Source organism: Rhamphochromis sp. 'chilingali' (genome assembly GCF_963969265.1).
Source record: "Rhamphochromis sp. 'chilingali' genome assembly, chromosome: 7".
NCBI classification, from domain to species: domain Eukaryota; kingdom Metazoa; phylum Chordata; class Actinopteri; order Cichliformes; family Cichlidae; genus Rhamphochromis; species Rhamphochromis sp. 'chilingali'.
The window spans coordinates 32,499,733-32,621,628 of record NC_137934.1 but is presented as its reverse complement, the minus strand read 5'-3'; the positions used below and the strand labels follow the sequence as shown (position 1 = coordinate 32,621,628).

At 41.3% G+C, this 121,896-nt stretch overlaps 3 protein-coding genes across 7 annotated transcripts; 2 read left to right on the top strand and 1 right to left on the bottom strand.

The window, feature by feature from the left end:
* Positions 1–812: 812 nt before the first annotated feature.
* Positions 813–4,897, top strand: lamp3 (lysosomal associated membrane protein 3). Its single transcript, XM_080887325.1, has 7 exons — positions 813–934; positions 2,403–2,519; positions 2,944–3,023; positions 3,591–3,716; positions 3,898–3,970; positions 4,076–4,246; positions 4,563–4,897. Exons 1-7 carry the CDS (start codon positions 847–849, stop codon positions 4,700–4,702), a joined length of 795 nt encoding a protein of 264 aa, XP_080743451.1. The 5' UTR covers positions 813–846; the 3' UTR covers positions 4,703–4,897.
* Positions 4,898–5,427: 530 nt separating this feature from the next.
* Positions 5,428–20,850, top strand: mccc1 (methylcrotonyl-CoA carboxylase subunit). Of its 2 annotated transcripts, XM_080888042.1 has the most exons (19): positions 5,430–5,656; positions 6,144–6,187; positions 6,451–6,590; positions 6,692–6,787; positions 6,916–7,037; positions 7,131–7,278; positions 7,478–7,599; positions 9,966–10,077; positions 10,299–10,380; positions 10,497–10,624; positions 10,699–10,882; positions 11,156–11,265; positions 11,462–11,678; positions 11,760–11,846; positions 16,539–16,588; positions 16,781–16,918; positions 17,349–17,456; positions 18,818–18,889; positions 18,978–20,850. In XM_080888042.1, the coding sequence occupies exons 1-19, from the start codon at positions 5,601–5,603 to the stop codon at positions 19,107–19,109; spliced, it is 2,148 nt and encodes a 715-aa protein (XP_080744168.1). In that variant the 5' UTR covers positions 5,430–5,600; the 3' UTR covers positions 19,110–20,850. The 2 variants fall into 2 exon arrangements, with proteins under 2 accessions (XP_080744169.1, XP_080744168.1); XM_080888043.1 differs by lacking the exons at positions 17,349–17,456; positions 18,818–18,889; positions 18,978–20,850 and having other exon boundaries at positions 5,428–5,656; positions 16,741–16,913.
* A 3,313-nt stretch (positions 20,851–24,163) lies between these two features.
* Positions 24,164–76,479, bottom strand: atp11b (ATPase phospholipid transporting 11B). Of its 4 annotated transcripts, none has more exons than XR_013972082.1 (31): positions 76,149–76,479; positions 66,762–66,878; positions 64,875–64,964; positions 63,036–63,116; positions 62,591–62,698; positions 59,713–59,841; positions 57,624–57,727; positions 56,172–56,219; positions 55,910–55,974; positions 55,696–55,777; positions 55,465–55,615; positions 54,256–54,453; positions 53,800–53,958; positions 53,474–53,661; positions 51,901–51,969; positions 51,627–51,700; positions 51,279–51,382; positions 50,262–50,443; positions 47,235–47,438; positions 46,949–47,102; positions 46,691–46,793; positions 46,449–46,594; positions 45,513–45,572; positions 44,877–45,004; positions 43,440–43,578; positions 42,004–42,069; positions 41,223–41,326; positions 38,375–38,540; positions 33,973–34,109; positions 30,981–31,144; positions 24,164–25,732 (listed from the first exon to the last, which is right to left on the bottom strand). XR_013972082.1 is itself a non-coding variant. In XM_080886218.1 (31 exons), the coding sequence occupies exons 1-30, from the start codon at positions 76,173–76,175 to the stop codon at positions 34,022–34,024; spliced, it is 3,420 nt and encodes a 1,139-aa protein (XP_080742344.1). In that variant the 5' UTR covers positions 76,176–76,479; the 3' UTR covers positions 31,010–31,144; positions 33,973–34,021. The 4 variants fall into 4 exon arrangements, 3 of the variants coding, with proteins under 3 accessions (XP_080742342.1, XP_080742343.1, XP_080742344.1); XM_080886218.1 differs by lacking the exon at positions 24,164–25,732 and adding an exon at positions 37,276–37,361 and having other exon boundaries at positions 31,010–31,144; XM_080886216.1 differs by lacking the exon at positions 33,973–34,109 and having other exon boundaries at positions 30,857–31,144.
* Positions 76,480–121,896: the final 45,417 nt, after the last annotated feature.

The window sequence follows — 121,896 nt, the reverse complement described above, 5'->3', positions numbered from 1 at the left end:
TGAAGAAACTTTCTGGATGAGAAGTGAAACATCATCTGACTCCCAGGCTAAACTTCGGAATATTCCACAGGACATTTATTTTTCCTGCTTTACCAGAGACATCAAGATGATTTATTTATTTGATCGACTCCCAACTCTTTAAGAATTTGTCTCGACTTATTGAATTGGCTTGAACTAGGACCCAGTATATCCAGATCCTATTGCATCTTTGTGATGCCATGTACATAGACATGCTGGATAATGCTCCAAGACAAAATATATGCAAAAACCTGGTTACATAACTAATGTCTGATGAATTTTTTTTTTTGTCGTTCTGTGTTCTTGTTTAAATAGTCTTTCAACCCCAATCACCTACAGCTGAATCTGTGGGCATGCTCATGTGTTGCCTGACCCTTTTCCTGTAACTGACACTTTAGTGCCAGCCTGTGCCATGTAAATTAATAGCGGGAAACAGAATGATTATGACATTTAAAAGAGTTTCTGCTCTGCTGGTTCATTTTTTCCCTTTAATATGTGACTGGGAATTGTAATCTTTTTCTTTTTCACTAGACCAGTAATATTTTCCCTAAAAACTAGGAATTCATTGAACAGAACACTTTCATAGAATTTAAAACCTGATTTCTCTGAACACTAAATACAAAGGTACTTGCATTTAACAGCTGGAAGGCTTTAAAACTTGTCTTTTTAAAACAAGTTTCAGATGTGTCAATGCTGAGTGAGGCAGCGGTCTCTGCCCCACCCCCTTTGTCACTTCACTTCCTTTGCACCCTTCATTTAGGTGTTAGGTGTTCAACAGTTTCACAATTAGACATCAAGGCACAGCTGCTGCACTTCTGATCCAGTGGCATGGCTATTCTCTTTTGTCTTCTAACTGCGATGCTAAAAGGCCACCGAGGTGGATGGTATCTTTTCTTCCTGGCTGCTGTCATTCCAGGTAAGTCTAATAGCATTCAAGTGGAGTTCAACCATCCACAGACAGGTGACCTTAAACTCACTTGACAGGATTGTTTTTTATTTACATGTCAAAACCAAAGTTCTTCCATTTTCAATTGTTTTACTCTCACTCTTTTTGATACTACTGTTTCCACTTCTGTTTAAATGGTAATATTTCGTTGCAAGAGTGTAGTGTGGTAAACGTCATATATGAGACTGCGCTGGTTTCCTCTCCCACACAGTGGTCTTTAGCTGTCCCAAAGATGTCGCGCTTGTCACTCTGTGGTTTTAGCAAAAAAGAGTGGTATGACCTGAGCAGAAGTACTTCTCATGCTGCATGCACTATTATCTGAGTCATAAAATTCTGCACCTTCTGAAATGCTGTTTTTGTTGACTCATTTAAAATTACTTGACTTTTAATTTTTTTTACTGTTGACCACACTCATTAAGACAGCCTTTTCCCCCCACTTACCTGCATAACACTTCAGAAATTAATGAAGAGCAAAAATGCTAAATAATAATATTAAGAATGTTTGGGAGCCAAAGCAACTTGGCTGTAAAGTGACAAACCACAGAGCTGCTGAGCGCTAAGGCATGCAGTGTGTAAAAGGCTCTGCTGACTCAAGAATTAGAGCTTCAAACCTCCCCTGGCTGTAACATTAAAAAAACCCATCAGCTGATGGGTTTTTTGTCCATGTAAGACCTACATGGACAGGCTCCTGCATCTGTCACTCCTGCATCTGCCACAGACCTTGTCGGCCTCTCCGATCATTTATTTTAAATACACGGGTGGCCACACTTTTGCAGTTGTAGCTACTAAACTTTGGAACAGCCATTGTCGGCTAGTCAGTTTTAAATGGCAGCTGAAAACTTATTTTTACAAGTTAGCTTTTCCTTATTATGTGTTCACACCTTTCTATAGAAGTATATGTGCACAGTACAAATGAATGGATGACTGTATGTTTGAAAGCATGTTTGTGTGTATAGTGTATGTTGACTTCTTTAATGTAAGTTTTATCCGAACAGTAAAGCACTTTGCAGCTGTGCTTTTAAAATGAGCCATACTGCTCCACTTATTATCATGACTAACAGTATTCCAACTCATCCAACTTGTGCTCCTATACTGGTTCAGACTGTTCCAAATAACTGGAGTGCTCAATCGTTTCTGGTTCTCTGGGTTAATAAAGAAGTAGCTGTGTTGGACTGGAGTTAATGGGTGAAGGGCATTCAAGATAGTGGACCTACTGCACTCCCCCCTTAATGCATTTGACCAGTTTCTTTCTTTCTTTTTCCCTTTTTCAGGTAAATACTTACTGAAAGAGGGTTCTGTGTTGTATTTTGCGAAGACTTCCACTGGTTATTTATTCATTTCTAAATGATATACAACTTTATGCAAGGGATAAGAAAAAAAAAAGAAAGAAACTGGGTATGACCAGACAATGAAAATAACAGGTGTGATCTTCTACCAGGTGTCCACTTTCAGAGCACTAATGGCTCCATCCAGCCTGCTTTGGAGTCTGAGCTTCACTCCAAGGGTCAGATCTACCGGCCGGTCCTGCAGCCATCTGAGGCCACTCCTCAAACGGGTACACCTGTTTTATTCCATGTATATGCATGGTCCAAATCCCCTGTTCATTTACAGCAGACAAAGAGATGCTGGTGTAATGGGACACGAGGTAGAGGGACGTAAGGAAGATAAAATAACCTTTAAACCTGACACAAATGATCGTCTGTCATGCTGATTAATTTCATATTTTGAAGGCTAAGAATTGCAAGCAATATTGATTCATAGTTCACTGTGCATACGTGAAGAATTTGGGGAAACATGAGTGTGCAAAACAGATGGCCTACAGTTCATTTGTTGACTACTATTCAGAGAAGGATGCAGATGTGATGGCTTTAAAGGTGACTAACTGAAATATTTGAAAGTGGCATGCATTATAATTTTGCATGCTTGAGTTCAAAACTATGTTGTTGTTTTTTGTTTTTTTTTTTAATATATGGGTGCAGGAAACTATGTGAAGAAAGATGGAGGGAAACCCTGCATCAGAATTACCATGGGAGCAGAGTTCTTGGTCACTGAAAACAAGGTCAGCGGCTGGTGTGTGTGTGTGTGTGTGTGTGTGTGTGTGTGTGTGTGTGTGGTCAATGGCATGCTGCTTTTTGTGTATTAGTATGAATTTTATTTTGTTGCTTTTCAGCAGTTTTTGCAAAAAGTGTGTGTTTGTATCAGCATGTCTTTGTGAGGTGTCACAAGCTGGTTTCTCACTGCAAAAATTTCCAACTGCCGTCAGCTTATTTATTTTTTTTTCAGTTACAGTTGGATCGTTTCACATGGGAGTCAATCGGTTTGAAAGTCGTTTACACCTGACCTCAGTGTAATCATTTTTTTCTTTCTATGCTATAATAATATAGATTAAAATTGAGACACTGGGCGCGACATTGATTGGGCTCCAATATTTAACAGACATCATCTGATTCTAAGTCATTTGTGAGGCGCTCCTATTTTTCACTGACTGATCCAGATGTGACCCAGCACAGAAGGAAAGATTTGCTTGTCTTTTTCTTCAATGTAACGCAGAAATCAAACAAAGTGAGAGGAGATGGTGACTTGTAATGCTGATCCTGAGCCTTTACTTTTCTCCTTTTGAAATCAGAAAACCTGGTATTTTGACCTGGACCCATCCAGAGTTAGGGTCAGTGGTTACTGTGGCAAAGAAGAGGCTCTTCTCTCTCTCACACTGCCAGACAATGGTGCCAGCCTGCAGTTCAAATTCAAAAAGGTACAACACTCATTCACTGCTGGGTGAACTCTCCGTGTCATCCTCATGCCTGCTGTGGATACCTTTCTTCACATCATAGTCAGTTTTACTCAGTTTAGGTCTGCCTTATCCACGTTCACATCGAGGCTGTAATGTTCTGTTGTTTATGAATCAGCTCAAATGTTTTTGTTTTTGTCCCCAGGAGAAGACTGTTTTCTACGTCATCGAGATGAATGCACATTTGTCTCCCATGCCTGTCTGCAAAGACTGTTCCAGTAAGAGCCAAAGGAAAAGACGCAGCAAACAGCTGGTGTGTGATTCAGATGCCCAGCATAAACTGAAAATTTAACTACTCTTGTGCTTCATCCTCTTCCCAACAGACAAGACTTACAAAGGTGTGTTGGCCCATGAAAAGCTGTTCAAAACTGCTAACGGTCAAAGCTTCATGTGCAAGTCTGAGAATCTGCTTTTGATGTCGTCTGAGCTGAAGATCAAGCTGGTTCCTGTGCAGATGCAGGCCTTCAACCTGTCTCAAGGACAGTATGGAAAAGGTGACTAGCTTTCACAGAAACAAATGAATGGAAACCAAATATCTCCTGCCCAAAGTTAGGTTTTTAGAGTTGAGGCAGAAAAAATGAACAAATTGGACAACATCTTACAACCCTTCAGGTTTACAGCCTTTTTTGTGGTCCCGTGTTTGAGAATGAGAGCTCTGTTATGATCTGACTGTGTGTAAAGACATCCCATTAGATGTTAAAAGTTTAATATTAGACATTAAATTTCTTATTGAAAAGAATTTTTTTTAAAAAAAGGTATTTTACTTAAATCCTACACATAATTGCTGCTCTGTTTCTCTCCATGGTTCAGAGGTGGAGTGCTGGGCTGACTATAACAAGAGAATCATTCCCATCATCATCGGGGCAGCCGTCGTGTGTCTCATTCTTATCAGTTTGATGAGCTTCCTTGTGGTCAGAGATCGCCGCAGAGATGGATACGAACGGATTTGAATGGCGAAGAGTTCACTGTGAAACTGGACTGGGGGTGGTGGTGGGGGGTGCTATTGGCTTGTTCATACACTTGCTCTTTCACTTGTTCTTTTCCTAAACCTTCATTTGGCTTGTCACATTCTTCTGTTAACAGCAAAGACGGTTTGTCTGGTATTTACAATTTGAATAAATAAAACTTTTTTTAAATGTTGTCTTTCTTTTTCTTTTTTCTTTTTTTTTCTTTTTTTGTTGTTGTTGCTTTCATTAATGTCTTGTGTAATTTTAATTGATATTTTTTTTCACTGCATGTTCAATATTCGTTTGAAACAAATATTGTTCATAATTTAAGAGTGGAATATTTTTAATCGCACGAGAAAGCTATAAATAATGCCATTAAAAGCAAATGGGTGCGAGAGTACAGACTAACATCGTTATTAAATAGTCTCTATTCATCATACTTTGTAACCTTAAGAAAGGGGGGCAAACTAATACTCATTGCATTATGTTGTATTTTACTGCACAAAAATTAAAAATAATACTTTAAATAATTTAAGGGATGCATAACAAAAATGCATTCAACGTTCTGAATGCAGTAAAATTTGTACTTCGAGTCCCTGTTAACTTTTAATTCTCAAGCTTTTCGACAGAGAAATGCTGCCATCTGCTGACGACTTTTGATAACTGCAGTTTATTCACCGCCTCCTTATCCTTCCCTTCTAATTGGCTGTCGCCCCTACGAGTCCTTGGAGAGGTCAAAAATAATGATAACGAAATTTACCGGAGAGTCGCTGTGGTTTTGAGATATACAGTTTAGTCGATCACATTTCTCTTGTTGGCTTATCCAGTCCAGCACCGAGACCTTTTTTTTTCAGGTGCTCATTCAGCTAGCTAGCACAGCTAGCCTCAGCAGCTGGTGGCTATGGCTGCAGTTATTTTAAGTTTCCCAACTCTGCAGGGCCTGCGGATATTCACGCAGTGAGTACCTAAGAGCACTGAAGGGCTGTTTTGTCTTATAGAGGGTTCGACAATTAGCGCACTCATTTTTAACGATAGCTTACAGGTGTCAATTTGGGAGGCTATCTAATGTTATTCTCCGAGCTAAGCACACGGCGCTAGCATTAAGCCTGTGGACACGACTTCTGACCTGCAGAAAATGTTATTTGCATTCAACACCGAGACTCTGTCCTGATATATATGAGAATGGACCAAGGTTAAATGGCTAGCAAATTGTCTGCTAGCGTTGCTAATGGTGCTAGCACAACATAGCACAACATATTTGTGGGAGCAACCTCGCATGCTGTCTAACTAGCTCAAATTAGCTTGGAGTTTGTTTCTGACTGCAATGTGTTTCTTGAATGCGTATTGTGATGAACTGCCTGTGCCACTGCTGTGTTGCTCTAGCAGCAGCTCAGCCTATGTAGTATCAAGTGGTGCTGAAGTTGTTATTTCTGTCTCTCCACAGGAAGCTGTCATGGAGCACGAGAGGCGTGAGGCTTGTTTCAGGAGGTGAGGAAGCATAAATATACATGCAAAACTTCCAAATGATTGAGTAACCACTAAGAGTGATGCAAAAAGTCCAAAAATCACATGCACTACACAGAAAAGCAACATGCAGCCATTTCAGGAGCTGATGGTGTTCAGCATGTTTGTTTGATTAATCTCTGAACTGATCTTGTTCCAATTTTACAAATACTGACTTGCACACACTGTACGTCCAAGTCCTTCACCTTGCTGAGGTTGTTTGGAGCAGTGATGTTTGTCTTTTCCAGGGGTGAGAAGGATAGAAAAGGTGCTGATTGCCAATCGAGGAGAGATTGCATGCCGTGTGATGCGTTCAGCCAAGAAGATGGGTGTACGCTCAGTGGCGGTGTACAGTGATGCAGACACACACTCCATGCATGTAGCTATGGTGAGACACTGGATTTATAATTTCCTGAAGCTGCCTTTAATTGATAAAATATGACATTGTTTTTGTTTTTTAAACCTGTATTTGCTTTGTTATTATTCAAGGCAGATGAAGCCTACCATATTGGCCCTGCACCCTCCCAGCAGAGTTACCTCTCTATGGACAAAGTTTTGGAAGTGGCCAAAAAATCTGGATCACACGTAAGGAATTCTTTTCATTATAGTATTTAGCCTTCTTTAATCACTTATGTCTGATTTCTGTGTTGTAACCGTTTTTTGTGTTTCCTTTTTAAATCTACTTATTTGCTGCTGACATTTTGTATCTGCAGGCGGTCCATCCTGGCTATGGTTTTTTGTCAGAAAACACAGAGTTTGCTGAGGCATGTAAACAGGAAGGAATCATCTTTATTGGGCCTCCCTCATCTGCCATCAGAGATATGGGCATTAAAAGGTTTGGTCTCTTTGCTGTAACCCAAATTTATAGGAAAGATAAATAATAACCATGTGTTTCAACTCATGTGTTTTATTTTACTTTGTTTTTCAGCACATCCAAGCATATCATGTCAGCTGCTGGCGTGCCAATTATAGGTGGCTACCATGGAGAGGACCAATCTAATGAGAAGTTGCAGGCAGAGGCTGTCCAGATTGGATACCCTGTGATGATCAAAGCAGTTCGTGGAGGAGGGGGGAAGGTGAGAGGATGCATCAAGTCAAGCTTTTGTCCAATCCTGGCAGATTAGCTGATCTCAGTGCCAGCCTTTATCAGCTGATACACGTCAACACCGTGACAGATTGACATTAAGTTGGGCCCAGAACAGAGTTATGCTTTGAGTTAGTCAGTGGTCTTTAAACTCTTGCCACCCTAACTCATCTGTCTTTAAAATTTTGCAGGGCATGCGTATTGCACGCTCAGACTCTGACTTCTTGGAGCAGTTGGAGTCAGCACGGAGGGAAGCCAGAAAATCCTTCAATGATGATGTCATGCTGATCGAGAAGTTCGTGGAGGACCCCAGGTAACACATTTAACTGTTAACTAGGCAGTTTTCAGCACCACCGTGTGACCAAAATGTTGTCTTGTTTTTGTGATGGAGAGGTAGGGCTGTGACTAAAGATGATTTTGGTAGTCGACTAATTTGCCAGTTCTTCTTCGATTAGTCAACAACAGTTTTAATAACTGTGAACTCCACTTCCTGTGGGCTAACCTCCTGTTCTAGGCTCCGCCTGCTCAAGTCTACCCACCTGTAAATATCACTCTGTTGTCTCGTCCTACCACAGCAAATTAGAATAATGACCCAGGAAACATGAATTTGAAAATAATCAAATGTGTTTTAAAATAACTCAAAAGGACCATCAGAATAAAAATGAAATAAGTGAAAATATTTGGGAATGCAAATTAAATTGCTAGTAGTATTTAACAAATATGCCTTCTGTCCATAAGTTCGAATAAAGCTTCAAATTAAATCACAATAATTTTTTTACTCAGTCTGAAATCAGAAGTTTTCAGAGTTTAGAGATGATTCAGTTTATGAATTTATGATTGCACATGCTCTCATGTTTGATATGTTGTTCCCAGCTGCAGATGATAACCAGGCTGACATGACTGTACATGAACCTCTTCACAGGACAAACTCATCTATGCGCATGTGCTTAATACTAGTAAAACAGAATTAGAAAAGACAGTTACTAATCAAAAATGTGGTTGTATGTCATAGTTTCTTGGTTGATGCACGGTTCAACTGTTTATAGACATAATTAATTGATATTGACCCACAGATTAACTACCTAACGTTAGGTGGAAGAGGGGGAAAAAAAGTAGCAGACAGTGAGTTTCCGACAGATAAGCTATTATAGAATAGAAATATCCTTTTTTGTCCCTCACTGGGGATATTCACGATAACATAAAGGTTACTGGACAATCATTAACATAAACAAGGTATCAACAAGATGCACTAGTGTAACTCCCCAAACTGACCCATTCAGAGTTGACGTCATAGCTCCAGGGTGCCATCGCTTTAAATGCTGGTGCTCTGCAGTAGTGCTGTCGTGCTCAGCTGCGCAGTCTGCATTCAACTTTGTTTTCTGTGAAATGCTTTCACATTCTTTTAAACTGTGAAAGCATTTAAAAAAAAAACGTTTTCTTCCGTCCTCCTGTTTTGTCTTCCTGCTATGTTCTTCTTCATTAGTATCAAGTGCCGTCGGCAGAGGCTATGTACTGTTCTCATAGATTTCTGTAGTGTATTGCATAGGGATGGGTTTTGATAAGATTTTCACGATTCAGATTCCATTTTCGATTCTGTTTAACAATTCGATTCTTTATTGATTCTTTTTAAAAAGGAGAACACTAAGGTCGATCAGCTTAGAACTTTGTTTTATATCTTCTCTTTGAACAAGATAGAAATTTACGAGTAACATGGCCTTACAAACCCAGCAGTGAGATCTTAAGAGATCTACAGCCTACGGCTCTTCAATGGGGTGTCACAGGGTCCCCGGGGAAAAAAATTGTAAATGTAAAATAAATATTCTTCTGTAGCAATAACAAAGTATAACATCAATTATTCTGTAGCAATTACACAAGAATATCCAGTAATGTCTCTGCCTACAATTAAACACATTCACTTACCGTAAATCGGGGGCATCTGCTGTGGCAAATGGGTGCAAGGCTTTTACTACAAACTTAGTCACTGCACGGTGACATTCGTCTATCCTGGCCTGAAAGGATACGCTACCGGTAGACTGCAGCGAGAACTGCCAGCATCTGAGCCAGACTGTCTGTCTCATCATGGTCGCCTAAATGCACAGTAATGGGAGGTTTTGTAATAAGGCAGCTCGCGCTAACATAATATGCACTGTTAGTTGATTATTTACCTGCCGCATTAACGGGAGAGGACGTGCAAACGTTACCGCTGCTGCTGGGTTGAGATTCACAAGTCCGGATCGGAATTAAAAACACGACATTCATTTAAGGTTATCGTGTGTTTTGTGAGCAAATGCTTTTGCATATTCGTAGTGTTTCCTCCCTTAATGAAATATCTACTTTGCAAGTATTGCAAGTTGCCCTGTTGTCATCGGTTCTCGTAAAGTATGACCAAACTTTTGAGCGTTTGAGCCGCCATGTTTCCTGCCAGGTGAATGACGCTCCGCAACGTGGTGACGTGATTCGGGGCGACTGGAATCGATAAGGGAATCGTTTGCAAAAATGGCAAACAATTCCAAGGAATTGAAACAGTGAGAATCGGTTCTCAACAAGAACAGATTTCGATAACCATCCCTAGTATTGCAGTTTTAAAAACAAATTTACGTGGTTATAGAATATGATGTGTCAACAGTAAAATTCCATGTTGACAAGTTTTTATAGTTCTCATATTCCTGTGTCCTGAAGACATGTGGAGGTCCAGGTGTTTGGGGACATGCATGGCAATGCCGTCTATCTGTTTGAGAGGGACTGCAGCGTTCAAAGGAGACATCAGAAGATCATAGAGGAAGCACCAGGGGTAAGTGAGTGATAAAGTTTGAACAAAGTTAAGGAGAAAGAATACATTTGGATCAACACATCTAACTGAAATGATCTTGGCCTGAGGTTAACCTCGTGATAGGTCCATCGGCTATTTCTGGAAAAATAATTCTTCTTGTTTTTCCATTTAGTGAAGTAAATAATAGCTTGTTTCCCACTTAAATGAACATGTTTCTGTGTTTTGTGGCATTTTTTTTTCAGCCTGGTATAAGCCCTGAAGTGAGGAGAAAACTCGGAGAAGCAGCGGTTAGAGCAGCCAAGGCTGTCAACTATGTTGGAGCAGGTAAAACACTCCCTCTCCTGCATTCATCGCACCAGAGTGATCCAGACTCACAGTAAAACAGCTTTTGCACAAGCAGGGAGAAAAAGGGCCATCATTCTGTTTGTCTCTCTGTGCAGGTACGGTGGAGTTCATTATGGATGCCCAGCACAACTTTTATTTCATGGAGATGAACACCAGGTTGCAGGTGGAGCATCCTGTCTCTGAGATGATCACTGGAACTGACCTGGTGGAGTGGCAGCTCAGGGTGAGGAAGGAGGGAGGAAGGGGAGAGCAGAATGTTTTTGAGGTGACAAAATGATTTGTGAAATTCTTTTCCAGGTGGCAGCAGGGGAGCGCTTGCCTCTCCTTCAGGAAGACATAATGCTAAGGGGACACTCATTTGAGGCTCGTATCTATGCTGAAGACCCAAATAATGACTTCCTTCCTGGGGCGGGGCCTCTGCTGCATCTCTCCACTCCCCCACCAGACCAACATACACGTATAGAGACTGGCGTCAGAGAAGGTAGGAGTCAACTATATATACAAATAGGGTAAAGAATAAATTTATTTTTCTTTTTTAGGGTATTAGTTTCTATGCTAAGGGTAGATGTTGTCCTAACGATGGTGGATTGCTCAGTTCTCTCAAGTGTGGTGCCAAAGCTTTAGCTCTGTCCTGGAGCTCCTCACTGCTGAGCCCCACATATTACTGGCCCACAGCATCAGAAATGGGAATCTGTTGCAGTAAGGCACTAATAAAGTTAAATGGTGGGAGCTTTTTATCTGTGTTTGGTTTCAGGGGACGAGGTCTCGGCACATTATGACCCAATGATTGCCAAGTTGGTGGTGTGGGGAGAGGACCGATCTGCTGCCTTAAAAAAGCTGCGGTATTGTTTACGACAGTACAATGTAAGATACAAATGCACACTCTTAAATGATGCTTTGCATGTCGTGCTGCTGATTTTTTTTATTTTTTTTTTATTTTTAATGAGCACAGGATTTAAATTTTTTTTCATATAGCCACTGTATGTGCGAGCTTCAAAAATTGGTGCCGAACACTTGAAAATGATGTTTTTGCGTCCTGTCTGTTCTTCTGTGCCCTCAGATAGTAGGACTAAACACCAACATAGATTTCCTGCTGAATCTTTCGGGCCACCCAGAGTTCGAGGCTGGAAATGTGAGCACCAGCTTCATCCCCCAGCACTACGCTGAGCTCTTCCCCACTCCGAAAGCACCTTCTGGGGCAACAATCTGTCAGGCAGCCCTCGGCCTGATACTACAGGAGAGGAACCACACACTGGGATTCACCCAGAGCTCCACTGGTGAGGAGACAGAGATGATATTGTTTGGATCAGGACAAATTACAGCTGAAAATCTAAGTCCTGTGCATCTGTGTTTTCCAGATCCTTTCTCCCCATTTGGCTCTAGCTGTGGTTGGAGAAACAACATCCTGTTTAACAGAAATGTGACACTACAGGTGGGAGATAAAAGTAAGTGACAGCCATACTGTGACTCTGTTGCCAGATATTAAATCGCAATGACTGGCAGGTTAATACAAATGTCTGATAGGGTCAGATCATGAATTTCTGAGATTTTATAAGGAAAAGGTCAACCTTACCGTGTGTGTCGGTTCTGCAGAAATTCTTTTCTAAACATTATTTAACATCGTAAGTCAGGAGAAGGTTGTGATTTTACTTTTTATTCAGTGTGAAACTAGTGACAGTAATCTGTGATAGCCCACCTAATGGATTCCTTCAAAGGTCTCACTACATTTATTATGAGTCTAGACTGATAGCTAGCCCCCAGCAGTCTGAGCCTGTAGCAGCATAACTAAGGCAAGCCTTCAGGGTCACCTGATCTAGCCCTAACTGTGCGCTTTATTAAAAAAACGAATGGATTGAGTCTAATTTTAAAAATAAAGGGTGTCTTCCACAGACTGGGTCCACAGGACAGGTGCCTGCTTCCCTTTGTACTTTTAGAAACTCTAGGAACCGCAAGTAAGCTTGCAGTCTGAGAGCAAAGTGCTCTGTTTGGACACTATGGTACTTGGACTTAGGCTGTTAAGATATGGTGGGGCCTGATTATTGACATGATTTTAAATGTAATTGTGGATTTTTCTTGGAGCCAATGAAGAAAAGGTAATATGGGGGAAACCCGATCTCTTTCTAATCCCCGTTTGTACTCTTACCTGTTATGTTCTTTTAGAAGAAGCCATCCAGAGTAAAATTCTGGTTGGATATCATGTTTTTAAAATATTTGGGGCCAAATACAGTATCCTCAATTTTATCTGAATTTAGAAGAAAATACAGGTGAGCCAGGGTTTTATGTCTTTAACATACGCTTGTAATTTAATTATTCTTTTAATAAGGTTTCACAGATAAAGCTGGGTATCATCTGTGTAGCAATGCAAATGTGTGCAGTGTTTTCTCACTGACTTCTGTGTGTCAGGAGGAGTCCTTGTGTACATGACGTGAAGCACACTTAGGTCCATATACTCACTGACAAGTTTAGGGTTTTTTTTTTTCCCCCCCCTTTTACTGAAACATATTCTAATTATAGTTATACAGTAGACATGGACATAATATGTAGACTCTCCGTTTTCATTTGGGGGTATCCACATTCAAACTGGATGAAGTGTTTAGGAGTTTCAGCTCCTTAATATGTGCAAGCCTCTTTTTAAAGTAATTGAACAGTGGGGTCACAAGGCTATTTCATGGGCAGGTGTGGGCAATTCCTTCCTTATGTCAACATCAATTAAGCTGCAATGAAAGCTGCTGCAGTAAAGACTTGACAGAGTATTAAAAAGGAGGAAACCAAGCATCTGGTGAAGTCCATGAGTTCAGGACTTATTTTCAGTTATTTAATTTGTTCAGTTACTTTTGAGCCCCTTAAAAGAAAGAAATTATGTTTAAAAATTGCTTTAGTTCCTCAGATTTTTTTTATGCAATCTTTTTGTTTAACCCATTGAATTATTGGTAATTAGTTGCGATGTACAGAACCAAAATTAGTAAACGTTATCTCTGTCCAAATATTTATGAACCTAACTGTAGTTACTGTAGATGCAATTCAAAGCAGTGCAGCATGTTTCCTTTAACACTAACAGCATAGTCTAGACTAGTCTAGTAAAATGTTGTCATCAGAGGTGTCAAGTGCTGCACTGAGGTGTTTCTGCTGTCAGAGGCCACAGGAAGAAGCTGCTTCTGTGCTGTGATGAGCTCTGAAACCTGACTGAAACTCGCGCCTCTGCAGATGGTCTGTTAGCTGCTTGACAACTACTCTTTCAAGGATTTTTGAGATAAAGGGAAGGTTGGACATTGGCCTGTAATTAGCTAACACAGCTGGATCACGTGATGACTTTTTAAGTAATGGTTTAACTACTACCAGCCTAAAGGCCTGTGGTACATAAAAGGTGAATGTAAATTAGTCACATTTAATTAATGGTGAAATTTCTTTGAGTCTTGTAGGAGTGGGGTCTGAAAGTCAAGGAGTAGTTATTAAAAGTCAACTCGGAAAGATCGACAACAGTTATTAATTAGTTCTTGGCTCAACAGAGATCTGGATTTTATATTTGCAGAAATGCATATATGTGCTCCACATGTGGGCATGGATACACACTGGTTCAGACTGGGGGCATGTAAGCATGAACATCTTTGTCCGGTTTCCCTTATTTAACAGAACTTTTAAGCTTTTCAATTATTTATGATCATTAGATTAAACAAAGATCTGTGTTTAAATGTGTGTGCAAGTAAATGGAAATCTAATCAACAAAACTGATATAAAAAGAGTGATTTTTATTAGTGATGCTAGTGGCTTTCTTTTTGCTTCTGATTCGTCTTTATGCAGTTGATACAGATACACGTGTATAAGCATGTGCGTGTGGTGACTTCAGGCTATGGGTTTTAGTCACTGGACTGTTTTTGGAGGTTTTAAATCTAAAGAACGACAGGAATGAATGAAATTGTAGAAATGTGTTAATTTGTAGTCGAGGACAGTTGGGACTGACTCATAATCCGATTTAATGATTGTGTAAAAAAATTAAATTAAAGCCTGTCTGGTCTGTGACACATTACTAAGGAACTTGTATTCATTATTCAGTGTTTCTATTAAAAAGTGTCACCGAAAAGCTAAAAATAAAGCAGACAGCAGCAGCTGAGGGACGTACAGTGGGGCAAAAAAGTATTTAGTCAGCCACCGATTGTGCAAGTTCCCCCACTTAAAATGATGACAGAGGTCAGTAATTTGCACCAGAGGTACACTTCAACTGTGAGAGACAGAATGTGAAAAAAAAATCCATGAATCCACATGGTAGGATTTGTAAAGAATTTATTCGTAAATCAGGGTGGAAAATAAGTATTTGGTCAATAACAAAAATACAACTCAATACTTTGTAACATAACCTTTGTTGGCAATAACAGAGGTCAAACGTTTACTATAGGTCTTTACCAGGTTTGCACACACAGTAGCTGGTATTTTGGCCCATTCCTCCATGCAGATCTTCTCGAGAGCAGTGATGTTTTGGGGCTGTCGCCGAGCAACACGGACTTTCAACTCCCGCCACAGATTTTCTATGGGGTTGAGGTCTGGAGACTGGCTAGGCCACTCCAGGACTTTCAAATGCTTCTTACGGAGCCACTCCTTTGTTGCCCGGGCGGTGTGTTTTGGATCATTGTCATGTTGGAAGACCCAGCCTCGTTTCATCTTCAAAGTTCTCACTGATGGAAGGAGGTTTTGGCTCAAAATCTCACGATACATGGCCCCATTCATTCTGTCCTTAACACGGATCAGTCGTCCTGTCCCCTTGGCAGAAAAACAGCCCCATAGCATGATGTTTCCACCCCCATGCTTCACAGTAGGTATGGTGTTCTTGGGATGCAACTCAGTATTCGTCTTCCTCCAAACACGACGAGTTGAGTTTATACCAAAAAGTTCTACTTTGGTTTCATCTGACCACATGACATTCTCCCAATCCTCTGCTGTATCATCCATGTGCTCTCTGGCAAACTTCAGACGGGCCTGGACATGCACTGGCTTCAGCAGCGGAACACGTCTGGCACTGCGGGATTTGATTCCCTGCCGTTGTAGTGTGTTACTGATGGTGACCTTTGTTACTTTGGTCCCAGCTCTCTGCAGGTCATTCACCAGGTCCCCCCGTGTGGTTCTGGGATCTTTGCTCACCGTTCTCATGATCATTTTGACCCCACGGGATGAGATCTTGCGTGGAGCCCCAGATCGAGGGAGATTATCAGTGGTCTTGTATGTCTTCCATTTTCTGATGATTGCTCCCACAGTTGATTTTTTCACACCAAGCTGCTTGCCTATTGTAGATTCACTCTTCCCAGTCTGGTGCAGGTCTACAATACTTTTCCTGGTGTCCTTCGAAAGCTCTTTGGTCTTGGCCATGGCGGAGTTTGGAGTCTGACTGTTTGAGGCTGTGGACAGGTGTCTTTTATACAGATGATGAGTTCAAACAGGTGCCATTCATACAGGTAACGAGTGGGGGACAGAAAAGCTTCTTACAGAAGACGTTACAGGTCTGTGAGAGCCAGAGATTTTCCTTGTTTGAGGTGACCAAATACTTATGGGCGATCGTGGCTCAAGAGTTGGGAGTTCGCCTTGTAATCGGAAGGTTGCCGGTTCGAGCCCTGGCTTGGACAGTCTCGGTCGTTGTGTCCTTGGGCAAGACACTTCACCCGTTGCCTACTGGTGGTGGTCAGAGGGCCTGGTGGCACCAGTGTCCGGCAGCCTCGCCTCTGTCAGTGCGCCCCAGGGTGGCTGTGGCTACAATGTAGCTTACCATCACCAGTGTGTGAATGTGTGCGTGAATGGGTGGATGACTGGATATGTAAAGCGCTTTGGGGTCTCTAGGGACTAGAAAAGCGCTATATAAATACAGGCCATTTACCATTTATTTTCCACCCTAATTTACGAATAAATTCTTTACAAATCCTACCATGTGAATTCATGGATTTTTTTTTTTCACATTCTGTCTCTCACAGTTGAAGTGTACCTCTGGTGCAAATTACTGACCTCTGTCATCATTTTAGGTGGGGGAACTTGCACAATCAGTGGCTGACTAAATACTTTTTTGCCCCACTGTATTTAACTAAAGACTTTGTGTCAGTCTCTCCCGCCTCTATCTCAAGACTGTTTTTAACACTTTTGTTTTGTTTTTTTCCATCTAGAAGTTGATGTGGTCATCATGTACAACCAGGATGGGAGCTACAGTATGCAGGTGAGCTGAGAAAGTTAACTTTTTTTTTTGCTACAAATACTTAATTCTGTTTTATAATCTGTATATTTTGGGTATTTATTAAAAGTTTTCTTTTTCCAAATTTGTAAATAACAATAGTACAATGTGGGATGTCGGTGCTTAAACAAACCCAGGTTACTTCCCACAAATGCATCACTTCTGCTTTCTTTTTAGATTGGTGACGAGGTGAATCACGTCACAGGGGAGGTGGAGATGGAAGGCGGGGCATCGTTCCTGCACTGTACTGTCAATGGCGTCGAGTCCCGCCCTAAACTTGTGATCCTGGACAACACGGTGCACCTGTTCTCCACTGTATGTATCTGACATGCACAGTATACAGATTTCTATTTTGCATATTCCTCAAAACCACTGAAATCCAAGTTATCATCTATCATGTTGCTTGCAGTGTCTTCTATGCAAAACTCTTTGATGTTTGGTGACTGATGGCCCAAACAAGGCTTAAATGTTTCCCAAACATAGAAAAGTGACTTAAACAGAAGTGGAGGAAAAAGTGGCCTTTTTAACCTTTTTTTTTTTTTTTTTTGCCTATGCACAAGCTCCTTCTGGAGGTTCAAAGATGTTTTCGTCTCACCTTTCGCCGCGCAAACTGTCTCTGTTTCCACTCTGACATCACTCTGACAGTCTGACATCAGGGGGAATTAAAAACCTGTTTCGGTCCTCTCACCTCAGCTGTCAGCGAGCTGTCACTGCACTTTCTGACGTCTTTACCTCTGCGCTGCAGGAGGGAAGCTCTCAGGTGTCTGTTCCCGTGCCAAAGTATCGGGCTGGTGTTGGCGGTTCAGGAGCTCAGGGTGGAGCCGTGGCCCCCATGACTGGAACTATAGAGAAGGTGACTTTTTCTTTTGCGTAAAGGATATTCGTGTTTTTCTAAAGTTTACTTTTAAAGTTCAATTTGAAGTTTTAATAGTTTTTTGTGAGGGTAAAAAGCTGTCCCGTAAAGTTTCTTTACCAGTTAAAATGCAGTCTTAGTCAATTTCAAGCTGAAGAGCTTATGTATATAATTTTAGACGTTACAGTCAGACAATCCACTCTGAATGTGTCAGTGCTGAACCAGTATGACACGAGATGTCCTAATATGTGGAAATGACACACACAGTGCGGATGAAAAATTCCATACAACTCTTATTTTGTTCTTCAGCTTTATTTTGTATCTGGACACATAAAAATACATAAATCCAGTCAGGGTACAAAAGTTTGGCATTTTAGGAAATATGCTGACCCTTTTCTGTTCTTTTTGCTGATTATTAGCTAAAAGATCGATGCCACTGTCATGGCTGTGAGGATAAATGTTGAGCCAGTAAGTGGTTTAGACCTTAGTACTTTCTGGTATTTAAAAAACAGACCCACATCTACTGTACGGGTGCCTTTTAGGCTTATTACTATAATTAGACAGCTGTAAGACATAAAGGTTCAGTCTGTTTATTATTAGCTTTACATGCTTCAGAGGGTGAATATTTCCTAGTCCTGATGGTAAGTGATCCCACCTCTAACCTTTGTTATACAAAGGTTAGAATAGTATCAGTCTGTTTAGCTTAATTTTGATAGGAAAATAATCACATTTCTATTTTGGTATGTTTTTATCTGGGACTCTGCTAGAATATCTTTGCATGATCCATAGTTTGGAGCTCTTATACATCTTTCTGGGCCTTGGTATATCTCTTTAGTTCATCCACTGTTTGAAAAAGTAGCTTTAGCTTCTTTTGATTGGCTGCTGCTTGAACAGCATCAGCATGTAATCATGTACAGCAGAAAATAAGGACAATCATAGTTTGTGCCCCAGTTTTTCTTCAACTCGTAACAAGGTAACAAATAAACTTTGCTTAATGTTGTCAGCTTCTTTTAACACCTGCTGTAAATCAGCAGACAACAAAATGTCTCTGCTTCATGCCTCCAGTTAACTCGCTGCTCAGACAGATGCAAATGCTGCTTAACAACAAGTTAAGCAACTGGTGATGACTGGAGAGTGATAGTAAATCCCTCTGCCTTGTTTATTACATTTATGGGGACATGTCTGGGTGTATCACTGCTTCCCTCAAATCCACTAGCAGCCGGAGGAATGAGACTGTGGAGGAGGCATGAAGGAAGAAGTCATAATACTGTGTGTGTTACTTCTTTTTTATTTCTGAGTGACATTATTGGTTTGGTTTTATTGTATTGAACGAGTGAACGAGTCTCTTTTCCTGTGTCCAGGTGCTGGTGAAGGCCGGAGATAAGGTGACTGTGGGAGACCCACTGATGGTCATGATAGCCATGAAGATGGAGGTGAGGCACTGATGATTCTTGCCTTTTAGCCGGTGTACACACACTGCTGAGTTTCTAATGATGTCACCTCTTGTATTTGCCTCTGCAGCATACGATCCGGGCGCCAAAGTCAGGTGTGATCAAGAAGGTTCTCTTCAGCGAGGGCTCTCAGGCCAACCGCCACGCTCCTCTGGTTGAGCTGGTGGAGGAGGAAGAGCAGGCGGAGGGAGGCAGCCAGTAAATGCATCAAAGCCACAGTTACACTATAAGGTAGAAGAGGGCTAGCACGTGTAAGAGCTGGAGGGAAAGCTACTCAGTGTGAGCCAGTTTTGGCCTCCCGCAGGATTTAAATCATCTGTTCGACAAAGAGTTTGGGTCAGTCTGAGACAGATGTGGCAGCCGCGTGTTTGCTGGATGTCTTCCTGCTAGAACTTCTATCATGTACAGCGGCTCTTTTTACTCAGCAATTCTTGCCTACATGTCAGCATTTCTCAAAGTTTCGGGGGGCATGAAACCACCGCAGTGGGGGTGTGGATGACCATCGGGGAAATACACAGTCTGCAGTGCAGCAAGTGTGATTTACGCAGAGAGAACAAACAAGTGTTTTATTCCACTAGAAGCTGATCTGGATTCGTCTTCATCGGCAGATCCATATTCTCTTTCTGCTGTCAGTGAATAATCTCTCCTTTCAGTTTTGGTCGGCATCAGGCTTGTCGGAGGTGCAGTGATGGTTAAACCTGGTGAAATCCTGTCTTTGTGTTAGACTGAGTCCTGCCTTTAGTTTCTTTACTGTTTGTGTATTTAAACAATTTCTAGATGAGAAATGAAACTTTTTTTCTATCAAGTCTGTCTGAAGGATTCTTGAAGAAAGTAGGGTTACAACAGAATAATCATCAGTAATTCTAAAAAATGTTGATTTTCAAAATGTATCTGATTATTTACCACAAAAATATCTTTGCTGGGGATTTCTATTGATCTTTAATTGTAATTAAGATGAAAACTAATGAATGAGCAAGGAAAAAAGGCAGTTTGAACATTAGACACAGGCTAGGGGGTTGATTGCAACGCCACAGAGACCCGTCTATGTCTACAGCTCTCAGTGGCATTTTGGTCACGTTTAGGAAAGAAACGCCTTACTGTAGCAACAAGAGAGTGGGGAGCTTTTCTCTTGAATTTCTGCTCTCGCATTCTCGCCATCGCAGCAGATTAAACCCTCCTAACTTTGACAAGCTCATGTCAGGGCACATTAACAGCTTTCTCATTAATGGCTTAAACTCCTCTGAGGAGGCTTGTTACAAGCGCCGACTTATACAGTTGCTGCTGAGTCATCAAACACGTGTCGGTTCCCTGAATTGGCACCAAAAGCTACCACTCCTCGAGCCAGATTACTCTTTGATCAGAGGCTCTTTGCTTCAGTCTGGGCTTTTCAGGGAGGGGTGAAAGAGCATCGCTGTACAGGAAAGGTTGCGTCAAGTTGACAACGTGAGCACAAGTTGTTTTTATTAATTAAAATCTGGCCACTCTGTGCTTCCAGACTGACTCCAAACTCTCCATTATTCACACTCACAATACCTCTCTGTCACAGTTAAAACAAAAAACCACAGGTCTCCTTTAACCCTCCACTCTGCTGCTGCAAGCACTCCAGAGTGCATTCTGTGACGAGTCAGTCTCATGTGCAGCATTTCTGCACGCACTTGTCTCTCGGTTCAGAGTAGCTCCTGAAGGATGAAATGTCAGTCACGGAGAGATTTTGGCGGACAGATGGTTTGCATCCGCGTAAATCCAGTGAGGGAGTGATCTGCCACAGACACGGCGGTGAAGTGGATCGCTCTCTTCTCACCAACCGGTGTGCTTTGAGATCTTGTAGACTAAAACTGTCAGTATGAACACATTTCCTGGATTGTTTGTAGGTGTAAAATAATAAACTAGTCAAATTCTGTAATAAATTTTTTTTAAAGTGTAAACTGTCCCGTGTCGTCACTGATGCGCCTGTGTTTTGAGTGTTTGTGGCTGTCGTGTCCTGGCGTCGCCTCCCTCAGAGCTCAGTGTTCCGCGCAGGCTCAGTGTTCCGCGCAGCTGTTCCCATTAGGGGAACAGCTGCGCGCCTGTGCCGAGCCCTAAATGCTGTGTGACGGGATGTGAAAATGCCTGCTTCACCGAGGATCTTAACTTCATCCACGCGACTGTGACTCGGGCTTCACGCTCCGTGAGCATCGCTGCCTCACGCTGGAAACAGCTGAGACTGTCCACGTGCACCTGCTTTTACAGGTGCAGCCACTGCAGCACTTCTCACTCGCTGAAACTGTTTGTTCAACACACTCCGTTAAGCTTGTTAAGCCTGTTAAACACAGAACAGCCGGAAACTTAAAGGCGTGTGTTTGTGCTCACAATAAAGGAAATGGGTTGGTGACTACCTCGTGCCAGTTCCTGTTCATACATTGTTTAAATCATGGTGATCTCACTCAGTGTGGGCCCCTGCATTTTGAAGCTTCAGTGCTGGTGCTTGTTTTTGATGCTAGGATGGTTTGCTACATTCTCAGCTAACCTACTTAGCTTGGTTAGAAGACTGGTATTTATAAACTAAGAACCAATTGGTGTTAAGCAATGAACCAGAGCACTTCTGAAATGATCTGTACTACTAATACACTCCAACAGCATGGATGCACACATATAAGAGGTCCAGTGTGGTGATTCATAGCAGACCAGGTCTAGCAGGCATTATTTGGGACAAACTGTCAGTCAGTAGGACCACACCCCTGTCAGTAAGGGTTAGGGTTGTAGATACCACAGTACGGCTTCAAGGGTCTAGTGGAGTCCATGCCTTAAAGGGTTGGGGATGTTTTGAGAACAAAAGGGGCGTAGAGTGTAGCTTACTAGGATGTGACATGAGGACATGAACACTAACTGAAAGGTTGCACTAAACTCTGGTTTTCTGCCTAAAAATTCTCACACTGAGGGAATTTCTTTTTACGACTGCAGCACTTCACATTATTGATGAAAGCAATAAAAATGGACAGTATCCCAGCATGTTCATGGATCTTCATGTAGGTGGAGTCTGTGTTCATTCCTCTCAGCTATGTGCTGCACTTCTTGTGCCGCCTCTCCCTCATTAACTCCATGGAGCGTTATCAGTGGTAAGCTGCTCCACTTGCCTTTGGTGAGGGTCCAACTTCCCACGACTGTTTTTAAATGAGTGGAGGCCACAGACCAGTTTCTTTAAAAATGTTTTTATTTCGTAAATAGAACAGCATCTTCAGCTATAAGACAGGTTTACAGACAGTAGAGGACAGACAAACAGCATCAGATAACAGAAGAAATTATGTAGTAATGCTCAGGTGCAGCACGACTTACTGATGAGGAGGGAACAAACATGAAGTCAAACTGAGCGCTGACATGCATCCCCGCATCTTTCTGATGGGCTCCGAGTGACAGGCTGCACGACACTGGCAGCTGACATTTCAATCTGAACTCCCTCTATTTACGATCAGGGGTTTTGTAACTTCATGCAAGTCTGCAAACTTTTATTTTGAAAGAGCACCTTGGCACTGAAGTCATCAGCCTCCAGCTCTGATCTTACTTTTCAACTTAAACAAGTGGTTTGATCTTTAGTACCAATTTCCACTCATGCCTCAGTGGATGGACATGACCAGTATTCCTGACGGCATTTGTTCTCATTTGGACGTGAAGATCACGGGGGCTTGAGGCGCGATGAAATATTAAGTCACCACTCTGAGTTATGTGACTGAGTAATCATCTGCTTCTACAAAGCAGATACAAGGCCTCCAGATGACGTCAGTGCTGCAGCGCTTTATAGGATCTGGTCCGTGTTTTCACACAAGCTCTTTTCACGGCTGTTTGGAACCCCGGGCACAAAACAGCCGTGAAAAGATCACTTTGGTGCCACTTAGTAGTGGATTACATTAATTAAAAACATTTCCAGCCGTCACAGCTGTGGTGGAGTGTGGAGAATAAATTTCGAGCTGTTATTACTTTTGTTTCAGTCTAACAGAGACTGTTATGTAATCAACTCTGCTACTTTGAAAAGGGAGGCTGTTTTGGAGCCACGTAACCACCACCTCCAACATGTGACACCATTATTTTGGACACTACTGATGTCCACATTGAGCACAAGGGGGCATCAGAACCGCACTGACACTGCAGGTGTTTTGGGCTTTGTGTGACTTGCCTTTGGTCAGGAAGGACTCGCGTTTCCTCCTCCTGTCATCTGCTCAAAAATATCATGCAGAGACTCTGCAGTGTGCAGTGCCGATGCCCCCAAACACCGAGCTCAGTGGTCGCTCTGTTATCTGGGTTGATGTGGTGTCGGGAGGTGGGGTCAGTGATGACATCACCCGACCTTTTAGCAGACTCATATCGTGACAATGATGATTATTGCTTCACACGAGTGTACGGGTTCAACCTGAACAAAAACGAATGTCGTAACATCACCCACGCGGCTACCTCAGCTCGCTGTGATGTGGGCTGTTTCCCCAGCATTAGAGGACTTTATTACGTCTATTTTAAAACATCAGTCATGTGCTAGTGTGTGTAGCAAACAATGTTTCAAGTTGTGATGTGCACTGGCTCTTACAAGATCTCACACAGAGGGAATGTTTTGACATGAGATCAACTGAATGCGTGTTACAGGAGGAGGGTCGTGGAGCTGGAAAGAGGTGGAGGGTCAGGGAAAAGATGCCGCTGTGCGAGGCGCCAAGTGTTTTTAAAGCCATCTTCTAGTTTAAAAAAAGGAAACTAAAAGAAATCAGCGTATTTTAGTCCCTTTTTTAAAAAGGTATTAAAGGGATGATGGTGAATCAAACATCCACATTGAGTTCAAAAAGCAGCCAGACAAGGAGTCCCAGTAAAACACTGCAGAGGCATGGATATCCAGGCTTAAAGTGGTTCCTACAGCTCCCATAATGCAACTTGCTCTGCTGGTTACATCCTGGTCTTTCCAGCTCCACGCTCAGAAATCATGACTAAGACTTTCTGTTAAATCAAGATCAAGTTTAACACAACACGCACACATGGTGGAATAACACAACTGTGTTCACAGAAACTTTGTAATCTATTGAATACTTCTATAAAACTGCATTAAGTTATAGTTTCCTTTATCCACTGTGAGCCCAGCGGTGCATCAAGGTAGATATTTTATTAGCTGATATGAGGTCAACTCGTCAACTGTGTAAAATGTGGAGCAACAGTGTGGTAGTGATCTTAGTGAAACATCCTTTTTGGCCCTGTTAAGTATTTAATATCACACCAACATCCCGCTTGCACATACGCTGATATGAGTAAAAGTGGTAGCGCCGGGTGGTCGCTGAGATCATTCAAATACATACAAACAGCTATGATGGACCGTACCTCCTTCAACCAACAGAGAAAAAACAACACACACACACACACACACACACACACACACACACACACACACACACACACACACACCCCTCCAACAGCAGGTGGAGACAAACACACATTGGGGGGGGGGTAATAAAATAACAATGTAACAGCAAAAAATGTGATTCAAATGGTTTCAGATGTGAACGGTGACAATGACTTTTCCCAATGAAAAAAAAAAGAAAGAAAGAAAGAAACCCAACAAAATAATTTTGATATGTGATTTGTGCAAATGCTCTGCTTTTCCTTTCCCCTCTGAACTTTAACACATTCTGCTGTCTTGGGTCGACGTGCATCAGCCACGGTTTGGAAAAGCATCTCACCGTTAAAGCCTCACCAGAAAAAGCATAAATAAAATAATGGTGTCAAATCGGACGTATTTTTAGGCAGCTGACATGGATGACTCTCCCAGACCTCGTGGGCTTTAATGCTGAGATGCTTCTGGTCGCCGGGCTGGGTGACAAAAGGCATTCGAGGAGAACAAATTTAACAACAAGCCCCCACAAGCGTCCATCTGCAGTACCTCCAATAATCTGACCTCTTCAAAAACGTATGGCTTTTTAAAACATTGGGCCTCTTTCACAGTGGTGCACTGGGAGGGGTGGGGGGGACAAAGAGGCCAGAACAGACGACAAAAGCAGCATGAACAACAACAAGTCTCCTTTAACAATATAAGCTTCTGTACAATCAGGCACAAAAAAATAAACACTTTTCCTTTTAAACTCCAGTCGGAATCCTTTTTGGTCTTTGGTACCGCGGTAGAGATGAGGCTTCATGTTCTGGATGCTGCAGGGCTGTGGTGGGAGGTCTGAATGAAGAGTTTTTGTAGCAGTTTATGGAAGCAACAGGATGTTTTGCTACGTATATGATCCTGGCTTGCTGTCGACTTGACAAATCCTCTGGATGCTCACTTTGACACTCGCAGCAAAAAGTGTACTCAGTCAGAAATCGCTGTTTTGACAATGAAAGGGCTCCAGAGGAGTTCACGTGACTAAAAACTGATTTTATGGAGGGTGTTTTCCAGTTTGATGGACTTGCAGATCCGCTGCTAGCAGTAGCAGCAGGAATCCAGGCATTTTACAGCTCAGACACAGACCGGATCTTCAAGCGTACACGTAGCAGCACAAATAGCTCGCACCACATGTTCCATTTCCTTCAGAGTTTTCGCTCCCATCTGACGTTCCTCTCAGCATAGACTCAAACGAGTTCTTTGGATCCTTATCCCATTTGTAGCAGTGCTGCATCCTGCTGGGAATTAACAGAGTTTAAAATGAAATTGTTTCGAAAATGGTGGCTGAGGTTGCGGGGGGTGTGATTATGACTCATAATGGAGCGGTGGCTCTCCCCCCGACCCCCTGTGCTACAGTCAGCGGCCCCGGGAGTCAGCAGTGGGTGGCCTCGATGGGCGACAGCGTCAGGATGCTGCGATCGTTGGAGTACAAGTTCTCCGTGTCGCTCCAAGACCTGAAAACAGGCAGCAGGGTGAGTGACGGTTAGGAGGCTGGCCTAAGTGGGTTTCTGTGTGTGGGTGTAAGAGTGGGGCTGAGCTATCACTAGCTTACACTGCTGTCCACAGGTTGGTGATTACAATCTACACAACCAGGCTGGAAGAAGCAGAGAAGAGTGAGTGATGAGTGAGGTTAGTAATGGTGTGATGGTGTTAGTGAGTATCACAAGTCTCTCCTCAGTAACTCGCACTAATCTTTATCAGCAACGGCCCACAATTTAGAAGTCCTGCACTCAGTGACTGAACCAAAGAAGGCACAACTGTTTACCAAAGCTGTACGGTGGCCCCGAGAGGTCAAACACATTGCAAGAAAACAAACCCCACACACCCTAACAAAGCAAACAGAAGTGTTGTTGGGAGACAAACATGCATCTACAGCATCTATTTTGTCCCTCACAGGAATCCTCTGCTTCTTTTAAGCGTGTCTCGGTGCGTCGCATGTTTTGGTTTCTGTCACTTCCACAGCTGTTCCCCAAAACACTTCTGTGTTTTTTGAGATTTTCTTTCCTACTTCCATTGTATTTTTTCCCACTTCGTTTGCATTTTGTGTGCTTTGCAGTGTTTTTCTAGTTGCTGGTGTTTCTGACCTGTTGGGGTCCCTAATAATGGGATGTTTTCATTAATCTTTTTGTGGCTGTAGCTCTTTACACTATGAAGAGGCGGGGCTCATGAAAAACAAGGTGATGTCACCCATTACTTGTGCCATTTAGAGCGATATTTACTTTAGGATGTTTGTGGTGGGAGCAAACAGCCAATCAAGTACACGTCAGTGTTTGCACCCTTATTGGAGTATTTGCCAATCATCATATCGTGGCTCTCCCATCGAGATTCCAGTGCTGGGAATTGGGGTGATCACTCACAAAGAATAACACCCATGTGGATACGCACCATCAGTCAGTTTTAAAGATGGCACGATCCTGGCTGGAACTGAATTAGATACCAGAATAAAATGCCAAGCCTGACACTCAACATTACAACTAGGGTTCTTCATACAGGTTCATACAGTAGATGTGCTTCTTCTAACAATTGCCTCCAGAAATGTGTTTAAGACAGGTTTAGCTGTTTTCTCCACCTGTGTTTTCCCTTTGAGGAGCTGGGGAGAGACTTGAGCTACTCAACTCATGAGTAGAATCATAAAGAGAAATAAAATTATGAACAAGCATCAGAAACATTCTTTCATTATTTATCAGCTTCAAAATAATCATCAGCATCTGATATCCTGCCTATTAAATATACAACAGCAGGGTGGATTTGCTAGTCTTTAGTACTGAACACAAACACATACAGTGCATAACGTTATATGACATGACTGAGATACAGCCAATTCCCTATTATTAGCTTGGTGAGCTGAGACTCCTTTGGAAATATCTAACAAACAAATCTTCCATACAGTCTCATCCATTTGGTTTATGTGGGACCAGAAAAACATGAACACAGCAAACACTGTTTGAAACGCCTTTAAGTCACAACACACCAACCTCCAATGTGCTGACTCACATCAAAGCTGAACCAGAGTTCACGATCAGAGCTTCCGCCTCAAAGCTCGAGCGAGTAACAGAGAGACCACAGCTCAGCATCCACTGACGTCAAACAGCACCTCCAAGCCTGGCTACCACATCTGAACCTCACATGACGGAACGAGTGACGTCTGAAACGTGTGGACAGCTTTTACAAAAATCAACTGTTTTATGTTGTCCAACTTCAGAGTTGCTGCATCTCTCACCTAACACCCCCCCCAAAAGATGTCAGTAGGTCTACTACTCAAAGTATATCTCTCAACCTTTAGTCTAACACCAACATGAAGACAACTGTTTTTATACCTGCTAAACAGAAGAAAAGAAACTACAGGGGCACCCAGGGACTTTAAATAGACTCATGACTCAAATGGTTTGACTGGGGGCGCTCTCACATGCTGTCACATGCTCAGCTGTCTACTCACAGGCGGGGGGGGGGTTATAGTGAAGCATCTCAGTACTAAAAACCATCGTTGCTCCCTGGGTTACGATGAACTATGTTAACACCTAAAACTGTTTTTTGGGGGGGTTATAAGACGGTGGCAGCGTGAACCCAAGAAGAGGAAAAGAACAAGCAGATTTCTGACAAGACGGCTCACAGGGGACGGTAACAGTACATGAATAATTAATCTGGAAGGTCCAACAACATTATGCAGATTTCAGACACGGAAGGACAAAGACGCACACAGTGAGGACAGAAAAACTGTGTGTGTGTGTGTGTGTGTGTGTGTGTGTGTGTGTGTGTGTGTGTGTGTGTGTGTGTGTAGGCACAGATAGATACATACATGATTATATTGTTTACAAAATACCAAAGGCAACAGCAGCCCCCATGCAACAAGATACACTGGGCATTCATGTTTTTGTTCCTGTAGGGACGATAACTCCACCCAACTGGAACACCATGGGATTTAAAACGAGCACGCCTTCAATCATGGCCTCTTCTCAGAAGCATAATAAGGCTTCAGGATCCGATAGAAAAAGATTGGAGGACGTAGCAGGGAAAAGAGAAAAAAACCCCACCTCAAAACTGAGACTGAGACTACACATCCCAGCAGCCCCTCTGGTGTCCTAAGCAGTCTTTTTCTGTTTAGGAAGTCTTTTTTGTTATAAAACCTGCATTTTTCCCCTAAAACTTCCAGAAAAAAATCCAAATCCACAAATCCAAAAACAAAAAATTTCTGCTTTGTCACTAAAATATTTAACCTTGGCCAGCAACAGGCCAAGTACAGCAGCCAACTGTAACTGGGCTTCCAATAAATATGAGATAAATGCGTCATGTATTATATAAGTACTACATATGCTTGCTATATGTCCCTTCCAGTCATTAAGTATAGAATATAGGAATGGGTGGATATATTCCATTTCCTCTATGGCAGTATCCTAGCATTAAGGCCAAATATTAGCTGGCTCTCACTACCTGTTTAGGCGTTCTTTGCAGTTTCCTGCTTTTTGCCATCACACCCAAAAGGTGAAGAAGAGCGAGAAGAGGAACGTCTAGGTTAGGGAGGAAAATAAACTTGCAGAATCACCTACGAGTTTGTTACTCCACTTTGTTTTTTTGTATTTATAGTATGAAGCACAGCTAGGCAAAGCATTTTCTAGATGTTCATTATTTATTCTTTGGCGAGAACAAACTGGCAGCCATGTCCTTACTTGGAAGAATACGACTGATTGGTTTGTGCCAAGGTCAGAAAACAAAAATCAATCATTCCCACAGGAAGAAATTCATCTAAATTGAATCATGCATTTAGTGGCAGTTTCTCCCTGAAGCAAAGGGGCTTCAGCAAAATGACCCTGACATCAGATCTGCTAAAACATTTCATGGTAGAAACCCCCCCCACGGCTGAGGGAATAATGAAGGGTATAAATATTAAAGCATGGGACCCAATTTATCATCTCACCAGCTGAAGCAAAGTCTAACGTGATCATCTGATGCCAAACCAGAGGTTATTGATTGAAAGATGTAACTGCAGCCAGGAACAATGTCTCTACTAGAGGGCCCGGTGGCGCCAGTGTCCGGCAGCCTCGCCTCTGTCAGTGCGCCCCAGGGTGGCTGTGGCTACAATGTAGCTTGCCATCACCAGTGTGTGAATGTGTGTGTGAATGGGTGGATGACTGGATATGTAAAGCGCTTTGGGGTCCTTAGGGACTAGTAAAGCGCTATACAAATACAGGCCATTTACTATGAGAATGTTCAAAGAGATTAAAAACAACTTCTTCACATAAGACGTTGTCATTTATTAGTCCCCATGCGGGCTACGGGGAGACCCCTGAATCCCTTATTTGCCCTGCATGCTGTCGTGACCTTTACACACACACACACACACACACACACACACACACACACACACACACACACACACACACACACACACACGCTCACACCTTTTAACTCAGTGCGATCAATACTGAGGGTCCCAAGCTGTTTAAACAAATAATGACCGCTCAGCAGAGAGGGCTGATCAGTCGATAAATCGATGACCCCACAGAGTCGCCAGGGTTCGGGTGAAAAGACACAACAGAAGTGAAACTGCAGATTGGGCAGTCCGATAAACTGAAGTTGTTAAAGCTGAAACCCCCCAAAAAACAAACAAACAAAGAGATAATCAAACTGTTTCCGTTTCATCATCCTTTTGTCACAAAGTGGACTTGCAGCTTTGAAGAAATCTGCATAATCAAATGCTCATTTTCTGCTGTAAACTGGAATATTTCATTTTCTCTCTGCAGCAAAGACCTCGCATTGCAGTTACTGTTCAATCTCATTGCTTCGGCTTCCCACTTAAATGTTTTTGACAGCTTATCAGTCCCAGAAATATCTAAATCCACATTATTATTTGGACAAGTTAACCATTGTCTGTGGAGTAGCTTTCCAATGAAAAATAGGGCCTGTTAGTGAATACAAGGCTAACAAACAGACTTTAATACAGTGCTCGGGTTATCTGTTAAAGCGCATTGCAAAATTCCTTGAAACCTTAGTTATTCCTTGGTTATTAATCAGACTCACTGCCAGGTGATTTTTGGAGAATATTTTGGAAAGGGTGACAGACAAGACAAACAGATCATAGCATGTTGTTAGGACACAGACACATGGGTTAACATACAGACAGACAAACCCTTAAGTGTGGGTTACACAAGACAGACCCGCTGGACACCGGTATATCGTGTATTAATAAATAATACTGTAACCCAGATTCTCCCTGTTAGTCTGCCAAACATTCACACCTGCATGCTTTGTAAGACAGCACAGCCATCAGAATCACCCTGTGGTTTTGGTTCTATGGAGTACTGATGCATTTCTGTGGATATGACATTAAGCACACCCTTCTGTCTGGTTAATCAGAATGTTCAGACTCCAGACTCCCAACACAGACTTTGATGGAAATGAGAAACTCATAGTAGTGCAGTCCATGATGGCTTGATCCACATATGTTCAGCCTCTAACTCCTTCTTTTGGCTGCTGTCCCAAAGTCCTGCAAAGATTCAGCCTAAAACCAGCCTCTAGGAACACCTGGAGCCCAGCTTCCCCACCACGAAGTTCAAATTACTATAAATCTGAACAAGACTTACAGTTGACCTGCAGTCACATTATGGGCTACAACGGTCGGGACTGAAGCCCAGATTTCTGACACCAAGAGGTGCCGAGGGTTCGTCATTCAAAATCACGTTTTCTCGATGTCGTAGTCTTCCCCACCTGTTGTTGCGGCTGGATGTGTGGCAATTGTTGGTGCTGGCCTTGCAGCGTCCAGTCATTTGCTCCAGGAGGCGGGCCAGGCGGGTACAGCCGCTCTGCCCCTGTTGGTAGCAGCACAGGGATTCCATGCAGCTGAGGTTCTGCACCTGGGAGGCTGGTAGAGACTGGAGGGAAGGCAAAAAGTGGAAGAAGCGCAGAAACAGAGGGAGAGAAAGTGAATAAAACAAAAATGAAAAGGTGGCACAGAATGAAATCACAGAAAATTAAGGAGAGAAAAAACAACAAAAAAAAACAAGATTTGAGTGGAGAAAGAGAAGAAAACAAAGAAAGATCAAAACCAAAACAATTCAGGGTGACTGGTATGAAAAGAGTGACTGGAGGATGATGTTTTGCATGCTGTCACAGCAACAGTGATGTACAAGGGAAAACATTCAAAACATGCTACATCAGGGATTGAAATGTGGTAAATAAATACTTAAAAACAAAACAAAATCCTATGAGAAAAAACATATGTTTGTAGTTAAACTTAAGAATGATCTGCTGTATAATTTTTGGGCAACGTTAAACCAGATCAAGTGTCTTCGGCCTTGTGCCAAAACCAAATATCAAATGCTAAATACATAAAGTTCCTGCAGTGGTTCTATTCTAGGTTCCTGATAGTAGCTGGGCATTACACAAGATAGGCTGTGTAGCATCTGCAGCAAATGAAGACCACCCAAAGCTATTCTTTTCCTCCTTGTGCACCTCAGCAGAGGATTTTTGTTCACAGAGCAGAAGCTGTGGCATTAGACTACGACTACAAAACAAACCTTCAAGGAAAGATGACTTTTTGTTCCAGAGCCTCGAAAACTCAACGCAGGTCTTTCTGCTAGGCTGTCGCATCTGTGATGGATCACTTAGCATCAACATAAACATTTAACATAAACTAACCATAAGCCCATTTTCTCTACTTCCTTATGCTCAGGCTGGCTCTCTATTAAGTGGACTTTTTTTGCAAGACTACATGTTTTGGGATTATTTAAAAAACAAACAAACAAAACTTTTTTAAAACTAGATTGCTCAGTGAGCCAGTGGTGCACTCGTAGATAAAGCTAAATTAAATGAGAAACCTGTCTGCTGACCTAAGGAAGCACCTGGCAGTAGGTGATGCAGTAGAGACAACGAGGAAAAAGTGACAGTGGTGTAGAGTTGCACTTATTCAGCTGGCATTGTGTTCCCTACTACTACCTCTCAAGTGTAGGTCCCATTTATTACTGTGTATTACATGAACATAATTCATAAATCTACTATGCTAATAGTATTGAGGAAAAAAGGTTTTGATTGTTTTGAAGGTCCAGTAACACACAGGTACCGTTTGATACTGTGTCATAGTACAGAATCAGAAAGTTGAGATATCGCCAAAGTTGGCTTTTGTACAAAACGGTTTCTAAACGCGGTCATTTCACAATGTCCCCTCTAATGTGGTAATGCTGACAGTCATTTGTGTCTGGGTAAGTGACCCGTGGATTCCAGTGTGCTTTCACTTATGGATGTTGTGCTTTTCTGCAGCTGAAACTGGAGACATGCTAGGCATGAATCCAAACTTCTGCTTCCTCGCTGGAGACAGCAAAACAAAGACAGGTCACGGTGAATATGAATTACTCTGACACTGTCAGGTGCTCCAAGGTTATACTATAAATGTCTGGTTTTTAGACTCAGGTTCTATTGTACAGCGTTTTGTCTATTGAAAAAAAGAAAAGAAAAGCTGGGGCTGTTGAAAACAGGAAAAGAAGCACAACCACAGCTGTAGCTATGAACATTACACACCTTATTCTACTGATTATCTGTTGGAGAAATATCCTTTCTAAGTAGACAGCACCATATGAGTCTGTCTTTAGATTAACTAACAATAATGATTTTGCTTACTCAAACAAATGAACCCCTGCATCAACCTGTGGAGAACCAATGAGTCATCACAGAGCCTGTAAATACAAAGAGCCAAATTCAGCACTGCAGTGTTTTCAACCAACTCTTGGGTTTTATTATTTATTTTTTAACCTCTAAAGAAAGAGGCAGTCACATAATTCAGAGATCAAAAGAAGACCAGACTGTAAGATTAATAATTCTCATGTAAACCTTTTGAAAAATGAATGCTAGAGCTGAAGGCTTTGCCATTAAAATAGCCAAGGCCTCAGTGACAGCTGTATGGTTGACGTCATCCTCTGGCTGACTTACCACAATATTAATTACAGCTTTCAACTACGTTCTTGCTTTCTGTCCTGTTACTGAGCACAGCATTTTGCTGCTTTAAAGAGAAACAAGAAAGTGCACGTCAATCTGCGTGATAGAATAATCTTGTTTTCTAGCACTCACAAAAATAACTCACAGAAACAAAAACTATTAAATTATGGAACTAATGGGGGAAAAAGATATTTAAAGTCATAATTGAAAAGGAAGTAAAGGTGATGTAAAACCCTTACAAGCAAGCAAAGATATATCACTGTGTATGAGATGAAAACATGGCAAAGACAAAGTCAGCATGCCAACAGCATTCTCTCTGCGTCTAAACTCTGAACCCATACCTGATCAGAAACCAGTGAGGGGTGAATTGAGACCGGGTTGGGAAAAGGATGAGTAAAAAAAAATCATGGTTGGGTAAGGGGAGGACAGGGTCAGTCGCATCTGGCCAGGGAAGGACTGTGTTATTCACTGACAGGTAAGGGAAGGATGAAGTTAATTGTGACTGGCTGGGAAAGCATGGGGTCACTCGTATACAACGTGGGACAGACACAAAGACAAACAGGAATCTTATTTGAGTAACGAGTTAAAAGGCTGTGTGGGAGCAGCTGTGACAAACAGTTATGGGTTAATGATCAAGGGCTGCAGGTTGTGCAACTGAGTGCAGCTATGAAAGGGTGCACAGGGTTGGTTGGTCTTCAGGTGAAGACGATGCCCAGGCAGTGATTGTACAAGGAGGGGGGCAGATGGAAGTGAAGTACATGTACGGTACTACCTAAGGGAGCATGAGTCTGGGCCGGGGGCAGCAGGGGGAGGATAAGCAGCTAGCAGGTGCCAATTGTCCTCCCCTGGGCTCCGCTGGGCTTTAACAGGGTCATATTCTGGGCCGACTGAACCCTCACCCTCTTCCATCTGAAGGACACAAGATGCTTACAGTGAGCCCCACTAGCTAGTCATACAGTCAACCTTGCGGACGGTTGGCTGAACACTAAAAAAGCAAACCAGGTGCACTGCAAAACACATCCTTCTTAGCAGTTTCATCTCATGTTCAATCTTTAGGTGTTTATTGAAACAAAACGATTTGGATGATTGGATCAAATAATTGCTACCTTTTATTAATTGTGCAATTTTTCTAAATGTATCAAATATTTGTTCTTATTTTGATTTACATGCAGATCAGCTTTTGTCTCGTACAGCTGGAAAACAATTTGAGGTACAGTGGATATGTTTTCCAGTGCTGCTTATTTACTAACTGGAGGATTCATTAGTCAGCAAGCAAGCGATCATTTGGTCAAGAGCCAGTCCAGGCTGCACTATAGGGGGCCAGTTAATTGGGGGAATTTCTGACCTTCACTCTACAGTGTACTCGAATACATTTCTTCATACCGAGAGGCCAAATCAACGCCGCTCCTTCTTAAAGCCCTTCACAAGTGACCTTCTCGACAAAGCAGAAGAGCTGACAAGCCCAGCTGCTTCCTGCTTTTTGCTCAAAGTCCCCTGCTGCACATTTAAATCACAATTTAATTAGGACTGCGAGATAATCAGAAATCACTAGTTGAGAATAAGTGAAATAAGTCTTTTAGAAAATGTAAAGGGCTTTGATGAGGGCACTAGTGGAGGGCTTCATTTCCTACAAAAGTTAAAGACAACTAAGCACAGTGGCTAGACGGCCAGTGCGCTCAAAAACGGCCGTGAAACTAGGCAACAAATGAGCAGAAAGAAGCTTCATTCATATGACAAGCATCTTGAGGGAAACAGAGATAGAAGCACATCTATTAGAATCCAAAGCAATTAACCTGCTGCTGAATCTATCAGAGCTGCAGAGTAGGCAAACAACAGTAAACCCTAGAGAGCCCTCTGGGTTCTTTTACGATTACCTCTATCTAATCTAATTAAGAAAAAAAAAGGAAACTGAATAGTTCCAGAATTATCTCAGCAGAGCTGAACATACTGCATTATGCAGCACATTAACATGAATATACCATTAAGATTTTGAACGCAGAAAATCAACAAATCGCTCAGACTGAGTGAATCTGTTTTGCATAATGTGCTCTGTACCCTCACCTGTGCTCTCCAAATCAATAGCTGGTTTCTGCTCATTTAGTTTCTGAGATGAGACCAGCTTTATCTACATACAAGCAGCCCGAAACACATTCAGACGGTAGTTTATTAGGTACGCCTAGCTAAAACTTGTAACGAGAGAGGCAATAAACCCTACTGTCATAGAGGGCACATTTAGTTGCTGTTACAACAGTTTCAGATAACTGATTCAACTTTACTGTAACTTACAGGCTTTTTGTCAGTGAGGACAAAAAGCAACTTGCAACCCAATCTATCTGCCCCACTAACTACATCCTGCAGATTCAGTTTACTTTGATAGTGTATAAACCAGCGACTAAGTGTGCTATAAACTAGCATGAACAGTAAATCCAGCCCACTGTTTTTATAAGTGACATTTCCTCCCACCCACCTTGGAACCATACAAATTAGCAAGCTATAAAAACATGCAGAAGCAAAACAAATTCATGATCCTTGCTCATAACAAAAGTAATAATAGCAAAACTAAATATGACCTCTGTATCAACCAAAGATTTGCTCACCTTGGACAGTTAAAAAGAATAAAAAACTCCCCATTTGCTCATGTTCACTCATTAAGAGAGAACCACCCTAAATTTGGCTCTTTGGCCTTTGTGTTATCAAAGAGAGCTTATGCTATTGTTAGCATTTTCCTTACAGGTTTTTATCGTGACATCAACTACGAAAGAGCAAGATCTTCAATTCAATCAATGAAAAATACGTGAGACAACACAGGGTTTCATTCATAGCAACATGCTGCTGTACAAAACAGTCCAAACCAGTTCAAGAGTCTGTCATGCAGCTGTGGGAGTGGCAGTCTTGCCCTGAGGATCTGCCTAAAACCATGCAGGTGGATAACGCTGAGCTAAGGAGGGCGTTTCCGTGTCCTAGATTGAGTTGTTTTAGTTGAGCATACATCAAGATAGGTGACCATGCCATATAGATAAAAGTAGTGGATTGATGGGCTGCACCATGCATCTGATTCATGTGTCACTTTAACATGTGAGGGGCATTCCAGATTGTGCTCATGTGACAAGACCACTTGCTGATGGTCAAGAGGTAGGTTTGACCAGCTGCAGCGATAAAGAATGACGATCAGAGCCGCCTCCCCAACACATTTCCCCTTACGTTATGAGCGCTGAGGGAAAGAGTCAAGAGTCTACGAGCCCTCACAGGTGATTCGGCATTCATTCATTCTCTCCCCCATTCATTTATCCATTTGTACATGCAGCGGGTGGTGGGGTAATGACAGCGGCATGCTGTGACAGGCAGGAGTGGAAAGTGGTCTCAGAACACATTCTCTACATCCGTCTCTCACTGAAAATGCAACACATGCAGCGGCTGAAGTGCTTGAACCCGATTCTTCGACATGATCTCCAACCACACATTTATATCTTCTCTACATCCCAGTCACAGAGAATGCTGATTGGCTTGTGCAGGGCATGCAGTTACAGGCATGAAACAAAGGCTCCTACTCTAAAACTGACGGTACACAACGCTGTAGTTGTGGTACTGCCAGTGTTAGAAAAATGACCAAATAAAGTTGAGACCTGGGAAAAAGAACATTTGAGTTTTGTATGAATGATCTTACACAGGAGTGCTTATTCCATAAAGCAATACTTCTACTTTCTACGGACTTTTTGCAGTGTGCTGTGTACAGGATTTTAACTACTACGCTGTGTATTTTTGGCCAAACAGAATTAATGTGAAGAGAGGTGCACAGCATGCTTTGATTTCACTGTCAGGCCACGCCACATTATCAAAGAACAGCTCCCTAAAAAGGGTAAGAATTGATACGTTTTCAATTACAAAAGCAGGGCAGCAACTCGGTGTTAATAGCTGACAAATCATAGAAATATAGATTTATAAGTACAGATGGATCACAATACAAGTACACACACAGTACAAGAATATTGCATTTGAATAAGGCACTCCTTATAATATTCTGAATTTTGTTTTGGGTGTATTTTAAGTCCACGGCTGAGTCACTCAATTCCTCTACCTAATTTTGCCCAGCTGGCTCTTGGCTCTGGACAAAGGCTGCAGAGCGATGAAGTCATCACCTATCGCCACACGGTTGGAATACATCTACACCAGGAGAGTGCACACAGAGGATAGGATGAAGACACACAGAAAGGTTAAAAATCAAAGTCTCTCTCTCTCTCACAGACACACACACACTACCACAAACCCACTCGCAGAATCGCACACACAGACAAAACAGGACAAAGGTTAGAGCAGAAAATACTAACTCCATGTAGGACTGGACAAATTTCAAAGGAGAAGGGTCTAAACTAAAACATAAACAATCTCCAGCTGGACAAATCAATACAGCAACAGTGTGGGTCCTCTGAAAGGTGACCATGCACAGTGTGGAGCTGGTCTGCGTGTCTGTGATCAAAGGCGACTCATGCAATGTGTGTATAAACACCAAGTCCTTCTTGTGCTGCCAAGTTGATTACTTGTGACCACATAGGCTCATTTAAACAACACGATGGGCAGAACCTTTTCTCCTCCCTGCCTCTGTCACATTTTAACTTTGAGTGGCATTTTAGTTTATTTCTTCCCTCCAGGCTCTTTTCAAATAGCGGGAAATATAATTTCCCTTTGTGTGAAACAAGTAGGAATATGTATTAAATCTAACGCTTGACACACAAGTTTAACTACTGGAAAGCATTCGGCCCTTTTGCCAATTTTTTCATTCTGAGCCTGCAGGAAACCCCAAACCCACAGAAACTATTTTTAGACTTGTTTACATAGATCTGGTAATAAACTAACAATATCTGACTTATTCTCAAAGTCTGTTAACTACTTAAGAATACTGTCATCTCTCATTGGCTTTCACCCTTTTTAAAACGATTTCAATGTAAGTGAAAACAGAGAAGTGGGTGAAGTATTCTCAGTAACTACAGTAGAGTCCAAACAGCAAGTAGAACAAAAGAGCACTTAGGCAGCTGCTGTGAACCAGAGAAAGTACAGAGTTAGGCCAGCACTGGCTCACAGGCAACAACCTATAAATGTCTTACCATCTCACATTCATACTTTCCACTTTTTTTTTTTCTTTTTTATAATACTGCTCCTGCACCTCCTCCCCTCATTACCTGACTCTTCTGAGTGCTGGTGGGCTGCAGGTGTCTGTACAAGACCTTCTTCAACACATCAGGAAAGAGGCAAGTTATGACGATGATGATAATGGCGAACCAGGCTGAACCGCTGGACAGCAGCTGCACAAAGACGAAGTACATGTCCTGGGTGTGCAGGAATGGCCTGAGGGGGCAAGGGGAGAGGAAACAATGTCTATTTTATGCTTAGAAAACATCTACAAGCCAGTTTGTCCAAAAGCAACAGTAACATTTGGTTAGCCTTACAAAAAAAGAAAAAGAAAAAAAAGAATCATACAAAACAAAACAGCAACAGAGATGGGCAGCCAGCCTCAACTCTGCCCTGTTCACCATAAATTCAGGTTTTACTGGCAGTTGGAAGTCATGCTCTTAGAGTAATTTCATTATTTCCTGACACCAGAGTTTAATGACTGGTGCAGATGTCAGACTACAAATATCCATTATGGTCCAATATTATCAGCATGGCTCCTGCAAGTCTGTGAGTTCACTGGCCTGTGTAACGTGGTCGAGACTGATCTGTTCAACTCAGCAGACTACCAGAAAAAACAAAAACAAAGCAGTCGTGTGAGGTAGGGCTGGGCCATATCATTCCGTTCACGGTAATACCAGTATAATGTTGGGCTACGACAAGAAAATTAAATATCGCGATAGAATATGGGTAAAACACGCATGCGCAGTGCCTTTGTTTTCATACGCACATGGTGAAAAAGGCACGGCGGCGACGGAGTATGACATGGGTGAAAGCGGATCGTTGAATGAAACTGATGAACCAGAACTGGTTTGTAAAAATGCTGCAACTTCAGTGGTGTGGAACTGGTTTAGCTTTCGTCCGTCAGATACACAACAAAGCACTATTTTTGGTAGAGCGTGCTAGCGGGCCGTCGTTATTACCATGTTGTTTGGAAAGTACAGCACACTTAAAATCAATCCTTTGATTTTTCTGAAAATCGACAGTGCCCCTTATAATCCCGCGGGCCTTATGTTTGAATTCTGGTTGTGTTTACCGACCTTGAAATGATTTTATGTCGTACACGGCGCTCGAAAATCTGTCAAATGTTTTAGTACGATTTTGCTAAGCTACGAACCCGCACCGCTTGATGGATTGTCTGAGCATTACGGCTATCATAGGCAGGAGCCTCGCGGAGTGATACGTACAGTGCTTCGACATAATATTACCGTGTTGTGTGTGTATAACCTCTTTTTAAGTTTTGTGGATATTATACATGGTTATGCTGAGGATATGTCGGCCAGTTTCCACTGGAAATGCCTTTTGGTTCAACTGTCAGCAAGGAATTTGCATTTGCACTGTAAAATTTTTATATAACTTTAATGCACATAAAAAACAGCTGCTTGTTTAAGTGAAAATACATTGATTTTTTTTTTTGCACTAATAAAATTGTGGAGTTGTAAAGTATTTTGTCTAGTGTCAATTATATCGTTATCGCAAATTTTCAAATCTATATCGTGATAAATACTTTTGGTCATATCGCCCTGCTCTAGTGTGAGGTATAGTTTGACATCAGGGCTGGGCAATAAAACACTAAAATAGTCATTATGAAGTAATTTTTCCCTCAATAGAAATATGAGACAATGCTCAATATAAAGCCGATAGAACTCACTACATCCATGTTTTCACAGACAATACGAGAGGCCAGTGAGAATAGTACCCTGTCAAACCAATCATGGGGACGGACATGGTTGGAACACTGACATCAGTGTAGGAGGAGCCGCTGGCAGCAGCACATGTGCTAATGTTTGTGCTACTGCAGCGTTAGTGAACATGACAGCCATAAAAGGACAAGCTTATTATTCAAAAGAAGAATCTGAGGACTTTGCTAAAGCCTGATAAAGAAGCAGAGCAACATACATTGCAAAATGAGTTGAAAGCACGTTTCCACATAAATGCCACATAAGCACCTGAAGCAAGGACATGCTTACACCATGCACAGCTAACTGTTTACCTGCACAATGCAATATCTTATTGTAATCTGTATGATGCAAGTAAGCACAGTTGAAAATGTTGATTGAAGCTGCTGGTTCAACTAGCTGTAAACATTTCTCTCAGACAGCACTGTCCCAGCTACACAGGAGTGTAGAGAGATCTGCAAAGCTATCATACTTCACCACCTGATCGGATTTGTGGTCAAAAACAATGCATTTCAATCCTGTGCTTCTTGTGCTTTCTCAAACCATTTCTATTTATATATTTTAGAAAAACTTGACAGTTAGGCCTGCGACAGACTGACGACCTACACGTGGTGAACCCCATCTCTCGCACTACGGGAGCTAGAATAGCTCCCAGTCCCGCCCCCGCAACCCTGAATTGGATAAGTGAAAGGATGGACGGATGGATGGATTGTTGTCTTGAAGCATTAGCACACCACAATTGTGTGAATATATCACTTTAGTTTATGTTCTCTTTTTTATATTTGAAAGATTCCTGAATTTTTACTGATGATATATACAGAAAGCTTTGTTTATTTTTGGTGTTGTTCCCCCCAAAAACTGTTTGAATCTATATAAATCATCTTATTGGTCAGAATTAATATTTTAGATGACTGTAGACACACAGAATTACAGATCTGTATATTGTTCTATTTTTCTGTGTATTGTACATTTGTCATGCTCAGCTTCTAACAGAAAATAATATTTAAATGTTTAATATATATGAGAAAAAAAAACCTGAAAAAAAAAGTGGTAAGAGCTTTTTTTTTTGTTCCTGTTGCCCAGACCTATTTGAGATAAACATACAGCACACAGGAAGTAACTGAGTTTAAAAGCATCACTTTCCAGAAGCAAAAAGAACTTGCCAAGAAGGTGTTCTTACCAGATGATGCCTCCATAGAAGAGAGAGAAGATGAAATAGAAGGCAATTGAGCCCCATGTCACAAAATGGTTCATCCACGTCCAAAAATGAGTCTCTAATGCAAGCTGACGTTACACACATACAGGAGGGGGAGGAAAAGAAAAATGGGTGTAAAACATGGATCCAGGGACAGGCAGCGCATCAATAAACTACAGCAATCTTCCTCCGTGCTATAAAGAGAGACCTTGAGGTGACACTGATAAATTATCTTCTCGAATTAATGGCCACTGACATCATCCTCATCACAACATCTTTCAACATATTTCATTAATGAGACTTTGACAATACAAACGTCTCCTTTTGAAACTGCATGTGTTTCTCAGCTTTCTGCTATGCAAACATCAGCCATCATCCTTAGAGGGCATTACATGAGAAAAGACTCAAACACTCAAAAATAAATTGCTGATGTACTTCAGTGTCAGCTTGTCAACTTATTATAAATTCCTACATGTAAGCAAAACTCCAGCTAAGCTGAAGATGTGTCACTGGATACTTCTTTCCCAGCCCTTGTTTACACTCACTGAATAACTTGGCTTCCTGCTGCTTTGTTCTCAGCAGGTAGCATACATACAAATCTGACTGGGAGAGTGCCTGCTATTATATGAACCCACCACTCATTACTCTGAAAGCTTCAAATGTAACCATGAGTGTCGTAAACATTACAAAACGTTCCAAACACAACTGCTTCTTCAGAAAGAGTACAGTGGTTTGTTGATAGGGTATAATATTTGATATCATTTACCTTTAACGTGACAGTGATGACCATGACAGTAAAGACCAGTGTTCCAAATGTCCAGTTCCCAAACATCTACAGAAACAGACATACAAGTACTTCAGTTAATAATAATAAACAGCATTACAATGTAGTTTGGCACTTCCTGAAAATGATTTCATGAGGAGGGGAAAACAGAAGCTTTGCATAAATGTACAGACTGTGTGTTCGCATCTGTATAAGGGACGTCGTTACCCTACTGCTCTTGTTCCCTTGGATCACTGACAAGCTTTAGTCTACACATGTGGTGCAAAGAGAGACAAGTTCACTATGACTGTAGCCTTGGTTAACAAGTTGTTTTGGCATCACGGTGCCCAAAATAAGACCTCGGCCTCCAACTGTGTGAGTACCATCAGTAGCTCCACTGTTCTACTTATAGGTTGAGAGCTGTGGGAGACATTGTTTTGTTGCCAGCCAGTTCAGGACCCTGCTGGTGTCCGAACATTGAGGGCTAATAGTGACACACAGGGGAGTAAACACCATTTCTGGACCTGTGATAGGAATACAGTTCAAGTTTGTGCTCGCTACTTTCAGAATTATGATTTAAACTAAAATCTTTTACAAACTCGGTCCCCTAACTGATATCTACCTACTTATAGAAAAATCTGACTAGATGTTAGTGAAGATGGTTTCTGCCTATGCAGCTACGCTTTGAAAAAGGCAGAAATTCTATTCTATTCTAATGGTCATCAAACTCAAAATATAATATATTGTAAAATACTGTATATACTCAAAAATCGCCATTAAGGGTACAGGAGAGGTAGGAAATGATTAAACCAAGCCATGTAACTCTACTATGAGTTGATTCAGCATATTTCAAGACACCACTAATGTAAATGCTATAGACTAGCCACTTAAATTCATGCTCTTGAATAGCATCATTACTAATAATTTAATATTTCACTTAAAAGAAAATCTTTCTGGGAGTTCTCTCATTAGCTCCCTAAGAAGACATGCATTCATCTGTAGAGCAGACTCTTACCAGCTGCCTGTTAGCTCGCAAGATCTGAAGACATGCACAGCATGAAGGCAAAAGGGAAAAGGCGTAATCAACAAAGGACAGAAGAAAAAGACAACCAAGAGAGTGCAGTAAAAGTGAGTGCTTTCGGAAATACCAAACTTCAGAAAGAAAGAAAGATGATGAGATATGCAGCAGGACAGAAAAGGGAAGATTTGTTATGCTCTTAAACAAAAAGAACGACAAAGAGACAGATAAGAAAAGTGCAAGATGAAGGGAAGACGTGAGTGCAAAAATACCAGCGGGTAAACAGTCCCGTTAATGTCCGCAACACAACAAGATGCAATCACGAATGGTTACTCTATAGTATCAGTTTGCTACTTTTCCCTTTTTTGCTCTGAACTAACATTTGACTGATATCAGCATCATAGAGCATGAAAACACATACCTGTCCATTGCCCATAAGTGTGGTGTCCTCTCCCATTAGTATGTAGGATCCAAAGAAGAAGACAAAGGCGTGACAGAAACCCAACACAGTCCAGTACAAGAAGGTCCGGAAAGAGAGCAGAGAGTTCTTGCTAATATCCCTGCAGAAAATAAATAAATAAAAGGTTTTTTTTAATCATAATCCTTAAGAGCATTCATAGGATCCAAGCAAAGTTGCATGTTTCACTGTGATGAATAAATAAATACATTGCAATTTAGCAGTTCTGAAAAATAAAATGATTTACCGTAATTGTCGGGCTATAAGCCGCTACTTTTTGCACAAGCTTTGAACCCTGCGGCTTTTAGTCAGGTGCGGCTTTTCTATAGATTGTCCATGATTTTTGTGATATCGTAAGACGATTTGTTTTGTTTGTTCCGCTGTTGTACGGCACTGCGTTGCCTGGCGGAAGGATCGGGGTTCAAGAGTGGTATGTTGGTCACATGTCCATCCGCCAGGCAACATAGTGCCGTACAAGTAGCGCGAAAAACAAACTTCAAAGTAGCGCTACGCGTTCAGCGGGAGTCGTGGATGATGAGCGGCGATAAACTTGCGAAAAGCCAGTTGTGCTCAACTCCACCGGTGGAATCTGACAGCGTGGAAAAGTGTGAAAACATCCACGATCACCAACGGATTTCGAAAGGGCTGCACTGCTGCATGATGGAGAGGAGGACACCGCCACAGCCCTTCAGAGGGTGTTCGACTCTGACACTGACAACGAGGATTTCTTTGGTTTTGAAAGTGACAACGAAGGAAAGAAGCTGAGAGTGGATGACGAAGCCATCCTGAGCCTGTTCGTTTCCGACACTGGAGAAGAGGACTTTGGTGGTTTTAGTGTGCAGGAAGATGGTGGTGAATGACTGACTTTTCTTCTTGTTAAAGCCGTATCACTGCACCTGAGCCTAAAAGGTAGTCTGAATCTATTTTTCTGGTGTGCTGTAGGTTACTGTTATGTACTACATTTGTTACTCATTTATGAAGCACAGCACATGTGCAAATATGTACCCATAACTTGTTTTTTAAAATATTAATAAAAGGGGTGTGTCTCCAAACAGCCATCTCTTTCCTGACAATTCCCTTTGTGCATATTCTCTTACATATGATAAGTCAACATTGAAACACCTGCGGCTTTTGGTCAGGTGCGGCTAATGTATGTACAAAACAGGATTTTCCCCTGATTTTAGCTTGTGCGGCTAATATTCAGGTGCGCTTTGTAGTCCGGGAAATACGGTATGTAACAAGCAGCATCTAGATGCTAACAGCCAATTTAAAAACATTACATAAAATTCCAATTAACACACAAAAAAAAAGAAACAGTGGGCCAACTGTCTATATAGATGATGACATAACAGAAAACAATATACAAAGTAGTGTTCACCTAGAGATGACATATAAGCTCACCTGTACAGGCCAGGTTTGTTCTGCAATACATGCGGATGGACCAGCTGTTCAAACAGACTGTACACAAGGATTGGCAGCGAGGTGAAGCAGATGTTGTACAGTGTCAGATAAACACTGTCGTACAGAGTCTAGGTTGGACAGAGACAGCATTTCACTCATCAATGACCCATTAACAAGAACTGATATCCACAACTTGTTCAACAGACCTTAAAGATATCAGGGAGCGAGGCGGAGCAGAGTTGGAGCAAAGCGGAAAAACAAATGAGTAGGAACACACACACTGTACTAGAAGATGAGGCAAGAGGATTATAATATGGCCTCCCAGTAAAAACTATAGTGTTACATGGTTAATAATATTTTGGGACTGGCTTCCAAAACCATGCTACATAAATAATTGAAAAGACAGAAATTCAATAGACTTCTGATTCTTAATTTTAAAGCCTATAAATAATAAGATCCATTTTCGTTTTTATTTAACACAGATTCACTACAAGAGACATCGAAAAAGAAAAAAAATCTATAAAAATGCACTCAATCTGATACCTAATAAGATACGCTGGTAAAGCGGAGCACAAAATTAGGACCAAAACACCACTGACATTAAAAAGACAAAGATACAGAGAGTGTGAGACTTACTTGTTGTGAAAACAAACAGAAGAACTGGTATAAAAACTGCGGCGTGATAAAACACACATTCTAGAAAAGACAGAGTGAAGGAAAGAAACATTAAAAATATTGCAGTGACAGGAGACACAACTGAACACACTCTTAGTTATGCTACGGTCACACTAGGGGAAACAGTGGTTGGAGGCCATGGCACAAGCTAAATTATTGTGACTGTGTGCAGTGAACCTGTAGTCCCGTTGCCTTTGAGATGGTGTCTTTGAAGATGGGAACCAAGTCAGTGAGTAATTGTATCACGACAATGATAAAATGACAATAAAAGAGTCAGTCTGTTATCTGAATGGGGTTAAGTTGGCAATTACGTGCAATTACACAGCAAATAACTGGGATAAATCAGCAAAAATTGCAAATCTGTTGCCATCTATAGACACAGAATTCACATTTAGAGAACAACCAAATCTCCTGAACAGAAATGTAGAAGTTCTCCACAGATAAGTGATTTGTTATTTGAAAATGTAAAAACAGGCCCTGTGCAAACTTGTTTCAGATAGGAAAATAACCAGAATACACCCATTTGGCAACCAATTAGGCAGAGTCTTCTTTTGCAAAGAGATGCATCACAGACCAGCTGCACTCAGACAGACTGAATTTGTGAGCATTTATAAATTACACAGCAATATTTTGCAAACCTTCACCAATCTGAAAATGATTGCAGAGCACCACTGTTTGGAGCTGGGTTGACTCCCACCAGGCAACCTGTGCAATTCCTTTTTGACTTAAAGGAGTTACTGCAAATACATGCAATTTTTTGCTAAATTAAAAAAAACAAAAACAAAACAAATAAAAACACACCGATTTCTCTTAGTCACAGGGAATGTGTCTTGTATTTTCATTCTAGTGGGACTGAACAATTACAGCGGAAGTAGAAAGTCTCTTTCTAGATCTTACCTTGTAGAAAAAGTACTGTACAAGAGTAGCTATTCGAATGTAGTAGAAGTGCCCGTGGACCAGCAGGAGTTTGGCCAGGAACTTGAACCTGGCAATTGCATAGTCGCTGTTTCTCACAGCCTGACGACCCTCCTTCCCCATGATACCTGGAGACACAGACATACTGGAGATCACACTGCAGAACACTAATACCATGTCATGTGAGACAATACAGTCTGTATCTACGTGAGCTAAGTGTTTACCTATGCCCACATGGGCTTCCTGTATCATACTGACATCATTGGCTCCATCCCCAATAGCTAAGGTGATGGGTTTTTCTGGAGATGTCTTTAAAAGACGCACAACCTAGACATAACAAAGTAACAATGGCATCACAGGTGAGCTTCAGAAAATTTGCAGAGACAAAAAACAAACAAACATAAAAAACCCCCCAAAAAAACAACAACAAAGGAACCCCATCCACCCACAAACAATTAAAAATGCTTACAAGACAACAATACCTTAGCTTTCTGCAGTGGGGCCATGCGGCAGCACAGCACAGCTGAACAGTTTTTACACACTTCCATAAAGAGCTTCTCGTGTTCCCTCAATGCTAAAGACAGACTAGCTCCATCTACAACCAATCCATGCTGTATGACATGGTCCTCCCTTAACCTGCGAACAGACAGAGAAAAAGTTAAAAAAAAAAGAACACAATATGAGGTCAGGGGGATATATATACACACAAAATTAAACAACATGTATGCTGTCAGATAACATCATTACTTTCAGCAGAATCACACCTACCTCCTGGACAGTATGCGGAGCTGCTCAGCACACTCGTTATCAGAGTGCTGCTGCAGGAGCTCCAGGATGTTCATGGTTCTGTGGAAGTGGCCACAGGACAGGCTTACACTGACTGCCGTCTCATGTTTGTCCCCTGTCAGCACCCATACTTTGATTCCTGCGAGTCGCAAAGCCTCAATGGTCTCCTGGACCTTGTCCTGAAGTCTAGGGATACAAGAAAGAGAGAAAATAAACACTTTGGTCTCCAAGGTAACGCAGACAAAGTGTGGGTAACTTGATGGAACTGATCAAACTAAGCTTCATAATTTAACACATCTACTGAAGGGTTAGCAAGAACTGGTGAGCAGAGGGTGACTGACTACTTTGTGTTTTTCGCTGCAGTTATTTTTCAAAAGATTCAAAGACAGTTGATCTGATCTAATATTTTTATGCCAATCGGCATTACATTTTTCATGTTACACAGATGTTGGAGGGAACCCTTCATCTCATCTTCCATACCAGAGGAGATTCTTTGACCGTGAACATCCGTGCCCCGGGAGGATCTCATTTCAGATACAGAAGCAGAGCAGTGGGAAAAAGGGAGAGCGAGCAAAAAGATAAACAAAGTGGGAGACGCAAGAGGCTTATGTGAGGAGCAGATGGCGAGCGGCTGCAAACACACATCAACATTCATTTCCAGAGAGGCTCGGTGAGGTGACGTCTTCTTCTCCCTGCTGACTATTTATTGTCTGTTAAAAATCTTCCCACTGTGTTTATCTGTCTGTTTTGCCTGTGTGTTTCTTCAGTTTTGAATTTTTTTCTCTTTTTTGGGGGGGGGGGGGTGGAAGCCCATGACAAAAAAAGCCTAAGACAGCAACAACAAAACACAAGCAGATTTGATCCACTGTGGATGATGTCCATTTCTCAAAACTTACTTCTTTTTTTTTGGGAATGTGTGAATTACAGAAATAAGATTCCGAGTTTTGTTGTCAGCAGTTGGGCGTACAGTGGTCCCTCGCTATAATGCGGTTCACCTTTCGTGGCCTCGGAGTTTCGCAGATTTTTTTTGTGTGCAATTTTCCATGTTTTTTTTTTTTTTTTTTTAAACAGCGCATTGTGTTCTGCGTCCTGATTGGCTGTACACCATTGTCGATCAATCTCGTGCCGTGTCTCTGTACAGTACAGAATGCGTTCAGCTTGTCAAATTTACATAAATCTTTGATCGCTAGCAGTGTGACTCTGAAGCGCTGTACTGTATGTTTGTAAGCTTTCTCCCCAACCAACACAACAATGTCGACGAAAAGCTTTGCACCGTCAAAGGCAACTGCGGGTGCCTTTGGTTTCATTCTATAATACTGGTCATTTTCTTTTACAAAGGTTTGAGCTTTAAGAGTGTTTAAACAAGAGAGAAAAGTGTGAAAACGTCCATGCCAGTCTTTGAAAAGTGTATAAAGTGTGTAGTGAGGGGTTTTACAGCCTTAAAACATCTAAAATAATTGTAAAAAATAAAGTTGGCTACTTCGCAGATTTTACGTATCGCGTGTTATTTTTGGAATGTAACTCCTGAGATAAACGAGGGACCACTGTACTGCACAAACTGTTGACATTTCAAATCCATTGAGAACTCAAGAAGGCTCACAAATAGTGATAAACATGACAAATGAATCTCTGACCAAGTGATTCTAGTGATTCTTGCAAAAATGTCTAAAGTGCCGGTAAAGCTACCAATAGGACTTAACCATTACACCTTGAGACCAAATTAGGTGAATACCTGTCTGTGTAAGGTCTCATCCTAGTCATGGTAGTCTTAAGAGCTTGAATAAAAGATTTTTTAAAAAGAAGGCAAGTGTACTTCTTTCAATTTGAGAAGACACTTCATCTCTCAAAGGAGCTTCAGTTCTAAAACCAAAAGGTGGTGTGTGCAATGTATTTAATCCCCGGAGGGGGTTGTCCCATTTTGAGGTTGCGAGTTATCACATGAGCCAAGGTGTGAAAAAAATGGCATGGGTCAACTCACACCTCAGCTCATTACGGGGCAAGGTCTCACAGTTTTTATGCTCACCGCGTTGCTTGTTGTGTGGGAGATGGTTTTCACAACTTCGCCTCCTTATTAGAGCGCATGACGCGATATTGTCTGAGTGGTGAAACCTGACGTTTATGAGAATACTGCAGCGGCTTCCTGCCACGACGGAGGGTATATTGGCACCTTTAGAGTGGTTTCACCCTTAACGTAACCCAACTACACTTTAAATAACCAGGACCCCTGGATGAGAGGTGAAACATCTTCACAAACTTAAGTGTCTTCAACCACGATAAATTACAGATGGATGGGTGACAGATGTTTTGCCATGGCATAAGCCTACTGGTCCTTCAAGTTCTTGATTTTATCTAATAGCTGCTCAGGTATCCAGATCTCGATCACCAAAGTGGATGGACAAATTGTCAACTGAAATTGGCCAGCATAAAGAAAAAAAATCCAGAAGCCTGTGTGGCACATAAATCATCTACTCCTGTACAATGGCATCCTGTTTTTAAAGTTGACCATCTTCAAATAGTACAGTGGTCAGTTGTTTAAATTGATCTAATTTGATGCCCATAATCATGTAGCATTGAGCAACACTTACAATTAACATTATCTTAACCCCACATTCCTAAAAATTGACTCAGATTACACACAAGTGTTTGGAAAAGCAAACCACAGTACTTCAGTGTACTGATTGTACTGACCAAATTAAACAATTTCTTCTTGATTTAAAAGAATTGATGCTTTAATTTATAGCAAACATTGTATTAAAAAAAAAAAAAAGACCTGAGTCTACCTAGTTCACTTGACTCTACTTAAGCCTAGATTGTAGATTATTACTTTGTGTTCAATGCACACATCAAAAGCCTGCTTTGTGTATTATTAGTTTAGCGAGACTGTGTTTGTCCTTAATACTGTTTTAGGTGTGGATACTCAATGCAAAATCCTTTCTGTATTGATTAGCACGGGTTATGAATGTGATGAGAATGTCAAGATATTTTATTTTATGTTTTGAGTCTCCATACTTGTCCTCCACTCCTGTTGCTCCCAGGAGCTGCAAGTCTTTTTCAATGTAGCTGAAGGCTTCCTGCAGTCTCTCCTCCCTCTGCTGCAGCGCGGTGCGGGCACTGTTTAGTTTCTTGTCCACATCGATGTACTCCTCCGGACTGAAGTGGCGGCATGCTACAACCAGGGTTCGCAAACCTTTCTATAATTAAATTAGGAGAATGGAGTTTAGAAAAATGATTCAAAACAGGGAAGAAAAAGAAGAAATATCAAAAGAAAGGTTGATAAAATGATGAAGGATAAAATGAGACACCACGTTTGGGTAGATGGTAAGGTCAAATGTCGGCAAGGTTGGGAAAAAAATCATAAGAGAATGATGGGAAGAAATGAATCCAGGAAACAAAGAAGCAAAGAGAAAGAAAGACGAGAAAAACAAATTATTAAAGCTTGACTCTAAATCACAGAGCGAGCCTAAGGGGTAGATGACCACAAATCAACCCACCGACTCCTGGGTACTGACGTATGATGGCATGATGTGAGGGCAGTGCGTGTGTGTGTGTGTGTGTGTGTGTGTGTGTGTCTGTTGTGGCGAGGAATTTACAATGTAATGGGAACAGAGAGCCAAAAGTAATCACTGTAACACTGAAAAATGTCAGGCCTACACATACAGACACAAATCTGAGGACATAAATCAAAATATATATATTTAAAGGTTTCTTTTGAAGACAGATGTATCAACTTCATCCAATTTGTCTCAGACATCTGACCACAGGGATATCGGGAAGTTTCATATTGATAATCATATTACCTCTAGACAGGTAAGTCATTTGTATCCTATTAAATAATACATGTGCAGCTGATGTGTGTGACTTCAATGGTTAAAAAAAAAAATGTGTTTCTGCAACAGATGAAAAATCCCCAAAAATATTGGGCTTAAGGGGTGATGAATCTGTATCATGATTGTGAAAATATAAGCATCTGGTTAATATTTAGAGAGGAAAACAAACAAACAAATAAATAAATAACAAAAATCTTACCATGGCAAACTCATCAACGTGCAGCCTTGTCTTTTCGATCTCACCACTAGTCGCGAAAGGCAAAATGGCAGACTCCGCCCCCTTGGTGAACAGCACTTTGCCTCCTTGAAAAGCAACACAGCAAGAACATATACGCTAAATATGCATTAAAATGTCAATTTTCAATAAAAATATAAAATAAAATACAAAAAAACTTACTATATTATACTTGTAAACATAAGTGTTCCATTTTTCGCTTATTTTAGAATATTATCAACTCCTCAATGTTTCTGTTTTTATTGTTAATGGTTAATTTCATTTTTTTCACTTGCAACAAACGTACAGCTCAGCTGAAGAACGTGGTATTACCTGAGGGAGTTTGCAGTATGACACTCATCCTCCTGCGGTTAGGATCAAACTCGAGTACATGGAGCAGTTTATACCTGAGTGTCCAAACAAAGACCCGTCAGACATTGATTAGTTACTCGTTTTGAACAGGGGCGATTTATTTTTTGGCTGCAGGTTTTTTATTATTTTACTTTAAAAACTATGAGAGCATGGAATATCTCCTGAGTGAGATTAAGAAAAACAACAATCCACTGTAATCTTATTTGTGATTTTAAAAATGCACAAGGTGACATACTTTTCTAACTTGCCAAAAGTTTTGATTTCCATGGTATCTCCGTTGCTGCAAGAGAAGGCCACTCCAATCCTGAGAGAGAAAAAATATAAAATAAAACAAACCCCAGCACTTATATTAACATCTTACAACAACTACCTATAACTGCAAGCTGTAGCATTTTTCTCAGGACACCGAATCAATACATAATTCATTCAGTTATCCATCCATTCTCTCTGTACTTTGAATAAATGGAATTTAAGTCTAAATGACTGCTTTCTGTCTTTATTTGAAATTTACACAGCATTAGAAACTTTTTAAAAGCTGTTTTGCAGCAGAAAAAACAAAACACTCTAAGCACTGAACTCTACTGTCTGGACTTCCAGTTTCATAGGGTGATCCTGCAAAACAGGATCCTGAATCAATGGGTGGATTTACTTTAAGGTACAAATTATAATTTACAATGGATGACGACACAGACAGCACAGACAGGCAGTCATTCCGGTTATGCTTCCTTTAAGCCCACTTGGAAGTCTGCCAGACTTTGCAATTGGATCAAATTGATGCACTGCAGTTCTCTTTGGACGAACTCACATAGCTCTCATAAAAATGGGCAGAAACACACACATCCAAACAGAGCCTTATGCTAAACGTCCAACGATGAACTTAACGTCAGTCTGACCCAAGTAGACCTTAAAACACTCGTGGACAAGCAAACCATAGCTTGGTCCTAAACAGCTACATGCAGAAATGATCAATTTATCAAGGTTTTCTTGTAGATCTAGAGGTGGTGTTTTGATTCCAGTTTCTTTAGCTGCCTAATGTTTAAGCAGCAAAGCAGAATGTGCTCACAATACTGCGTTTGCCCTTTCAGGACATATTCCCACAGTGGTCAGCTTGGGTTTTTGAATCGCTTCCTGGATATTGAATTGCTGCCCATATAGTATTATTGCAACACTGAAAGGAACAAGTGGTCAGCAGCCCAACCTCAGTGTCCCCCCCCCACCAAATTTCCCTTTGCAGCTAACACAATCAGTACAGTATGAATCATGTCAAAGCAAGGATTCTTATACACTTTCATTTATATAGCATATTTCCAGTTCTCAGCACTTTAGACTGCACCTATTCTACATCACATCCACAGCAAATTTAGGATATCACCAATTAACCTAACATGCATGTCACTGGTATCTGGAGGAAAGTGACACTGCCACAGGGAAAACGTGTTTACTCCACACGAAAGGACCCCAGCTGGGGTTTGAACAAACCTTGCTGTGAGTTGCCAGTGCCAATCACTGACCCATCTAGAAAGGCACAGACAAAACCAAACTCATCTTTAAAGTTTAAAGAAGACTAAGATTTGAGGAATCCTTAAATTAATAAAGACCTTTAAGACGTTTTGTTGTGGCATTACTGGGATGCAGACTACAATTTACACATTTCCTGTGTCGCAACCTCTGCAGTCCGGTGCAACCACCAGCTCTTAATGTCTAACATCACAACGCACAGCAACAACTTCGTCAGTCTGTTTTTTGTGCATAAATTTTAACCTGTGAACCTAAAACTTGCAGAAGAGGAAGCTCAAGTGTCACCTTACCTTTTTGTTGCCTCTACTAAAGCTTTCTCATCCGGTGAAGAGGCGTAGTACTCCATGGGACTGGAAGAGACCCCGTTGGCATGGGAGAATGGGTCTCCTCCCACAGCCAGGCAGTCTGACTGGTCGTAGCTGATCTGAACTGTGTGACAAAGTGACACTGCCTTGAGAAATAACAATTCGTCACCCATCTGGAAGGAAAGATGAGACATAAATTTTTATTTTCTCTCTCTCTCTTTTCTTGATGGATACAAACACAGCATGTTATTTAAAAAAAAAAAAAAACAGAAAAAGAAAAGAACCAAGCCTGCAATATATATATGCAATACCAGGGGAGGCATAGAACCATCTGGCGAGTCGTCTGTCATTCCCTCTGGTAAAAGTTTGCCATTAACTTCCCGGTACTTGGTTCCATTAATCGAACACTCGCGGAACTGCATTTCATTTTCTGTTAGTGTGCCCGTCTTATCAGTAAACACATATTCCACCTGAAAAACAGAAACACACAGATGCTCACAGAAGTACACTAACCATTAAAGTCGGCATAGTTGTATGCTGTATACTGAATATGTACATAAACGTAATTCACCGATTCAAACCGGTTCATATTTCTAAATTACTAAAAATTCATGATATTTCATATAAATGTAAAATATTTTACAGTATATGCTATTTTTATATACAACACTAAAACTCCGATGATACAGCAGGACATCCATGCATATCCATGTTCAGGGTGTGCTTTGTAATATGCATACATAGGCATCTTCATTCCTCTTTCATACCTGTCCCAACTCTTCATTGAGGTCAGAGGTATTGACTTGAGCTTTCTGGTCACTTTCCTCATGGTAAAGGTCCAAATCCCAGCCAATGAAAAAAGAGCCAAGGAACTTTTGCATCTCCACAGTAACATAGAGCGAGATAGGGATGATGAAGTTATAGAGCACCAGAAAAGCCAAAAAGTCTGAGATGAACTTTAAGATCTGAAAGAACATGACAGATTCTTTTTTATTTAAAGAGAGGACAAGAGAGCAGTACAATGAAAAGTATAAAGTAAATTTATATACATGCAAGTCGTTTGCACTGCTGCAAGAAAGAGAAATTATATAAACTGTATGAGAGAAGCATTACAAAAAAATGCAGGAGAATATTAAGACTGTCTTTCAATAAATTCGCTTACATATATCTCAGCCATATACAGAATAATGAAACCAAAGTAGGCGAGGTAATTCACTGACATTAAGGGACTGATTATTTAACTGACAGGAAAGGATAAGGAGCACAGACTGAACATATGAGCAGCTATTAAAAGCCATGTTTGCACTGTATAAGCCTTTATGTGAGCCTGACTAACATGCTAATTAAAATAAAGAAATTATAATTAATGACTTAGATATACGTTTGTCTGCATTATAGACACAAGAAGGACTCTCAGAAATGTGTGATTTAATATTACAAATATAAGTTTAGCTATCCTTGGACCGGGATATTAGAAAGAGTTCAGACTTTACAAGAGCTTTATTATTTCCTAGGTTTTTTTCCTGGGTGTCCAGGAAGCAGGACGGCTTGTGCACAACTATGATTTTTTTTTTTTTTTTTTAATCTCTTGCTGTCTCAATACATAAGGGCTATTGTTCCCCGTGACTGATTACTGCTGGCAGGTTGGCTGATAGGCTGGCAGGCTGGCCCAGTGACAGGCATTTCCTTTCTAGTGTCTTGTCACAAAATCTAGAAACACTAACACAAGTAGTTTTGTAGACGTACTGTGCATGTCAATTCAAAGAATCTTTACCATTAATTAACTTACATCTACATTACATTATAGGATCAGAAAGTGAAGGACAGCGCAGGGTGCAAATGTAAACAGAGAGAAGAAGTGGAATGTCAACTAAAATCTCAACTCATCTAATCTCTGGAGCCGATAGCCTGCAGTCTTCACAAAAACAGATCAATAAGAATGCATTCCTCTGGTCGTGAAAACAAAGCAGACTAACCGGACTGCTGTTTCTCTCCGCTTCTGTCTTTTGGTTGTAGAAAGGTTCGTCCCATTTGATCTCAGCCTGCCAGGCGTACTTTAGGATGGTGCTGAGAATGGCCTCGGACAGCAAGATGATCAGGTAGATGATGAGGAAGGTATTCATGGACCTGACATCATGAACATTGGGAAATATTAAGTTGGAGACTTCATTAAGCACATCTTAAAAAGCAATAATAAAATAGCTTACTTCTCTACGGCAGAGCGTTTCTGGGACTTGCATTTATAGTTGAGTGCCATCTTGGACTCCATGCCTGTATAAACAGCCACTCCTGCAACAGCACAAAAAGGTAAATCATACTTCCAAATGTAGCGAAAAATGTGAATTCTTAATCGGCCTCATTCTTACGTGAAGTTTGTGCTTTGCTGAACCATTTATTTTTGTTCCTTTTATTTTGACTCACCAAAGATTTCTTTAGTATTTTTCAACCTGGCCCCTCGCAGCAGCAAATTCTCTGGACCCAGCGGTCTGACAAATACAAACAAGAGAAAAATACATCTGTATCTGTATCCAATGACATTATGCATCTTACAATGAATGCACAGTCTCCATATTTAAGTAACAATTTTCATTTATTTTTTTATGTTCACTCTCTTTTAATGGTGCTGTATCCTTAGCTCTTGTGCTTATAGCTGGTACTATAATAGACAGAAAACTCATCTCACCTAACTATCTCCTCCCCATGCTGAGTCACCGTCATACGACCAACAAATCTGGGAAAAAGAAGAAAGAAAGAAAAAACAGAGTTAAGTGGATTGATAAACCAAACAGGATACTCTGTTCGCATGCACAAAGTAAAAGGAAAAATTCAGGAAAGGACAGAAAACCTGAGACTTACATGCACTGTGATGACCAAATTACTTTAAAGCCTATGTTTATATTTTTATTCATCCACCATTCTCTGACATATTTAAGTAATTGGATTAATGCCTCTGCAGCTTAAGGAAGCTTTGTGACTCATAGAGCACTTAGAAGAAATGACAAATAGAAATGCCAGAGAAAGCTGACATTCAGAGATTAAATTTTGGTCAGACTATATCGACCCAATGTGTGACAGATGCAATTTTAATAATATATAATAACAATAAAAATAATAAAGAAACAAATGCATTTTCCCAAAAAGACAACAAAAAAGCTCTCTTTTTTATTGTTATGCATTTTGTGATAATGAGCAGCAAATGTAATGGACCTCTAATACTGCATCTATATATTCTACATTCAAGATGGCACAAAAAAAAAGACAAGTTACAATAAAGATCTAAAAAACACCCTAATGGACAGTCAACATAAATCAGTGCTTTGTGAATATAAATTAGGCCTATGGAGAGTTACATAATGAAGCCATTTGTCCAAGCATGACAAAACATTTTACATCTTATGACTGATAAATACTGATTAGTCTGAATGTCTATTGTAATCTTCATCCTACATTTAAAGTTCAGCTGTGGTCTTGTGACAATAATTTCCTGGCTAGATTTTGTTTTTGGTTTTTTTTCATCCACCAACCTCAAGTTGAACATTAACTCGCAGGCAATTCTTGAGCTACTTTATCAAATAGGATCCCACATTGAAAAGGTATTCAGACACAATGTGCATTCCTCTCTAATAGTAAAAAAAAAAAAAAAAAAAAAAAAAAAAAAAAAATGGTAACAGTTCAGATTTTAGTTTCTCAAACAGACAGGAAAGGTTGCTATCATAGTGGAATTTTTAAGACTGTATACTCAATCAGGTTTCTCCACCCAAACACAACCCAAGCTGGTGCATCTGCCCTCATACCTCTGGATTTTTGCCAATTCTTCCTCAGATTTAAGTATCCACCTGCACTTGCAACCATTTATATTTTTTACTTTTGCACCTGCACATATGGAGAGATGCCTTGTTCATGTATTACGAGATTTTCTTCAGACGTTTGGTAAACATGTTTTTTTCTGAGCAGCTTTTTCAAATTGTTACATAACCCTCTGACTGCTTTAGTTACCCAGAAAAAGTTGCTGTTGCTTTTTTTTCTTATGTGGTTTAATGGGACTAAGTACCTTTTTTAAACATCTGTTGTCTGAATCCACACAATATACCCTTAGATTTATCTTGAAGGATCTGTACACTTAATTGACGATTACCTGTATAGGTCAGGTTCTGGTTGCTGACACTCCACCACAGCCTGCAATGCCTCCAGCTGGGAGACTGACTGGCAGACTGATGTCTCCGCCACTGAGTAATGGGTCTAGAAAAAACACACACACACACACACACACACACACACACACAACAGGTTAATTAGTGATGGCTGGGAAGCATTGCTTCAAGTGGGACAAATGTGGTTTTCTGAATGAGCAATGGGAAAATTATAACAGAAAAAACAGTGAAAACTCACGGATAAAATGAGAGGAAAAGCAAAAAAAAAAAAAAAAAAAAAAAAAAAATTACTCACTGCAGTGACTCAGATCACAGACGATTTATAAAATTGGTTTCACATTTTCCTGACTAGGTTATTAGCCATGCATTCATGTCAGCACGTTTGCAACAACTGAAATTCAATATTGTTTTTTATGTAAATAATACTTTAAATGACCCAAACAGAAATATACAGTGAAATATATAAGTGTCACTTCAACAAAGCAAAAATCTAGTATTTGCTTGAGCTGCGATAAAGAAAAGAAGGTGAAAATAGCTTCTGAAAACTCACAGTGACAAAGCTAAAGAGATTTAAACACCTCCAAGTAGGGCTGGGCCATATTATACCGTTCACGGTAATACCGGTATAATGTTAGGCAACGATAGGAAAATGAAATATCGCGATAGAATGGGAGTAAAACGCGCATGCGCAGTGCCTTTGTTTTCATACGCACATGGCCGATTGTTGAGTGAAACAAATGAACCAGAATTGGTTTGTAAAAATGGTGCAACTTCAGTGATGTGGAACTGGTTTGGCGTTTGTCCGTCAGATACACGACAAAGCACATTTTTTTGCAGAACATGCAAGCGGCCGTCGTTATTGTCGGACTAAGATGCTCTTAAATCTGGGAGTAATCTGGGTCCTAAACTCCGTACCTTCAGGTCAAACGAACACTGCAGCATCACTGAGAGTTTAAAAACTGTCTAAATTCTTTCATCTTTAATAAAACGATCAGCATTGCTGCTTTACCAGGTGTAACTATGAAGTTTAACTTCCAGGCATCCATGAAAACAAAATTTATTACATTTAACGGAGTTAGAAGTTAGCAGGAAGCTAGCGGAAGTTAGCTCGCTAGTTTCGCTAGTTACCCAAGCATGATATAGCATGTTCTGACTGAGAGATTTCTGAATAAATTCAAACGTACAGCTCTGCTATCACTTCCAACATAAATGAAGACGGGAAACTAAACAGCAGTGACGTTTGTAGGGTTACTGAAGTTGGGCTAGCTGCTATATAATGATGTGCTACGTGATCGCTAGCGACACAGCTATGTTAGCATGACATAAACAGTGAAGCTGGAGGACGAACACTAACACTTTTCCACTTATAAAAGTTAACGTGCCTGATAGTTAGAGACAAATGCAATCGCATGGCAGGATGCTGTAAACGGACCAAACTTCAGTCAGGAGAACAACTGAGATAATCCATAACAACTGAGATAATCCATCCACAATACGAGGTTAGTCATTAATATACTGCAACATGGGAATAGAGCAGCTGCCAGAGAATTCAACATTAATGAATCAATGGTACAGAAGTGGAGGAAGCAAGAAGAATGAGTTTAATAAAGTTTGATTTATCTGACTGCCTTGTTTCGCTTAATGTGCCTTATAATCCCGTGCACCTTATGGTCCGAAAAATACGTACTGCACACTGCAGTTTAATGTTGCAAAGCACCTCTTTTTAACTTCAGTGGATATTATACATGGTTATGCTCAGGATATGTCAGCCCATTTCTACTGGAAATGCCTTTTGGTTAAACTTTCAGCAAGGAATTTGTATTCGCACTGTTAAATTTTTATAAAGCTTTAATGTACATAAAAACCAGCTTCTTGTTTAAGTGAAAATAAAAGGAAGGTTGTCTTTTTGCACTAGTAATGTTGTGGAGTTGTATTTTGTCTTGCATCAATTATATCGTCAGTTATATCGTTATCGCAAATTTTCAAATATATATCGTGATAAATATTTTTGGCCATATCGCCCTGCTCTACCTCCAAGTATGTTTAACAGCACCACTCATATTATTGTCAGACCTTGAGATTGGTCTCTCCGTCAAGACTGGCTGTGGTGATGTGACAGGTGCCATCTGGACGATCTGATGACAGTAACACCAGGTCTGCTGGGAACGTTTCATCTTTAGCCACACGGACGATGTCTCCCACCTAGATGGATAGACAGAAGCAGGCACAGGGTAAAGTCTGTTCAGTTTTTCACTATATTTCAGTTGGATTGTCAAATAATTGTATTCACACATTTACGGTGATGTTTAATTGAGTTAAAATACGTTTAGCATCACTTAGGCAATATTATCACACGTTTTCAGACAGATAGTTTTTCTCCTAAGTACACACACACACAAAGAAATATTTTAGAAATCTAAAAATGTTTAAAACTAAATAGCTAAATGACTTTGTTAAGAAATATATATTGTAGGCAAGTTAAAAATGATTGGGGTGCAACTATTATCAAAATCTGTGCTCTTTAGCGTACATGAAAACACCCACAGTTGGACCCTTTGGAGGACGTTGGCTCACTCTGCTTCTAAACAAGCTCCAGAGCCGTTTTTGTATTGTGACAATGTGTTCTGATGTCAATGTGACCCAGGTACTAGGCGCACGCTGCAAGATCTACACGCCGTCCTGTAGTCAGGTGTGCTTTGAGGATGTGGTAGAGTACCACATAAAGACGTAAAGAATACAGTTTTGCCTGAACATTTGCCTAGGTAAATGGAAATGTTAGAGGTACATTCTCCACGTTATTTACTACTCCAGAGCCTGGCCAAGAAGTGTACTGAGCGTTCTCACTGGTTAGTGAAGTGTTGTGAAGCATTTTAGTTCGCTGGGAGTGTTTCAAATGTTTTGTGTGGGAACAGAAATCAAACAAAAACTCTGTATTGTTCACACTCTAGACAATATGTTTAATTGTTATATTACAGTTTGTATGTCTGTGAAGGTTCTCAGTCATCCAGGTCATCGTTGTCAAAGGAGCTTGCAAAGAAAAGCGTCTGGACTTCTTTAAGTTGCTTGAAGATGTTTCACCTCTCATCCGAGAAGCTTCTTCAGTTCTAAGGTCAAATGGTGGAGAGTCCCAGATATAAACCTAGTGGGAGTGACCCCCCACAGAGGGACAAAAGGACCTCTGAAACTGGGCGTGGGTCCCAATCACCCACGCCCAGTTTCACACCTTGGCTCAGGCGAGTAGAGGATCATCAGGGGGTCCTTTTGTCCCTCTGTAGGGGGTCACTCCCACTAGGTTTATATCTGGGACTCTCCACCATTTGACCTTAGAACTGAAGAAGCTTCTCGGATGAGAGGTGAAACGTCTTCAAGCAACTTAAAGAAGTCCAGACACTTTTCTTTGCAAGCTCCTTTGATTACAGTTTGTAATTTTTAGCTTTTTGTCTTTTCAGAGTAATACAACACTACATATGTTACTTATTTAATAGAAGCTATGCAGTTAGATGTTGTTTGTGAGTAGCAGGTTAGAAGTAGATGTAGTTCCATCAGGAATTCTGTCGAAATTATATGATGGCCTACAAAATTCGAATAGGAATGAAACATTATATATTAAACAAAAGTGGGAATCGGAACTACAAATTGAGTTGTCAGAGGATGATTGGCGATCCTTATGTCTCACACAGCATAACTCCACTAGCTCTAGACGATGGAGAGAATATGGCTGGAAAAATGTGATTAGGTTTTTTATTACTCCGTATATCAAAAGCAAGCAGTTGAAAACACCCCAACAATGCTGGAGATTATGTGGAGACTGGAACGCCAATCACTCACATGTGTTTTGGAAGTGTAAATATATTAAATCATATTGGGAAAGAATCGCGGCAACAATGACGAAGGTGCTGGGGTATGAAGTACTGTGTGAGGCACGAGTAATGTATTTTGGAATATGGGAAAATGTAAAAAAGGAGGACTGGTATTTGTTTAAGATTATGTTGTTGTCAAGCAAAAAGGTGATAACAAAAAATTGGCTGAAAAGCGATCCTTTAAAACTGGAAGACTGGATGGACGTAATCGAGGACATATATACAATGGAAAAAATGACTTACACTCTGAGACTGAAATCTGACAAACACCGAAAACAGTGGACAAAATGGATAATTTATAAGTCCCAGTCAGCCTTATAGGGCGGGACCTCTCGTGGTTTTTTTTTTTTTTTTTTTGTGTATTTGTTGTTGTGTTATTATTATTATTGTCTTGTCCGTATGTAATACAAAGGAAAAAGTACAAAATAAAGAGTTAAAAAAAAAAAAAAAAAAGAAGTAGATGTAGTTCGCCATAGACTGAGGACAATTAACTCTGAAAGGTCACCAAACACAAAGCAACTAGTCATCCTTTGTATTAGATTAAACAATTTCACTCCTGTTGGCACTTAGTTTCCTGTGAGGAAAAAACCCCTCAAGTGATTCATTTATTCTTTTACTAAAGTACACATTTAGTGATGTCTTTAGTGATGACCCCAGACATGCAACCCACAGTGTTTCCATAGTGTCAGATAAGATCAGGAAAAACCTATAATCATCACACAACCACCATTACCAGACAAGCCGAGGTATAAAATGACACAGTGTTTGAAGGGCAAATGCTGCAGCTAGTTATACAAATACAATTATACATAGAACAGAATCATATCACCGTTTCAGGGTTTATTTGAACAGGTCTCTGAGTGTTTGCATACTGTACCATGGGAAATTAGGTGTTAGAGTGAATTTATAAGCTTTAGATGGGAACAAATTTAAAGAAATGACACTTTAACATCCAAGCTAAAGTTAGTTACGAGTCGTTAGGAGTTGCAAAAAGCTTTTTTTGATACCATAATTTTCTTGGACCAAAGAAATTCTTTCTAAACTGGAATAACTGGCGTGATTAAGGTCCTTTACAACTTTGATGATCTTACCCTGATATTCTTGGATCTCGTCTGCACCAGACTTCCACTGCGAACCACAAACACTGGAGCCCCATTCACCTCATTGTCAGCCTTGTGTCTCAGCCAATCCTCATAGCCCTGTGAAACACAACCAGTTACAAACTGCAGATGGCAGGTGGTTAAAATAATCTTATTTACCCACTATGGTTGTGTGTGTGGCATGTGTGGCACTACTAGAAACTGATCAACAGAAGTGGCCAAATTTAGCAAGTTATTCTAAACAAACGTGTTTAATGTCAGAAACAGGAATGCTTCAAATGTTCTCAATCAATACTTTATAATTTCAAATGTGCTCTGTACAACAACAAAAGCTTTGAGCTTTGCCTACAAATAGACAATAATCATTGATGACGCATGCATGTTTGTTCCACATTTTCATGAGGAAGAGGAAGCCGCTATGTGGTTATGTTCTCACCTGTTTTATGGCAGTTACTGTGATCACAAAGAACAGAGGCAGGCCGCTGGTTACTGGGGAAGTTGGCGTATCTATCATTAACTTCAAAGAAAAATACAAAACAGAGTTTAGAGATGATGCCAAACTAAAAAAGGGACTGTAAAAGTGGTAGTGGTTTTTGCAACAACGAGCAACTTGAAAAATACGACAGAAGTAGTGGCCAATGTGCATAAACAGGAAACCCGTATAACTTCCCTTAAAGGTCAACGATCAGATAAGAACAAGTCTCACATACACTTTTGAATTACTGTCTTTGTAAGCAGGGTCACTGGGATATTATATTTCCTCACCCCATATCCTGGTCTTAATAATCACAACGAAATGCTGAGCAAAGTGTGTGAAACTGAAGACCAAGCTAAAATGATTTAGTGCCATTGAGCAGTGCTTTTATTAGTGGATATTAGTTTTGGATTGGGGGGTGTTTCATAAGCAGGTTTCTGGCAACTCTTTCACACTGTTGCACTAGGGCTGCTCGATTATGGCAAAAATGATAATCACGATTATTTTCACTGAAATTGAGATCTCAATTATTTGATGATATTTATTTAACAATAACAATGTATTGAATAATGGCTTTAAAGATTGTCAAAAAATAATATAAAATAGTGTGCAAATACTGATAACAGTGCAAATGTTTGCAATATAAGAAATAAATGAAAAATGTAAACATCTATGTTTAGTGAACTTTGCAGTGTTGCTCTGTGGTGCAGCTACGACACTGTAGCAAAGTTTACACACTATGTCTACTTGATCCACGTCTGACTCTGCGAGCCCATAATGTTTCCAACCACTGAAGTTTTTTTTACCTCTCTTTTCAACCAACGGCAGTCACTCTCCTCTCCAAATAACTTCTGCTTAGCTTTCCGAGCTTCCCTCGGGTCCTCTTAATTGTTGTAACAAGTGTTCGACATGCAGAGAGGTACGCTCGATTTGCCACACGGAGCAGCGCGAGAGTAAAGCACGAGGGAGGTGCTAATAATCGGCTCAGTCATTTTTAATGATCGTTGAAAGCCCAGATCGTAATTTAGATTAAAATTCGATTAATTGAGCAGCCCTATGTTGCACTAATCTACAGGTGGAAGTAGTCATCCAATAAATAAATAAAAAAGTAAATAATTACTCATGAATGCATGTTCATAAAAAACAACTGCACTGCAAACTTTTCATGTGAGGAAAATGTGCAACATTTGTTAGGCTTCAAGCGTAACCACAAAGGCTTTAGGCAAGCAACACTGAATGTAAAGTGAAACTTTGCTTAAAAGGAAGACGCCTCAAGGAAAAGATCAAAGATATCTTAACACTTTAACAAACACTTTCTGTAAATGGCTACACTAACAGAAGAATTCACCAGTCATCTAGAAACCCATCTAAAGCAATCTTTAAATGGTCAAATTGGCCATCTTAGATGAAAAGAGGCCCCTCTCTCAGTGATTTGAGGCTAAGGTGACTTCAGCCTCACTGACATGTTGAGTGGGTGAAATAGAGTCAAGGCGATTGCTTTGGCTTCACTACACAGTGCAGAATAAATCAGAAGGCTAAAAATTTGAAAGCCAAATCCTACTTCAGCATAAAATGACTGATGCACAGTGAAGGCCTAATGCTTAGGGCTGGCTGCAAAGACACACATATTACTAAGTGAGTAAGTGTGTCGCTTTCATACAGAGGCAGACCAGTCTCTGCTCTGGTACCTAGAAGTCGATGAGTCACTCAATGCTCGGAAGCACAAGAACGAGCACAGGCATTTGTATTAAGAGGAGGAAATACGTCAAGGAGTGTTCACATGCATTTGTGTATCGTTACCTGTACAAGGAAGATAATGAGGAAGTAGAAGTTTGCTATCCTTCTGAATTGCTCAAACAGATTCTTGGGGACAAAATTCCAAACTGTATACTGAAATAAAAAAAAAAGAAAACATCTTTCAGGGTTTACTGGGACAGAATAATTGCTACTAAAGGTTCTTTTTTACTAAGTAAAACAGAGGAATTGAATTGCAAATACATAGATGGTGTATTGGAGGTATTCAAACTACTGTACTAGCAACTGTTTATTAGAGCAGAAAAAAAAAACACTTTTACTGTGTCGTATTTATACTGGCCATATTTAAGATCTTACATGAATACAATAATATAGTTAAATGATATTCTGATTACCCCTGTAAAATATCTTGTCTATGGCTAGAGTGTTCACTGACATTTCCAAATTGGAGCTTGAGATAAAGGAGTACAGCAGCTGTGCTGAGCTAAAGTGTTCTTCAGATAAACTGATTACTGGTTGCTCATTTGCACATTTATTTACTCAATAAATGTGCTGTTTAAGTCTTTCTCTTACTTTATTAAGATAAAATGCTACAGACAGTTAGGTCCATAAGTTTCTGAAGAATGAAAGTTTTGGTAGCTTTACCTCTGTGCACCACCACAATGGATTTTAAAATCCAACAATCAAGACTTGAATCAAGTCCCAAATTTCCATAGGCTCAGAAGTAAAGAAGCATCATTTTAAATTACAGGAATTTTTAATACTTGAATGAAAATCCTTTGCTGTCAATGACTTCTGGATCCTATGGACATCATCAATGCTGTGTTAAGATACTCTCTGAGCAGAGAGTATAGCCCTGTACACTTCACAATTCATCTTGCTGCTTCTATCAGCAGTCACATCATCAGTAAACACTAGCAGCCCAGTTCCACTATCACCCATACATGCCTGTGCTAGTGCCTGGGTTATTGTACTAGATTGTAGATGTGGCCCCTCCTGAAGTTCTTCTCATCTCCTGAAAGGGCTGGACTGGGACGAGCTGTCACGACGCATTGTTATTATAAATAAAACGTGATCGTGAGCAAAAACGGTGTGTGTTTGTTTGTGTGTGTGTGTGTGTCGCATACCTCACAAGCTCATTTTAGGAGTTCCATTGACAAGCTATATTATACAAGTTGAATATTTGGAGTCAACAGCCAATATAGGTCACCCCCATTTAACATAAAATAATGAAGCCTCGCCTGAAACTGGTTGTCAGTTGCTTGTCCAATAACTTTTGAGCAGCTGAAAATGGGGACCATATATTAAAATGTGATTACTAAGCAGTTAATGCAATGTTTTTGTTAAACCCTTTGAATCAAAGCTCTGCATTTCGAGCTAATCTTAATTGAAAGAAATTCTATTGCTGTGTAAAGAGGAAAAATATAAAACACATATGGACCTAACTGTATGAGTACACACGAATGGCAGAATTTACCTTATCCAAAATCAGTTTCAAATCAATGCCTGACTAAAGCAGGTGCTTTAACCCTCCCGTCAATCATTTAATCTACCAGCTAATCAATGACAGTCATGATTGCTGGAGGCAGGCCCTAGCTCCTTTTCTTTGTTATCCTTTTGTCTTGCCAGTGTTCTAGCTGACCTACCTAGCCTCTCACCAACACACAAGTTTTCTGTCTGTGCTAATCCTGTTATCAACAAATCACACTTTAAGCTTATCTCTCTCCTACCACACCAGAGATACACACTAATGTATTTAGCACTGGTCAACACTGGTGTCCGAAACCAGACTGAGTTTAGAGTTTCTCTGAATGACAATTTTTCTGTAGCCATAGTTGCTGTGACTGCAAAATGTTAGCGTTCATATCAAGAGGGGTTTTTTTTTCCCCTTGCACTTTTGACACAAATTTTAAGATCATAATTGTAACATACCTTGGATGAGATGATTCTGTTGTCGGCAAAGCGTTGTGGTATGTAGTGGCCATTCTGGGGGAAACGGTTAGCTACGTACACTGTCCTGGTATCACTCTGATGAGGGGGGTCAAAGCCCTGAGGGAGAAAAGGGTGAGGCAGAAACACCAGACAAGTGTAAGGAAAGGTTAAAAAAAACAAAAACAAAACTGTATAGCTACCCAGATTTAAAACATCATCACTTCAACACCACACTAACTATAAAATTGCAGTTAATGATGTCATTGCAATATTATGATCTTATTTTAAACCAAGTTATTTAATACTGTTGGTGGTGTGATAAACCACTGCAAGTCTACACCGCACTAAAGTCCACCTGGGGCAACGTTTTGTTCTTCTATTCATTGTGGTTTCAGCTGCTGTATAGTTGGGAGTGTAAAGTGATTTCTCTGTGGGCTGTTATTTTGTTGAGTGCAGCACAGCTTAGTTTGGGGCTTGATAGATTTTACAGTAAGAGACAGAAAGAGAAGCAATACCAGACACGACGCTACTGTTACAGAATGTAAATACACATATCAAGAGTGAGAATATGGCAATGTGGCATTCCTTGTTTTATGATGACTGTATGTTTCCATTTAAAAGCAAATTTCTGAAAAGCCAGCCATATGCAACAAACTTGGTAAAAGTTTTAGTTTTAGTATAGAGTCAAATAGGGCTGTTCGATATAACGATATATATCGGATGACAATATAAAAACGTCCATCGTTTCATTTTACGCTATTGTTTATTTCGTGGTGTCGCAAAATAAACTGTTTACGGCAATATTTTTTCATCGTTCTGATGGTCACTGTAGTGGCTATATTAATTTAAGTTCTCTCTTTCTCTTATATTTAAGATAACCACACTACAGATGGACAAGTGCCTGTTTTTATGCACGACAGTAAAACCATCGCGTGTCCGCTTGTTTTTTTCCACGTAAACCTTTCACAATAAAGCTCAAGATCCTGTTGAGACTTTTCAAAATAAACTGAATCGCGTGAAAGAGTTTGCAGAATGTTTACGGATGAGAAGCAAAAAAGAGCCATCAGGTGCTAAAAATATACCTTAGACTCAAACGTTAGAACAGGCTTTTCCCCGCAGCACGCTGTGTAATAAATACTTCCCAAAAAAAAAAAAAGAAAAAGAAAAAAAAAAAAAAGGCGTCCGTTACAACTTATGTCTAAAAAATGTATCGTTTCATGCATCGGTTAAAACACTCAACTCCACGTTCATGACGCTCAGCTGGAAACACTTCGCGCAAGTCGAGCTGCCCGAGATTCACAGAATTTACAGAAAATGTTACATTCTTGTGATTTATATCGTTATCGGGACATGAGATTTTGGTCATATCGCACAGCCCTAGAGTCAAATCATTTTCACTTTTTCAGACAGTTAGACAACATAACACATTTATGAAAGCAAAACAACTTTACAAGCAATGCCATCAACTTGAATGCAGACAAGCCTTATTGCAAACAATGTGGTAAGGCATGAATAACTAGATCAGAAACAGCTGATGTAAATCCCACTTACCATAAAGATATAGTCATCAGTGAGTGGGGGTTGAGGGACATGGGAAGGGATCTCAAGACTGGATTGTAGGTCACTGACCATTGGTATCGTAAGCCACAAACTCTGTTCAGTGAGTGGCATAGATGGTTTATTTTATTCCTCTTACAAACCATATATCTTCTCGGTTTTTGGACTGATAAGTCTTGAGATCTATTCTCAGGTGCCTTAACCCCCACTCACATCAGGTGACCTCAATAGGTCACATGATAGGGTGGGGCAAGGTGTCACAGTGGTTTGACCCGAAATCATGATGGTAATGGCCGATGCCTTTTTTCACATCTTGGCTTATATGATGACACAACTAATAGTTGGTCAACAACCACTTCCTAAGCGACAACCTCAACTAGAGATAAATACCTTGGACTTAGAAATGAAGAAGCCTCTTAAATATGAGGAAAAACATCTTTTTTTTTTAAAAAAAACAACCTGCTTTTCAAGCTCTTTAGACTTCCATGTTGTTGTTAACTGAGAACTACACAAACACGTTCATATTGTGCACCTCAATTTTTCTGACCTGCTGTATTCTACCATGGCTGCTGCATCTGGGTTGAAGACACGAGGGTATGATCATGTTGGTTTTTACTGCCATAATAATATTTCAGTACAGAAGCTCAGAGATATCTCCCTCAGATATACAGAGGGAGATGTTGCAACAGTTCAAAAAGCTTGAAAGTCTTTGCTTCCACTTTTGACTTCTTGTCTTCCTACATTGGCACTTACGTGGCAGTATTGTATGAGTGGCGACACATATCGTTCAGGTGAGAACGATGAGGTATCGTGCTGTACCTCATCTGCTTCAGGGTTTGCTGTGTTGTGTTCAGGACAGTGCTGTGTTTGGACTCTCGGCTAGTCTGCTCATTGTTTGTGATATAAGTGGAGGATATGATTAGACAGTTTTTGATATATTTCAGACACATTGTTATAATACTGCAACAATTGTGCACCATACATTCATAATTCCCTCTGTTGCATAAACAAACTGCAGGACATCTGCATTTGAGGCCATGTTCTAATTGCAATCTGTCTCCAACATAAATCTGTCCAAAGCTAACTTCCATACTTAAATACTCTGGTTGAACTGTATATAATTACATAACAACCTTTCATGTTTTACTTGCATATTAAAATTTCACATTTAAAGCATTCCATTTCTTTTTAAAGCAGCACTTGTTGTTTAAAGTCACTTGCAAATATTTCATAAACATGCTACTTAAAACGTAGCTCTAACATATTTACATTCAGATTGAGCAATTCAAATCTCCAGCATATTCTGGCAGGTCTTTGATAGTCACTACACCCTCAACATGTAAGAAAAATAACACCAATGACAAACAAGGTGAACTTTTCAACAAGTGACATTTCTAAGATTTTCTGGCGCTGACTGGTCTGACAAACCCCACCCAACTGCTGTACACAGATGACTAAAGGAGGCGTTTCCTATTATTCACAAATGTAAGTGACGCAATATGCACACCCGACCACACAAAAAGGAATGTATCTGGGTTACGTCACTACACTCCCAGAAAGATCAACCTCTTTTCAGGGACACATGTAAACCATTAGCACTTTGTAATGTTCTCAGTCTCTTCATCTTTCTCCCATCTGACCGTCGTGAAAATGAATGCAGCACATGCAGTTCAATGACTGAATAACAGAACACCTGTTAGCCTTTAGCTCATATGACTTTGTCATACAGTAACTCAGCCAATGGGCAATGCAGGTGATGGCATCAAATCAGTTATCCACTTGTGGAAACAATATTTTCAGTATTCTTCATTTATTCTTTTTGTATTATTTGCTCACAGTAGGGCTGGGCGATATGGCCTAAAATCTATATCACGGTATAATTTGAAGCATGTGCGGTAATGATATACTGTATATCGCGATATATTCTTTTCTTCTGTATAACGTATTTTACACACTATAAAGGCACACTTAAAATCCTTTAATTTTTCTCAAAAATCGACAGTGCGCCTTATGTATGAATTCTGGTTGTGCTTATTGACCTCAAAACAGATTTTATGTAGTACACGGCACTCAAAAATGTTTTAGTACGACTTTGATAAGCTATGAAGCCGCACCGCCTGATAGATTGTCGGAGCATTACGGCTACCGTAGTCAGGAGCCTTGTGGAGTAATCTGGGTCCAAAACCTCTGTCTGCTTCAGGTCCCAAAGTCAAACGAACATTGCGGCATCACTGAGAGTTAAAAACTGTCTAAATTCTTTCATCTTTATTAAAATGATCAGAATTGCTGCTTTACCAGGTGTAACAATTAAGTTTAACATTCAGGCATCCATGAAAACAGAATTTATTAAATTCAACGGAGTTAGAAGTTAGCAGGAAGTTAGCTCGCTAGCTTCCACCTAAACATGATATGCCATGTTCTGACTGAGATATCTGAAAAAATTAAAACGTACAGCTCTGCTATCACTTCCAACATAAATGAAGACAGAAAACTAAGCAGTGACGTTTGTAGGGTTACTAAAGATGGACTAGCTGGTATATAATGATGTCCTACGTAATCGCTAGCAAAACAGCTACGTTAGCATAACATTAGCACAGTGAAGCTGAAGGATGAACGCTTTTTTCCACTCGATAAAAATTAACGTGAGGGTTTCTCCTGGTTAGGGACAAATGCAATTGCATAGCAGGATGCTATACACGGACCAAACTTCAGTCAGGAGAACAACTGAGATCCAGCCACAATATGAGGTTAGTCATTGATATACTGCAACAGCACGGGAATAGAGCGGGTGCTAGAGAATTCGGCATTATTGAATCAATGGTACGGAAGTGGAGGAAGCGCAGTTTTTGGCTTTCCTCTTATTCCAAAAGTGCTTAGTCTCTTTGCTATTACTGTCGCCCAGCATAATTTGCAGATGATGTTGTTTGCAGCCGCTGCAATGCTTTCGACCAAAACAGGCGCAGCTTGATGATGACACCATCAACATGCGCTATTGTGGTAGCGTATAGTAAAAATCTCTACCGTTGGCCAAATTTATATTGTTTCTACCGTATACCATTTATACCACCAACCCCTAGCTCACAGCTTTAAAAAAATGGGCAGAGAAAAAAAAGAGGGAAAATTTTCTCTCTCTTTTTCTGCATTTACATTTATAAAATTATATAAACATTGGTCAATTAACCACTGCAGCAACTTTAAGAAACTGTTGTTCAACAGTTATTTGATATACACAGCTCAGTAGGCATTGTTGAAAGTACACGAAGAAGCTGAATTCTGCATTGTAGTAACACCATGACCAATTAGGATTTTGAAGAAGTGGTTGCAGAATTAAGGAAAGGGCACACAGGCACTGAGCCCCAAGATGTTTTACGTGTGTGTGTTTACACATGTAAAACATGTTGGGGCTCAGTAACATAAATATCCTGAGCCCCTGGCATCCTCCGATCACAAGACAGGGAGTGCATTTCCCATTGGCTTAACGAAATCCACAGTAGATTATTTAAGTAGTCTGTAGTTTGAAGGGAAGACACCAACTTGTCTGCAAACACTCATTTACTGACGGCTGAGCAGCAGTTTAAAAAACAAAACAAAGGTCTATTTGACCGGATCATTCATGAATGAATGAATATATATATATATCAGCTAAAAGGTGGATTTGTCTTAGTGAGATATTTGTCCTTTACTTCAAGTTAATGGGCAACTGGAGATAGGAAAGTATGTAGAATTAAGCATTTTGTTTTCTTGTTTGTCCCAGTAGCACTGCATTAATAAATGTCTTGGATTGGAATGAAAAAGTAGACAAATGTTTAATGATTAAATTAAACCAGTAAACCATTAACTTAATGGCTTACTGCACAAGTGTTATTTGTAGTAGTATAAAAATGCAATATGTATATTGCAACTTTTCTAGTCTTATTAGTAATGGCAAGCAACAGCTCACTGTGAATTCTTAACCAGGGATATTTTAATGTTCTCTTTTTAAAGAAAATGAAACTGCAGATGGTGAGGGGCCAAGAAGTAACTTTTGTAAGCCAAAAAATTCCCCACAGGCAGAAAAGCAACAGATGAGTCACTAAAATTAGTCAATCCTTACAGAGAGCTTAAAGCAGTTACAAATTTTAACAGTGCAAACATCATGCTTAACACACCTTTACGCAACTGCTGTGAGCAATCCAGACAACAGTTACTGGAGATTTATTCTGTTCCTATTTGTCACCCAGTTTTTCAGGCAACTGTGGAAATTGCCTGAGCACGACACGGAACTAACATTTAAGTTACCCAATCATTAATATCTTGGTGAACAATAACTACAGTTAAAATGACTGATGGCCAAATACACAAAAACCTGCGTAGCTCTAACAAACATGTTCTCATGTTAAAGAGAACATTGAGAGAAGCACCTCAGTCGATGCTTCTGCAAGTCCAGCATTACGGCTTTAACAGGATCCGTTTTCTCTATAGTTCAGCGTTAAGCTAATGACACTTCAAACAAACTGCACGTAATTGTCGACTTCCCCCATTCAGTTGCAACCTAACAACAGACCGACACCATCTTTTAGCCATCTTGACACATACCAAAGTTAAATAGATACAACTCACCGCCCTACAATTTTAGTCGCGCTGCAGTCTGCAACCACTAGTGTGACTATGGCTATGGAAATATTTTGGATTATTTACCTGATCAACAGTCCAAGGACTAAAAGATATTCTGTATTTTTGTATATGATACAGAAAAAGTTAAAATTTTGACATTTGGCACAAAGCACAAACTTGGCATTTGTGCTTAAAAATGACTAATTTTATGCTAATTCAATTCACAAGGTAGCTGCCAAAGCATTTTGTGGATCCGATGCAGCTCTGCTATATAAGATTACAGATTTCTGCAGTGCAGCAGGAAGTTTATCTAATGAAGGCTCTGCAGACATTTGTTTGGATAGACATAACATGAAGAGGTTGACTTATTTTAAAATAAAATATTCCTAAACAGTTGAACATGGTTTGTTGTTTTGAGGACCAGCGGTAATAAGCCGAACACATAAGGTGAAGTCTAGAGTGAAAAGTGCAGTAATTTATGACATTCTATTTCTATAGCACAAATGTCTGAAAACTGCTTGCCAATCTGAGAGTGGATGGATACAAGTAACAGATGAGTAACAGATACTTTTACTCCTGCTGGGTTTACTCAATTTTTAACACCACTACCAGGTGTACCTCACAATTTTGAGTTAAACACCTTCACGTAACCATATATGCATTAAATATATTTTGAACATTGTATGAAAAATGAACATTATACCACTGAAAATGAAGATAAAAGTAGGCTTATAACTAAAAACTATAAAGCTGAAATCAGCTTGTTTTAATCCATTGACTCTATACCCCCATCAATTTGAAGGCTGACAGGTAATTAGTCCCCACATAAAGCCTACAAGTCCCACAATGCCTTGGGGGAACATCCCTGAATAATGGCAACGCAACACAACCAAGGGGTCATATTACAGATTAAGTGGCACTTAATCAAACGCGATGAGCTACCGGTAAATGGAAATGTTAACAAAAAAGTGAGGTGGTTGTAAAAAGAAAAAAGAAAGAGGGGGGGGGGGGGGGGGGGGGGGGGCAATAAACAGTATGTACTCATGTACAGTGGGTACTAGTTTTAAACATAAGACTGATGACAACAGCAATACAATAAAATAAACTGCATATAAGCTAAACTGATGGACTACATCACCAAATATAAAATATTATAAAAAAAATATTGTTGTACAACCCACAGCAACAGAGTAGTCAGAGCAGGGCTAGAGAGTAAGGAATGATATTTTATCATGGGTGACATAAGGATGTTTTATTGCTGCGTGTCAGTGGATTATTACAAGGGCTGCTGCAGCAATATCCAGGAAAGAGCCTGAATGAGACTCAAAAAAATGTAGGAAACTCCCATTTGCTCAATGGACTACAGATGAGTACTATAGACAGATGTTTTTTTTTTCCTTTTGCTCATTTGCGCTCTTGATAGTTGCTCTATTTTTCATGATTATATCATGATTAACGTGACTTGGTAAAGCAAGGGTAATTCATTAAATACTTTTCTCATAGTGCACTTAAACTATATACAAAACCTCAGGAAGACTTATACCAGTCTTTTTAATATCTGTCAGCAATAACATACACACTTTAAGTCTCCATAAAGACATCTAGAAAACCCAGTTCCCAGGCTTGCAAACTAGTATGTCAAAGACTTTGCTTTTTTGCTACCATTCTTCATAATTTAATTTCTGGTTTGTTTTATAGTGTAACTGAACCAAGACTGACAATGAAAACCTGTCACATCTCTCTCCCCCCCTCTCCCTTTTCATTCCACCAGAAAGAGCTGATAAATAGTATGAGTGAACAAACATCCCCATTCTACCGTCCAGCTGATATTTGGGTCAGACTAATGCCCCTCAACAAACTTTTTCATTAGGCCAGCTGTATAAGGTGCATTTTAATGACACTTTTAATTAAGCAGCCAGGTCAATTAGGCGGGATGGGTCAAATGAGCTGAGCTATCTTAAATTAGGAGGAGGCTATGTACCATTTCTAAATAGACCCCTAACTCTCTGTGGTGCTCTTAATCTCCAAAAGCAAAAAGGATTTTTTTTTTTAAACAGGCAAACTTGAAGCTGAGCATGACTCATAAAATTTAATAAGTGTCACTTTAACGTAACCTTAACTACAGAGAGTGCACAGTGAGCGGGGAGAGGTCAAAAACACCCCCAACACTGATTAAACTCAGTAGACATGGTGACATCAACCGTTTGTGTGTGGCTAATCTCATAATATGCAATCACTCATTCACATGGCTCTTCACCACTGGTCACGCCACTCTCATTTGCCGATCACTGAATGTGCCTCTTATCCCAACTCTGCTTAAACACAGTGAAATAACCACACAGACCTTCATGATTACAGCCACAAGCACCGTGACACTGTAGCTTTCTTCAGCCATAATTCAGAACTCGTTCTTTCTACTGTACCAAAACGGGCCACTATTGTGGTTTAACTGATGCCTTCGCCCGTCAATGCGACCGTCATGTTTGCAGACAAACAACAGGTGATTACAGCAGAAACAGGATGCGGTGTGACGAATCAAATCAGTTCAATTTCAAATAATACATACAGATATAGATCATGTAAGGAAAGCAGGGAACAAAGAAGTGGGCCGAAATAAAGTTAAAATAACACAAGCTAACGTCAATTATTACCCTCGAGTGTTGAGGCTTACGTCTTAACTAGCTCAGTTAAAGATAGTTTATTAGTCCCCTGAACAAAATTTAAATAGAACATTTGAAACTGAGCTCAGTCTAAGCGAAAGTTGTGCGTTAACACTAGATAAAAGCAAGCCAGAGACGCTTTATAACTTTGCCAAGTTTGACGTTGTTAGCCAGCTAGCTAGTGTTAAGGTAGTTAACTCTCAGGTGCATTTAGTAACGGAAATCACCCGACAGTTGTTAAAATGCTATCAAAGTTCGAACCAAACTTATACCTCAAGCTCAAATTTGAACTCAACCAATGTCCCTTGTTGAGGTCTAAACTCTTTATTACTGACAGCTAGCAGATAAGGTAATTGTTAGCTAACGTAACCTACACCTGACTGTCACTAAGGGGAAATGGAATGTTTTGAACACATCAGCAACAGCCAATTGGCTATGTTAGCTTGCTCTCTAAATAAAGTTTATTCTGCTTTCCGCGGGCTAAGCCTTACAATACGTAAGGAGACTGGCTGCTGTGGCGAACTAATAAGAGGAAAGCGGTATGTATGAAGAAGATGGAACGTGCGGTTTCATTTACCAGCTGCTGTCGTATCCACCGAATCATCCTTGCAGAATACGTTCCAAGTAGCCAGCACAGTCGCTAGCCCAGCGCTAGCAACTAGCTACTCCAACAAAACCGTCCCGAAACATAAATATTTCCCCCGAGAGGCAATCCTTCTCGGTGCATTACACGACACATTCACACGGCGCCACTGTGCTATAAGATGCATTCAATCTTTCCCAATCACGGTAATGTCCGACAAAAACAATTTCTGGTTTTAAAAGAAGTGACAGACGGCTGGCCACAGAGTCCCACCGAGCAGCGCTGCTACATCTCTCCTCTGCCACGATCACTTTTCCTCTGCCAGCAGCCTCAGCCTGTGCAGATACAGCTCTGGCTGCTCTCCGGTGGCCTTTGCACGCCCCCTGCCTGTCTGCAATTAAAAATGATAGCTAGATAGACTGACAGATACAGTAGCCGGATAGATATTTTCCATACTGTGCGGGATAGACCTCACTCCACATAGTTCATAGTGTATATAAGAATTTCAGCTGTGCTATTAAAGTGCAGATGTATGGTATAATAGGGATCGTGCAAGGTTCTCCAGGTAGCTTACTAGGCAGCTAGCGAATCTTGTATGAATTGGAGCTGGAAATTGTGTTTAGGTGCATTTGTTTTATTCTAGTGTATCTTAAATATCTTAATAGACTGTTTATTTATCATCTCCTGAAGTAAAACCTAACTACCTATGAGCTGGAAAAACTGGTCGGTTTATCTTTTATCCTTTATCTCTTTCTTCTAAAACTGCCCAACTACCAGTTGTTCCAGATTTTCTCTTGTAAGGCATCTCACATAAAGTGAGGTCATCTTAGTCCATCCATTACTTCCCCTCCCTCCTTGAATACTTGGCTGCATCCCAGTCAGTCGATAATGTATAGAGAGAAAATGATACCTAACGTGGAATGCTTGAGAATTTATGTATCTGTAAGTTTCAGGACTGCACCGTGCTCTTTGTACGTGATCGAAAGCACCAACATGATACTTCTATTGATGAAGAGTGAAGAAGAGCAAATGGCAAGTGATAATGATCCTGTGTAATCAATGTGTTCGAGCAGCTATATTTGGACCAGAACAGCTGCAGCTGCCCAAGCATTTCCTCTCCTCTGTTTCTGGCCTGCTGTCAAAAGGAAAGACGCCCATGTATTTGCATGCTTTTGCATCATCCCCAGTACCTTCACCTTTGCTCCTTAAGTGGCCAGAGTGAGTCTAATGTCTACAGCACACAGTTTATCTGATTTCTGCTGGACTTTTCATGATGGCAGTCTTACAAAAAAACAAAAAACAGACAAACTAAGCCAAAAGCCACCGATATGCATTTACCCGGGATTAAGACTGCTTTAGGTCAGCAGCAGGCGAGAGTGACTGTGTGCGCAACGTCTTGCCTTTAAGGCCTCGTCATCTATCACGTACAGAGTAACCAGTGACACAAGCCCCATTGTGTGCTTTGTGTTTCTGCTCTGCATCCAGTAAAAACAGAAATGTCACTTTTTAAAAGAGCAGATTTACTCTGCAAATCCTGCAGATAATCTGCTATCTGTCTGCATGTGTGTGTGAGACTGAAGCTCAGTGTTTCTGCCCATGTGACTGCAAGGGAAATCTCTGGTTTACATTGGCTTACATAACGCCACTGCAGCAGCAACATCTGGGTGCTCCTACCTGACAGCTGGACTGGAAACAGTATGTCAGTTTTTAATGTGAGAGGCTGCCAGGGCTGTGCATATTTCAGCTGTTGAGATGAAAACATTACATTTCTAAAATGTGTCAGAGAAATTCTTTTTCCAGTTAATCTGTTGTTTGCCGAGGTTGCAAAGCAACTAAAAATAGTGATTCAAGCTCATCCTACACATGAAAGAGAAAAGAACCAATCCTTTATTTTGATTTGAATCATTTACTCTCAGGAAAATGTCTTGTGTAATCTAAGTGTACTTTTTTTACCTTAAGTTTTATGGTCAGCTGCATAGTGATCATAGACATAGAAACTGCCAGTTGAAATGTGTGTGTTGTACCTGAGACATGAGATGACTGGCCAGTGATTCATAATGCCCTCTATGTCTGTCATGGAAATGGATGGCAAGGCACCAGACATTGCTTGGCTGCCTGCCCAGCTTTGTATTGAATTCAACTTATACTGCAATCTCGCTTGCAACACAGTACTGTGGTCTAACAGGTTAATATTACTCACCATACTGCACCGTTCAAGAAACAAGTCAGTTACCTGCATGTGTGCCTCCTCACACACTGTTGGGCCACACATGTTTTACATGTGTCATGTGAGACATGTTCCAACCATGGCTGGGCTACACTGTAGAAAAGATGGCATCTTTATGTCTGCATAACATGTGGCAGTGTTTCTAGACACACATTATTTTAGAGGGGGATCCAGCACCACGTGTTGTGGTGTACGTTTACTCCATTAAAAGGAAATACTGCATGAGTTCTTTGTTAAAAGTAGATATGTGGATACAGGTACGAGGTCTTCATAATCCATTTAAGCAATAAATCAAAAATGGACAAAACTAAACTAAAAAGGCTGTCATGTAAACTGTGCAAGGAAAGAAAGCACGGGTGTTTGACCTCTGGATTTGCCTTACATTTGCGTGAGGCACACCCTGTTTTGTTTCGAAATGACTTGAGGCAATGAGAGCCTGAATTAGTAGGACAACTTAAAAACTTCCTTTCCTTTCCTTTCCTTTCCTTTCCTTGTCAATGTACATTAAACTGAATTAATTCATCAGGCCTGTTTAACCATGCCCTGGATGATCCTCTTGGTAAATACACCAGCGCTAAGTGGCTTTCAATCATTACCACCACGTATCCCCAGCAGTACTAATAGGCTTAGGACAAGAACTCACTATCAGCTCAGACTCTGCTCCCTCCAAGTCCAGCTTACTTGCTCAAGTTTCGGTTACCACTTTATATGTGGGTATATTAGCATTTGTCTTGTTGCGTTAGCATGAATAAATGTCTTACTGTGAGAGAAAAAAAATGAATAATGGACTCAGGGGAGCCTAACATTGGTCGTTATGCCTCTTAGGGAGATAGAAAATGAATGGACTGGCTTTTAAAGTGGATGGCTGAATCAATACCAAATGGCCATTAGTCTTGAAAATATAAATAAATAAAACATTGCTTTCAGAATGAATACTGGCGTGAAAAAAAGGGAAATGGTTTAATTTAGTTTTCTCAATGCTGGACACTGGTCCTCGAGAGAGGCAGCAGTGGGGGAAAAAGTTAGTTGATAGTCACTGGTGGGAGGTTTTTAAATCATCTATCCAAAGGAAAGAGCTGTGGGGGAGATCTAACATGTGGTATAAGTCTCCCTCTTGAGGACAAAAGAAGGTGTTGCAAATATAAAACAGCAGTTCAGTAAACTTTAAAACAGACACTACAGTTGTTCTAAAGTACCAAAGCCATAATCTCATTCTAAGGCCCAAAACCTGAATTTTACTAATTTACTTTTCTAATTTACTGAATCATTCGGCTTTTTGAGAAAAAACTTTAAGCCCATTTACTCACTGGAAGACATCTTTTCCACAGTGACAAACTTTGTGATGCATAAATGAAGCCACAGGAGGTGGAAGTTAAACTGAACTACAGCACGTATATTAAAATAACACACACAGGCATACTGATGTCATTTATATGATATACGGCAGTGTGTGAATGTGTGTGTGACTGGGTGAATGACTGAATGTAGTGTAAAGCGCTTTGGGGTCCTTGGTGTGGTCCTAAGTAATGCGCTATACAAATACAGGCCATTTACCATTTTACGGCACTTCAGAGTGTGCAGCTAGCAAAGGTGTGGTTAAACCAACAATGGTTGCAAACAATGTGAGAGGCCAAGAAGATCCTAAGATCAGGTTCCAGAAGAGTCTTAAAGCTCTTCATTTTTATTATAGAACTTAGTTTACTTATGTACTTATGACTATGTTGGAGATGTGAAACTGCAACTTCTATAAGTAAATACATGATATATATATATATATATATATATATATATATATATATATATATATATATATATATATATACAGTGGGGCAAAAAAGTATTTAGTCAGCCACCGATTGTGCAAGTTCCCCCACTTAAAATGATGACAGAGGTCAGTAATTTGCACCAGAGGTACACTTCAACTGTGAGAGACAGAATGTGAAAAAAAAATCCATGAATTCACATGGTAGGATTTGTAAAGAATTTATTCATAAATTAGGGTGGAAAATAAGTATTTGGTCACCTCAAACAAGGAAAATCTCTGGCTCTCACAGACCTGTAACGTCTTCTGTAAGAAGCTTTTCTGTCCCCCACTCGTTACCTGTATGAATGGCACCTGTTTGAACTCATCATCTGTATAAAAGACACCTGTCCACAGCCTCAAACAGTCAGACTCCAAACTCCGCCATGGCCAAGACCAAAGAGCTTTCGAAGGACACCAGGAAAAGTATTGTAGACCTGCACCAGACTGGGAAGAGTGAATCTACAATAGGCAAGCAGCTTGGTGTGAAAAAATCAACTTTGGGAGCAATCATCAGAAAATGGAAGACATACAAGACCACTGATAATCTCCCTCGATCTGGGGCTCCACGCAAGATCTCATCCCGTGGGGTCAAAATGATCATGAGAACGGTGAGCAAAGATCCCAGAACCACACGGGGGGACCTGGTGAATGACCTGCAGAGAGCTGGGACCAAAGTAACAAAGGTCACCATCAGTAACACACTACAACGGCAGGGAATCAAATCCCGCAGTGCCAGACGTGTTCTGCTGCTGAAGCCAGTGCATGTCCAGGCCCGTCTGAAGTTTGCCAGAGAGCACATGGATGATACAGCAGAGGATTGGGAGAATGTCATGTGGTCAGATGAAACCAAAGTAGAACTTTTTGGTATCAACTCAACTCGTCGTGTTTGGAGGAGGAAGAATACTGAGTTGCATCCCAAGAACACCATACCTACTGTGAAGCATGGGGGTGGAAACATCATGCTATGGGGCTGTTTTTCTGCCAAGGGGACAGGACGACTGATCCGTGTTAAGGACAGAATGAATGGGGCCATGTATCGTGAGATTTTGAGCCAAAACCTCCTTCCATCAGTGAGAACTTTGAAGATGAAACGAGGCTGGGTCTTCCAACATGACAATGATCCAAAACACACCGCCCGGGCAACAAAGGAGTGGCTCCGTAAGAAGCATTTGAAAGTCCTGGAGTGGCCTAGCCAGTCTCCAGACCTCAACCCCATAGAAAATCTGTGGCGGGAGTTGAAAGTCCGTGTTGCTCGGCGACAGCCCCAAAACATCACTGCTCTCGAGAAGATCTGCATGGAGGAATGGGCCAAAATACCAGCTACTGTGTGTGCAAACCTGGTAAAGACCTATAGTAAACGTTTGACCTCTGTTATTGCCAACAAAGGTTATGTTACAAAGTATTGAGTTGTATTTTTGTTATTGACCAAATACTTATTTTCCACCCTGATTTACGAATAAATTCTTTACAAATCCTACCATGTGGATTCATGGATTTTTTTTTCACATTCTGTCTCTCACAGTTGAAGTGTACCTCTGGTGCAAATTACTGACCTCTGTCATCATTTTAGGTGGGGGAACTTGCACAATCGGTGGCTGACTAAATACTTTTTTGCCCCACTGTGTGTGTATGTATGTATATATATATATATATAAAACACCCAGCACGCCCCTGCGGGCGGTTTATCCTTCAAGCTCGGGTCCTCTACCAGAGGCCTGGGAGCTTGAGGGTCCTGCGCAGTATCTTAGCTGTTCCCAGGACTGCGCTCTTCTGGACAGAGATCTCCGATGTTTTTCCCGGGATCTGCTGGAGCCACTCGCCTAGCTTGGGAGTCACCGCACCTAGTGCTCCGATTACCACGGGGACCACCGTTACCTTCACCCTCCACATCCTCTCGAGCTCTTCTCTGAGCCCTTGGTATTTCTCCAGCTTCTCGTGTTCCTTCTTCCTGATATTGCTGTCATTGGGAACCGCTACATCGATCACTACGGCCGTCTTCTTCTGTTTGTCTACCACCACTATGTCCGGTTGGTTAGCCACCACCATTTTGTCCGTCTGTATCTGGAAGCATATATATATATATATATATATATATATATACTACCGACCAATAACCTGCCTCAGTACTACATGGAAGCTCCTGTCAGGCATCATATCGGCTAAGATGAACAGGCACATGGGTCAATACATGAGCGGGACACAGAAAGGAATTGGCAAGAATACCAGAGGCGCAAAACACCAGCTACTGGTAGACAGAACAATCAGCCGAGACTGCAAGACCAGGCTGACCAACCTGTGCACTGCCTGGATTGATTACAAGAAGGCCTATGACTCAATGCCCCACAGCTGCATAGGCTGAAAAGAGAAAGGCTGCAACCACCAAGTACCTGCAGAGGGTCAGGCAAGTCCTGAGGAGTCAGCTGAATGGTAAGAACAAGATCCGGGCCATCAACACGTACGCCCTGCCCGTGATCAGGTACCCTGCTGGGGTAATAGGCTGGCCAAAGGAGGAGATAGAAGCCACTGACATAAAGACAAGAAAGCTCCTTACCATGCATGGAGGGTTTCACCCCAAGTCCAGCACCCTGAGGCTGTACGCTAAGCGGAAGGAAGGGGGCCGGGGACTGGTGAGTGTCAGCACCACAGTCCAGGATGAGACAAGGAACATCCAAGAATACATTGGGAAGATGGCCCCAACTGACCGAGTGCTCAGTGAATACCTCAGGCAGCAGAAACCCAAGAAAGAGGAGGGAGACGAGGAACCATCATGGAAGGACAGGCCCCTGCACGGTATGTACCACCGGCAGATAGAGGAGGTGGCTGATATCCAGAAATCCTACCAGTGGCTGGACAAAGCTGGACTGAAAGACAGCACAGAGGCACTAATCATGGCAGCACAAGAACAAGCTCTGAGCACAAGATCCATAGAGGCTGGGGTCTATCACACCAGGCAAGACCCCAGGTGCAGGCTGTGTAAAGATGCCCCAGAGACAATCCAGCACATAACAGCAGGGTGCAAGATGCTAGCAGGCAAGGCATACATGGAACGCCATAACCAAGTGGCCGGCATAGTGTACAGGAACATCTGTGCCGAGTATAACCTGGAAGTCCCGAGGTCAAAATGGGAGATGCCCCCAAGGGTGGTGGAGAATGACCGAGCTAAGATCCTGTGGGACTTCCAGATACAGACGGACAAAATGGTGGTGGCTAACCAACCGGACATAGTGGTGGTAGACAAACAGAAGAAGACGGCCGTAGTGATCGATGTAGCGGTTCCGAATGACAGCAATATCAGGAAGAAGGAACACGAGAAGCTGGAGAAATACCAAGGGCTCAGAGAAGAGCTCGAGAGGATGTGTGGAGGGTGAAGGTAATGGTGGTCCCCGTGGTAATCGGAGCACTAGGTGCAGTGACTCCCAAGCTAGGCGAGTGGCTCCAGCAGATCCCGGGAATAACATCGGAGATCTCTGTCCAGAAGAGCGCAGTCCTGGGAACAGCTAAGATACTGCGCAGGACCCTCAAGCTCCCAGGCCTCTGGTAGAGGACCCGAGCTTGAAGGATAAACCGCCCGCAGGGGCGTGCTGGGTGTTTTTATATATATATATAAAAAAAAAACAAAACACCCAGCACGCCCTTGCGGGCGGTTTATATATATATATACCTATGTATATATTTATATCTCTCTATATATCTATCTCTCTCTCTATATCTATCCATCTATGGTGGCATGGTTGTTAGCACTGTTGCCTCACAGCAAGATAGTCCTGAGTTCAATTCCGCCAGCAGGGTCTTTCTGTGTGGAGTTGTGCATGTTCTCTCTGTGTTTGTGTGGGTTCTCCCCGGGTACTCTGGCTTCCTCCCACAGTCCAAAGACATGCACTTTGTGGGGATAGGTTAATTGAAAACTCTAAATTGCCCATAGGTCTGAATGCGGGAGTCAATGTGAGTGCGAATGGTTGTCTGTTCCTGTGTGTTAGCCCTGCGACAGACTGGCGATCTGCCCAGGGTGTACCCCGCCTCTCACCCTATGACAGCTGGGATAGGCTCCAGCACCCCCCGCGACCCTGAAAAGGATAAGCGGAAGCGAATGGATGGATGGATGGATATATACATCCATCCCCCTAGGAAAGCTGCGACCACCAATTACCTGCAGAGGGTCTGTATAAAAGGCCCAAAAGTTCATGGAATAGTTTTATTGGTGTTTATAAGTTCATTTAATATTCAGTCTTCTGTCAGCCCACCTTCTAGTGACATCATCCGGTTAGTAAGGTGGGCAGTTTAATGTCGGATGAGCAGTGTTGGTCCGGAGGGGGTGCACTGATTCCTGGGGGATGTTATGTAAGATAAGATAAGAGATAAGATAGAACTTTATTAATCCCTCGGGTGGGTTCCTCTGGGAAATTCGATTTCCAAAAAAGCACAGCACCGACAGAAGTTACAGAGTTACAGAATATTATATATATATACACACACACACACACACACACACACACACACACACACACACATATATATAATACAGAGACAATATAAATAAAATATACGAAGGGGATAAATAGAATAAATAGGAATAAAAAATAAAAATACAAGTGAATTGCACATTTCAAGTATTGAGGTCTATTGCACTGTTGACTATTTACAAAAGTATTGCACAAGGTATTGCACAGTGAGGTGAAGAGGCACTACAGCTTAGTTGTTCCCCCCTCCTTTGTCCTCCTGTTTCCCCTCCCTCTCCCCTCCAGAGAGGAGTTAAACAGTTTGATGGCGTGTGGGACAAAGGAGTTTTTAAGTCTGTTAGTTCTTGTCTTGGGGAGAAGCAACCTGTCACTGAACAGACTCTTCTGGTTGTTAATGGCCGTGTGCAGAGGATGCCTGGCATTGTCCATAATGTCCATCAGTTTCTTTAATGTCCTTTTCTCTGCCACTGTCACCAGAGTGTCCAGCTTCATGCCGACCACAGAGCTAGCCCTCCTGATCAGTTTCTCCAGCCTGTGTGCGTAAATGACAAAAAGCCACATACACACACACACCTATGTACACCCGCTGTGTTTACAGCCCCAGAAATTGAGTGGTGACAATAAAGTGCCTCAAACGGAACCTCAAGCTCCCTTCTTCTTTCATACTCTGGGACAGTTTGGCCTTAAGTGGTGTTCTGGCCGACACACCGGGGTGACCGTAGTGCTCAAAGACTGAATCAGTGCCACAGCCATCTTTGATATCTCCACTACATTTAATTGGTCCTTCAGCTGTATCCAGAGAGAAGGCATGGGGAACAAGCCTATGATCCCTCTACTCCTCTACCCTTCGTGCTCCCCTATACACATCCAAATAAGGAAATAAGTGCAGAGTTAGAGGATATCCATCAGGAGCGCCACCTCATCCAGCAGACCCAGCAACGTATGTCATCAGATCTGGTCGAACTCAAGGCACTGCGAGCAGAAATGAGACAGTTAGTGGAAGCTGTCCAGAGCCTACAGGGCCCATCTTCTCTCCAAACCAGTAAGTTAATGCAGTCACCGCTACCGGGTGATACACCAGAGATTGAGGAGGATGATGACTGGCCTGCCCCACCACCGTGGCCAGATCCAATTGAGGAAACACCACTGCCTAGCAGTGTTGGTCAAGTTACTTGAAAAAAGTAATCAGTAACTAATTACTGATTACTTCCCCAAAAAAGTAATCCCATTACTTTACTGATTACTTATGTTCAAAAGTAATTAATTACGTAGTTACTTAGTTACTTTTAAAAAACACGATTTACAACCTGAATGGGTGATAAAGCGTTAGATCTTTCAGCCCAATTCTACTTTTTCTACATAATCCATCATACAAAATGTAATCAAATGGAAAAGTCCCTTTTTAAAACTTATTTTATTAGTTTTAATCTTTTAACTTTATGCATCAAGCAAAAATTTAATTATATGCATTCTCTGACTGGAAGAATTTTTTTTTGTGTGTTTACACTCACTCTTTCAAATAGATGCAAGTAAAACACAGCAGAAAATAAATAAAGTCAAAGACTAGCGGTCCTTTTGCTCTATTTTCACCTGTAAAGCAGGAGTAGGGTAGGCGGAGGTTTACCCTGGTGCAGGTGTGCTGCAGCGGTCAGTGGAAGAATCCGCGAGTTTCTCTGTGAGTTTCCCATTACGTCGTGGCGCACTCGGTGCTTGCTTGGAAGTTTAGGGGTTTTTTGTCGCTGTAAAAAGAAGTTTTCTTCCCACGCACAACGGACACTAATGTTTTTGTCACTTTTTATGCAATCAAAGGTCATTACTTCCACGCTTTAAACGCTGCACCAGTGGCGGCTGGCCCATAGGGGGCGCTCGGGCTCTGCCCCCCCAAATGTGGAGGAGTAAAAATATATATTTTTAAAAAATTCATCAATGATAGTTTTACTATGTGTGTGCCCATATACAGCCAGGCGTATTTTAACATTTTCACCAGCTGACTCATTAAAGTTCAACCAACAAACGGTGTTTTTCTTCTTCTGGGGCGCTCGTCAAAGCGCCCTTGATATGCAGCGAAATAGCCTATCATTAAATGGTTGCCAGGGGAAAATAATAAATATTTGACCTATCAGCGTCGCTGAATTAAATGGTTTGGGGGCGCTTAAAATTGCGCCCCTGCAGAAAACGCGCGAAGATTTGCTGTTCTAGAATTTTACCTCAGTCAGTAGCCTAAGTGAGCTATAAGGTCAGAGAGAGACGATGGCAGCGGTATTGTTAACGGTTGAGGCACAGCCTCCCCCAAATTCGGTTAGATCGCACATTCACCGAAACTGTAAGTCTTCTTAACATCCTCATCACCACACCAATGACAACATCAGAATCGGAGAGGTGTTTCTCTACTTTAAAGAGGATAAAAACTTTCCTGAGAAACAATATGGCTCAGGATCGGCTCAACGCTCTGGCTATGCTGTCCATAGAGAAAAAACTCACACAAGAACTTCCTGATTTCAACACCAGGGTCATCGAGAAATTTGCCACTCAGAAAGACAGACGAGCAAAGTTCTTGTACAAATAAGAACCCTTAACCATATTTACTCTCTTTCTCCATCCCTCTCTCTTTCTCTCTTTAGCCCACCCCCCCAATCAGTTTACAGTTGTTGTTTTCAATAGTTATTTTTCATTCATTCATTCAAAAAAAAAAATCTGTTCATGTTCATTTTTACAAATCTATACAAATGGCCAGAATATGGTTGTTCATTTTAAATTTAAATTAAAATTGTGTTGTTTGATGTACTCATTAAATGGGTCATTTTAGTCGATATCATAAAAATTGCCCCCCCTGAGATTTTTTTCAGGAGCCGCCACTGCGCTGCACGCTCATACTCTCTCCTGAGGAGGTAACGACAAAGCCACAGGCTGTGAGGCCAGGTTGTGTGGCCAGTAAGAACAAGCCATACTGTCCATTCTGTAACATGGAAGAGCACTACCTCAGTCAGTGCACAATGGTATCCAAGTTGACAAAGTACCAGCTAACAGATTGGATAAAGAGTAACAAGAGGTGCTGGCGCTGCGCACGGTCACACCAGGCGGCCCAGTGCAATCTCAGAAAGACGTGCAGCCTCTGCCAAGGGAAGCACCTGCAGGTACTGCATGATGTCAATGTTAGAACACTTAAAGGGTCACCAACAACAGCGGTGGTGAGCTGTGACTCGAAGGCGGCGACCAACATCCTGTATCTAGACAGACCCACTGAAGGCTGCAGAGTCCTTCTAAAGATCGTCAAAGTCTGCATTCATTATGGCAAGTGAACAATCAGCACTTATGCCGTACTGGATGACGGGTCAGAGAGGACAATGCTTCTGCCAGAGGCTGCCGAGAAGTTAGGCATGCAAGGGATCACAGAGGACGTCCCACTGCGCACGATTAGGCAGGACGTGCAGACTGTCAGAGGTGAGTCAGTGTCGTTCTCTGTTTCCTCTCCCTCAAGGCCGAGGACCAGGTTCAAGATTGCTGGGGCCTTCACTGCTGCACGCATCGGACTTGCAGGCCACACTTATCCTATGGAGCAACTCAGAGAAAGGTATAAACACCTGATTGGCCTTCCGATCCACACCTTGATAAATGTGAAACCTTTGCTACTCATTGGCAGTGATCATCCCCATCTGGTTACCCCCGTTGAACCAGTCAGGCTGGGACCTCCGGGAGGGCCTGCTGCTATTCGTACCAGGCTAGGTTGGGCGCTACAAGGGCCAGCAAGTATAGTTGGCCAGCTTGCCCAACCACAGCAGTGCTTGCTGACAACTGTGGCACCTCAGGTCAGTGAGTTAATGAAACATGTGGAGAAACTATGGCAAGTCAACGTCATTCCATTCCAAAACGAGAAGCTTGTTACTCGTTCAAGGCAAGACCAAGAGGCCATACGCATTCTGGACACCAGAACTGTCCGAATAGAGGTTGAAGGCATACTCCGCTATGCCACCCCACTGCTTCGCCGGGAGGGGATGCCTCTACTGCAGGCTACTAAAGACGCTGTCATGTCAAGTCTACGGGGTGTGGAGAGAAGGCTGGCCAAAGACCCAGAACAAGCTGAAGCCTACAAGGAGGAGATGGAGAAGTTTATCAAGGTTGGCTCCATCATTAAGTGTGGCTCTGGGACACCTGTGACAGAAGGTCAGGAGGCGTGGTACACCCCTCATCACATGGTGAGCCATAATGGCAAGAACCGATTGGTTTTCAACTGCTCATTTCAGTACAGAGGACAGAACTTGAACGACTACCTGCTGCCTGGGCCCACCTTAGGTGCGTCGCTTCTGGGAGTTCTATTACGCTTCCGAGAGCATGCAGTTGCAGTGAGTGGGGACGTTAAAGGCATGTTCCACCAGGTTCGTCTCTTACCAGAAGATCGTGCCCTGCTCAGATTTGTCTGGCGAGACATCGGCGACGAGAGCCCTCCAGCAGTCTACGAGTGGCAGGTGCTCCCGTTTGGAACCACGTGTAGCCCCTGCTGTGCCACATTCGCCCTGCAGCGTCATGTCATGGATATTGCTCAGTAGCTTACCTCCGGACCACTGGCAGAAATGGTGAAGTGCATCTGTCATTCTTGGTGGGACGTTCCAGGGTTGCCCCTAAGCGGTTCCACTCCATGCCCCGATTGGAGCTCTGTGCTGCACTCAGTGGGGCACAGCTCTCACAAGTGCTGGAAAGGGAGCTCACCCTTAGAATCGACCAGACATTCCTGTGGTCTGATTCTACGACAGTGCTGACCTGGCTGAGGTCTGAATCCTGCTGATTTAAGGTCTTCGTTGGCACTTGTGTAGCCGAGATACAAGAGCTGACAGACAGGCACTCCTGGAGATATGTCGACTCTGGAAGGAATCCAGCCGACAATGTGACACGTGGGAAGAAGCTGAAGGAGCTCACGGGTGTTCGCAGAACTTTGGCGCTCTACTGGATTCTGCGAGGGCGTGAAGCTGTCCGGCGCTACCAACACCTCTGTGCTGATTGTCAAAGGTGGAAAGCTAGACCTACAGTGCCAAGGATGGCAGACCTGCCAGCAGCCCGGCTACGTCTATTTGAACCGTCTTTCTACTCTACGGGAATGGACTGCTTCGGGCCGTTTGAGGTCAAGGTTGGTCAGCGTATTAAGAAGAGATGGGGAATCATATTCAAGTGCCTTACCACCAGGGCAGTCCACTTGGATGTTCTTAACACCAATGTTCTTCTGATGGGGTGGCCGGATGGATCGCTACCTCTGATAGTATACCCAGAGAATGAGCTCCTCAGCCGCTGTCGCTGGAAGCACTCCCAGGTTTTGGCTGACCATTTCTGGTCACGTTTCATCCGTTAGTACATTCCCAGTCTGCAGACTCACCAGAAGTGGCAATCGACAGCAGCTGATTTGGCTGAGGACTCTGTGGTGATGATCGCTGATCCACAGCTTCCCAGGGCTCTCTGGCCTGTGGGGAGGGTGATTAAAACTCATCCTAGCCCTGATGGACGCATCAGGTCAGCTGACGTGAAGGTGAAGGAGAGAGTCTACACTCAGCCAGTTGCCAGACTGGTTGTCCTCCCTGCGCTGCCCTCTGGGGAAGATGAGGACAGCTCTGCATCGAACTCACCACAACCCTAGAACTTTGTTGCCTTATTGATGAGCAAATGTCTTACATACATTTGGAGGTGGCTGTATAAAAGGCCCCAAAGTTCATAGAATAGTTTTATTGGTGTTTATAAGTTTATATAAGTTCATTTAATATTCAGTCTTCTGTAAATTTGGGCCAGCCCACCTTCTAGTGACATCATCCGGTTAATAAGGTGGGCAGGTTTATGTTGGATGAGCAGTGTTGGTCCGGAGGGGGTGCACTGATTCCTGGGGGATGTTATGTGTGCGTAAATGACAAAAAGCCGCACACAGGACTGGCTAAAGATACTGAATGGAGCAGTTGTCAGCCACCTCCTGTACATGGATGACATCAAGCTGTATGCCATGAGTGAACGAGACATTGATTCACTGACCCACACCACCAGGATATACAGCAATGACATCAGAATGTCGTTTGGACTGGAGAAATGTAGTCGTATGATAACAAAGAGAGGGAAGGTAGTCAGAAATGAGGGGATCGAACTACCAGAAGGCAACATTACAGACATGGAGGATAGCTACAAGTACCTGGGGATCCCACAGGCAAATGGGAACCACAAAACGGCCTCAAACATTCTGATTGAGACCGGCTCAGATGTGCCTCGTGTTCGTATCATCGACTTTGGACTGAGCTGCTTTGCTAAGAAGCGATCGTTGTACCGCATCTTCCATGGTAACATATTTAGCTCCTGCTCTTCACAGATGTAGCAATTTGTGCTGTTTGTTGTTGTTAATTGTGTCTGTTTATTAGGTACACCTATTCACACCCCCTCCCGAATGTTACGGGCGCAAAAAATACAGGCCTGGACCCACCACGGTGTGGCAAATGGGAGTGGTGCTGTATGAAGTGCTTCATGTGGGGGACTTTAATACCATGACATTCCTCCAAAAGGAACTGGAATTCAACAAGCATCTATCCCCACGTAAAAAACACATCACACTTCAAGATTCACTGATGGCTTGGATCACTGGAACTATCATCTTCATCTTTTTTCTCCTTTCTTTCTTTCCTTCCGCACTGCCGGAACGTCTTGGACACATGTTTAACCAATGTCCCAGAGAAGCACCCAATGCTGGGGGACCTATCATATAAATGTGATACATTACCTAACTTTCTTTTTTTTTGTCTTTTTACATTTTTTTTTAACAGGAAAAGATTGTTTTTTGGTTTTTTTTGGCCTATTCTAAAGTTTGCTATTCTAGAATTCCTGTAACCTCCCCAGCCATCCCAGGAAAGGGGATCTCTCTTTGAATTGGCTTAAATAAATAATAAAATAATAAAAATTAGTAAAAATCAGAACAATTAACTTAAACTTCCATCAAAATAAAACTTGTTTAATTCAACTTTGCTGACAATACTCTTTCATTACCATTTCAAGGATTGGTTTTTACTCATGATGCATTTTGACAAGAAAACTGAAAACTAAATCAGTTTAAAGTATGCACAAAGAAAGTCACACTGTCACTGCTCTGAAGACTTGCACCTGTTGCCCTAACACCTAATGCGTGTCAACAGATTTCCTGGTTCTACCACAGGTTGCAACAGTTTTTCTTTCCCACTGTTGTTGATTGTTTTACTCATAGTGGGCTCTCTGATTGGTGGGATTCATGTATAGTATAGGGTCTCTGCCTTCCAATGTGAAGTGCCTCTAGACAACAGATGTGATTTGTTGCTACAGTTACGGTTGAATTTAATCCTTAATGTCCATTCAGTAGTGGAAATTTTATATTTCTTAATATCCATCTATACTCAATGTGAATTCCATAAATAGAGCTGTTTGACTGATCACCTAATGTGTGACAAAAGAATCCACTGTGATGCTAATGACAGCCTGCGCTCTCTTACCTGTCTGTAAAAGTTGGCCTTGTCTCTCTCACTCGTTTCCCAGTCCAGTGACACCTCTCTCCTCTGTTGCAGAAGTTCCAGCCCGTGCTCTTCTTGTGTTCCGCGTGCTCGACCGTTTCTCTGTCCCCTGGTTTCCCACAGCACCTGTGCTGAGTTTATGTTTATGACCGTGCTCTTGTTTAAGTTGATTCCTCTCATGAATAAATCTTGTAAATACTTCAAGCGATCGAGTCTGCTCTTAGGTCCACCTGCACGCTCATTTCCAGTTTGTGACATGGGCTTTTCTTTCTTTCTTTCTTTCTTTCTTTCTTTCTTTCTTTCTTTCTTTCTTTCTTTCTTTCTTTCTTTCTTTCTTTCTTTCTTTCTTTCTTTCTTTCTTTCTTTCTCTTTCTTTTTCATTCTTTCCTTTGCATTATTGTTAGGTCTTTACCTTTCAATATAAAGTGCCTTGAGGCAACCGTTGTTGTGATTTTGTGATTGACATTGAATTGAATAAGTGCAAGAAGACACAGCTGAGCTCAATCTAAATAATAGAGCACATGAAAATAAAACTAAAGGCAAAGTACAAGAGACAAAAAATTCAAAATAAAAACGGAACTAATTACACACAGAGACAAGAGACTAACACTCACAGGGGAGGTTACAGCTAATTAAAACACAACGATTAAAATATCAAATTCAAAGAATTTTTCCCTTCAACCACAACCGCTCATAACAGATGGCTGCCCCTCTCTGAGCAACATATGTCCTACAATGCAAATATTAAACAAATATGTAGGACTGCTTTCTTCCATTTGGGAAACATCTCTAAAATTAGAAATATCCTGTCTCAGAGTGACGCTGAAAAACTAGTTCATGCATTTATTACTTCCAGGCTGGACTACTGTAATTCATTATTATCAGGACGTCCCAAAAACTCCCTGAAAAGCCTCAGTTAATCCAAAATGCTGCAGCAAGAGTCCTGACAGGGACTAGAAAGAAAGAGCATATTTCTCCTGTTTTGGCTTCCCTTCATTGGCTTCCTGTTAAATTCAGAATTGAATTCAAAATCCTGCTCCTCACATACAAGGTCTTAAATAATCAGGCCCCATCTTATCTTAACGACCTTGTAGTACCATATCACCCTATTAGAGCACTTTACTCTTGCAGTGCAGGCTTACTTGTTGTTCCTAGAGTATTTAAAAGTAGAATGGGAGGGAGAGCCTTCAGTTTTTCCTGCCCACTGTTGCCAAAGTGCTTGATCATAGGGGTCATATGATTGTTGGGTTTTTCTCTGTATGTATTATTGTAGGATCTACTGTACAATATAAAGTGCCTTGAGGCGACTGTTGTTGTGATTTGGCGCTGTATAAATAAAACTGAATTGAATTGTATATAAAGTGCTTTACACACATTTTGACTTTAAACTAGTGTTGTCAAAATTAACACGGTAACACACATTAATCTGGCATCATAATCAATGTGATCAAAATTTTTAATGCAATTAACGCATCTGGAGTGCAGAATGACTCAAAATCCCTGAAATGTTTCTGTCAACATATTTCAGGCAGTTTGTCCAAGTAGTTACTTTCGCACATGGGCAAATGGGGAGTTGATCTGGTAGTGACGGGCAGCTGAACCAATCAACTCAATATGGAAGATGATAAATGCACATTGGCCCCCTCGATGGAAAATTTGAGTATTAAAAAAATAACAACACGGAACAGTCGACCGACATAAAGTATTGTGCAAGAAGGAATTTCCTTTTCACCGAAGCACTTCCAGCTTAAAATATCACATTGATGTGAAGCATACGTTAGTCAGGTATGCTGCTAGGACTTTGGCTAACGCGTCACCCAGCTTGCGACAAACCACTCACGGAGCATTGGGGACTCAGTAAGTCTACCTCGGAAATATTCACTGACACAATGTCAAGTGGATTGCAACAAACTGCAGACCTATTAATATTGTTTAGAACACGCGCTTTACATAGCTTTGGTTCCTCTTTTCAAGGACTTGAAGTGCCCCCCCAAGAGTGACAGAGAGAGGAGATAAGTGTTTACAGAGTTTTTTGTTAACATGAATGTTCAATAAACATGTTAAGTGTGCATATATTTTCCTTTATTTCACGAGTCTTTTTGCTCATGCAAAATGAAATGCGATTAATATAGAACAAAAATGAATGATATTTAATTGTGATTAATCAGAATTAATCCACAGTAACCCTGTGATGAGTCTGATTAAACATTTTAATTGTTTGACAGCACTAATTTATATTATATATTAGTGTTTTTTTTTACCTATTAGTATATAGGTTTGTTTTTTTTTTTAAGTTGGATTTTACAGGAGAAAATCTGTGCAAAAAGATTGAAAACAATTCAAATTCTCTTTGAATTTAAGCATACATCCTTTGTGTTTATCGTGCATTTACTTCATTATATTGCATAAATGTCAGTTACAAGGTTAAATATAAAGTTGAAAAAATGTAATCGTGACCAGGCTATTGATCAGAAAATTGTGAGATTAATTAGTTAATTTTTTTAATCTATTGACAGCACTACTTTAAACGTATTATATTTTTGTATTTGTCAAGTAATAACACACCGCTCAAACAGGTGGTATGAACTAATTTTAAATAGCTGAATAATTTGAAGGATACAGCTTACAGTATTTCAGAATCAGAATCTGAATACTTTATTAATCACTAAGCAAATTATGTGGGTTACAGTTGCTCCAGTACAGTAACAGTGACAGAAACAGACTATAATATTTAAAAACATAGTATGCTACAGATTTATAAAAGAAAAAAGCACTAATATATACAAATCACTCAATAATAAATATCAAGGATTGACAAAGGTGATTATAAATAAATATCAAGAATATTGACAACAACATTACTGGGTAGAAAGGAGTGTGTGCAACAAGGGTGTAACTATTGCAGTGTTTACAGTTTACAAATGATTTTACCACAATTATGTCACAATAAAGAACATAAAGAGTTTAAAAAGTAATAATCGATTTAAAATGACAGTGACGTTTATCATTCTTAACTCTTAACAAGCAAAAATAACGTAATTTACATTGGAAATACAATTAAAACCTGAAATATGCAGTTTCTATTAAGACTGAAAAATTTAAATATAAACAGAGCAAGTATTTAATTCAATTCAATTCAATTCAATTTTATTTATATAGCGCCAAATCACAACATAAGTCGCCTCAAGGCGCTTCATAGATACAGAGAAAAACCCAACAATCATATGACCCCCTATGAGCAAGCACTTTGGCAACAGTGGGAAGGAAAAACTCCCTTTTAACAGGAAGAAACCTCCGGCAGAACCAGGCTCAGGGAGGGGCGGGGCCATCTGCTGCGACCGGTTGGGGTGAGAGAAGGAAGACAGGATAAAAGACATGCTGTGGAAGAGAGACAGAGGTTAATAACAGATATGATTCAATGCAGAGAGGTCTATTAATACATAGTGAGTGAGAAAGGTGACTGGAAAGGAAAAACTCAATGCCCCGGCAGCCTACGTCTATTGCAGCATAACTAAGGGAGGATTCAGGGTCACCTGGTCCAGCCCTAACTATATGCTTTAGCAAAAAGGAAAGTTTTAAGCCTAATCTTAAAAGTAGAGATAGTGTCTGTCTCCCGAATCCAAACTGGAAGCTGGTTCCACAGAAGAGGGGCCTGAAAACTGAAGGCTCTGCCTCCCATTCTACTTTTAAATACTCTAGGAACAACAAGTAGGCCTGCAGAGCAAGAGCGAAGTGCTCTAATAGGGTGATATGGTACTACAAGGTCATTGAGATAAGATGGGGCCTGATTATTTAAGACCTTGTATGTGAGGAGCAGGATTTTGAATTCAATTCTGGATTTCACAGGAAGCCAATGAAGGGAAGCCAAAACAGGAGAAATATGCTCTCTCTTTCTAGTCCCTGTCAGGACTCTTGCTGCAGCATTTTGGATTAGCTGAAGGCTTTTCAGTGAGTTTTTAGGACATCCTGATAATAATGAATTGCAGTAGTCCAGCCTGGAAGTAATAAATGCATGAACTAGTTTTTCAGCGTCACTCTGAGACAGGATATTTCTAATTTTAGAGATGTTGCGCAAATGGAAGAACGCAGTCTTACATATTTGTTTAATATGTGTGTTGAAGGACATGTCCTGGTCAAAAATGACTCCAAGGTTCCTCACAGCGTTACTGGAGGCCAAGGTAATGCCATCCAGAGTAAGAATCTGGTTAGATACCATATTTCTAGGCTTTTCAGGGCCGAGTACAATAACCTCAGTTTTATCTGAATTAAGAAGCAGAAAGTTAGCGGCCATCCAGGTCTTTATGTCTTTAAGACATTCCTGCAGTTTAACTAATTGGTGTGTGTCATCTGGCTTCATGGACAGATAGAGCTGGGTGTCATCTGCATAGCAGTGAAAATGTATGCTATGTCTTCTAATGATACTGCCTAAGGGAAGCATGTATAATGTAAACAGAATTGGTCCTAGCACTGAACCCTGTGGAACTCCATAATTAACCTCAGTGTGTGAAGAGGACTCTCTATTTACATGAACAAACTGGAGTCTATTAGATAGATATGATACAAACCACTGCAGCGCAGTACCTGTAATACCTACAGCATGTTCTAATCGCTCTAATAGGATATTATGGTCGACAGTATCGAATGCTGCACTAAGGTCTAGCAGGACAAGCACAGAGATGAGTCCACTGTCAGAGGCCATAAGAAGATCATTTGTAACCTTCACTAAAGCTGTTTCTGTGCTGTGATGAGCTCTGAAACCTGACTGAAACTCTTCAAATAAACCATTCCTCTGCAGATGATCTGTTAGCTGTTTGACAACTACTCTTTCAAGGATTTTTGATATGAAAGGAAGGTTGGAGATTGGCCTATAATTAGCTAAGACTGCTGGGTCTAGAGATGGCTTTTTGAGTAAAGGTTTAACTACAGCTAGCTTGAAGGCTTGTGGTACATAGCCGATCATTAGAGATAGGTTGATCATATTTAAGATCGAAGAATTAATTAATGGCAGGACTTCTATTTATATATGAATACCTCCCCCATCGTAGTATGGCCGCGGGGAGGTGGGGCTAAGCGCACATAGCAGCAGTATCACACCTACAGATGTTACAGCATCGGCAGTAACATCTGTAGCTTTGAACATGCAACACTTACACCACACTGTAAGGAACAACAGGATAAGTAAAACAACACATTACATTCTTATAGCTCCCGATTGCATGTGTTGGAAAATGATATTATCTAAACTTAACAGGTAGCTAACGAAAGCGTGTGACTCACCGGGATTTTCCAACACAAATAACTCGACAGATGTTATTCCATTTGTGGTCAGAGTTCGGGGCCTAATAAAAGAGTAGCTTATTAGCATTGATATGTAATAAACCATCACAGGCCACAACACCAAGAAAAGCACAGTGGGGGGGACTGTGGAGAAGGCAAACGAACTCAACAACTTCTTCAACAGGTTTGACCAGCCCACAACCCCCCCACCCTCACCCTCACCCTCACCTTCACTACAGAGTCCAATCCCCACTCTCCTACCTCCCTCGCTTCCCCCCCCTTCCTGACACTATGACACCCCCCTCCTCCAATCCCTCTCTCAGCAGCAAGACATCTCCCCCCCTCCCCTCCTCCCAAACATCTCCCAGTGTCACAGTGGATCAGGTCAGGAGACAACTGAGGAAGCTTCGCCCCAGAAAGGCAGCAGGCCCAGACAAGGTGTGTCCTAGGATGCTAAAGGCGTGTGCTGCTGAACTTGGGGAGCCGCTACAACGAGTCTTCAACCTCAGTCTGCGACTGGGGAGAGTGCCCGCCCTATGGAAGACATCCTGCATCGTCCCGGTCCCCAAAAAGAACCGGCCCAATGAGCTGAATGACTTCCGACCGGTGGCACTGACGTCACATCTTATGAAGACTCTAGAGCGGCTCTTCCTCAACCTCCTCCGACCACAGGTACAACATGCCCAGGACCCACTACAGTTTGCATACAAGGCGGGTGTCGGAGTGGAGGATGCCATCCTGTACCTCCTACACAGAGCCCACTCACACCTGGATGGGGGAAAAGGCACGGTCAGGATCCTGTTTCTTGACTTTTCCAGTGCCTTTAATACCATCCGGCCCTGTATGCTTCAGGAAAAACTGAACAGGATGGAGGTGGACCCCTGCCTGGTCGCTTGGATCTCCGACTACCTCACCGACAGACCACAGTACGTCAGGCTGAAGGACATCACGTCTGACACAGTGGTCAGCAGCACAGGAGCACCACAGGGAACTGTGCTGTCCCCTCTTCTCTTCACCCTGTACACCTCTGACTTCTGCTACAACTCTGAATTATGCCACATTCAGAAGTTTGCAGACGACACAGCCATCATGGGGTGTATCTGGGATGATCAGGAAGAGGAGTACAGAAGTCTGGTGAGGAACTTTGTCGCATGGAGTCACACAAACCACCTGCAACTCAACACCTCAAAGACTAAGGAACTGGTTGTGGACTTCGGGACGTCTAGAGCAGGTCCACTGCCGGTTCAGATAGAGGGGGAGGAGGTGGAGGTGGTCAACAAGTACAAGTACCTCGGGCTGTGGGTGGACAATAAACTGGACTGGTCATGCAACACAGAGCACCTGTATAAAAAAGCCCAAAGCCGACTGTACTTCCTCAGGAGGCTGAGGTCTTTTAACATCTGCAGGAAGCTCCTGAGGATGTTTTACCAGTCGGTGGTTGCTGGAGTACTTTTCTATGCTGTGGTGTGCTGGGGGAGCAGCACAGCAAAGAAGGACTCATCCAGGCTAGAGAAACTGATCAGGAGGGCTAGCTCTGTGGTCGGCATGAAGCTGGACACTCTGGTGACAGTGGCAGAGAAAAGGACATTAAAGAAACTGATGGACATCATGGACAATGCCAGACATCCTCTGCACACGGCCATTAACAACCAGAAGAGTCTGTTCAGTGACAGGTTGCTTCTCCCAAAGACAAGAACTAACAGACTTAAAAACTCCTTTGTCCCACACGCCATCAGACTGTTTAACTCCTCTCTGGAGGGGAGAGGGAGGGGAAACAGGAGGACAAAGGAGGGGGAACAACTAAGCTGTAGTGCCTCTTCACCTCACTGTACAATACCTTTTGTGCAATACTTTTGTAAATAGTCAACAGTGCAATAGACCTCAATACTTGAAATGTGCAATTCACTTGTATTTTTATTTTTTATTCCTATTTATTCTATTTATCCCCTTCGTATATTTTATTTATATTGTCTCTGTATTTATATATATGTGTGTGTGTGTATATATATATATATATATATAATATTCTGTAACTCTGTAACTTCTGTCGGTGCTGTGCTTTTTTGGAAATCGAATTTCCCAGAGGAACCCACCCGAGGGATTAATAAAGTTCTATCTAATCTAATCTAATCTAATCTAATCTAATAAGCAATTTGGTCTCATTAACTGGTTTGCAGCACTGCATACTTTGAGGAAAATACACTCGACCTCCATTATTGCGAAGATCTCACAGGAAGAGACAGACAAAGGTTACCGACCCCTGGTCTAACCCATGCGAAATACAGGGCTGCAAATTCCCCTCTTGTCATCTTAAGCTATTGCCTATTAATGTCACAAGGGGGCGCTTTGATGCAGTCTTGCTGCGTTACGACCTTGCGTCTCGTGCGCAACAAGCATTGGGCACTCGTGGCACAGCTGGCATGCAAAGGGTCAACTGATGGCACGACACGCAGTGAATTAATCTGAGAAGGTGCATTAAAAAAATAAATGGCCGGGCCAGTGGTGCACATCGCAAATTAACTAGCATAGACACATTAGTTGTGCCGCTTCTTAATGACGGTATCTTAACTAACAACCCCAAGTACCAGATTCAACTTGCAATTGGCTAAAAATGACGTAGCCTACTGGTGAGAGGGACGCTGCTAGCTGGCAGTTTTTTCAAGCGATGTTAAAATTTCCACATTCCGACACTTCAAATGCTTCAGGAGCTGTCCGCTCAGCATCAGCACCATGGAAATACATCCGTAGACTCGAGACAGAATTCACAATGCATTTTCAGGTGTATGCACCAATGTTTTCTTTGAGCAAACCAGAAAGCTTTAATGAGCAGCTGGATTTGTCTCGCATTAACTGCCTGGACACAGAGGAGATTGAAATGCTGATTGAACTGAAAACCTCAACTCTGTGGGGGTCAAAGTTTGCAGAACTACGAACACAGCTGGAATCCACAGCTGTGCGTGTTCATGGAGCTTGCATTTTCACCTGCTGGACATCACTACCTGACAAGTTTAACTGTCTTCAGAACATTGCATAGGCTTTATCTACAGTATTTGGCTCTACATATCTGTGTGAGCAGATTTTCTCTCACATGAAGAGTGTCCTCAGGTAGCCGTCTGAACGCTGGACACTCGGAGACGTGTGTCTCTGAGTGGGAGACCAGAGATGCCATTAACATGTGTATCCCTGTATTAACAAACATGCCATATTGGCCCAGTTTATTTTACTTATCATTGTTTTGAGGAGACCATAAATAGCATTTGCATTTTTTGTTGTACAGTTCATTTGCTGTTATGGAGTTCTTGCTATGGATGTTATGGATTTTTCAAAATAGCTGATCTGCACTATGCCAACATCTGCAAACAAATATAATTCTATAAAGTTGTTGTATATAGTGTGTAACTGTTGATATAGAGCGTTATTAAGTTTATTGCTAATGCAATCATATGGCACATTGACTTCTGAGGGAATTTTAGATGGCACTCATCATCAGAAAGGTTGCTGACCCCTGCTGTACGCTAAGCGGAAGGAAGGAGGCCGGGGACTGGTGAGTGTCAGCGCCACGGTCCAGGATGAGACAAGGAACATCCACAAATAATTTAGGAAGATGGCCCCAACTGAGCTCAGTAAGTACATCAGGCAGGAGAAACCCAAGAATGAGGAGGAAGAGGAGGACCCATCATGGAAGGACAGGCCCCTGCACGGTATGTACCACCAGCAGATAGAGGAGGTGGCTGATATCCAGAAATCCTACCAGTGGCTTGACAGAGCCGGACTGAAAGACAGCACAGAGGCACTAAACATGACAGCACAGGAACAAGCTCTGAGCACAAGATCCATAGAGGCTGGGGTCTATCACACCTGGCTAGATCTCAGGTGCAGGCTGTGTAAAGATGCCCCTGAGACAATCCAGCATATAGCAGCAGGGTGTAAGATGCTAGCTGGCAGGGCATACATGGAACGCCATAACCAAGTGGCCAGCATAATATACAGGAACATCTGTGCCGAATATGGCCTAGAAGTCCCGAGGTTAAAACTAGGGTGGTGGAGAATGATATATCGTTAGCTTCATAGCATAAGTGCCTAAGTCATTGACTTAGTCAAATGACTTAGGCAATTATGCTATGAAGCTAACGATATATCTATCTATCTATCTATCTATCTATCTATCTATCTATCTATCTATCTATCTATCTATCTATCTATCTATCTATCTATCTATCTATCTATCTATCTATCTATCTATCTATCTATATATATATATATAAATTTCCCTTTCTCTTATCCTTCAACCTTGAGTCCTCTACCAGAGGCCAAGGTACCCTTCATTTGCACATTTGTGCAAGTAGCTAGTTAAAACTGGTTAAATGACTGCAGTTTGGCTCTTTTCTGTGTCTGTGTCTGCTGTCTAAGTACGTGTGTGTTACCAGGTGGGTGGTATTAGATTTCCTAAGGAGCTACCCTGCCCTCCTTACTCTGTGACCCAGTGAGACAGGGGGGATTGGGGGGTATCTCTTCATCCACTTCACTGGACTGGGTCATGGATGGCAAACTGTGAGTGTCTGTGTTAAACGGATCACCACTGAACGAACCTTCATAAATAATCCAAACAGATCGCGGAGGGTTTTCCTTTCATTGAGAAGCATCAGAAGAGCCAGAAAAGAACAGCTGAACATTCTTTTTTTTCTCACTAATTAAAGTTAAGGAAAAAAGGAGGGTGGGGAATAAAAACGTCTGTATGGCTTTTAAAGTTACTTCAGCACAGATTGACATTTTGACATCTTGACTGACAAAGCACTTTGAGGTGTAATCCTATATACAACCTCCTCACTTGCTTCAGTTAACATTGCTGTTCATGATTCAACTATAAGAAAGAATCTTGGCAACAGTGGAATCAATCCAAAGAGATTTCGTTCTTTTTTGACCAAAAAGAACGCAAATGCTCATCTTACATTTGCCAAAAAACATCTTAAAGATCCCCGAAATATCTGAAGACCGCTGAACAAAATCTTTTGGACCAGTTTGACTCGCTGTAAATGCAGAATCATGAATTCTGTTCTTTCCTTAAAACTCTTGGATGATCCTCGAGACATTTTGTGTCATTCTGTTTTTTATTTTGGCTGTGCTGAATGAATATAGCTCATATTTGCCAGTGGATATTAATTTTTATTTTAAAATTTTAAAATTGTTGTCTCAGCTTGTGACATTAGTTTTAAATGGCTAAGCTATGCAAAAAACACCACATCTGATTCTCAGGGCCAAAAACAAATGTCCCAGTAAAAATAATTGAAAATACAATGTGTGATATCACATTTATCTGAACATCAACTAATGCATTCTTTTATGTTAAGATTTTCTTTTTATTTTATTACCTTTAAATTTTTAATTTTTCATATTTGTCAACCAGGTGGCGCTATTTTTTTTACCATTCAAAGCATGCAGTAAAAAACAATAATAATAATAACAATAATTTTTCTGTTTTCTGTAAGGGTGCCTTGCTATTGAAATGACAAGTGTGTGTGATATTTCATGTTGGATAATGGTTTGTGAGTTTGTGTACATGTGTGTGAGCGTGTGTGCCCGTGCACACAAAGACCTCAACATGCTGCTGCGTCCGAGCAGCCAAAGGTTTGATCCCGGGACCTACACCATGCCACCAGCTATAGCTGGTACTCCCTCTCATCAGCAAATATAAGGGCAGTGTGAGTTTTGAACAGACAGAAAGAGAAGAGCTGGCAGCACCACGTGAGAAGCTTACATGGAAACACCACAATCTGTTCATTTGCAGCCTCTGCTCTACCTCAGCTGTTCTCCTCAACCATACTTCCTCCAGCGTTCTCCTCTATTTCTCTTCACTGTTCCTCCATGTCCAGTACTGCAATATTTATAGTGTGCAAGCTCTGACTTTTAGGTGAACCTATTTTGTGTTTTCACATTGGTCAGTGTGGAAACCCAATAGGATTGCAGTTATCACACTGAATGCACACCCTGAGCTTTACACACTCTTTGTGCATTTGTTACACTTTCCTGTTTTTTTTTTTTTGGGGGGGGCAAAACTGTAAATGCATCTCACTGCTTAACACTCAGTTTGAAATTTTGTGCAGTTTTTCTGAGTTGCTGAAACACTGACGTCTTTTCCGTGAACTACATTCTCTGTATTCTTTCCAGTTTGTTGAATTATTCACTCTATTGCCAAAACATGAAACCCTAGTAGCACACAAAATCCAGTTCACTAAATTGGATGAGTAAACTCTAAACACAATTTGCACTGGCTCCCTTGTAATGCACAATGGAAACCACCAGAGGGGGGAAACCCCCCTAAAATCTGCTGCAGAAATAAGGTTTCTTAAACACACTTGTTCTGTCCTTATTGTGCGTCCCTTTGCCCAACTTGACAGACAGCTAACGGTTTCAATGAACATTGGAGGCGGAAGTAAGTTTAAGGCTTTTTACTTCGTCAGTAGTTCAATGATTGATATTCTTTTCTTCCCATAAAAAAGCAATAACTCTCCAAGGCAGAAACGTTTTAAAGAGCAACAACATATTCTGCAGGCTAACAAGCGACCAGCTTCCTGTTTCCTCTACCCACAGGAACACAGAAAAACCCCACCAAAATAAAAGCAGGTGAGAATTCCCATTATGACCAGCAGAGGGTGCTGAAGAGAAAGAACCTATGCATGCCATAACACTCCCCGTCTGGTATTGTAAAATACCATTATGAACCAACTGAAACATCATAAACTGCAAGATTTTACAGATTATATCTGAATACAATGTTTACCATCATGACACACATACTTCTCAGTCCTTTGGGGACATCAACAACACTGTCTCTGACACAGGTCTCAGGTAAGTATTAATAGTTCCATTTCTTGAGACCCTCACTTCAATCTTCCTGACCCTGCCATCCTTATCCGGGAAGATCTGGTTGACAAGTCCCATTGGCCATTCATTGCGCCTCGCTTGTGCATCTTTGATGAGCACCAAATCTCCCACCTTGAGGTTTGCATGGTTACGTTGCCACTTGTTCCGGCTTTGCAGTGTCCCTAAGTACTCCCGTCTCCATCTGGTCCAAAATGTGTTTGCAAGGTGTTGAACTTGCCTCCACTGCTGTCGATGGAGATCCTTCTCAATAAAACTTCCCGGAGGGGGAAGAGGAGTGCACACCTTCTGAGTGAGAAGCATGGAAGGTGTCAACAGGAAGGGTGTGTCAGGATCTGTTGTGATAGGAGACAAAGGTCTAGCATTAATGATGGCTGTTACCTCTGCCATTAGAGTAGAAAGCACCTCATGTGTCAAGTGAGAGTGCGGGGTTTGGAGAAGCATTGCATCCAGGATACGTCGGGACAATCCTATCATACGTTCCCAGCTTCCTCCCATATGAGAAGAGTGAGGTGGATTAAAGATCCAGGTGCATCCCTCTTCTCCCAGGTATGTTTTAATGCTTGACACGTCGGGGTCTGTCAGTGTGAAACCTAGCTCCCGGCAAGCACCAACGAAATTAGTCCCACAATCGGATCGAATCTGCTTAACAGGCCCTCTCAAACTGAAGAATCGACGCAGGGAATTGATGAAACTTGATGCGTCCATCGACTCAATCAGTTCAATGTGCACAGCACGTGTGCTAAGACATGTAAAAAGAACAGCCCACCTTCTGCTATTTGCCTGGCCTCCTCTTGTGCGCCTTGTGACCACAGACCAAGGGCCAAATACATCCAAACCCACGAAGGTGAAAGGAGGTTCGGTGCTGATACGATCAGAAGGCAGATCTGCCATTCTTTGCTCAGTTGCTTTCTTCCTAAGTCTGTTGCAGGTGATACAGTTGTGGATAATCTGTTTGATTAGCCTCCTTGCTCCTGTAATCCAATATCCAGCAGTACGGACTGCACCTTCTGTGAACACCCGTCCCTGATGCATTACTCGCTGGTGATGGTGTTCTACTATCAACTTGGCAACATGGCTACCACCTGGAATAATGAGAGGATGTTTCTCCTTGTAGTCGATGTTGGCGTGTTTGAGCCTTCCACCTATCCTCAAGAGTCCTTGATCATCACAGTAGGGACTGAGTTTTTGTAAAGAGCTGTGTTTTGGTATGTCTTTACCATTAGCAATACAGGCAAGTTCCTCCTCAAACATTTCCTTCTGCACACTTTTGATGACGACAATCTCAGCCTTTGTCAGTTCCTCTGCTGTGCGAGACTGTTTGCAATGATGCCATGAACTGCAAGAGGGACCTTCATCTTTGCTCTTGAAGACCTTTGCAATATGAATGAGCAAACTAAGGGCCTTGAGGAGTTTCTTCAAAGAAGAAAAACGTCTGAACCTTTGCGATCCAAGCAGAGACCCATCATTACTCGTGTGAGTGACAAAGCTGCGTATTTCATCATCCAACTCGGGGTCCACAAGGTCATAGGTTTCAGCTTCTCTTGTAACACTAGCTTGTAACAAGAAGGCAGGTCCTTTAAGCCAGGCACTGTCACCAAGCATGGCGGCAGGCACCGAGCGTGTGCCTATGTCAGCAGGGTTAGAGCTCGTAGGGACATAGTGCCATTGTTTTGGTTCTGAAATCCTCCTGATTCGCTGCACCCTGTTGCCAACATATACATAGAACCTCTTCGTCTGGTTGCTTATATAGCCTAAAACCACACGACTGTCTGTGTAGAATTCAACTGCCTCAAGATTTAGGTCCAGTTCACTTGTGATGACTTCAGCAAGCTCTGCAGCTAAAACAGCAGCTCCCAATTCCAGTCTTGGAATTGTATGAGCAGATTGTGGGGCCAATTTTGCTTTCCCTAGAACGAAGCCCACCTGATGGTTCTGATTTTCGCCAGTGGTCTTTAGGAAAGCAACTGCTGCAATGGCTTTAGTGGAGGCATCTGAAAAGATGTGTAACTCTTTTCTGATTGCTGTTGACATCGTAGCAGAAGCGTAGGTCCTTGGAATATGTACATTCTTGAGATCGACAAGAGATTCTTTCCATGTATCCCACTCGGCCTCCCTTTCTCTAGGCAGTGGAGTGTCCCAGTCTAGGGCCTCACTTGAAAGTTCTCTCAGCAGCATCTTTCCCTGGATTGTAACCGGTGAAGCAAATCCTAAGGGATCAAAAAGACCATTGATTGTAGCTAAGACACCTCTCTTTGTAAAGGGCTTCACTGTCTCTGCTACTCGAAAGGTAAAGGCGTCTTTCTTTAGGTCCCATATCAGACCAAGGCTTCGCTGTGTAGGTGTCACATCAGTCTCCAGATTTAGCTCTTTAAGCCCCTTTGCACGGTCATCTGGAGAAAATGCATCAAGAACCTCAGAGCTGTTTGATGCTATTTTATGCAGGCGAAGGTTAGATGTGGCAAGCATTTCCTGTGCTCTCTTCATTAGATCAATAGCTTCACTGGCTGTGGGCCTTGACATAAGCGCATCATCAACGTAGAACTCCCTCTCAATGAAGCGTCGTGCATCTGATCCGAATTCCTCTTCACCATGAGCTGCTGCACATCGAAGGCCGTATATAGCTACGGATGGTGAGGGGCTGTTGCCAAACACGTGAACCTTCATTTGATACTCACAGATGTCATTGGCAGGATTGTTGTCTTCATGCCAGAGGAAGCGCAAATAGTTTCGATGGTCCTCTCTTACAATGAAACTGTGAAACATCTGTTCAATGTCAGCGGTTACTGCAACAGTTTCACGTCTGAACCTCAACAATACTCCCAATAAGCTATTATTGAGGTCAGGTCCAGAGAGGAGAACATCATTGAGAGAGACGTCATGGCACTTTGCACTTGAGTCAAACACAACCCTGATCTGATCCGGCTTCTGAGGATGGTACACCCCAAAAGTAGGTAAGTACCAGCACTCCTTGTCCACCTCAAGTGGAGGAGCCAGTTCAGCATGGTCACGATCAAATATGTTCTGCATGAAAGCAAAGAAATGCCTCTTCATTTCAGGCCTTTTTTCAAGGGTGCGCTGAAGAGAGGATAAGCGTTTGACGGCCTGGTCGCGATTGTTGGGCAGCCACTGGCGAGGTCCCTTAAATGGAAGTGGCGCCACCCAGCTGTTGCTGTCATCTATGAACATCTCTCTCTTCATGACCTCTAGGAACAGTTTGTCTTCAATAGAAAGGCCGATTTTGTTATCGTCCTCGGATGTATCAAAGATGGTGCTTCCAAGAGTGCATTCCTTAACTATAGGTGTTTCGGTGGTAGGGAAGGCTTTACGCTCAGACTTGGACCCATACTTCTCTTTGATATGAACCATATTTGGACATGGTCTGAAATAGGATGGGCGATTGTTCTCAAGCACATTAGTGTGATAGGCATCCACAGCTGCAGGCTTATGAGCATCACCTAAACAGACGTCACCAATGATGACCCATCCCAGGTCCAGTTTCTGTGCATATGGGGCATTGTGAGGACCGTTTCTATGCTGCCTCGCTTTGTGGACACTAAGTAGGTCACGTCCAAGTAAAAGGAGGATCTCTGCTTTGTGATCGAGTGGTGGGATGAGATGGGCTATTGGCCTTAGATGAGCATGTTCTGCTGCCACCTCAGGGGTAGGTATCTCAGCTCTGTTACTCGGAATGTTATTACATTCAATTATTGTCGGCAGCGTGACTGATGTGGCTCCGTCTAGTGACTCCACTACAAAGCCTGTAGCTCTTCTACCCATCATTTCTGTTGTTCCCGCACATGTACGAAGTGTGAATGGAGACTCTGACCCCTCTATGCCATAAACATCAAAAAACTCTGACCTGGCAAGTGACCGATTACTCTGATCATCGAGCACGACATAAGCCTTTGTCACTCGCTCTGGCTGCGCTTTTGGGAAAACCTTTACCAAGCAGATCTTAGAACAGGATCTTCCTCTCTGAGCTTCTCCACATACTTCGGTACAAGTCGATGTTATAGCAGGCTGAGTTGTCTCTTCTGTGCCCTCCCCGCCATGACCAAAGAGAGTTGCAGGAGGTGGTCCTGGATGAAGGGCAGAGATATGATTCCTGCTTTCACATTCTGTACACTTGATTGTTGTGCTACAGTTCTTGGCCATGTGACTAGTGGAAGAACAGCATCTAAAACAGATACCATTGTCCTTGAGGAAGGTCTTACGCTCCTCAATGGGTTTATTGCGAAACCCTCTGCAGCGCTTGAGGGGATGTGGCTTTTTATGAATAGGGCACTGCCTTTCCACATCACAGGTTTGCTCTCTCACGCTGTCTTGGCCAGCTTTCCCCTGTGATATTTCCGTCTTGTGAGCAGAGACCAAACCCTTATAGGTCTTCCTCACTGTAGTATCTGATCTAAAGTGGTCTGTTGTAGATGCTAAGAGCCTGAAGCCTGGATCATTGCGGGCTTGTGCCTCTCTGCAGACAAAGTCACAGAGAAAGGAAAATGGCGGAAAAATGACACCATGGTCAACTTTATACCTAAAACCCTGAGAGAGCCACTTTTCCTGGATATTGTGTGGTAACTTGTCCACAATTGGAGCGACACCACGTGCAGTGTCAAGATAGCTTAGCCCTGGGAGATAACCCTCTGATTTTGCTGCCTCAACCTCTTGCAGCAGGTCACTAAGCTCTCTCAGCTTAACAGGATCTTTGCTACTGACCTTTGGGAAGTTTGTAAGCCTGTCGAACAGTGTTTTTTCAATTATCTCTGGAGAGCCAAAACATTCCTCCAAACGCTCCCAGGCTTTGTCCAGTCCAACTTCAGGACGACAGACATGCACCGTCTTTATTCTTTTCACGTGCCGTGCTGAGTCGTGCCCTAGCCATTTAATAAGGAGGTCCAACTCTTCACTGGGGCTGAGTTTTAGTCCACTGATTGCATTCAGAAAGGAGGATTTCCACGCCCAGTAATTTTCAGGGCAGTCATCAAACTTTGTGAGACCAGCATTAATAAGATCCCTCCGTGCCAAGTACCTTGCTATATCACCCACCTGAGCACTGCCATCTGGTAGGAGTTGAGGTGTGACTCGATCAGGCGACCTTTCCCTTGTGCTCTCTGGTGGGTGCGGTGTTGAGTGGGGATAAATACCAGACTTTGGTTCCTGAGATAGCCCTGATGTTGGAATGGCTTTGTTTCTCATTTTGAACAAGTGAGATTCAACATATGGAGTACCAAAGCTTTGCCTGGGTTGAATCGTGGGCTTCAACTCATGAACAGTTGACTCTCTATGCTCTTCCTCTGGTTTAGCACTCTCGGTTGGCTGTAGATGCTGCTCCACATACTGCCGTGTCCTTTCAGCAGTCTCTTCAAAGGCTCGTTTCCTTTCAGTTTTGACAGACTCCTCTGCTGCAACCTCAAGGATGCTGGCTTCAGCCATAGCTGCTGCTACCTCCTTTTCATACTGTAAAGTGTTCAATTTGGCTTCTATGCGAGCCTTTTCAATCATCATTTCTGACTCTATTTTGGCATAATCGGCTCGTGCGCGAGCTGCCTCCAGTTTAGCACGAGCTGCAGCAGCGGCTCGACTGGCTGATGATCCACTCGATGCTATAGAGGCCACTGACCTGGTCTCTAGAGCCGACAGCTGCGTTATTTCTTTTGTGGCTTGTGCGTCCTCCATCCCACAATGCTGCTGTGTGGCAAGCGTAAGCAGTAGTAGAGATGAGACGTGCTGGCAGACGAAGTTGCTGTCTTTGATTATCTCTGCTCGCTGAGAAGCTGCTTTTTTACTGTTCTGTCCTTATTGTGCGTCCCTTTGCCCAACTTGACAGACAGCTAACGGTTTCAATGAACATTGGAGGCGGAAGTAAGTTTAAGGCTTTTTACTTCGTCAGTAGTTCAATGATTGATATTCTTTTCTTCCCGTAAAAAAGCAATAACTCTCCAAGGCAGAAACGTTTTAAAGAGCAACAACATATTCTGCAGGCTAACAAGCGACCAGCTTCCTGTTTCCTCTACCCACAGGAACACAGAAAAACCCCACCAAAATAAAAGCAGGTGAGAATTCCCATTATGACCAGCAGAGGGTGCTGAAGAGAAAGAACCTATGCATGCCATAACAACACTAATTCATAATCGGTCACTCTTGTTGCTAATTATCTAATTAAAGCAAAGATATGCTTCATTCTAAAAGTAAATAGACCAAAACAGAATGCAGAATACAAAAACAGCCAAATAAAACAGTATGACAATAGAAAACACACTCACTGACCACTTTATTAGGTATGCGTCTTGGACTGTTTACTAATGCAAGCACTTAATCAGCTGATGGTATGGCAACGGCTCAGTACATTTAGGCATGTGGGCATGCTGGAGTTCAAACAGAGCATCAGAATGGGGACGAAAGATGATTTAAGTGATTTTGAATATTAGATGGTTGTTAGTGACAGATGGGATGGTCTGAGCATTTCAGAAAATGGTGCTATGCTGGGTTTTCCCTCACATGACCATCTCACAGGCTTCACCAAGAATGAGAACAAAAGAGAAAATAGCCAATGAACGAGTCAAAATATGTTGTTGATGCCAAAGGTCACAGGACAAAGGCCAGACTGCTTCAACATGACGGTCTACCTGAATATTATTGCTGACTATGTACATGCCTTTATGTATCCATCTTCTGTGCACAACCAGCGAGGGTGAGTTGTAGGCAGACATTATGTTTTTGGCCATTTTTGCCTTTATTGGATAGTGATATGGTGGAGAGAACAGGAAAGTGGGAGGAATGAGAGGGGGAGGACATGTAGCAAAGGCCCATGGGTTGGATTGAAACCTGGGCCACTGTGGCATGTGGTTGCCTGCTCACCCACTGAGCTAAACTACACCCCAGCTGTTGCACTACTGTTGAGATTAGAACCCAGAAAGTTCTCATCTCAAAAGAAGCGATGACCAAAAGTTTCACACTATGAATCACTTATAAAAATCCCAGATTTTACACTTTTTCTTAGTGTTTACTTGACTTTTACTTCTTACACTGTACTGTAGTTATGGTGGAGGAGAAACATGTGAAAGTGGCCACTTTATAATTCTTATTTTACAGGGTTGAAATACAGCCAGGTTTGTTTATAAAGACAATCTGTATCCTGAACACTTGTATTTTTTGAGGTAGTGCATCATCAAAGCTCAGTATCTAAGATTTTTGAAACTTTTTGTTTAGAGCTCTGAGAAAAGAGAGATTGGGTCTCAGCAGTTGTAATGAATAACAGGTTCTTATGGTACTTTTCTAATCAAGTCATTTACCCATTCACACGCATGTGCTTTCTATCAAACACCCAGTGAACACTTTAGAAGCAACTCAGGGTGCAGGATCTTCGTCATGGATACTTTGGCATGCAAACTAGAGTAGCAAGGGATTGAACGACCAACATTTTAATTTGCAGATGACCTGCTCAACCTTCTGAGTCACTGCCACACATTTGTTTGCAGCAAACTGTATTGAAGTCTGGTTTGCTGCTTTTCCAGTGGTCTTTCAACATTGACATGACAACCAGTTGGAAGTGACTTCACCTAGCAAGGTTTCAGCAATGTAAACAGGCAAATATTGAACATAGAGAAACAGGGCTGAGAACTAGAGCAGGACGTGGAGATGGTAGGTAAGTTCCGATTTGTATTGATCCTTCACATGACACATCACGAACGCATGCACATTGCACAGTTTGGTTTGGAGCAGTTTGCTCAATTTTCTTCGTTTCGTGTTTACACCACTGCAAAGCATTTATTGCAATCACACAAGAATCTTGGAGATAACACATGACTTTCTGGGTGACGCCATGTGGCAGCTGCCGCAGTGCAACCACCCACGGAGCTCCTAAACTGTTTGGTATCTCATGTGTCACAAGGTTCCTTCTTCTGTAAGATGGTGAAGGTTGGTATGTGTGCACGAAGGTTGCTGTGTGCGCTTTCTCTGCTTTTTTCGATCTGCTTCATTTCTACCAGGACAAGCAGCTGCTTGAAAGTGCAAAAAAAGTTTTTTTTTAAAAAACCCTCGGCTCTCCATCATTCTGACAGATGCACACTTTCAGAGAGGTTTGGTGTAGGTGAAATCCTGCCTGCCTGTGAGGTTAGTTAACTCAAACTTCAGACAAACACAAACAGAGGTGATGACAGAAACGCATCAGTGTGGACAAAAAAATGAGAACTGAGAACTGAGAAATTCATCCACATATGCCCACAAACTAATAGTTTGATGTGATTTAATTTCCACATGTGCACTGCCAATCACCAAAAACGCTTAAATAAAGACTCCATTAAATATAGCTCCCCCTTTTGCTAATGAAAAGAATTACTTTACTTGAAAACTATCATTATCTCATTATATATTATTATTAAATTATTACCAATGTAATTAAAACTGAAGGGCATTCTATTGAAAAGAAATTTGCCACAGTAGCTGGCAAAAAAACTGTACTCTGGTTCGCCATCTGCTGTTTTGTTTGAACTTTCAACTTACCGTCTCTCTTTTTTTGTTGCTATGGAAGGAATAGCTAACCCATATGGAAAAGATATATATAAATCTTATAAAGTTTGTATCTGTCTCGTGTAAAACTTGTATGAAAAGCATATAAGAGTGAAAACAGATATAAGATCCCTTGAAAAATTATATAATGAAACTTGTATGTTTTGGATACTTACTAAAACAATATATGAAAGTAATGAGAAAGTGGCCACTTTCATGAGTAATCACATATAAGTTTTTACTATTTCTTTTCCATATGGGAATGCTTGATGACTGAAAATGAGCCACAAGCAGAGCAGAGGTTTGGAGGAGAGACGCTGGTGAAAGAACCTGCATGCAGAAGAGGTTTCCGAAATTAACTGCGATAAAAGCACCTGTGTCAACAACACGTGCATTCTCTTCTCCATGAGGCGTATGCGTTTGGCATTAAGTCACCGTGGTAACCCTGTAGCTCAAATCATATGTCTGCCTGTGTAAATGCTTTGTGCGTATATGTGTGTGTGTCTGTGTGTTTAACATCGCTATGGAAACATTTGACCCAGGTGACCTTGGCCTTTTGGGGGCCCCTATCTCTCTCGCTCCTTCCCTCTCTTGGCTACCCAGGTAGAGGCCGGCTGAGCCGCAGCTGGTTTGGACGGGTGTGTCTCCATGAGTTCAGACATGCTCAGTGGCATGGTTTGTTTTAGCAGATGGCCAACTTAGCGATAAGTCCTTTTTCTACTTAAGCAGTTAAGGCCCCACAAATATTCTACCACATGAGAAATGTCTATTTCATTGACATAGTGATCAGGCGGTATCTAAAGCAGTGATCCATGCCACATGAATGACTTTCTCAAAGCTGGACATGTGTCATAACTAAATAACTCAAAACAGTAACAGTTTAGTTTGTAATGTAATGACTTATATTGGCATGGCATGGCATGGCATGGCAGAGATGACATTGGTGCAATGCAAAGCAGCTGAACCCGTACAGAGTAGAAACACTCCAGTGCAGCTAAGAAGAAGGAAACAAAGTGATGATCTTTCTGATCTTTCTGAGCATTGTTCCAGGAGTCAAGTAAGAGTAAAACACATGTGCGTGTGTGTGAAGCAGTGGCCAGCCAAATTAAAGGTGTGCATGTGCAACTGAGCATATGTGTAAATGTTATCAGGAGAACCTCTGGCTGAACTCTGAGTGGGTTGCTGCACAGATTGTGGGCGAGTGTATGAGTGCATATTTGAAAAGGACTTAGCCAACACTGGAGTCATCAATCAGACCTGTTGAGTCAGACAGAGCATTTTTTCCTCTTTCCATCTTTATCACATCATTGATTTTAACAGTGAATAATCCTATTTTTACAAAGTGTTGAACTTCAGCCACGGCATAACCCCTCCCCCTCCATAGACACACCCTAGATATTTAACATCCTCTCCACCTTACAGGCCTTTGCACCCTTCCACGCCTGAGGCCATAAACCTGCCTGTCCATCAGCGATTATGAGCCTTCTAATAGTTTGCTCTGTTTAAATGACAAGCCTTTCATCTGCCAGCTCTCTCTAGCTACATGACTTTAATGGCCCTGACATCATGTAAGCCATTGCAGCTGGCTGTTTGGAACATGAGTGCTTCTAGGTGTGTGCGCGCAGGCCAACGGGGAGCTGTTGGTACCTGCATGGTGGTGCGGCTCTAATCCATGTTTGTTCTGCTCCAGCACCAGAAGAGAATGTCCCACACACAAGCACACTTATGGCACACCTGCAGCCTGACACACACACACACACACACACACACACACACACACACACACACACACACACACACACACACACACACTGAGCTCTGCTTCTGCATACATGCTGTGCAAAAAAGTAGAAGTAGTTAACACATCCTGTTTGTGCAGTAGTCATTTATCATCAGAGGCGGTGATTAGTATCTTCAAGAGACCTGCTTTTATGTAGCTCAATCCCAGCAGGGAATTGCATTGCGCTAGCGTTGCTAACTTGCGTGCGAACTTGTGCAAAATTTTACGTTATGCTTTTTTGTACTTTATTGATTCACTGATTTTGCTATTAAGATTTTGTGTTTTTAAGCATGTTACTGTCATAAAACATGGAAAATATACCCTTTTTGGATCATGTGACCACAAACTCTTGTCCAATCAAAGTTATGAGCCAGTTCGTTAGATGTATATGTTCTTTAAACTGTCACGGAACCTTTAACAGAACATAAAAGTATCAGTTGAAGACACAAAAACACCTAAAACTGCTCCCTCTGTCTAAATGCACGACCTTCTCCTTAACATACACAGCTGTTAAAGTCTGACTCTATGTCTGGTAATTGAGACATGCATACCAGTCAGTCAGTAAGCTAATCTAAAAGAGTGGCAGACAAGAGAGGGGGGTGGGGTGAGAGACCACCAGCATAGTTACCAATTCTATCTAAAACCTTGTATGTGAGTGAGAGCGAGCTGTTATCGCTCCACACCTTTGATATGAGACTGAGTTTGAGCTGAAGTGGAAAGATTTGCACAGTTCGTTTCACAACTTCTCTTATCTGCACTGACTGAAGTAATGCGCGATACTGCCATTACTTCTGCTACTGTGTGTGTGTACGAGACAGAATATTGGTGTGTGCACACACTCATGGGGTGACTGTAAATGCTACTACTGTTACTCCTGCAATAATGCAAATGGCGTATTTTGCATTTGTAATAACTGATAAACAGAATTTAGTAAGGATAAAACAAGGGCTGACAGATTAGCACGTTTTATAGGCGCATGCACACAACATCCGGATTTGGTGTGTTTGCAGAGTCTGAGCATGAGATAAGATTCGAGGGGACAGTGATAACCTTTTAAGTGAGAAGCTAATAGGGAGAAAAAAAATCAAAGCCAGGTGTTTGGGGTCAGATGACTGAAATGAAATGATGTCTGAACAGATTAACACCTTTGAGAATTGTTTGGAAGCCAAGGCAAAGGAGTTTAACATTTAAACAAGTCTTGTTTATTGAATATTACTAGGAGTAACCCTCAAAGCTCTTTTCTGAAACCAGCAGTTTTTGGTAGCACTGTGTGACACTACTAAATTTGGTACTGTTCAGAAGTAAATACGACGCCAGCAATGTTGATAAAGTTACCTGTATCAGTATTGGTAACTTATAAAGGAAGCTTATAAGGGACATTTTAATGACCAGTAAATCACTGTGAATTTTACTTTCTACAATAATTAGTTAACACAACAAAACAGACCTTTCAGCTTTTCATGCATTTTGAAAGTGGGGTTTTTGGAGATCTTCCTTTAAATCACTTTGGATCAGCTTCGGTTGCTTACAGTTTTTTTTAATTGGTTTAGTACTATTTTCACAACTAAAGTGTGCATTTTCAAATCTCTCAGTACAAAACTCACATTTGATCACATTTGTAACACCACTAGTCATTCTTTCAAATCTGATGTCATGAGTTCATTGTATTTGCACAAATTTTCATTCCACTTAATCATTGTTGCAGAACATATGATCATTGTGATATATTCTGAGAACATTTGCTTTACTCACCCAAACAAAACAGTAAGATCTTTTTTCAACGTATTACTTTTACCAATCATTTCATTCAGGAGCAAATAATACAAGGTAAGCGTTTCAAATTGTCCTTGGTGATGAATGAGTGTAACTGAACTGTAAAACTTTACACAGCAAATATTACACTTATGTTCAGGCATAACCAATATATATATATATATATATATATATATATATATATATATATATATATATATATATATATATATATATATATATATATATATTAGGGGTGCAACGATATTCGTATCGATATTGAACCGTTCGATACAGTGCTTTCGGTTCGGTACGCATATGTATCGAACAATACAACATTTGTAATTTATTTGATCAACTTTCCTTCCGACGATGCTGTCTGTGTTGAGCGCTCAGTGAATCTGCGTTCGACTACTCCGCCTAGGCTGCACTGTCGAGCGCAGATCCACTGAGCACTCAACACAGACAGCATAGTCAGAAGGAAGAGCGCAGGGCAAGCTAGCAAGACACATGGACCTCCCCCACCCTCATTCAGATCTGGCATTTGGAATTATTTTGGTTTTCATGTGACGTATGACCCTGAAGGTAAGCGAGTCATGGACTAAAGTAAAACAGTATGTTGGATGTGCCATGCAATGCTCAATTACATGGGTGGGAACTAGTGTGTTAGCGCAGTTAGCTCGTTAACGTGTTGGCCGTCTAGCCCCACACACGGGGCGATCGGCGGTAGCTCGTTAACGGAGATTTGCCGTGTTGTGGCGTTAAGGTCATTTCAACGAGATTAACCTGAAAGCACTAGTGGGAACACGACGAATATGACTGCACATTTACGCCGACATCATCCTAGTGCAAAGACAAAAACAACAAGCATGCTACTAACTTTAGCCGAGTCATTTAGACAGCTGTTAGCACATGATTCTCCTTATGCTGCTGAGAATATAGCCCAGAAGAAGCGGATAGTATAGCTTTTATTTTGGAAAGAGGCATTTCTCTGTAATAAACTCTCTTTTCCAAAGATGAGTGATTCCTCAATCAGATACAGGGCTTGCAATATCGCTAGCCCGACGTCCTGGAGCTAGCGATTTTTTTCAGTCGGGCTACCAAAATCTATCTCTTCCCTGCCCGTCGGGCTATTGTAGGAAGTAAAAATATATGTCAATGCTTTTGCATTCTTTCAGAAATGTAGCTGGGTAATTATGTCATTGGCATCTGTGAGCCACTGTCAATATGTGACATATTGAAATCGCGTTTGAATTTGCGCTTGTTTTTTTGCTTTCACTTTGCAATCGCGCGAACTGTGTATAGAGAGCGACAGCACTGATCTGTGAGTGATGATTAAATTATAAAACAATGCGTATTTTATATTTTTCTTTGTTTTTTTCATATATCAACTATTGTGTTGAAGTTTGGGGGAATACATATGAGAATACCATAAAACCTTTAAACCTATTACAGAAGAAAGTTATACGAATAATTCATAATGTTAAATATAGAGAACATACAAACAAATTATTTATAGAATCAAAATTATTAAAATTAGGAGATTTAGTGAAATTACGGACATTATTAATTATGTTTAAGGCTAAAAATAATATTTTGCCTTTTAAGTTACAAAGAGTATTTTTGATGTGTTCAAGGGGAGAAGAGAATAGAAGGAAATTTTATTTTAAACATCAGTTAGCCAGGACTACACAAAGATTAATGAGCACAACGGTTAGGGGTATAAGACTGTGGAATTCACTTCATTATAATTTAAAGAATTGTATAAATCTACAATGTTTTAAAAAGTGTTATATGTTTAAAACGATAACTCAGTATGAAGAATGCGAATGAATGTGATGTTGGTTTGGGATTCGACCGGAGAGAAATGTCAATATTAGTTTGTTCCTGATTTTTGGTGCCCATCGGTGATATAAGTTCGATGGTAGATAGGGGGCAGGGTTTAATAAGAATATTTTCTTCTTCCTGCTCCTTTTCACACATGGTTGTTGTGTTTTGTTGATAGAAGATGTGGTTGTTTTGTTTGATTTGTAGTACCAAGTGTGAAATAAATAAAAATGAAATGAAATGAAATGATAATTTGTGCACCAATTCCTCTGACATCGTCTTATTAATCGTTAGCTTACTATGCAAACATGACAAGTGAAATCTCCCGCAGCTTAAACATGTGAGAGGTTGATCGCGCAGAGAATCGCTGAGCTTATGTGAGTGCGCGTGTAAAAGCATTTCAGTTCTGCTGAGCCAAATAAGACAGGTCAGGGTGAATAAGTGACAGCCAAAGAAAAGCTTACCACAAAATGGAGAAGTTATGACAAATCAGACTATAAGGCAAAAAGAAAGTGCAGCTTTATGGTTTCATGGACAAAAGAATTTCTGTGGCTGCAATATGACGAGCTATATAACCGGGGCTGCACATAAGTGGTCCGCAGGTGCGCGTTCGCTGTCAAAAAAAAAAACACGCACAAGGGTTAGGGTTAAATTTAAAAACTGTACTTTTGAGTTAAAATATATATTTATAATTTTAATAAATGACAAATTAAAAAGGCATGAACATTTTTTTTGTATCGAAAAAATATCGAACCGTGACACCAAAGTATCGAACCGAACCGAACCGTGAATTTTGTGTATCGTTGCACCCCTAATATATATATATATATATATATATATATATATATATATATATATATATATATATATATATATATATATGTGTGTGTATATATGTGTGTGTATATATGTGTATGTATATATATATATATATATATATATATATATATATATATATATATATATATATATATATATATATATATATGTTGTGAATCATCACAAGTATATTTTTGTTGATGAGGCCGTTTTCAATCTGGCAAATACTAGACACAGAGGACATAACCTTATTGGGCTACTATCCACGTCCCTGGACAACGTGGGGGGAACATCTCAATGGGTGCAGCTATATCTGAAGATGGTGTGGTAGGCTGTAGACCAGTTCTAGGGTCATACAACACTGAACACCTGATAGTTGTTTTTAAATGAACTGGAGCAGGCCTGTCAGGGAGAAGACATCGTCTATGTTGTTGTGTGGGACAATGTGAGCTTCCACCATGCACAGCTGGTTCAGGAATGGTTTCAAACACATCATATTCCCCTTTCCTCAACCCAATTGAGAAATTCTTCTCTACATGGAGGTGGAAGGTGTATGATCGCCATCCCCATGAGCATGTCTCCCTTCTTCAAGCCATGTGTGAAGCTTGTGGTGATATAACTGCTGAGCAATGTCAAGCCTGGATTCGTCATGCCAGGAGATTTTTCCCACGGTGCCTGAACAATGAAGACATCCACTGTGATGTTGATGAAAACTCATGGCCCAATGTTAATGACCGGCTTGATTAATTGTGTAAAAGTGATGAAAATAAAATAAAAAATATATTGTGCTTACGTAAATGACTTGTTGTTTTTTCTCCCTTTTTCGTGTGTGTGTGTGTGTGTGTGTGTGTGTGTGTGTGTGTGTATATATATATATATATATATATATATTGGTTATGCCTGAACATAAGTGCAATATTTGCTGTGTAAAGTTTTACAGTTCAGTTACACTCATTCATCACCAAGGACAATTTGAAACGCTTACCTTGTATTATTTGCTCCTGTATGAAATGATTGGTAAAAGTACTACGTTGAAAAAAGATCTTACTGTTTTGTTTGGGTGAGTAAAGCAAATGTTCTCAGAATATATCACAATGATCATATGTTCTGCAACAATGATTAAGTGGAATGAAAATATGTGCAAATACAATGAACTCATCACATCAGATTTGGAAGGATGACTAGTGGTGTTACAAATGTGATCGAATGTGAGTTTTGTACTGAGAGATTTGAAAATGCACATTTTAGTTATGAAAATAGTACCATACCAATTAAAAAAAACTGTAACCACATGGTCAACAATGATGGCCCGGACTTCATTAGAGATGATGGTGCGTTGTCTTCTGCCTACATTTCTCTGAAGACCACCTCTCTGTCGAGGAGCACCACCACCACCTCTTCAATGAAGGTTTCCTCTCCCTACGAGTCTATCCTGCTCCATATTTGAACAGTGCAAAGTCTCAAACACAGTTCTACTTATATGGTAACTAATTGTGATCATCAGGGGGAAACAATTAGCAATTAGTATTTCTAGATTGAAAGCTCTTGCAGCAATGTGTAACTTACAAATGACCAGACAACAATCAGTCAAGTTGAAAATCCATGGACATAATGAATGATTCATTGATTAAACATTAAGATCAGTTGAATTAAATGATAGACAAATGTATTAAACTGAATAATAAGAGGTGCAAATCAAAAATTTTATAGTGATAACATTATGAAAGGCAGTAACTGTGAACAAAACATTTATTTAGATGAAACACTTATTTTGTGTAGTGAAAAGGATATTTTGTCATTATGTGTATTGTACTGACACAATTGGAAATATGCTGAAATGTTTGAAAAACGTGCACTTTTGATGATCTGTTGTGATATAAGTACTAAGAGTTTTGAAAATGTACCAATTGCTTGTGAAAACTGCGCCAAACCAATAAAAAGAAACTGTAAATGTGCCATGGTTTAGAAATCAAACACATGTGACAGTCAAGTCATCAAATGTCATGTTAATGGGGGAAAAAAGTTAAAAAGCATCCAAAAATTCACACCAACCAGTATCCATTGATAGACCTGGCCTAATGCATGGTGTGAATTGGGATGTCTTTAAATCAGGCTACTTTTCACAAAATAATGCAATAAGATGCTCTACCTTACTGCATTATGCCAAAAACTGTTAGGACTTCACACTTACACAGATTTTGGATTGCTCCTTTAGATAGAAATGGAGATGAAAGGAGAAAGGCAGTGATCACGTGCTTGTGCTTCTTCTCGCTGCTACATATGGAGTCAGGTGTGGGTTTGGGGGCAGACAGACAGGCATGTTTATCTGAAGCCTCTATCACGTCCAGACCAAACATGTGCCTTATCTGTGTTTCCCTCTTCCCCTGGTTTTCCTTCTGTCCCTCTTGTTACCCCCATATCGTTTCTTCTGAAGAGGCAGCGTGCTACTAAACACCCACAGCTGTCAATGACCAAAGCAGGATATGGCTTTCTGAAAAGTGTATGTATATATAAATGTGTGTGTAAATGCTGCTTACACAGTGGTGACATTTTACAGTTTCTACATGTACTTCAACACAGTAAGTGTCAAATAGGTTAAAACTTACCCTTGAATAATTATAACCTTATTTACTGAGGTAAACCTTATAAATGCCTGTTACATGTTGTGTAATTAAAGTTCTCGCATGCACTTAATGCTTGACAGACAGTTGCAGCCTATGTTTTCAAGTTAATGTTACAGAAATAAGCAGATTTAATTGCATTGCCCTATGCAGTTTCTCTGATCACATATTCTTTCAATATTCTGTTTACAGGCAGAACTGTCAGTCCTCAGGACGGCTGGATACTCAAGCTGCTTCCGAGTAAAATGTGAACTTACTTATACAGTTTATCCTGGATCGCTCTGTGAAGGATACACTA

Bases quoted from the DNA above. Each gene is read 5' to 3' on its own strand.
- lamp3 (XM_080887325.1), top strand. From the start codon at position 847: ATGGCTATTCTCTTTTGTCTTCTAACTGCGATGCTAAAAGGCCACCGA. The intron at 3,024-3,590 runs GTCAGCGGCTGG...TTTTGAAATCAG, and splicing joins TCTTGGTCACTGAAAACAAG to AAAACCTGGTATTTTGACCT. The intron at 3,971-4,075 runs GTAAGAGCCAAA...TCTTCCCAACAG, and splicing joins TGTCTGCAAAGACTGTTCCA to ACAAGACTTACAAAGGTGTG.
- mccc1 (XM_080888042.1), top strand. From the start codon at position 5,601: ATGGCTGCAGTTATTTTAAGTTTCCCAACTCTGCAGGGCCTGCGGATA. The intron at 7,279-7,477 runs GTGAGAGGATGC...AAAATTTTGCAG, and splicing joins TTCGTGGAGGAGGGGGGAAG to GGCATGCGTATTGCACGCTC. The intron at 10,883-11,155 runs GTAGGAGTCAAC...GTTTGGTTTCAG, and splicing joins AGAGACTGGCGTCAGAGAAG to GGGACGAGGTCTCGGCACAT.
- atp11b (XM_080886216.1), bottom strand. From the start codon at position 76,175: ATGATTCGGTGGATACGACAGCAGCTG. The intron at 57,728-59,712 runs GTCTGACAATAA...TGTTTTTTCTAG, and splicing joins ACGGAGAGACCAATCTCAAG to ACCCATTACTCAGTGGCGGA. The intron at 42,070-43,439 runs GTATGTGTTTTC...CTGTTTCTGTAG, and splicing joins CACTTATGGGCAATGGACAG to ATGTTTGGGAACTGGACATT.